General features: G+C 33.5%; 4 protein-coding genes and 1 long non-coding RNA gene across 5 annotated transcripts; 2 read left to right on the top strand and 3 right to left on the bottom strand.

Moving 5' to 3' along the window:
• The first annotated feature begins 2,381 nt into the window (after positions 1–2,381).
• LOC109790716 (NDR1/HIN1-like protein 26) lies at positions 2,382–5,448 on the top strand. Its single transcript, XM_020349925.2, has 2 exons — positions 2,382–2,944; positions 5,304–5,448. Exons 1-2 carry the CDS (start codon positions 2,382–2,384, stop codon positions 5,446–5,448), a joined length of 708 nt encoding a protein of 235 aa, XP_020205514.2.
• A 3,574-nt stretch (positions 5,449–9,022) lies between these two features.
• Positions 9,023–16,771, bottom strand: LOC145950174 (uncharacterized). Its single transcript, XR_014428281.1, has 3 exons — positions 15,860–16,771; positions 10,139–14,992; positions 9,023–9,271 (listed from the first exon to the last, which is right to left on the bottom strand). It is a non-coding gene; the product is annotated as an uncharacterized LOC145950174 (long non-coding RNA).
• A 10,044-nt stretch (positions 16,772–26,815) lies between these two features.
• Positions 26,816–27,938, bottom strand: LOC145949857 (uncharacterized). Its single transcript, XM_083060758.1, has 3 exons — positions 27,930–27,938; positions 27,620–27,844; positions 26,816–27,493 (listed from the first exon to the last, which is right to left on the bottom strand). Exons 1-3 carry the CDS (start codon positions 27,936–27,938, stop codon positions 26,816–26,818), a joined length of 912 nt encoding a protein of 303 aa, XP_082916884.1.
• Positions 27,939–42,946: 15,008 nt separating this feature from the next.
• Positions 42,947–44,069, bottom strand: LOC145949856 (uncharacterized). Its single transcript, XM_083060757.1, has 3 exons — positions 44,061–44,069; positions 43,751–43,975; positions 42,947–43,624 (listed from the first exon to the last, which is right to left on the bottom strand). The coding sequence occupies exons 1-3, from the start codon at positions 44,067–44,069 to the stop codon at positions 42,947–42,949; spliced, it is 912 nt and encodes a 303-aa protein (XP_082916883.1).
• Positions 44,070–52,151: 8,082 nt separating this feature from the next.
• Positions 52,152–53,960, top strand: LOC145949855 (uncharacterized). The gene is made up of 2 exons (XM_083060756.1): positions 52,152–52,277; positions 52,362–53,960. Exons 1-2 carry the CDS (start codon positions 52,152–52,154, stop codon positions 53,958–53,960), a joined length of 1,725 nt encoding a protein of 574 aa, XP_082916882.1.
• Positions 53,961–130,425: the final 76,465 nt, after the last annotated feature.

The following is a 130,425-nucleotide window of genomic DNA, read 5'->3' as shown; positions in this document are numbered from 1 at the left end:
GAATTTTTATGAAAAATTTGCAGAAAATGTTGTTCCTACAAATTTTTCTGCGAAATTTTATTTGCATGTAATATCTTCGTGGATAATATATTTTTGCAAATTTTAAAATTCGCAGTTTCCTGCAAAATTTCTTGCGAAAAAAATTTGCAAGAAAGTTTCCTACAAAAAAAATTCGCAGAAAAATTTTCTGCAAATTTTTTCGCAAGAATTTCTGCAGGAATATATTTTACGAAAAAAATAAAGAAATTACTATAATCTTTTAAATTCTAAGATTGAAGATTATAAGCCTAACACTCAACCATATAAATCAACTTGTAAGGTAAGTGTTACCTTAACTTATATACTCTTTAATTATTTTATTTTCATCGATGTAGGACTTGAAGTTTTTTTAAAATATTAAACTTATAAATTTAAATATTTTATTTTATTTTTCCTGTGGATTAAAATTTGCAAGAAAATTTACAGGAAAAGTTACCTGCAAAATTTTTCTACCCTTTAGTAAACATTACTTTGCGAATTTATTTTTGCAAAAAAATCTACAAGAAATAAAATAAAATTCTTACAATATTTTCTGCAAATTTTTACCATGGAAAAAAATCTCTATGATCATTAAAATTATTGCAAAATTTGCGAAAATTTCTTGTAAATTATTTTTCAAAACTTTTTTGTAAGAAATATTTATAAATTATTTTTTTGCAAATAAATTCGTAAAAAATTTTGCGAAATTATTATTGGAAGCAAATTCGCAAAAAAAATTATGCAAATATTTTTTTTAGAAAAATTCGCAGAAAAATGAAAATTTTCTAGTAGTGTGTCAATCAATTCAAAATCATTATTCACATGATTTTTAAAATAAAAAATATCATATTTGTAATAGAATGGCAATTTAAAATTAATGTCCACAATTAGTAAATAAACTATTTTCTCATTCATTTATAAATAAGCATTTAATACTTTGAATAAGTTTATTTATTATATTTATTATGCATTTAAATCTCATTCAATGAATACTTTCTCTATTTTTTATTATAAAAAAAAGATATGCAATTTTTATTCTTAAATATAAATAAATTTCAACTATTTTTTTATATCATTTAATTATATTTTTCTAAAAAAATATTTTTTCTTTAATATATGTTCTTTCAATTACATTATTTATTTTGACATTTATAGTAAAATCAATTTAACAAGAATATTATCATGATAGTAAAATTTAAAAATAATTTAGAATAATTTATTTAAAAATATTTCTTCTTTAATACATAATTTTTTTAATTATATTATTCATTTTGACATTTATAATAAAAATAATTTTAAAAAAATATTATAAAATTAGTAAAATTTAACACAAATAACTAATCTCTTTAATATACATAAAGTTAATTTCTTTTATAATAAAAAATAAAAGAAATATTATTTAATTTAATAGAGTAATAAAAGCAACATTTAATATAAAGTTATATTATATCTTATGTGAATGGCTGAATCATCCATTCACATAATAAACGTTTATCACTAAATTTACCGTATAAATTTTATTATGTGTGTTCGTTTGTTTTTATTTTTTATTTTTCATATCTTTCGCAGGATTAAAATTTTTTCTTTGGTATAATCTAACATGTAAAATTGTCGGAATATATATTTAAGAGCTAGTACACACCTGTCGTGCTTGCACTCATTTCTGCATAAAGATCAAAACCGTCACCGACCGTCATGGCTAAAACTCTCCTATCTCCACTCGCCTTTAAACTACCACTTAACATAAGTTCCCCCAATTACTTTTTTAAAAAATACATGGAGAAGTCAATCTTCTAGAAAAACAATAAGTTAAAACACTAACAAAAGTTATAGAAAAATAATCAATTCCAACATTTGATATCATGAATAAATTTATCATTGAAAAAAGATTTTAAGACACCCAAAAAGTATTTACACCTTGCGAAAAAACAGTGAAGAGAGTTAAAGGATTAATGACATGTTTGACAATAAGGAAAAAGAGATAGACACAAATTAGGCTATGAAAGTCACCACTCTTCGTCATCGTTCTCATTACTCAATGTATCTGAAATTAATTCGAAACATAAGTTATTTATTAAAGCAATAAAAGCATCATAAATTAAACCAGTTGGCAAACACACAAAACCTTAATCTAACATGCAAACTAGTATGCATAAATATAGTACAAAACTTTGCACTGATTTTCGCATAAAGAGCGAAAGTTGACACACTCCACTCACCAACGTCGAGTTGCATAACGCTCCTTCTCTAGTTCTCTTCCCTTCCAAATTTCTCCAATTCCCATGGCAGCGGTTCCAATCCCAATCCCAGTCGCAAACAGGGTACCCCTACGCCCACGTGGACCCTCACCCACACTCGTTAAGATGCTCAAAATCTCCGTCAACGTGTTCTTCGCCGCCATAGTTTCCTTGATCGTTGTCGCTGTCATCGCCGACATCATCATTCTCTGGGTCGTCATCAAACCCCACTTCCCTCTCTTCCATCTGAACGCCGTTGACGTGTCATCACTAAACACCACCATCACCAACTCTTCGACGTTAACGGCGACGTTCGACGTCTCCGTTTACATACGAAATCCGAATCCCAATCTCGGCATATCCTACGACAGCCTCGAGGTGGTGGGCTGGTTCAACCACCACCGCATCGGCTCGGGCTCCATCAGCCCACGCTGGCAAGAGCCCATGACCGAGGGCTCGGTCCAGGCCCGGTTCGAGGTGGCCCACAAGGTGTTTCCGAGCGGTTTGGTGAAGGGCATCGCTGCGCAACGGGCTCGTGGTACGGTCGATTTTGGAGTGGCGATTGTGACTAGTATTAGGTTTTGGTGGCATGGCATCGTGCGCACTAGGATTCGCTCTTTCAGGCTCGAGTGTTACCCTCTGAGCCTTGTTTTCCCTCCCGACAAGAACAAAAGCAGCGACATCGGAAGGTTGCTCGCTCCTTCAGATTGTTATGTGACTTGATTTGTAGCTGGCTTTATGTAATTAGCACTGGGGTGTGCTTTGTACATTGTTGTCATTAACCCTATTTATAAAAATAAAGAGGCAATTGTTCATTTTTGTGTTGCGTTTTGTTGTGTGGTATGTTAGTTACTTGCAGATGCATTAAACAGTTCATAGATTTTAGATTTTGTATCTGTATCCCATATGGTAAGTCATTACTAAACAATATTTGATCATATTTTATTTGCTTTGAACATTTTCTGGCAAATTCACCACTGAACTGACGGATCCATCAATGTTTTGGTGGTAGTGTTACCTTACCATTTTCGTGTTGCGTTGTGTTGTGGTATACATATTTGTTACTTGCAGATGCATTGCAGTTCATAGATTTTAGATTATGTATCTGATTTGGTAAGTCATTATACTAAGTAATTAAAGAATAGTGTATAGTTGATGTTATGGCAACTTCACCACTGATCTGACGAATCCGTCAATGGCTAGCGTTACCCTCTCAGCTACAGAACACCAAACACTGGCTTTGCGTGTTTTAATTTTGAAAGACTTTTTCATTTTATTTTATTTTTTCATTTTTGGCTTGTGTATGAGTGTGTGAAGTATAAATTTAATTTTGTGTATCTTGAAACTTCAAATTGGCAGTCATCTTGCTACCTGAAACATCGATGGAACGATTTGGAATTCGATTTTATGAGCTGTGGTATGATATATATGTATATATATGCCCATGAATACACCTTTGGACATAAATCATAGGGGATAAGACTTACACTTACTAGATACAGACTTTTGAAAAGGAAGTTTTTTGACAATTACTTGTGAAAGAAAGGGAGTGAGTAATCAGAATCAGAAAATACTTTTGTGCCAAGATTCTAAATTGCTGTCCACAACCCGTGTTGCGCATTTGCGGTGTTTTTCGCAACCACAACTGCTTGCAATTATGGTGTACAGAAATTTTGTAATACAATGGCAACATAACCTCGACATAACTGTAATATATATCCACAATATTATTTTATTTCACTTTTATTCTTCAAAAAATACATAAATTCAAGTTTTAATCTTTTAATCTAATAATTTTAGTCACAAGGGATGTCAAGAGAAGGAAGGAGACAACTAATAATAATTGGTTGGAATTTAGGGATACATGATGGATTTTAGAAAAGGAAAAAACTAATTTGGAGTGAAAAATTAAGAAAAAGAAATTTGATTAATTTTTATTATTATATAATTATTTGTTTATATTTAATATAAATATATAATAATTTTACGCCGCAACAATTCTAATCTGTGTTCTAATCTACATTGCAGCAACCGTAATCCGCAATGGCAATGACCACAACTGTAATTGTAACCGCAACAACAATTGCAATTTAGAACCATGTTTTGTACTAATATTACAGCATTGATAGAAATAATATTGGTGAAACTTTATTTACTTTCTGGATGAGTCAAATTAGTCTAATGCAAAATCATAGGACACTTATGTGAAAAGAAAAAAATATATAATAGTGGAAAAAATATATAATATTTACTACAAAGCTTCAAGGTCTAGGTTTCCATTAATGAAGAATATATTTTCTGCAAGCTGTGGGATTTGATAGTGAGGTAACATCAGGAAAAAACATACAGGTTAATTAGTACTATCTGGTCCACCTCGCTTTCCACACCGGTGCCAAAATTTGATAGAAATAACATCTACGACTGAAGGTTGTTGCCACTATCCTTATTATTTTTTTGGATCAACCGCAGTAAGTAAGGATGAGGAGTACCCAATCCTTATTCGTACACCTTCATAGTACATAATATGTGACTCAATATGGAAGCTTGCATATCCTCGTACATGAGAATTGCCTATTGATCTTCAAACATATCATTGGGGTCATTTACCACTCAAAGAAAGAAAAAGAAAATTTCATCATTTTGTTGGTCAACCAAGACCTAAATTTTATCAACTCAAAACATGCTTCTGGTTTGGTGCTTCAATTTTTAATATAATACTATTTCTATATGTACCATAATAACTAAACTGTAGCAATTAACCAAACAGAACACCATAAATTTCTCAATTTTCTTCCTTTTAAAATCACCACTATTGTTGCAAGAATTTATTGAGTCTTTGAGCTCATGGATAGCACCACTTCAACTCCTAAACTACAGTAACATTGTGACCTTATAGCAAATAAGAAAAATTGGAAGAGATTATGATGTGGTTAGTAGATTTCTCTTCCTTTTGGCAAAACAGACAAAGGAAATCCTGATTCGGTAAAAGGATGTTACGCTTCCTTAAATTAACTTTCATTTGTATCTTATCAATTTGTTGTATTGCAGATATATTGCGGTGCATTGCAGATGTGTTGTAGACGCAGCACCATTACGTTGCAAAAAAATATGTGATTTCTGGTTTTACCACAATTGTGATTCGATGCCGTTGCAGACAAGGTCGCAACTGCAATATTGCGGCCGCAATACATGATGCAGTCCGCAATTTAAAACACTGATTCTCACATTTTTAAAATAAGAGGAAGAATGTGAATATATAAAACACATGAATATTTTCATTAGAACGAAGTTTTTTGAGTGATATCGAAAGCAAATATACAAGTATAAGCTCAAATATGGAGTTAGGTGTAGGAATCCCTGGTCTACCACAAGGTAATTAGTAAAATCTATCTCATATATAAACAATGTACAAGTGTATACGAATTCTGGTGCATATTTTATAAAGTTACTCACAGATTAAACTACATAGCAACCTTCTGCATGCAGGTATTGTTGTTGTTGATGATGTAGTTGGTTGGGAAGACAGTGCAAAGGGTAATACTCAAACATCAATGGGAAAACCCCCTGGTGCTTATGATACTACCAAAATATGCGAGTAATTTTATGCATTACGCACTGGAGCGTACAAAGTTTTCAACCACCTTATCTATAATAATGAAGAGGTAACAATGTTCTTTATTGTGTTGTGTTGTGTGCTATAAACAGTTCAAAGATTTTAATTAAATTATGTATCTGATTTCAGAAAACGTAAAGAATACTGTACTAGAAATCTTTACTACAAAGTTTCAAAAATATAGTTTTCCATTAATTATGAATATATTTTCCTCTTAGAGCTGCACCAAACATCCTCTATGTCGAGTTTGCTAATTTGCATACCATACAAGAAAAATATGAAAGATGTTTCTAATTACCAGCTATTGTTTTTGCAAAAGTGGACTCTAATTTCTATCTTAAGTTGCTAATTGTTTATTATGTGTGTTTTAATCCCCTCCCCTTGATTCTTTTCAGCATTTTGACAATGCTGTTCATTCTCTCTAAAATTTCGATGAAAAAAATTGGTAAAAATCCAAATATTATCACAAAAATAATTTTTAATGACAATTTTCGGTGATAAAAGATGTTATTGTCATTAAATCAATCATAAATTACATGATTTTGTGACCAATAAATATTAATTATTTAAATTTAATATTTATTATTCATTATTTTATATATGTATTTAGTTTAATTAAGTTTTTTTACAATTTAATGAGTTTTTATTAATATTTTATATAAATATCGATAATAATATTAATAATTTTAGATATATTAACCATTATTTAATTATTGATTAAGAAAATAATCATCATTTATATGACGTATAAAGAATAAAATAATGATTTAAAAAAATTAACTTTGGTATAGTAAAACAACAATTGTGTTTCATTTTAAATTCTTAACTATATTAAGATACAAAAATAGTATTTCTATCCTCTCAAAGTTTAATGATTGGCCTTATTTTGTCAATCTATTTTTAATTTGAGATAATATAAATTGTTTGGAGATTAATTGTTGCTATATATGTCAAACATGGAAATCATTTTCTATACTTATATTTTAATATGCTACATACAGTCTTTTTCACTAATAAATACAATTTGAGTTAATCACTTATATACTGTCAGTGTAAAGTTTCTTTTACATTGGTAATCAATCATATTTTTTAATATTGTCATGTTAGTTACTTATTTAATGAAATAAAAATAAAATAAAATAATTTAAAAAATATAATTAATTGTTAGTGTAAAAAATTTTACACTGACAATGTATAGATGATTAAATCATACAATTTTATCATAGAAATCATGACTCGTGCGCCATATTCTTGTTTCGAGTAGAATCACTTTTACTGTACACCAATTAATGTTTATTACTCTCGATCTTTCTCACCAATGTTTCTTTTAATTATAGTGTTATTAAAATCTTTAGATGTTCAATATCTAAAACTAAAGGTGTGTTAATGCTTGGATCCTCTGCCAAAATACAATCATGGATAAATTGAAAATATTTTCTAAATCAACCATCTATAAAATACTATTTATGCACGTTGATTTGATAGAAATAATTGGATTGTCAATGGCTACAGAAAGTAAAAAAAATAATAAATAATAAATAATAAATAATAAAAATAAAGTTGATTTTATTGTAGCCAAGGTTTTGTCTTTCAATAAGTGACTAAAGTTGCTACGGTCTAACAACGCTTAGGAAAATGTCAAAACGAGATATTGTATAGTGTGTCAGGTGCGATGAAGAACCTTGGGAAGCTTACAAAATTGATTAGTGTCGAGGTTCTTTAGTAAAGAGTGAGCAAGGCAGGGTTATGTTTTATTAGAGAATAGTCAATAGATTATAAATTAAAATAATTAATAGTTAAAATTAAAAATTAATTATAGATATATTTTATATGAGATGATTATTTATGATTATCACCATCACTATCATCAATTTTTGTTATTATTATTGTCATTAATATTATCATTATTGTCATTTGTCATCGATAACAATGATAATGGTAGGACGATGACGACAATAACAAAAATAATGATAATGATAATAATAGTGATGATATTAACAATAAATGATGACAATGGTGACATGATGGTGTTAATAACACTAGTGAGAATAGTTGTGATGATGGTGACATTCTTGTCAATAGCACTACCACCACCACTAGTATCATATTACCCCATGTGCTAGCAACAACAATGGTGGTAATGGTGCTGACAATGAGTGATGGTGATAATGATAGTCGTGAATATGATAATGATCTCATTGAAGATATGTTTATCATTGAGTTTTAATTTAAACTATTAATTTTTTTAATCTATAATCTAGCTATAGGTTATTGTTTAGCTCTCACATATCTTATAATAATAAGATATGTTTGTTGGAACATTTGAAATGAAAGAACTTCTTAAATGAGAATGAAAATTATTAATATAAACACTTATGAGATCATTGCAATAACCACCTCTAACACTAACTACTACTCTTGTCATTGTCATTCTTGTCGTCACCATCCTTACCATTGTTACCATCATTGCCACATACAACATCACTAGTGCCATTGTTGCCAAGATAACCATTGTCACTGCCATGTGGTAATGGTAACAGTGGTGGTGGTGACAATGATTGTGAAGGCGATGATAGTGGTGGTAATAATAACAACAATATTTGTGATAGTAGTTGTGACAATAACGATAGTAGTGATGTTGAAAATAATGACAATGGTAGTGTTGTTAATGATGACATTAATGATGGTGGTGGTCGAGGAAGTGATGATAACAACAATATTGGTGTGGGTGGCAACAATAAAGGTGGCAATGATGACAATCACTACAAAAAATATGCAATTTAGCGACCACCAAAATCGGTCGCTATTTATCTTAGCGACCGAATTAGCGACCGAATTTAATCAGTCGCTAAAACCCTGGTCGCTAAGCTATTTAGTGACTGAAAAATTTTCGGTCGCTAAATAGTTGAAATGGTTTTGGTCGCTGAAGTGTATGGGACCAAATTAGTGACCGAATAAATCGGTCGCTAAATATTTATTTTTTATTTTATTAAATTTTATAGACGTCGCAAATTTGGTCACTATGAACCACTCATATTTGGCCTCTTAAGGATTTTATTTCACAATACTTAAGTTTTTAGCATGTTTTGTCCTTAATTACACAATTTTTGGAAACTTCCCAGAAGGTCTGTGACACCCTCTACCCCGCATATCATAAATCAATAAATTTAAATAATATAACTTTAATAATCAAACATGTTTAAAGAGTATCACATTTTTAACAAACATAATCAGCGGAAATTACAAAGAAATAAATCTCAAAGTTTTCAAAGTAATTTAAAATAACATTAACAACCTAATCTAATCTTATCTATACCCCGATGTCACATGTCCTATCAGAGCATAGCCCATAAAGAAGCCTAAGCTTCACCACCAACATCCTCAGCCTCATGCTGATAATCACCTGTATAACGGTTAAAGAAAAACAACACAAAGAAAAAGGGAGTGAGAAAACATCTCACTCGGCTCACAGTGTAGGAATATATATACTAGATAGCCAAACACAAACAAAACATATATAACATAGATTAACAATATCACATCTTACTCATTCAAGGCATATCCATTTGTCATATAATATCAAAAGACACATGTATGGACACGGACTACATTTTATCATGCATGTGGCGCCAGTCACTTATCACGTAGTATATTGCCACTAGCAATACACAAAGAGTAGTCTAGGAGTACATGCCGGGACACAACCTCTGCGCACTCTCACTAGAAGGACATACTACCAGAGTCTCGTCGGGATAGCTAAGCCGCGCAAGATACATCCCATGCACACAATGGGCGAGACTGGGACTTCCAAACCGAGCCATCCCCAAGGACTGATCCCCACAGCTTTTACACTAGGGGGCCTTCTCTGGCGGCGTATTCCATATCGTACCCTTATCACTTTATGCAAATGATGCATGTCAAACAAGACTCTATGCATTCTCATATCACTTTATCACTTTCCATGGTCATTTCTCTTTATCACATTTCATATCTCATTGTCACATTATCACATTATCTATCTCATGGTCAATCATATCTCATGTCATTTCACATCATATTTCATCATCACATCATATCATTAGAAACATCACATTCACATTATCATATCATATCATAATCTCAACAGAATTTCTATTCATACACACATATTAACCAAGCAATTAGAACATACAAACAATATAACATACAACAAACACAGGATTGGGGGCCAATCCCACTACCCAGCATACAATCCCACACCCAGAGCGATATTTCTCACTCCCCCCCTTACCTGGATGACAAGCGCTGAAACTAAAGAAGAGCTTCCTCCTCTAGACTCCTTCTACTAGGATAGAACCACCTCCTATGGATTCCTCTAGGTCTTCAAAGAGAAGAAGAGGAGAAGAAGAGAGTATAAGAGAAGAGAGAATGAGAATTGAGGGATGGTTTGCAATGGAGAAGTGAAGGGCTATTTATAGCCTTCAAGACACATTAAAAAAATGGAAAATAATGAAAAAATCTTAGACAAAACTAAGTGGAATGAATTAGTGAGATGAATTATTAAAGTTGGTGGGATGAATTAATGGAGTTGGTGTGAATTAATGGAGGGTGCCATGTTCTTTTCCTCACCGACTTTAGCTACTGATTTGGACCTTATAGACAGCCGAATCTGAAAATATTTCCTTCATGAAAGTTGTAGGATTTTCTCTTATCTTTCCATAGCCACCAAGTTTGTATCATTTGAACAACCACCGACCAAGTTATACCCCACAAACCGAGGCTTGCCAATCAGTCCAGCGAGAAACAATTGTATCAATCAAATTACAATTTGGACCTCCTAAACGACCGATTTTGCAAATGGCTATTTCTGTAAAAGTTGTGCGTTTTTCTCTTAGATTTCCATTGACACCAATTTTGCATCATTTGGACCATCACAGCCCAAGTTATGCCCTAAACACCGAGGCTTGCCAATCAGCCCAGCGAAAAACGGTTTTATTGAAAAGAAAGTTTACAACTATCTAATTAAGCCCAACAACACACATATCTTTCTAAGCATAAATGGAGTGTAAATTATCTACAATTGAAGTAAAATATAACCACCAATTTATGACCAAATACCACATAATAATAATAATAATAGTAATAATAACCATTTTGAAAACTAGGGTGTTACAATTCTCCCCTCCTTTAAGAAATTTCGTCCTCGAAATTTACCTGAAAACAGGAATGGATAATCTTCTCTCCCCTTGCTTTCTAGTTTCCATATAGCGCCTTCTTCAAAGTTTCCTCCCCAAATAGCCTTGACTAAAAGAATTTCCTTACCTCTTAGTTTCTTTACCCTCTTATCCTCAATCCTCAAAGGTATAGTCTCATAGGTGAGGTTATCCTTTAACTGAATGTTGTCGGATTCCACAATATGAGATGAATGTATTTTCTAGGTTGAGAAACATGAAAGACATCATGAAGATTTGATAGGGATGGAGGTAACGCAATTTGGAAAGCTACATCACCAATTCTCTTAAGGATCTGGTAGGGACCAATGAATCGTAGAGTAAGCTTGCGAGATTTAAGTGCTCTACCAATTCCAGTCCAAGGAGTTACTTTAAGGAATACATGATCTCCTTCTTTAAACTCAAGGTCTTTCCTTCTTTTATCATGGTAGCTCTTCTGCCTACTCTGTGATGCTCTCATTTTCTTTTGGATTGTCCTAACCTTTTCAGTAGTTTGTTGAACTATTTCAATTCCTAATATGACACTCTCTCCAGATTCTGCCCAACACAAAGGTGTTCTACATCTCCTACCATACAAAGCCTCATAGGGTGCCATCCCAAAATCTAGAGGTGAACCTAGGATCTCTATCCGAAACTATACTAGTAGGAACCCCATGCAACCTTACAATCTCACCTATGTACAACTTGGTTAACCTTTCCAAAGGGTATCTAATGTTAATGGGAATAAAATGGGCAGACTTAGTTAATCTATCCACAATGACCCATATAATCATCCAAGTTCTTCCATGTCCTAGCTAATCCTACTACAAAATCCATCGAGATGCTATCTCATTTCCACACAGGCACATCTAAAGGTTGCAGTAAACCTGAAGGTTTCTGATGTTCTCCCTTAGCCTTCTAACATACTAAGCAAGCATACACAAATTCTTCTATCTTAGGCCACTGGAATATTTTCCTAAGGTCTTGGTACATCTTAGTGGCTCTTAAATGGATGCTAAGAGTACTCTTGTGTCCTCCCTTTAAGATCATCTTTCTAATTTCAAGATTACTAAGCACCCAAATTTATTCTTGCACCTCAAAACAACATCAATTCCATTTTTTTTTTTTTTTTTTTATTTATAAATTTTAATCATATTCCTACTAATCTTTTCCACTTGGTTCACTAGAAAAGATTCTAATCTCATCCATTAATTCACTAGTTATTTTCAACCATAGTCAATTCAATGTTCCTAAAGGTAGTCTCACACATCAATCATAAGTCCCTAAATTCTCCAATCAAATCCAATCCTTAAATATATTAGTGATCATCGTAATCAAGGCATCTGTCATAATATTGATATTACTTCTATGATCATCTGTAAAGATCAAGCACCTAAGCATGTTATACATATCAAATCACTAATTTTACTGCTCCATCTTCAACCAATTCAAACCCCTATCCATCACCTTATTCTATAGTCTCATATCTTGTTACCAATATGAATCAACTAATTGTATTTCTCCAATTTATCTCAATGATCCACTTGTTACTCGAGTCACACCTAGTTTTTCACCACTAGGAGTAATCTCACAAGTCAGACTTAAATCCCTAAAAAGATCCTTCTTTCTAATCATAAGGAAAAATATAAAGGTTTCCTACTCAAAACATTGGTTACCACAATGGCTTTGGCCAAATAACCAGTAAGATCAAAATCTTATTCCTTAAAAATTTCTAACTATCTCTTTTGGTCAATAGATATTTAAAACTCTTATGATCGCTAAATACCTCAAGCTTAGAATCATATAGGTAATGTCTTCAAATCAAGGTCATGGGTAAGGTAATTCCTTCTCATAAATTCTCAATTTTCTAGAATCATAAGCTACTTATCTGTTCCTTCTTGCATCCACACTCTATCCAATCTTATCTTAGAAACATAACTATGTTCCACAAAAGACTTACTAAAATCTAGTAGTATTAACACTAGTCAATCTTGCCTTAAGAGTTGGAACTACTCTCGTACTTACTATCCCACATAAAGACAATACTCCTCTTAGTGAATGTAGTTAAGGGCAAAGCTATCTTAGAAATTCCTTCAATAAATCTCCAATAATAATAAGCTAACATCATAAAACTCTTATCTTCACTAATTGGCTTAGATATCTCCCCACTTAAATACAACTTCTACCTGAGACATATCCATGTTTACCTTAACTGGAATTTACAAGAACTAGAAAACTTATCTTATACAATAAAAATAATAAATAAATAAATCAATCAATCAATAAATAAGATAAAATAAAATAGTAATACTTAACATACAACCGTCTTGAATATATCTCCACCTTCAACTACAATATGATCATATCACACCCTAAGATCAATCTCACTAACCACACGACATTCACCAATTGATCCCTAAGGTAATCTATCCACATATCAACATACATGCTTACTAAATCATATTAGAATACCAACTTTAAACCTTCAAATATACCATCGATAAGCATGTACATGAACAAACTTTATCACATAGCATTATACAACCTTTAAACAACCTCTCAATCCTTATGCAAACACCCCAAAACAAAATCAATTCTTATCCTTGCATTGCCTAACGATTCAAAAATATCATGAAACCATACATATCCCTTCAACAATGTTTAAAGAAAATGATACCTAGAGAGTTATACTTATTCAAATGATCTCAAACCTATCTCAAAATAAAGATAAGAGAATAAGCTACAACTCCTACGAAGACATAGAATTCTAAAAAGATCATCTTCTTAGCTACAAATTTCAAAAACCGCAGCAGATATATTCAGCGCTTATAACTAGACCTTTGATCACCAAAGTAGCTATAACTAGAGTTCTATACCTCCGTTTTACCTGATTCCAGTTCCATTAGAAAGATAACGTCCAAAGCTACTACTTTTGTGAAGACCATAAAATCTGATTCTGTCAATATGATACTCATACAGGCACAACAAAATTTTAACGAAAATAATCCCCATATTATACAGCAATAGTGTACTAACATTTCACAAAATACCTCAACCATTCCAAACTCACTCCTTTCCACCTTAAACTCATATTCAAGCTTTCCATTACAATCCTAGACCAAAACAGCTCACATATTTAGTGCAAAGGACTTAGAGAATAATATTCACATATTACCTAAACCATAAAAGTTAACATGAAGCACCAATACTCAAGGAACGTTTCAACCTCTCATCAAAATATCAAAACTCCAATTCTCATATACAACCTCCTTGGATTCAATCGCTACTACTATAGATTCCTAAATTTCATTAATCGTAAACTTTTGACAAATTAATGTCTCTCCTAATTCTAAGGTCTCAATAGGCTTTATCCGTACTATTGGTACATAAGCTCACCATACGAGTGATACTACTCAACCACTACTTCTTACGTAAGCAAGAAGTATCAAACAAATAAGCAATTATGAAAAGAGCAATCAAAAATAGCATCATCAAATTATATCATGTCTATCAAACAAATCCTGAGAACACAATGCACACAACATAATCAATCATCATATTAGCACATCAATCAACTCATCACATTATTAATCTACCAAACAAGCATAGTAGACTCATAACTCACGGTCGATTAGATCGACTTGCTCTGATACCACTAAATGTGACACCCTCTACCCCGCATATCATAAATCAATAAATTTAAATAATATAACTTTAATAATCAAACATGTTTAAAGAGTATCACATTTTTAACAAACATAATCAGCGGAAATTACAAAGAAATAAATCTCAAAGTTTTCAAAGTAATTTAAAATAACATTAACAACCTAATCTAATCTTATCTATACCCCGATGTCACATGTCCTATCAGAGCATAGCCCATAAAGAAGCCTAAGCTTCACCACCAACATCCTCAGCCTCATGCTGATAATCACCTGTATAACGGTTAAAGAAAAACAACACAAAGAAAAAGGGAGTGAGAAAACATCTCACTCGGCTCACAGTGTAGGAATATATATACTAGATAGCCAAACACAAACAAAACATATATAACATAGATTAACAATATCACATCTTACTCATTCAAGGCATATCCATTTGTCATATAATATCAAAAGACACATGTATGGACACGGACTACATTTTATCATGCATGTGGCGCCAGTCACTTATCACGTAGTATATTGCCACTAGCAATACACAAAGAGTAGTCTAGGAGTACATGCCGGGACACAACCTCTGCGCACTCTCACTAGAAGGACATACTACCAGAGTCTCGTCGGGATAGCTAAGCCGCGCAAGATACATCCCATGCACACAATGGGCGAGACTGGGACTTCCAAACCGAGCCATCCCCAAGGACTGATCCCCACAGCTTTTACACTAGGGGGCCTTCTCTGGCGGCGTATTCCATATCGTACCCTTATCACTTTATGCAAATGATGCATGTCAAACAAGACTCTATGCATTCTCATATCACTTTATCACTTTCCATGGTCATTTCTCTTTATCACATTTCATATCTCATTGTCACATTATCACATTATCTATCTCATGGTCAATCATATCTCATGTCATTTCACATCATATTTCATCATCACATCATATCATTAGAAACATCACATTCACATTATCATATCATATCATAATCTCAACAGAATTTCTATTCATACACACATATTAACCAAGCAATTAGAACATACAAACAATATAACATACAACAAACACAGGATTGGGGGCCAATCCCACTACCCAGCATACAATCCCACACCCAGAGCGATATTTCTCACTCCCCCCCTTACCTGGATGACAAGCGCTGAAACTAAAGAAGAGCTTCCTCCTCTAGACTCCTTCTACTAGGATAGAACCACCTCCTATGGATTCCTCTAGGTCTTCAAAGAGAAGAAGAGGAGAAGAAGAGAGTATAAGAGAAGAGAGAATGAGAATTGAGGGATGGTTTGCAATGGAGAAGTGAAGGGCTATTTATAGCCTTCAAGACACATTAAAAAAATGGAAAATAATGAAAAAATCTTAGACAAAACTAAGTGGAATGAATTAGTGAGATGAATTATTAAAGTTGGTGGGATGAATTAATGGAGTTGGTGTGAATTAATGGAGGGTGCCATGTTCTTTTCCTCACCGACTTTAGCTACTGATTTGGACCTTATAGACAGCCGAATCTGAAAATATTTCCTTCATGAAAGTTGTAGGATTTTCTCTTATCTTTCCATAGCCACCAAGTTTGTATCATTTGAACAACCACCGACCAAGTTATACCCCACAAACCGAGGCTTGCCAATCAGTCCAGCGAGAAACAATTGTATCAATCAAATTACAATTTGGACCTCCTAAACGACCGATTTTGCAAATGGCTATTTCTGTAAAAGTTGTGCGTTTTTCTCTTAGATTTCCATTGACACCAATTTTGCATCATTTGGACCATCACAGCCCAAGTTATGCCCTAAACACCGAGGCTTGCCAATCAGCCCAGCGAAAAACGGTTTTATTGAAAAGAAAGTTTACAACTATCTAATTAAGCCCAACAACACACATATCTTTCTAAGCATAAATGGAGTGTAAATTATCTACAATTGAAGTAAAATATAACCACCAATTTATGACCAAATACCACATAATAATAATAATAATAGTAATAATAACCATTTTGAAAACTAGGGTGTTACAAGGTCACCCATCCCTACATTACTCCAAGTCAAACACGCTTAATTGTGAAGTTCTTATGAGATAAGCTACCGAAAAGCAAATGCATGTTGTTAGTATAAGTAGTACAAATTAATTCATTTAAGTCATCCTCAACTATCCAATCTCATACTTATATTATTTTTGGATCCTTATCATTTTGGTATATCCGGACTGTTATAAATATATAATAATATATATAATAATTATATTACTAATAATAATAATTATATTATATTTAATTAATCTTTATTTATATATATACTTACTTTTATAATTAACAATCTACTTATTTCTATTTAAAATTAATTTTATGATACAATTTACATTATTTATTATAAATTTAAAAGTTTAAGTAATAATTTATATATTTTAAAATGGGAAGGGTTATAATAACACTGGTATAACTTTTATACTAAATATTACACCGCTCAATAAATTTATATTAAATGTGAATTTTGTAAATCCAACCGATAGATTGAAAGTTCATATCACTTTATATGTTTATATCAATTTTTGTTAAAATTAAACAACAACTTAAAAGTAATCAAAGTGCTCATATTTTATTTGAAATGAATATATTACGTCAATTTTGTTTTACAAGAATGAAGTATCAAATCATCTTGAATTCATATAAGATTCTGTATATATGATCTAAGAGTAAAAAACTTTCAATCTAACGGTTGAATTTATAAAATTTACATTTAATATAAAGTTATTGAGCGATGTAATACTTAGTAAAAGTTACACCGATATTATTATAACCCTTCTCTTTTAAAATATTATTTTTATAAATTAAATTTTAACATTTTAAATAAATTATTAATTAACTTAATATATTTATTCATCTTAAATCTAAGATATAAAATTCAAAAAATATATTTATCCTTGTTTTATTTTCTAATTATCAACCATTAATAAAATACTAATTTAAAATTTAAATATAAAAATTCATTTAAAAATAAAGTTATCATAAGTTAGAAATATATATTATAAATATGGATCAAAATAAATAAGAAATTTTAAAATTCATATACTCTAATTAAAAAACTGCCTAAAAATTCAATCGTAGAAAAAAACCTCTAAATATTTTTTCACATAAATAACTATTGGTATTAATTATGTAGGAGTGCATATAAATATTTTTTTAATATAAATTAATGTCTAGCTCTTACAAAAAAAGAAAATGGGATTGATACTCAACAAAAATATTACCATCACTTTTAAGCAATTTATAAAAAATTTTAAGTTTTACTTAGTGACTATATTTAGCTACCGAATAGAATTTCGTTGCTAATTTTAACTAATATTTAGCAACCAAATAGAATTACATCACTAATTGTAACTAATATTTAGCGATTGAATTTAATTCTGTCGCTAAAAAAATCAAAATTTCTGATTTAGAGATCGAATTCAATTCTGTCACTAATTTTAACTAATATTTAGCGACCGAATTTAATTCCGTCGCTAAAAAAATCAAAATTTCTGATTTAGCGACCGAGTTAAATTCCATCGCTAAATTTAACTACTATTTAGCGACCGAATTCAATTCCGTCGCTAATTTTAACTAATATTTAGCGACCGAATTCAATTTCATCGCTAAAAAATCAAAATTTCTAATTTAGCGACCGAAATAGCGACTGAATTGAATTCGGTCGTTAATTTTAACTAATACTTAGTGATCGAATTCAATTCCGTCGCTAAATTTAACTACTATTTAGCGACCGAATTCAATTCCGTCGCTAATTTTAACTATCATTTAGCGACCGAATTAAATTCTGTCGCTAAAAAAAATTAAAATTTATAATTTAGTGATCGAAATAGCGACCAAATCCAATTTTGTTGCTAAATTTAAGTACTATTTAGCGACCGAATTCAATTCTGTCGCTAATTTTAACTTTTATTTAGCGACCGAATTAAATTCCGTCGCTAAAAAAAATCAAAATTTATAATTTAGCGACCGAAATAGCGACTGAAATAGCGACCAAATTTAATTTTGTCGCTAAATTTAGCTACTATTTAGCGACCGAATTCAATTCCTCACTAATTTTAACTACTATTTAGCGACCGAATTAAATTCATAGCTTTCTCCTTCATGATCTTCTTCTTAAGTAATTGATAACCCCCACGAGACGTAATAACAGATGTTTCATTCTTTGCCTGAGCCTCTTGTGTCTTCTTTCTTTTCTTCTGCAAAAGTATCATATAATGAGATTAAGGGCAAAAAGTAATATTCACAACTACACAAATGACAATGCATATAATTCTAACTTACCATAAACTCCTCACTCATTCTAGACTTTATAAATGCATCCCACGTCTTTTGATCTATAGTGGGATTTTCATTATCGGGAAATTCTCCTTTCTTTCCCCCAAAAATATACTTGCTTGTGAGGGTGGTCTTATATGCCCTCCATCTCTCAGCCATAATAGAGAGGATCTTCCTTCTCATCTTTTCTGTGTTGGGAATGTCCCAAGTTTCCTACATTTACGATAATAATGAGTTAATACATGTTGATAGTCTAATCATGTTTAATAATGAAAATGTTGTGTGTAAATAAAAATTTACTGTAATATCAGCCCAAATATGATTTTTGACAACCTCCTCTACATCATCCCAACTAGGGATTAAAATAGAAAATCTTGGTTCTAGCATGAACCCCTATCATCCCAAATATTATCAAGTTGGAATGTTCTCCCATATTCCTTCCTGATGATCATCACGAGTGGCATGCACATCATCTACATCATCATCTTCATTGAAAGTTGGTTCCACATGTATTGAGAAGGAAGGAGTATCCATAATATCGGCCAAATCTCCAAATTCGTCACATACATTGTTATTCTTACCCTGTAGAACAACTGACCACTTATTATTAGATGGATCAGTGACATAGAATACTTGTTTTACTTGGATAGCCATGATGAAAGGCTCTTCCTTATGACCAACTTTATTAAGGTCCACCAAGGTAAATCCAAATTCATCAATTTTGACACCACTATTACTATCAACCCACTTGCACTTGAATACAGGTACTCGGAATGGACCATAATCGACCTCCCATATGTCTTCAATAACCCCAAAATAGGACATCGATGCTGTGACAGGGTTCTTATCATTATTGGTTGAGAAATGCATAGAATGAGCAACTATCATAATCCCACTATTTTGCATGGTACTTTTGTCATCTTGTGCCTTTGTATAAAACGAGTAATTGTTAATGTCATATCCACAAAAAGTAAATACATCAAAGTTAGGCCCTTGAGCTAAACGTTGTAAAGTTTCAGAGACATTTAAATTTGTCCCAGTATTCTTTTTGAACCACTAGGTGAAAGTCTTATTATGGTCATTCAACACCAATTTTTCGAGCATTCGAGGGTTGCTTCTCTTCACCAAGTCTTTGTGGGCGTTCAAATAAGGAAGAACCTCATCCGTGTTGTTCAAAATATATAAATGTGCTTGAAGAACTTCTTCTCGTGACATGGTCTTTAGTTTTGTTCCTATTGTACCCTTCCCAGCAATTCGTCCCTCATGACGAGTCTTAGGAATGCCTATTAATTCAGCTTGGGCCATGTATTCAGTACAAAACTCAATAGCTTCCTCTACAATGTACCTTTCTATAATGGATGCTTCGGACGGTCTTGGTTCTTCACATACTCTTTCAATATCTTCATGTATCGCTCAATTGGGTACATCCACCTCAAAAAGACAGGACCACACAATCTAACCTCCCTGACCAAGTGGATGATTAAGTGAACCATAATGTCAAAAAATGAAGGAGGAAAATACATCTCCAATTGACACAATATTATAGCAGCTTCATTTTCCAACTCATCCAACTTCTGAGGATCAATTACTTTGCTACATATGCCATTGAAAAACAAGCAAAACCTAGTTATGACTTGTCTCACTTGTTTAGGTAAAAATGCTTTATTTCGGTGCATACTATTATTTTGAATAAAATATGATTAAGATTACAGTCGTGAATTATTTGGCTACTTTTTCCCCCAAGTTTCAACCCTAAACTTTTTCACGCATATGTTGGGTTGTTGTAGTTTCTGGAAAAGTATTATTTTTGGATTACTTTATGTTTTGGAATTGCTCACTTTCATCAGTTAAATTCCTATTGAGTCAAATCTAGGGATTGTTAATAGAAATAGATTGGGAGACAATAAACATGCACCAAAGACCAAGCAGAGGATCGAAATCCAAGATAGTGGAGCGTCCATTCCATTCACTAGTGCAAAAATTGGATTTAAAATCGAACTTTTAAGATCGCTTATAAGGTAACCGATCTTAAAAGTGACGCGGTGACAATTTTGTAAATAAAATGAACACTTTTAAGATCGGTTCAAATTTAACCGATCTTAAAAGTACTTTTAAGATCGGTTATTTTATGACCAATCTTAAAAGATATGTCTGACACAACTTTTAAGATCGGTTACAAAAGAACCGATCTTAAAATTTGTATCAGCCATAACTTTTAAGATCGGTTATAAAATAACCGATATTAAAAGTACTTTTAAGATCGGTTATTTTATAACCGATTTTAAAAGTAGCACTTTTAAAATCGGTTATTTCATAACCGATTTTGTATGTAGTATACAAAATCGGTTCTTGAATAACCGATTTTAAAAGTATCTTCAGAAACCTTTTATATTTCCCTTCAATCTCATTCTCTTTAATCTTTCCCTTTACTCGTTTTTCTACTCTCTCAAACGCTCTCATTTTCTAAAGAGGTAAATTTTGTTGTTGTTTTCGTTTTTGTTTTCCTCTTCTTATGTCTCTTTTCGTTTTCTCATGTGCTTCTCTTGTTTCTGTTTTTAGGTTCATTTTTGCTAAATTTCAAAGCTGGAATGGCTCGTTCTGAAAGGAGAACGGCCCGTTCTGCATGGAGAACGACCCGTTCTTCATGGAGAACGACCCGTTCTCCTTTCAGTATGGGGCGTTCTGCTTGGAGAACGGCCCGTTCTGAAAGGAGAACGGGCCGTTCTCTGAGCAGAACGGCCCGTACTGAAAGGAGAACGGGCCGTTCTGACTCTGTTCTTCAAAAATTCTTTTTTAACAATCTGGAACGGCCCGTTCCAGTTTAATTTTTTTTTCTCCGCCCAAACTTTTAAAATCGGTTATAAGACAACCGATCTTAAAAGTTAACTTTTAAAATCGGTTAAATAACCGATTTTAAAAGTCTTTTTTCCACTAGTGATTATTTACAAAAACTCCATTGACCACTCTCTTCAATAATAAAATAAAACTAGTTACTTGAAAGCATAACAACTTATTTATAAAGTTAACATAGAGGTCGCACCTGCAACCAAATGAAGGCAGAGAAATGGAGCACTTTGAACGGAATCCACAGCGCGCGAAGAGAGAAATCCTTGGCAAGCAACAAAGTGACGGAGGAAACTGGTGGAGAAAGAAAGAGAGAGAGAAGAAGAAGAAGATGCATTAACTTAAGGAGAGAAGAATGATTCTGGAAGCTCAGCGATGCTATTTGGAACCATCTGCGGGATTAGCTTCATAAATGCACGTTTTTGGCTCCATTGAGATTATCCAAAGCCAACACCTATTACTAATAATAATAAAAAACTATAATCATTTATTTAAAGTTGAAAGTTGTAGTTTTGAAATATTATACGACTGCAAATTATTTATTTCAATATACGTAAACACTTTTTTTTTCTTTTTTGTGCCTTGAGTCAATTTGACATACGTCAACATAAAGGATCACATATTATGTTTTTTAATTAAATTATTTAAAGTTTAAATTTTGATTTTAAATATGAAATAAATTATGTAAAAAATACTTTTTAAAATTTCTTTTAAAAATATTAAAAATAATAATAATCCAAAACAAAATAAAGTTACAACTTTTAAGATCAGTCACTAAAGAGTTGATCTTAAAAGTCATGTGGTGATATTTTTGTAAATATGGTTACAACTTTTAAGATCAGTCACATTGTAGTCGATCTTAAAGGTACTCTTAAGATTGGTTAAAATGTGACCGATCTTAAAAGTTAACCTTATTTACAAAAATGTCACCATGTCACTTTTAAGATCGGCTCTTTAGTATCCGATCTTAAAAGTTGTAACTTTATTTACAAAAATGTCACTGCGTCACTTCTAAAATCGGCTCTATAGTGACCGATCTTAAAAGTTGTAACCTTATTTACAAAAATGTCACCGTGTCACTTTTAAGATCGGCTCTTTAGTGATTGATCTTAAAAGTTGTAACTTTATTTACAAAAATGTCATCACATCACTTTTAAGATCGGTTCTCTAATAACCGATCTTAAAACTCCGATCTTAAAATTAATTTTTGTACTAGTGAAAGGATGTATTTTTTCTACAAAATTATCCCAAGGTAATTTTCATGAATTGGAAAAGAGTAATGTAACATGTGACACCCTTACTACCCCAACACATATATAAAAAATTTATAATACATTTAAGAAGGTTAAATTTTCTAAGTTGGTAAAAGGGTTCACATAAAAATTCGACAATCACATTAATAGAGATATAAAACATAAAACACAAGAGTTTTACAAATTGTTTTCAAAATAATATTACAGTACCAAATACACAAATATTTCATCCTAGAAATCATCTGCCCCGATGTCACACTATCAGAGCGTTCCCAGAATTTTAACTGTTGGCATCCTAGATGCCAATCGTAGCTGGATCTTCTTCACCTAAAATATCCACAGTTTATACGGTGAGAAAAGAAAATATCTATATGCAAAGTACATACAAACACATCATAATATAATCTCATCCTAACTCATTATTTAATAAAATATTCATAAGCATTTATCTATATATATGTATCATAATTTATCAACCATTCATCATCTTCACATCTCAATTCACAATTACATCAATCCATCATAATCCACTTGAACATTACAATTCATTCATAATCCACACAAATTTCACTATGTCAAGGTCACGCTACCCCCTTTTTCCAGCCTAGGGCCGTGCTCACCCCTGACATAACACTGTGCCAAGGTCACGCTACCCTTTTTAGTAGCCTAGGGCCGTGCTCACCCCTGACATAACACTGTGCCAAGGTCACGCTACCCATCAGCTTAGGGTCGTGCTCACCCCTGGTCATCAGTACCACAATCATATCTCATTCACATCTCATTCACATTCCACACTTCTCATAACTTAAATTCACATTACGTACACAATTCCACATCACATACACAACAGATAAGCCCAACAAAATGAGGATTTACACACCCCTCAAGCAATTCACATCAAGATCATCCATGAGTAATATAGCAATAATATTCATAAATTATAATAATCAATAAATAATCAATTTAATATAACAATGAAACTCATAATTATTCCAAAATCTAGTTCACAACATTTATAATTTCTTCTTTCTTCCCAGATCATAATTCCTACAATTTGGCATATCTATAAACCTCAAATATAATTTCAATAGAACTAATATAATTATAAAATTAATCATAATCCTAAGAAATTCTTTCTCTACCCAATTCCCTCATGTACTCTACATATAAATAATCCCCTTTTCCCCCGTACCTGGATGAATAGTAACTTGAGCAGAACCTCCTCTTCTTTTTCCTTAAACGGTAGTCAAAATTCGGGCAGAACCTTCTCTTCTCTCTCCTTAAATCGGGACCGAAACTAGGGTAGAACCTCCACCCCTAAGCTCCTTCCATCAACAGTAGGAAGTAGAGAGAGAAAGAAAAGAGAGAAGGGAGAGAAGATGAGAGGTGTGAGGATTTGAGAGGGAGGAGGGGCCTTTTTATAGGCATTTTCGCGGACCTATCCGGAACGGCCGTTCCGAAAAGTGGAACGCCCGTTCTGGACCCTTCAAATCTACGCAAAATTTTCAACTGGAACGGCCCGTTCTGAAATCAGAACGGTCCGTTCCAAAACCCAGCAGAACGCCCCGTTCTCCTTCTAGAACGGCCCGTTCTGCAAGGAGAACGCCCCGTTCTCCTTCTGGAACGGCCCGTTCTGCAAGGAGAACGCCCCGTTCTCCTTTGGAGAACGGCCCGTTCTGGGCCCGTTCTGGACGTCCCAAAAATACACAATTTTATCATTTGGAACGGCCCGTTCCACATTTGGAACGGCCCGTTCCAGAAACCAAAAATACCCCAAAAACTTTAACAAAATTACGAGAATGCCATTTATTATAAGTTTACAAAAATACCCTCATTCCTTTATTAAAATTACGAAAATACCATTACTAATTACGAAAATGCCATTAATACAAAAATACTCTTTATAAAAAATTGGGGTGTTACAATTCTCCCCTCCTTTTAGAAATTTCGTCCTCGAAATTTTGCAATGGTAAATTCTTCGCTTCTTACTTCTAATTCTTATGCAACCTCACTACCTACAACTCTATTCATTTTACCAAGGAAATCTAAGGGTAAGACAAGTAAATTTTAAGGAATCTAAATCAATCTCTTAAAAGTCTCAAACAAGCCTATAATTAAGGTCTATCCATTCACCATCTTACTTCCAAAATGAGACGTCTAATTGCTACAAAATTTGTAAAGATTTCTTGTATACTAAACACGAGTATATGATTTCTTTTCTCTTCACCTTAGGTCACTACACTTCCGCTGCGCAACTCTGATACATCTTAGTAGTTCGTAAATATATTTCAAGAACACTCGTATGTCTTTACTCTAAAATCATCTTTCTTAATTCAAGGTTACTAAACACCCAAATTGGTTCTTGCTCCTCAAAACAACATTGATTTCTACTCAGAAATGATTATCTATACTTCTACCAATCTTCTCCACTTGGTTCTAAGAAAAGATCTGACTCCTAAGCTTCTCTAATCTCATCCATTAATTCACTAGTTACTTTCAGCATAATCCATTCAATGCTTCTAAGGGTAATCTCACTCATCTAGCATAAGTCTCTAAATTCTTCAATCAAATCCAACCCTTAAATCATCAAAATGATATATCAGAGGTTATCATAATCGAGGTATCTGCTACAATATTGGTTTTACTTCTATGGTTATCTCTAAAGATTAAGTACCTAAGTGTAAGTTCACTAGGTATACATATCAGATCACTAATTTCACCACTCCATCTACACCCAAGTCAAATTCTTATCCATCACCTTATCCTATAATCTCATATCTTGTTATCAAATGAATCAACTAATTATGCTTCTCCAATTTCTTTCAACGATCCACTTAGTATTCGAGTCATACCTAGTTTTACACTATTAAGAGTAATCTCATAAGTCAAACTTAAATCCCTAATTTGAATCTCTAATCATAAATATAAAGATTTCCTACTCAAAATATCGGTTACCACAATGACTTTTCTCAAATAACAACTAAATTTGAAATATTAGTCCTCTTAGAAGTTTAAACTTAACTTAACTCTTTCAGTCAACAAATAATTAAAGCCCTATCGATCAATAAATACCTCACGCTTAGAATTATATAGGCAATGTCTCTAAATATTACACCTGTAAACTTAAGTCATAAGGTAATCTCCATGATGAGTTTTTAATTGTCTAGAATCACAAGCCACTATCTTTCCTTCTTGCATCAACACTCCACTCAAACCTATTTTAGAAGCATTACAATAAACCACAAAAGTCAAGCAATACTAAAACAGGTGTACTAGTCAACTTTTCCTCAAGGGCCCGGTAAACTATCCTTGCATTTACTATCCTATACAAACACAACTCCTTTCGTAGTCAAACTTGTCAAGGTAATGCTAACTTGGAGAATCCCTCTATGAATTTTCTATAGTATTCAGCCAATCCAAGGAAGCTACTAATTTCACTAGTTAACTTATAGGCAAACAAATTAAGTCAACCATGAATTCTCTACCATCAATAGTCAAGGGACTCTTTGGACAGACATCAGAAGTGATCACTGAACCATTAGTGGTTGTCTCTACTATTAGTTCAAAAGACAAGGAAAAAAAATAGGTAATTTAGACATACACGTGATATAAAAGAGTGAGTCGCACCACTCATATAAAACAATTAGAGGGGTTCCATTGATGAAACACATACCCTGGATGAAATCTTTGGGTTAAGTAGCTTCAACACCACTCAAGACAAATACTCTCCCTGTGGCTCTAGGCTTGCTAGCGCTCCCTTCAACCTCTGTTGTTTCTTTCTTATTCTTGGGGCACTCCCGAGCTTTGTGTCCCTTCTCGTAACAGTTGTAACATGTTATCACTCTTGGTACCCAACACTCATATGCCTTATGACCTGGCTTTCCACAGTTGAAGCAATTATCGCGTGGAACAGAACCCTCACTCCCCCCTTTTGATGTTTGTCCAACCATTGGAGATTGACTCTTTCGTTGCATCGAATCTTGATTATTCACCTTAGAACTTGAATTCCCAGTAGACTTGGTGTAAGGTTTACTTTTACCTAAAGCACTAGAATTTGTGGTACGCATAGGACCTCCAGCTCCCTTGTAATAGTCAGCACGTGCACGATTGTCACGGTCATAAATTCTACTCTTGTTGACAAGAGTCGGGTAGTGATAAATTTCTTGATAATTGATTGCTGTTTTTATCTCAGGGCGAAGGCCATTCACGAACTTAATACACTTAGCCCTTTCGCCATCCTCACCATGGTAATGAGTACAGTAGCGAACCAAGGCATCAAATTTTGTAGCATACTCTGCCACTGTGTCATTCCCTTGCTTTAGTTCAAGAAATTCAACTTCCTTCTGGCTTCTTACATCATCCGGGAAATACTTCTCAAGAAAAACCCTCTTGAAGTTGTCCCAATTCAATTGCATTTCTGCATCAATCATCCTTTGAAGTGCTCCTTCCCACCAAAAATGGGCATCAGCAGTCAACATGAAGGTAGCCAACCTCACTTTCTGAGTGAAAGGACACTCCATGGCATTGAAAATCTTTTCGATTTCCATTAGCCAATTCATCGCAACATCTGGGTCATATCCTCCTTGGAAAGTAGGTGGATTATTTCGTTGAAATCGCTCTAACCAATTAGGAGCGATTTCAGTCCTATAGTTGTTACTTACAGCTTGTGCTAATGCTTGAAGAGCATCAGCAATTGCACGATCATTCCTACCAGCCATAATCTAAGAAAATAGTACACAATCAAATAAACAACAGACATAAGGAATTATCATACTAGCATTAGTGTACTAACATTTCACAAAATACCTTAACCATTCCAAACTCACTTTTTTTCACTTTAAACTCATATTCAAGCTTTTCAAAACAGCTCACAAAGGACTTAGAGAATAAAATTTACATACTACCTAAACCATAAAGTTAACATGCAAGCACCAATACTCAAGGAACATTCCAATCTCTCATCAAAATATCAAAACTCCAATTCTCAAATACAACCACCTTTGATTCAATTGCTTACTACTATAGATTCCTAAATTCCATTAACCGTAAACTCTTAAATCATCCAAATTTAAGGTCTTTTTACGTAAAAAAGTATCAAACAAATAAGAAATTATGAAAAGATCAATCAAAAATAGCATCATCAAGTTATATCATGTCTATCAGACAAATCTTGAGAATACAATGCACACAAATAAATAAATAAGAACATAATTAATCATCTCATTAGCACATCAATCAACTCATCACATTATTAATCTACCAAACAAGCATAGTAGACTCATTACTCACGGCCGATTGGATCGACCTGCTCTGATACCACTAAATGTGACACCCTTACTACCCCAACACATATATAAAAAATTTATAATACATTTAAGAAGGTTAAATTTTCTAAGTTGGTAAAAGGGTTCACATAAAAATTCGACAATCACATTAATAGAGATATAAAACATAAAACACAAGAGTTTTACAAATTGTTTTCAAAATAATATTACAGTACCAAATACACAAATATTTCATCCTAGAAATCATCTGCCCCGATGTCACACTATCAGAGCGTTCCCAGAATTTTAACTGTTGGCATCCTAGATGCCAATCGTAGCTGGATCTTCTTCACCTAAAATATCCACAGTTTATACGGTGAGAAAAGAAAATATCTATATGCAAAGTACATACAAACACATCATAATTGTAGACCCCTAAAATTGTCCGGGTCGGAAATAAAGCTTGAAGACTCTCGAAGACTGAAGGAAGATCAGCCAGAAGGACTCCTGGAAGGCCCTAGGAGGGTTCTCTGTAGGTCTAGAGGTCTTAGAATAGCTCAAAATAACGAAGTGGAGGGAAAAAGCCCAATACGGCCGTACTGCATTCAATACGGCCGTATTGAAGCTTCAATACGGCCGCAGCGAACTCAATACGGCGTATTGAAGTTTCTGAAACTTCAATACGGCCGTACTGAAATCAATACGCCCGTATTGACACTTCAATGCAGCCGCTGTGAACTCAATACGGGCGCATTGAAATTTCTGAACTTCAATACGGCCGTATTGAACTCAATACGACCGTATTGAAGTTCAAAAATTTCAATACGGCCGTATTGCTCCCGTAGGCCGTATTGCGCCTATTCCCTATAAATATGACGTCAATTGGACGTCATTCCACACTTTGGAAGATAGTTTCAACCCTCTCCTTGAGTATTCTGGGGTTTTTGAGCAGTGTTCTGCCCTAGAAATCACTCGGAGAGTTGATCCGACGAAGTTCTTAAGCCCCGAGCCATTTTGCTTGAGGATCGAACCTAGTCGAGGGGAAATCTTTTTGATTCCCTTAGTTAAAATTTTGTTCTAGGAGAGCGAGGAGCGGGCTTGTAGAGCGAGGGAACGCCAAAACGCTTCCCAGTTCATTTTTTAAAAAGCACGCTTCAAGAGGTTTCCCTTCAATCCTTCCTTTTACTGCTTTCTGTGTGCATATATAAACTGTCATCATGTAGATAGTCAATTTATAATTGCTTAGAATAAATAGGGGTAATTTAGTGATTTTACGCTGTTATTTTAGAAAATAATCTGTCATAGGGAACCCGAAAGGGGCGCTGTGGGGTGCTAACACCTTCCCCACGTGTAACCGACTCCCTTACCCAACTCTGGTTGTAGTGGCCAAAGTTGATTTTTAAATCAATTGCCTTATCCCTTTTTCCAATGTTTTGAGTAAAACATTGGTGGCGACTCCACGAACCCTCCTCTTATGAAAACCACTAATCCATGGAGGGTCCCGCTTGGGATTAATATGGATTAGTGAGCCTTTTAATAAAATTGCTCGTTTGACGAGGTCTCAGTTTGAGAATAAGTCATTCTAGCAATCCATATTTTAAAAACAAACGAGTCCAACCATCCTTCGCGAATGCCGAAAGCCCGTTTCGGGCCGGTGGCGACAGATGGCGACTCCGCTGGGGAAGCCTCGAGAGTCAGTCCCATTTAGTGACAGATTATTTTTAACAAATAATAGTTAAAATTACTTCATTACCCCTTGCTTGTATGATAACATGTTTATCTATTTGGCTTTAAATAACTGTTGTTTGTTTAAATTTCCACAAATTGTTTGGAGTAAATTGCACACAAACCTTTGCACACAACAGTTCCCTCTATACCCGGGGGCATGAGTGGTAATCCATAGGGAGTGGATGTTAGTACGGCCGGTTGATGGGTTTATAGGAGCCTATGAGACCGTTGTCGAAAAGCATCACTCAAGGTGATAACCATGAACTTGAGTCCGACGGTGCGTTGGAGCTTTCCATCGACCTACGACAAGAGGAATTGGGTCCCTATAATGGGGGCACCTTGGGGGCCTTTGACCAAGTGAGAACAGTTAGATCCTCCTTGAATATGCACTTTTCTGCAGGAGACCCCTACCTCGTAATTTGCTCGTGACTGTTCGTGGATGAGTGAATTGTTTGTGCATTCGTTATGTGACATTGTTTGTGCATTAATAAATAACCTCGTGATAAGGTCTAAAAATAATCCCCATGCATAAAAAACCATGACATGAGAGGAAAGACCATGTGTGAAAATATAATAAAAGTGAGGAGCATGTACATCATTACCAACAAGACGTCATGCATCCTCATGAAAACATACATTTTAGGATCACCAATACCTCTTGACATGAGTGAAAGAGACCCATGACTATAGAGATTCTCCGTTGTGGAGAAATCATAGATAAAGAAGGGTGGTAAACTTCCGTCTTAAAAAGGCAGCGCCTTAAAGATGGAGGTTTATCAAGCTCATGTTAAAGAGTGTATTCATTCTATAAAATAAACTAACTAAACATTCATTTTAGAAAGTGGCTGGTCATCTCTCTGTCCTTACGCGCGCACGGAAAATCAAGAAAATGGAAGCATTGGAGGAGCAAAACAAAAAGCTCACAACCGAGCTTTCACAGCTTAAAGAGCAAATGGCGCAAATGATGGAACTCATGCGTCACCATAACGTCCATGGATCTCATCACAGTGAGCATGGGTCCCATCATGAGGAAGAGGAGGAAGAGCATGAAAAAGATCCTCCAAGCGCCGTACCCCTTGGGGCAGGAATTATAATAAAAGAGCCCGAGGTATCAAAGGAACAATTCCATGCCCTCGAGGATCGGCTAAGGGCTATGGAGGGGCACGACTTTGACATTAAGGATGCCGCCGACATGTGTTTAGTGAGGGACATTCAATTCCCTCCTAAATTTAAAGTGCCAGATTTCCCAAAGTACGTGGGAGCGACTTGCCCTAAAAGTCATCTCACCATGTACTGTCGCAAGATGGCTGCATATGCCACAAATGAAAAGCTCTTGATCCACTGCTTTCAAGAGAGCTTAGCTGAAACTGCACTCAACTGGTATATGCAGCTAGATGGAAATCTAGTACACACATGGAGACAGTTGGCCGACGCCTTCCTCAAGCGCTACAAATACAACATCGACCTAACACCCGATAGGTCTAATCTTCAAGCCTTGAGTAAAAAGAACGATGAATCCTTCAAGGCGTACGCCCAACGTTGGAGGGAGTTGGCGGCACAGATAGAGCCCCCGCTGTCGGATAAGGAGACGGTGTCCTTATTCATCAACTCGTTGACTGGTCCCTATTACGATAAGATGATAGGGAACACAACGACACTCTTCTCGGACATCATCACCATAGGAGAAAGGGTGGAACAAGGACTTAAAAGTGGGAAGCTGGCTAAGCCTTCCCAATCATATGAAGCTAAGAAGGCCTTTGGGAAGAAGAAAGAAGGAGGAGTCAACGCTGTAACCATTGCTCCGTCTTCTTCCGCTTCGAAGTCAGGCAAATCGCAAAACAACTCTGTGAAGAAGTTTGATAGACTTCCGACCACTTACAGCGATCTCCTGCCGAAGTTAGTGGAGGCGCGCCTTATAGCTTACATTCCACCAAAGAAGGTGAATCCACCCTACCCCGATTGGTACAATCCGCAAGACAAATGTCTATACCATTCGGGGGCACAGGGGCACTCAACGGAGAACTGCCGAGCTCTCAAGTACAAGGTCCAAGACCTTATCGACGCTGGGTGGGTCACTTTCGATTCGACGGCGCCCGACGTGAGCAAGAATCCTCTACCGCAGCAGGAGTAGAGAGAAGGGCAAGCCATGATAGGGCCCCTCCACATTTTTCTTTTAGGGACTCATGATCAGTACCCGAGATCATGAGGACCTTTTCATGTAAATAAAGGGTTTTGTACAGTTTTACACTCATATATCAATAAAAAGGCATTTTTCACACAATTATTCTCTCATTTTGTTCTATTCTCTCTCTCTCATTAATATTAATAAACTCTAAACCTAAACAGAACCAATAAATAATTATGTCTGTGATTGCTCGCTCTGACCGGGATCCGAAAGCCGAGGGTGAATGGGTTGAGTCGGACAGTGATGAGGAGACCATCTCTCCGGACCTGCAAAGACTGCTAGATCAAGAAGCTCGTCTACTCCAACCGAATCAAGAAGAATCGGAGACCGTGAATTTGGGGCAGGGTCAAGAATTGAAAGAGGTCAATATTGGGACCCGTATCAGTGATGGAATAAAAACGCAATTAATTCAATTATTAAGGGAATACAAGGACGTATTTGCATGGTCGTACCATGATATGCCCGGGTTGGACTCCAACATTGTCGAACACAAGTTGCCCTTAAAAGAGGGGTTTCGACCTATTAAGCAAAAGCTTCGACGAATCAAGCCCGAATGGTCGTTAAAGATTAAGGAGGAGGTAGAAAAGCAATTGGACGCGGGATTCTTGGTTGTATCCCAGTATCCCGAATGGCTGGCTAACATTGTGCCAGTCGTCAAAAAGAATGGGAAGGTTAGAGTGTGTGTTGATTATAGGGATTTGAATCGTGCCAGCCCAAAGGACGATTTTCCCTTGCCACATATTGATACACTCGTGGATCACACCGCCACAAACACACTCTATTCCTTTATGGATGGATACTCGGGGTATAATCAAATCAAGATGAATATAGAAGACCGCGAGAAAACTTCTTTCATTACACCCTGGGGAACTTTCTGCTACAGGGTGATGCCTTTTGGACTTAAAAATGCGGGGGCCACCTACCAACGAGCGATGGTGACTCTATTCCACGATATGATCCACAAAGAAATTGAAGTATACGTGGATGACATGATCGCAAAGTCAAAAGACGAAATGGACCACATCCAATATTTGAGAAAATTATTCAATCGGCTTCGTAAGTATCAGCTTAAGCTAAACCCGGCTAAGTGTACTTTCGGAGTTCGGTCGGGTAAGCTTCTTGGGTTCATCGTCAGTGAAAAAGGAATAGAGGTGGACCCCGATAAAGTAAAGGCAATAATGGAAATGCCTCCTCCTAAAACCGAGAAAGAAATTAGAGGATTCCTCGGCAGGGTGAACTACGTCGCAAGGTTCATCGCACAGCTGACTGACACGTGCAAACCAATATTCAAACTGTTGCGCAAGAATCATTCCGAAACTTGGGATGAGAATTGTCAACGAGCTTTTGACAAGATCAAACAGTGCTTGGCCAATCCACCAGTATTGGTGCCGCCTGTCGAGGGAAGGCCATTAATCCTCTATCTAACAGTGCTTGATGAGTCCATGGGAGCCGTGCTAGGGCAACAGGACGAAACTGGAAAGAAAGAACAAGCCATCTACTACCTGAGCAAAAAGTTCCTTGATTATGAAACCCGCTACACGCCATTAGAAAAGACTTGCTGTGCGTTAGCGTGGGCAACACAAAGGCTCAGGCAGTACATGATAAGGCATACTACTTGGTTGGTTTCCAAAATGGACCCAATTAAGTACGTGTTCGACAAACCAATAATCACTGGGAAGATTGCCCGATGGCAAGTGCAATTATCAGAATTTGACATCATACATGTCACACAAAAGGCCATCAAGGGTAGTACCTTAGCTGATTACCTAGCACACGGGCCGACCAATGACTATCAATCCCTTCAGGATGATTTCCCCGATGAACATGTAATGAGTATACAACATGAAGATCCTAAGGACGATGCGTGGACCATGTATTTTGATGGAGCCTCCAACATGCTTGGACAGGGGATCGGGACAGTGTTAATCTCCCCACAAGGAAAGCATATCCCTCTAACAGCAAGACTCAATTTCGACTGTACAAATAATATGGCCGAATACGAGGCTTGCGCGTTAGGAATCCAAGCGGCTGTCAATAATGGTATCCTCAAACTCAAAGTATTTGGAGATTCGGCTTTAGTCATCCATCAGCTACGAGGAGACTGGGAAGTCCGAAATCCTAAACTGATACCATATGTTGAGCATATCAAAGATTTGACACAATTCTTCCAAAGTGTCATCTTTGAATACATTCCAAGGGAGGAGAATCAGTTCGCTGACGCCCTTGCTACACTATCATCGATGTTCGCCTTGGATAAGGAGCATGAAATGCCCATCATCAATATCCGGCGGCACGATAAGCAAGCGTTTTGCCTACTGATAGATGAAGCTGTTGACGATCATCCATGGTTCCATGACATCAAACAATATCTGTCAAAAGGGGAATATCCTGATATGGCCAGCGATAATGATAAAAAGCATATCCGAAGAAGGGCCATGGGATTTCTGTTGATTGGAGAAACCCTCTACAAAAAGAATTATGACTCGGTCTTGTTGAGATGTATAGACCAAGTCGAAGCTCAAAATATAATCAAAGAAATACATGAGGGGGTTTTTGGTACCCATATTCCCGGGCCTGCAATGGCTAAGAAAATCCTCAGAGCAGGATATTATTGGTCGACCATTGAAAAGGATTGTTACCAATACGTCCGGAAATGCCACAAGTGTCAAGCATATGCCGACAATATTCATGTCCCACCAACGCCACTCAATGTTCTGGCTTCACCATGGCCATTTGCAATGTGGGGCATGGATGTTATTGGACCCATCGAGCCAAAGGCATCCAATGGACATAGGTTCATCCTTGTGGCCATTGACTATTTCACCAAATGGGTAGAAGCGGCATCGTATGCTCATGTGACCCGAAAGGTGGTAACATCCTTCATCAGAAAGAATATCATATGCAGATACGGTATTCCCGATAAAATCATCACTGATAATGGATCCAATTTGAACAATAAGATGGTGGAAGAGCTGTGCAAAGAGTTCAAAATCCAGCACCATAACTCTTCCCCATATCGACCAAAGATGAATGGGGCAGTCGAGGCAGCCAATAAGAATATCAAGAAGATAGTACAAAAGATGGTTGTCTCATTCAAAGACTGGCATGAGATGCTACCCTTCGCTCTCCATGGTTATAGGACTTCAGTACGTACATCCACAGGAGCTACTCCATTCTCCCTTGTTTATGGAATGGAGGCAGTTCTGCCGGTTGAAGTCGAGATACCGTCTCTGAGAGTAATCATGGAAGCAAAACTTTCCGAGGCAGAATGGGTTCAAAGTCGATACAACCAATTGAACCTTATCGAAGAAAAACGACTGAACGCCATATGCCATGGTCAAGCCTACCAAAGGAAGATCAAAAAGGCTTTCGACAAAAAAGTCCATCCTCGAACCTACCATGAGGGAGAGCTGGTGATGAAGAAAGTGCTACCAGCTCAAAAGGACAAGATCGGAAAGTGGGCCCCAAATTACGAAGGACCATATGTGGTGAAGCGAGCTTTCTCCGGAGGAGCATTGATTCTCACAGACATGGACGGAGAAGAACTTCGATACCCAGTCAACGCTGACGTGGTAAAGAAGTATTATGCTTGAAGACGTTGCTTGCATCAGCCCGCTAGGATGAAAACCCAAAAAAGGGCATCCTAGGCAAAAGTTAGGGCAAAACAAAAAGCCCGCCAGTACAAGGGTACTAGGCAAAACAAAGGCAAAATTGTCCCCGCTAGGACATGTCCTAGGCAAAAATTAGGGGCAAAAGAATAAGATGCAAAAAAAGCAAGCAACGATCACTTGAATCGAAAACCGAAAGGCGGTTCAAGTAATAATCTTCTAGAAGCAAGCGTCTTGCAGCATCTACACTCCTGGCTCAGGCATCTCACCCGAAACAACTAGGGAAACGGGAAGAGCAGCAATTACAAATATAATTGTTTAAGCCAAAAATGTATAGCCCACCTCGGCCAGCCATTCTTCAGAAATTCCCTTTGTAAATCTTTCTGTATAAACATTTGTGAATATCAATAAAATATCCATTTGTTTCTTTTCTTTCTTGACCTTGTGATTATGCCTTTAAATTGATGTTTCTAAAAAAAAAATTGTACGAAACTCTTAATAATCGGTCAATGAAAGAAAATTGGAGGGATTCCTGTAAAATCCATAATCTCCTGTATAAAGGCTCACAAAAATACTCCCTCGCGTCAATGACAGAAAGTCCTCCAAGAAGAAGAGGATAGGGAGAGCCATTCACTTTTCTAAATAAATGAACAAAAATAAAAATTGTATTGCATTTGTGCACCACACACACATTAGTTGCACATTCAAAAACCTTATCATGAGGCAACTGCATAAAATAGAAAAATAGAAAATTGCTTGTGTATGACAGCAGCAAGCAAAATGCAAAGATTCAGAAAATCAGCAGCATCATACATAATAATTGAGCCTGGAGAGGCTTGCCGAAAGAATACTCTCAAAATAACTGAGCCTGGAGAGGCTCGCCGAAATAATACTCTCAGAATAATTGAGCCTGGAGAGGCTTGCCGAAAGAATACTCTCAAAATAACTGAGCCTGGAGAGGCTCGCCGAAATAATACTCTCTCATAATTTCTTTAGCACTTTTAAATTCTGTACAGCAAAAGCCAAAAGCATAAAAAAGGCAAAATACAGAAAAAGCCAAAAAATAAAAAAGGCAAGGATACAGAAAATCCAACAAACAGTTTGTACAGAATAACTGAGCCTGAAGAGGCTTACCAAAATAATACTCCACATCCTCCACAGTATGCAGAATAACTGAGCCTGGAGAGGCTCGCAGAAATAATACTCCCCAGAGGGAACCTCAACTCACGCTCTTGGATTCAAAATCCCCAGCAAGAGCTATCAAAGCAAGATCGACGACATTCTCAATGGAAGTACGATCACCCAAGCAGAATATCCAAGTCAAAGGACTGAAACTTCCTCAGTGAAGATAGCTCTCCAACTCAAGTGTTGAGTGAGGCTAAGCCTGTAGAGGCTTCCTAAATAATACTCTGGGATACATAAGATCCCCAAATCCCCAGTCGCCTACTCAAGAGGCATCCCTGCAGAAGGAGAAAAAATAAAAAAATCAATAATCATTCCCCAAGTGGAATTTGGCTCTCAGCCAATCATTGAACGTCAAGCTGATACGCCTAACAGAAGAGGCTAATCAAAATCAACGACAAAATCCCCCAGTGGATAACAGCCTACACAGAGGCAGCAAAATCAAAAAACCAAAAGAGACACCCGAACAAGGATAACCGGGATACTCCACCAACGTCGAAAGGACGTCAGCCAATCATAAGGCACCGCTCACATCAGAAAGAGCATCTTTGTGTCTACACCCCAAAGGAATCAAAAATTCCCCAGTGGGCACCAACTACGCAATGGAAAGTTGGGACACAAGAACCTATGAGTAACTGCACATCCCCTAGACGGATCCCTGCGTTATCCAGCCCCTAGTGGCACAAAATCGAAAAACAACCGTCGAAGCAGCATCGTGGACTGTGGAGACAAAATCATCACAAATCCCTGGAAAGGAGATATTCACGCTACCCCGTCGTCACAAACACGGAGGTATGCAGCTTCCGGCTCGGGCAATGAGCGAAGCTATCTCTGGAAAAGGGGTACACACTGCTTACCGTTGTCACAAGGGTACTTAGCTTCCGGCTCAAACAAAGAGTAAAGCTAAGCCTGGAGAGACGGTACTTACAGCTTCCAGCTTGGGCAACAAGCAAAGCAAGGCCTGGAGAGGCAAAACTCACACCGCTCACCGTCGTCACAAAGGTACTTAGCTTCCGGCTCGAACAAAGAGTGAAGCTAAGCCTGGAGAGGCGGTACTCAACCATCAGCGTCATCAGAGGCGCGTTGATGTCCAACTTCCAGCTCGAGCGTCGAGTGAAGTTGACCTTGGAGAAGGTAAACTCAGCTACCGAGGATGTCAGAAGCGCCGAGGTATGCACCCACCTGGAGAGGCTACTCAACATTTTCCTACCGGAAGACGCTACAAGTCAGAAGGTCGGCACAATACCCGGACAATTGGGTCAACTCCTTTACTTGTCAGCCGATACACCAAGAGGCCGTCCGACTAAGTAAAGGGGGGGCAGCTGTAGACCCCTAAAATTGTCCGGGTCGGAAATAAAGCTTGAAGACTCTCGAAGACTGAAGGAAGATCAGCCAGAAGGACTCCTGGAAGGCCCTAGGAGGGTTCTCTGTAGGTCTAGAGGTCTTAGAATAGCTCAAAATAACGAAGTGGAGGGAAAAAGCCCAATACGGCCGTACTGCATTCAATACGGCCGTATTGAAGCTTCAATACGGCCGCAGCGAACTCAATACGGCGTATTGAAGTTTCTGAAACTTCAATACGGCCGTACTGAAATCAATACGCCCGTATTGACACTTCAATGCAGCCGCTGTGAACTCAATACGGGCGCATTGAAATTTCTGAACTTCAATACGGCCGTATTGAACTCAATACGACCGTATTGAAGTTCAAAAATTTCAATACGGCCGTATTGCTCCCGTAGGCCGTATTGCGCCTATTCCCTATAAATATGACGTCAATTGGACGTCATTCCACACTTTGGAAGATAGTTTCAACCCTCTCCTTGAGTATTCTGGGGTTTTTGAGCAGTGTTCTGCCCTAGAAATCACTCGGAGAGTTGATCCGACGAAGTTCTTAAGCCCCGAGCCATTTTGCTTGAGGATCGAACCTAGTCGAGGGGAAATCTTTTTGATTCCCTTAGTTAAAATTTTGTTCTAGGAGAGCGAGGAGCGGGCTTGTAGAGCGAGGGAACGCCAAAACGCTTCCCAGTTCATTTTTTAAAAAGCACGCTTCAAGAGGTTTCCCTTCAATCCTTCCTTTTACTGCTTTCTGTGTGCATATATAAACTGTCATCATGTAGATAGTCAATTTATAATTGCTTAGAATAAATAGGGGTAATTTAGTGATTTTACGCTGTTATTTTAGAAAATAATCTGTCATAGGGAACCCGAAAGGGGCGCTGTGGGGTGCTAACACCTTCCCCACGTGTAACCGACTCCCTTACCCAACTCTGGTTGTAGTGGCCAAAGTTGATTTTTAAATCAATTGCCTTATCCCTTTTTCCAATGTTTTGAGTAAAACATTGGTGGCGACTCCACGAACCCTCCTCTTATGAAAACCACTAATCCATGGAGGGTCCCGCTTGGGATTAATATGGATTAGTGAGCCTTTTAATAAAATTGCTCGTTTGACGAGGTCTCAGTTTGAGAATAAGTCATTCTAGCAATCCATATTTTAAAAACAAACGAGTCCAACCATCCTTCGCGAATGCCGAAAGCCCGTTTCGGGCCGGTGGCGACAATAATATAATCTCATCCTAACTCATTATTTAATAAAATATTCATAAGCATTTATCTATATATATGTATCATAATTTATCAACCATTCATCATCTTCACATCTCAATTCACAATTACATCAATCCATCATAATCCACTTGAACATTACAATTCATTCATAATCCACACAAATTTCACTATGTCAAGGTCACGCTACCCCTTTTTCCAGCCTAGGGCCGTGCTCACCCCTGACATAACACTGTGCCAAGGTCACGCTACCCTTTTTAGTAGCCTAGGGCCGTGCTCACCCCTGACATAACACTGTGCCAAGGTCACGCTACCCATCAGCTTAGGGTCGTGCTCACCCCTGGTCATCAGTACCACAATCATATCTCATTCACATCTCATTCACATTCCACACTTCTCATAACTTAAATTCACATTACGTACACAATTCCACATCACATACACAACAGATAAGCCCAACAAAATGAGGATTTACACACCCCTCAAGCAATTCACATCAAGATCATCCATGAGTAATATAGCAATAATATTCATAAATTATAATAATCAATAAATAATCAATTTAATATAACAATGAAACTCATAATTATTCCAAAATCTAGTTCACAACATTTATAATTTCTTCTTTCTTCCCAGATCATAATTCCTACAATTTGGCATATCTATAAACCTCAAATATAATTTCAATAGAACTAATATAATTATAAAATTAATCATAATCCTAAGAAATTCTTTCTCTACCCAATTCCCTCATGTACTCTACATATAAATAATCCCCTTTTCCCCCGTACCTGGATGAATAGTAACTTGAGCAGAACCTCCTCTTCTTTTTCCTTAAACGGTAGTCAAAATTCGGGCAGAACCTTCTCTTCTCTCTCCTTAAATCGGGACCGAAACTAGGGTAGAACCTCCACCCCTAAGCTCCTTCCATCAACAGTAGGAAGTAGAGAGAGAAAGAAAAGAGAGAAGGGAGAGAAGATGAGAGGTGTGAGGATTTGAGAGGGAGGAGGGGCCTTTTTATAGGCATTTTCGCGGACCTATCCGGAACGGCCGTTCCGAAAAGTGGAACGCCCGTTCTGGACCCTTCAAATCTACGCAAAATTTTCAACTGGAACGGCCCGTTCTGAAATCAGAACGGTCCGTTCCAAAACCCAGCAGAACGCCCCGTTCTCCTTCTAGAACGGCCCGTTCTGCAAGGAGAACGCCCCGTTCTCCTTCTGGAACGGCCCGTTCTGCAAGGAGAACGCCCCGTTCTCCTTTGGAGAACGGCCCGTTCTGGGCCCGTTCTGGACGTCCCAAAAATACACAATTTTATCATTTGGAACGGCCCGTTCCACATTTGGAACGGCCCGTTCCAGAAACCAAAAATACCCCAAAAACTTTAACAAAATTACGAGAATGCCATTTATTATAAGTTTACAAAAATACCCTCATTCCTTTATTAAAATTACGAAAATACCATTACTAATTACGAAAATGCCATTAATACAAAAATACTCTTTATAAAAAATTGGGGTGTTACAATTCTCCCCTCCTTTTAGAAATTTCGTCCTCGAAATTTTGCAATGGTAAATTCTTCGCTTCTTACTTCTAATTCTTATGCAACCTCACTACCTACAACTCTATTCATTTTACCAAGGAAATCTAAGGGTAAGACAAGTAAATTTTAAGGAATCTAAATCAATCTCTTAAAAGTCTCAAACAAGCCTATAATTAAGGTCTATCCATTCACCATCTTACTTCCAAAATGAGACGTCTAATTGCTACAAAATTTGTAAAGATTTCTTGTATACTAAACACGAGTATATGATTTCTTTTCTCTTCACCTTAGGTCACTACACTTCCGCTGCGCAACTCTGATACATCTTAGTAGTTCGTAAATATATTTCAAGAACACTCGTATGTCTTTACTCTAAAATCATCTTTCTTAATTCAAGGTTACTAAACACCCAAATTGGTTCTTGCTCCTCAAAACAACATTGATTTCTACTCAGAAATGATTATCTATACTTCTACCAATCTTCTCCACTTGGTTCTAAGAAAAGATCTGACTCCTAAGCTTCTCTAATCTCATCCATTAATTCACTAGTTACTTTCAGCATAATCCATTCAATGCTTCTAAGGGTAATCTCACTCATCTAGCATAAGTCTCTAAATTCTTCAATCAAATCCAACCCTTAAATCATCAAAATGATATATCAGAGGTTATCATAATCGAGGTATCTGCTACAATATTGGTTTTACTTCTATGGTTATCTCTAAAGATTAAGTACCTAAGTGTAAGTTCACTAGGTATACATATCAGATCACTAATTTCACCACTCCATCTACACCCAAGTCAAATTCTTATCCATCACCTTATCCTATAATCTCATATCTTGTTATCAAATGAATCAACTAATTATGCTTCTCCAATTTCTTTCAACGATCCACTTAGTATTCGAGTCATACCTAGTTTTACACTATTAAGAGTAATCTCATAAGTCAAACTTAAATCCCTAATTTGAATCTCTAATCATAAATATAAAGATTTCCTACTCAAAATATCGGTTACCACAATGACTTTTCTCAAATAACAACTAAATTTGAAATATTAGTCCTCTTAGAAGTTTAAACTTAACTTAACTCTTTCAGTCAACAAATAATTAAAGCCCTATCGATCAATAAATACCTCACGCTTAGAATTATATAGGCAATGTCTCTAAATATTACACCTGTAAACTTAAGTCATAAGGTAATCTCCATGATGAGTTTTTAATTGTCTAGAATCACAAGCCACTATCTTTCCTTCTTGCATCAACACTCCACTCAAACCTATTTTAGAAGCATTACAATAAACCACAAAAGTCAAGCAATACTAAAACAGGTGTACTAGTCAACTTTTCCTCAAGGGCCCGGTAAACTATCCTTGCATTTACTATCCTATACAAACACAACTCCTTTCGTAGTCAAACTTGTCAAGGTAATGCTAACTTGGAGAATCCCTCTATGAATTTTCTATAGTATTCAGCCAATCCAAGGAAGCTACTAATTTCACTAGTTAACTTATAGGCAAACAAATTAAGTCAACCATGAATTCTCTACCATCAATAGTCAAGGGACTCTTTGGACAGACATCAGAAGTGATCACTGAACCATTAGTGGTTGTCTCTACTATTAGTTCAAAAGACAAGGAAAAAAAATAGGTAATTTAGACATACACGTGATATAAAAGAGTGAGTCGCACCACTCATATAAAACAATTAGAGGGGTTCCATTGATGAAACACATACCCTGGATGAAATCTTTGGGTTAAGTAGCTTCAACACCACTCAAGACAAATACTCTCCCTGTGGCTCTAGGCTTGCTAGCGCTCCCTTCAACCTCTGTTGTTTCTTTCTTATTCTTGGGGCACTCCCGAGCTTTGTGTCCCTTCTCGTAACAGTTGTAACATGTTATCACTCTTGGTACCCAACACTCATATGCCTTATGACCTGGCTTTCCACAGTTGAAGCAATTATCGCGTGGAACAGAACCCTCACTCCCCCCTTTTGATGTTTGTCCAACCATTGGAGATTGACTCTTTCGTTGCATCGAATCTTGATTATTCACCTTAGAACTTGAATTCCCAGTAGACTTGGTGTAAGGTTTACTTTTACCTAAAGCACTAGAATTTGTGGTACGCATAGGACCTCCAGCTCCCTTGTAATAGTCAGCACGTGCACGATTGTCACGGTCATAAATTCTACTCTTGTTGACAAGAGTCGGGTAGTGATAAATTTCTTGATAATTGATTGCTGTTTTTATCTCAGGGCGAAGGCCATTCACGAACTTAATACACTTAGCCCTTTCGCCATCCTCACCATGGTAATGAGTACAGTAGCGAACCAAGGCATCAAATTTTGTAGCATACTCTGCCACTGTGTCATTCCCTTGCTTTAGTTCAAGAAATTCAACTTCCTTCTGGCTTCTTACATCATCCGGGAAATACTTCTCAAGAAAAACCCTCTTGAAGTTGTCCCAATTCAATTGCATTTCTGCATCAATCATCCTTTGAAGTGCTCCTTCCCACCAAAAATGGGCATCAGCAGTCAACATGAAGGTAGCCAACCTCACTTTCTGAGTGAAAGGACACTCCATGGCATTGAAAATCTTTTCGATTTCCATTAGCCAATTCATCGCAACATCTGGGTCATATCCTCCTTGGAAAGTAGGTGGATTATTTCGTTGAAATCGCTCTAACCAATTAGGAGCGATTTCAGTCCTATAGTTGTTACTTACAGCTTGTGCTAATGCTTGAAGAGCATCAGCAATTGCACGATCATTCCTACCAGCCATAATCTAAGAAAATAGTACACAATCAAATAAACAACAGACATAAGGAATTATCATACTAGCATTAGTGTACTAACATTTCACAAAATACCTTAACCATTCCAAACTCACTTTTTTTCACTTTAAACTCATATTCAAGCTTTTCAAAACAGCTCACAAAGGACTTAGAGAATAAAATTTACATACTACCTAAACCATAAAGTTAACATGCAAGCACCAATACTCAAGGAACATTCCAATCTCTCATCAAAATATCAAAACTCCAATTCTCAAATACAACCACCTTTGATTCAATTGCTTACTACTATAGATTCCTAAATTCCATTAACCGTAAACTCTTAAATCATCCAAATTTAAGGTCTTTTTACGTAAAAAAGTATCAAACAAATAAGAAATTATGAAAAGATCAATCAAAAATAGCATCATCAAGTTATATCATGTCTATCAGACAAATCTTGAGAATACAATGCACACAAATAAATAAATAAGAACATAATTAATCATCTCATTAGCACATCAATCAACTCATCACATTATTAATCTACCAAACAAGCATAGTAGACTCATTACTCACGGCCGATTGGATCGACCTGCTCTGATACCACTAAATGTGACACCCTTACTACCCCAACACATATATAAAAAATTTATAATACATTTAAGAAGGTTAAATTTTCTAAGTTGGTAAAAGGGTTCACATAAAAATTCGACAATCACATTAATAGAGATATAAAACATAAAACACAAGAGTTTTACAAATTGTTTTCAAAATAATATTACAGTACCAAATACACAAATATTTCATCCTAGAAATCATCTGCCCCGATGTCACACTATCAGAGCGTTCCCAGAATTTTAACTGTTGGCATCCTAGATGCCAATCGTAGCTGGATCTTCTTCACCTAAAATATCCACAGTTTATACGGTGAGAAAAGAAAATATCTATATGCAAAGTACATACAAACACATCATAATATAATCTCATCCTAACTCATTATTTAATAAAATATTCATAAGCATTTATCTATATATATGTATCATAATTTATCAACCATTCATCATCTTCACATCTCAATTCACAATTACATCAATCCATCATAATCCACTTGAACATTACAATTCATTCATAATCCACACAAATTTCACTATGTCAAGGTCACGCTACCCCTTTTTCCAGCCTAGGGCCGTGCTCACCCCTGACATAACACTGTGCCAAGGTCACGCTACCCTTTTTAGTAGCCTAGGGCCGTGCTCACCCCTGACATAACACTGTGCCAAGGTCACGCTACCCATCAGCTTAGGGTCGTGCTCACCCCTGGTCATCAGTACCACAATCATATCTCATTCACATCTCATTCACATTCCACACTTCTCATAACTTAAATTCACATTACGTACACAATTCCACATCACATACACAACAGATAAGCCCAACAAAATGAGGATTTACACACCCCTCAAGCAATTCACATCAAGATCATCCATGAGTAATATAGCAATAATATTCATAAATTATAATAATCAATAAATAATCAATTTAATATAACAATGAAACTCATAATTATTCCAAAATCTAGTTCACAACATTTATAATTTCTTCTTTCTTCCCAGATCATAATTCCTACAATTTGGCATATCTATAAACCTCAAATATAATTTCAATAGAACTAATATAATTATAAAATTAATCATAATCCTAAGAAATTCTTTCTCTACCCAATTCCCTCATGTACTCTACATATAAATAATCCCCTTTTCCCCCGTACCTGGATGAATAGTAACTTGAGCAGAACCTCCTCTTCTTTTTCCTTAAACGGTAGTCAAAATTCGGGCAGAACCTTCTCTTCTCTCTCCTTAAATCGGGACCGAAACTAGGGTAGAACCTCCACCCCTAAGCTCCTTCCATCAACAGTAGGAAGTAGAGAGAGAAAGAAAAGAGAGAAGGGAGAGAAGATGAGAGGTGTGAGGATTTGAGAGGGAGGAGGGGCCTTTTTATAGGCATTTTCGCGGACCTATCCGGAACGGCCGTTCCGAAAAGTGGAACGCCCGTTCTGGACCCTTCAAATCTACGCAAAATTTTCAACTGGAACGGCCCGTTCTGAAATCAGAACGGTCCGTTCCAAAACCCAGCAGAACGCCCCGTTCTCCTTCTAGAACGGCCCGTTCTGCAAGGAGAACGCCCCGTTCTCCTTCTGGAACGGCCCGTTCTGGGCCCGTTCTGGACGTCCCAAAAATACACAATTTTATCATTTGGAACGGCCCGTTCCACATTTGGAACGGCCCGTTCCAGAAACCAAAAATACCCCAAAAACTTTAACAAAATTACGAGAATGCCATTTATTATAAGTTTACAAAAATACCCTCATTCCTTTATTAAAATTACGAAAATACCATTACTAATTACGAAAATGCCATTAATACAAAAATACTCTTTATAAAAAATTGGGGTGTTACATAACACCCCAGTTTTCATGCTTTTTGATGAGGGTAATTTAGTAATTTTAATGTGACTTAGTAGCCTAGAACAGGTCGTTCCAAACTACTGAAACAAGCGTGATTTAGTAACCCAGAATGAGCCGTTCCAAACTACTAAAATGGCCTACAAATTCTAGATGGGAACAGGGCGTTCCAAACCACCCAAAAGGCTTGTAAACCTAGTTGAGAACGGGCCGTTCCAGATGAGAATTTAACACACGATGAAAGGATCTAGAACGGACCGTTCTGGATTCGAAACGGGCCATTCTGGTCACTCCGAAATCTATAAATAGAGCACTCTGATAGTGTTTTTAGACACACTCTCTAGAGACCAAGGAGAACCAAGAGAAGGAGATCAACCAAATTTTGCTCTAGCTTCGTCTTTTGCTCATCCAGGTAAGGTAAGGGGGGAGTGAGAAACCTCGCTCAAGGGTGTGGGAATAATTGTTGGGTAATAGGATTGGCCCCCAATCCCTTACCTGATGCATGTTTATAGGAACAGGCAAAATATGAATATTTTCTGTTTTGCTTTCTGATTATTCTATTAGGTTTCTTGTTGGATGTGATGAGTAGATATGTGATTGGTTTTGAGAATAAATATGTTTTGATATGAATTAGAGTGCTCTATGGGTTCCTACGAGAAATCCTCTGAGAAATAGGCAAAATATGAATATTTTCTGTTTTGCTTTCTGATTGCTCTGTTGTGCTCCTTGTTGAATGAGATGTATGAATATGTGATTAATTTTGAAAACGGATAAGTTTTCATATGAATTAGAGTGCTTTGTAGGTTCTTGTGGAAAACCCTATGAAGTAAAATTAGGAATATGATATATGGATGATTTAAGACATGATATGTAAAGTTGATGATGGCTTCATGTTTTGGATAAGTTCTTGGTATGATTTATGTACTATTTGATGTATATGATTACGAGAAGTTTCTTGTATGAGACTATGTGAATATGATGTAAGAATGTGAAAGGTGAACGTATGATTTGTGATATGACATTGTGAAATAATGTGACATGAGATATGATGAGATGTGAAATGTGGAATCACTACAAGAATGCACGAAAGTAGCGTTGGCCACACAGCGTCGGACGTGGAGCAGACGCATATAACGTCGGCTAAGGCAACTGTAGACAGACAATAAACAAAAATAATGTAATTTTTTTGTATTATTTTATAATAATTTGATTTGCGTCGGTTAAAGCAGACGCTAAATAATAAATTTTATTTTAATATATATTATAATAGATGTTAGTGTCGATTTAACCAACTCTATATGTTTTTAAAAATTTATAATTATGTATTTTTTTTATTATTTCGTAATTATTTCGTTTGCGTCGGCCAAAACATACGCTAAATAATAAATTTTATTTTAATATATATTATAATAGATGTTAGTGTCGGTTTAGCCAACTCTATATATTTTTAAAAATTTATATCTATGGACGAAACCCATTTGTCACTTAGTTTATTTTATAAATAAAAAATATTAAATATTAGTGTCCGCTTAGCTGACACAAAGAATTGAAAATTATTAAACAAACTAATTATAATAATAAAACCTGAAAAGGGTCGAAATCACTCGTAAAACCTTTCACACACTAAACAGAACCCGCGCCTAAGTGCCTCACGACCCCTTCTTCATCTACCCTAACTCATCAATTCTCCCTTTCCCGGAAGAAAAGCATGAACCGTGAGCCCTAGTATGGCTCATACCCCTTCTTTATTCACTCTTAATGAGCCCTAACTTGTAAAATTTTCCCTTCCCAAAACCAGAATATGAACCCTAAGTCCTAATGTGGCTGACGCCCCCTTCCCAGCAACACTCACGACCTTCGCCACTCTTCCCAGCAACACTCACCTCTTGACTTGGTCCTGATTGAGGCTCGGGCTCTTCTCCTCGGACAAAATCCTACTAGTTTCCCAAAACCCTAAGAATTCTTACTGAATTCGAAGAACAGAGAAAACAGTGAACTTTGAATTTTGTCCACTATTCTACTCTCTTGTCTTTACATAATAGGGATGCAAATGCTAGATTAATTGACACACAGAAATTTCACGTATTAATTTCCATCATATTTGATAGTTATAGAATGTTTTCTTTATTTAGACCTAGAGCTGCCCTGGAGTTGTTATTTGTATTTTGGTCACTTGGTTCAAGTCTGGTGCTTACTATTTTTAGTTTGTTAAATCTAAAGTTCTCTGGTTTTTTCCTATATATGCATCTCTTGTCTTGATGTTTACTAGCTTAATAAGGATACTAACTTTTAATTAAATGTATAAAGTAGAGTATATTGTTGTTTTTCTTTTTGTCCGTTTAAAGAGTACATATGATGGAAACAAAATGTATAATTTTGAATTCTTTCATTTCATATTCACTCAATTTTCTTTATTTAGTATGCTTATTTTTTATTCCTTTAACTTAATTTCACCCAATTGTGGTCAAATGTCTATAATGACTAGGACAATAAGTCCAATGAAAATAAATTAAAGTCTTACTTAGACTTGGAAGTGAGCCCGAAGATATCAATGTTTTATATCGAAAAGTTAGCAAGGTTAGCACTAAAAAGAAAGTTGAGCCAAAATAATAAGAGAAAAAGGTGTCAACTTTCAAATGAGCTTCTTGATAAAATATGGTTCGTTTAAATTTTTCTCTGAAACTTTCATGAAATTGGTAGAGTAATAATGATTCTGCTCTATCCAAAAAAAAATTCAATAATATATTGTATCTAGTGATCTAAGAAAATTGATCAGTTTATTTCATGATTTGTCAGCTTCTCTCGATCCAAAAATGACATGGAACAGGAAACACCTTAAAACTCTTCTTCTGATTTAGAGTCATCTTTCGTCTCAGACTTCTGAGGTGTACCTTTTTCCATATATTCTTGTTCAATAGTATCTTCGAGGATAAACAGCCTCTGAATTACCACAGGGTCAGTCATCTGCTTGGCTTCTCTCAAATCTGTTTCTTCCTTGTTCAGATGATATGCATCGAGCATGATCTTAATCCACTTGTGCAGCTCCTTTGGGGTGATGCTTAATCACGTAAAATTTAAATGAGTATATCAGACCAATCACTAAAGAAAAGATATTTTTTTAATGAACAATAGGAAATTCTCTCACGTGTACAGAGCATTAGGGTCCTTGGCTTCGAGTTCATCACCAGGGGAGAAAGCTGTTGCCAATGCAGAGAAACGCTCCTCGGGATCTATGATGTTTAACAAATTCTTGAGTAGCTTTATTTCTTTTGGAGTAATACTCCTTAGGCTGCTCTTCGTGACCTTGTATAATTGGTACATTATATCTTTCATCTGCACAATATAAACAAGGTTGTTGAGAACACATAATGCAGTCTAATCATCTCTTCTAAGCTTGAGCAGTCAAAATTTAGGTTCTATGTGATTACAAATTGATTTTAAATTAATACTTTAGCTGTCTGTTCTGGTATCAGCATTACATCATGAAAACCTTTCAATTTCCATCAATGCAACAACACTCATAGTCATGGACAATGTATGAATAGAATTATAATTATAATTGAGAGATAATGCAGAAACAAAAGCTAGCATTTGATCCTTGTCTTTTTTGGTTTAGGACCACAATTATCTTTTATGTGGGTAAGTGATTTGAATGTCTATCTGACTCTTCAATATAACATCAGCCAACATTTTCATCCAAGTCTTGTATGTTAAAACTTGAAAAATGATATGTTTATAATCCTTATATATACACACACACGAGAGGAACACATTCTACTTGGTTTTAAGTTTTATAAATCCTTATTAGAATTAGTTGAAAACAATTAGAAGCATTGTTGGTCTATTTTCAAAGAGGGTTTAATAACAGTAACAAAACCACGAAGCATCGTATTTCAAATTCATACATTAGATTAGAAACATGAAGTTGGATTGGTTATCATCCTATATCTTATACCTATTATTTTTTTCAATGTACCATGATTTAGATCCATATGGTTTTAATAGATATAAAGGGATTAAGTAAATTTTGAAGCTTTTGGAGAGACTTGATAATTATAAACACAATAATGATTAGAAAGCCACATACACATATGGACAATTTTTGCCCAAAAACTGCTAAGTGTTAAAAATGAATGGTCATAATTATAAACTGAACATGTTAGATTTAGAATTCATCTCTCAATCATTAAGATTTCATGTCTGAATTTCATTACTTGCACAGAAAATAACATGATAGTATGCATGTAGCCCAAGGTTTAAGTTAGCTGTCAAATTTTTTAATCAACCATACTATAAACCTGAAAAAATGTTAAGTGTTTTAACATCCATTGGAAACACTAACAAGAATTGTGCATGTGCTTATGCAGAGGGAAAGGTTCAAGGGCACTCTTGAAAAAGCTCAAACAACATGTGCTCATGCATAAGGAAGTTCAAGAGCACTCTTGAAAAGGCTCAAACAAGAGGTGATTGAGAAGGTTGTTTGATGCATGAATTACTTCTTTTGTGCCTATGTTAGAGATATGTTTGAAAAGGCTGAGCATTTTTGGTTGATAGATATAAATTGGTTAAAGTCTTATAATATGGTGCAATTTGTAGTGTAATTATTCAATGTTATAACTTATGAGTTCTTATTTTTGAATATGTGTATAAATTGATAAAGTCTGATTTTAGGAGTTACACAAATTCTCCTATTTTTCATTCCTAATTCACCAAGTATGTGATGGACTAGAGTAATATCATTATATAGATTTAAGGCTTTCTTTAATTTCTTATTGGCCATGTTGCAGGTTGACACCAATTTTATTAAAGCCATATCATTCAGGTAATGGCATACATAATTTGTAGTCATATTTATGTGATGCGAAAGTATAAATAAGTTTTTAATGGGATATATTTTGTTTTAATTTAATGTAATGTGCATTTTATTCTTTTACAGGTCATTGATATTTCATACAAGTTGCAAGGGAAAAGCTGCTAGTGGTACTCCTTCTCCTTAGCTTTCTCATTTGTTGTAGATTTAATGGATACATTAAAAATTGATCTTACTTCTAGCATGTGTGTTGTGTAACTAGCAAAATTTTCCTAGTGTAATATTTCTTAAATGAATTTAAATTTGTCTTCTATATATTGTACATAGAACATTTTTATTGATGGTTAAGGTTTGGTATAACTAGTTTAGAACATTTTTATATTGGTGACTTGGTTGCTTGATTTATAACCAATTTTAAATTAAGCGGTTTTAATGTATGAACCGGTTTAAAATTTGTTGAGCAATTTTTTTTAACCTATTATTAGTTTTAAACTATACTTGCTTTAGACATATTTCACTTAAACAATCCCTTCTTAAAATGTGGATTAACTAGAGCAAAAAAAGATAGCATAACATATCTATTGTTTATTAATGACATACAAAAGCTAGCATAATAGAGCTATTATGTACAATTAAAGGTTGTAAGCCATTAAATAACTAATGGAGAAAATTTAAATTTAGAGATCAATGAAAAATGTGTAGTTCTACCATTATTTGTTGGTATAACTTGTAAAATTTCCTGATTATTCTTGTAAAAGGATAACAATAACAATCCAACATAGTCAAATTGCATGACTATAGATCAATCTTGATTATAAAACACCAATTTTGATTGGCTTTCCATTTTGAAAATGTCCCCATATGAATTCTTAAAATGTTATGAATGGTATGCAAAAACATGGATCGTAGGTGAATGTATAATATGCTTGATCCTTCAAGGAGACTCAGACATGAGTTCATCAATGGAGTCAAAGAATTTGTTTTCAAAGCAATGGAACAATCTTGTTTTGTTCCAGATGGAGGGATTAGATGCCCTTGCGTAAATTGTAATTGTGAGAAGATTCTTAAACCACCAATAGTCAGGGCCCATTTGCTACGACATGGGTTTAAACCAAACTATTAGGCATGGATTGAACATGGAGAAGATGGGCCAAATGTCTCAAATTTAGAAGTTCGGCCATCTAGTAACTCTTCATCTATAGGTTGTGAGAATCAATTTGCATCTGTGACTCGAATGGTGTATGATGCACACACACATATGGGTGATGTATCACATATCAATGCAGATATGGACAATGAGTCTCCGAATCCAGAAGCCCAAAGATTTTATGACATGCTAGCCTTTGCGAACCAACCAATATACGAAGAAGCAACTGAATCCAAATTATCAATTTCTGTAAGGCTTTTGGCAGCTAGAACCAATTGGCATGTCCCTGAAAAATGTTTAGATTATTTTATACAAATGTTAGTTGATGTAGCTCCAAAAAATAATTGCATACCAAAGAACTATTATGAAGCAAAAAAGTTGGTGTCGCAATTGGGGTTGAAAGCTGAAAAGATTGATTGTTGCGTGGATGGGTGTATGTTGTATTACAAAGAGGACAAAGATTTAACTAAATGCAAGTTTTGTCATAGTCCAAGGTATTTACCTCCGAAGGTGGGGAAGGGAAGATACAAAAACATTCCGGTGAAGAGAATGTTTTACTTGCCAATCATTCCAAGATTACAAAGACTATATGCATCAATGGAAACCGCGAGCCAAATGAGATGGCATCACAAGAACAAAAATAATTCTACTGATCTACGACACCCATGTGATGGGGAAGCATGGAAACATTTTGATCATGTTTATCCAGATTTTGCAAGTAAACCACGAAATATAAGACTTGGTCTATGTTCTGATGGGTTTACACCCTATGTTCAAGCATCAACAAATCCATACTCATGTTGGCCTGTAATTGTTACGCCTTACAACCTTCCTCCTGAAATGTGCATGACCAAACCATACTTGTTTCTGACTTGTCTTATACCTGGTTCGCATAACCCAACAGCGAGAATAGACGTGTACTTGCAACCTCTAATTGATGACCTAAAATTGTTGTGGGATTGTGGGGTGTTGACGTATGATATCTCCACAAAACAAAATTTTATCTTGCGTGCAGGGTTGATGTGGACAATAAATGATTTTCCAGCTTATGGCATGTTGTGTGGATGGGGAACAAAAGGCAAATTAGCATGTCCTCATTGTATGGAAGACATAAAGGCCTTCCAATTAGATAATGGTATGAAACCTTCATGGTTTGATTGTCATCGACGGTTCTTGCCAGCAGACCATCCTTTTAGGAAAAGTAAAAGGAGATTTACAAGGAATAAAACTGAATTTGATGGACTGCCTTATTTCTTGAAAGGAGATCAAATATGGGAATTTATCCACAATTTTCCTAAAGCAACAGATGGTCCTTTACCGAATATGCCAGGGTATGGGCAACTTCATCATTGGTTTAAAAGATCTATATTTTGGGATCTTCCATATTGGAAAGATAACTTATTAAGACACAACCTTGATGTAATGCACATAGAGAAGAATTTTTTTGATAATGTATTCAACACTGTAATGGATATCAAGGGTAAAACAAAAGATAATGAAAAGGCAAGAAAGGATGTTTCTAACATTTGTGAACGTGGGGACTTAGAGTTGATTCAATTACCTAATGGGAAGTAGGGAAAACCTAAGGCAAACTATACTTACTCGTCAAAAGAAGCAAAATCAATTTATAAATGGATTACTGAGTTAAAAATGCCAAATGGGTATGCCTCTAACCTAGCTAGGTGTGCCAATGTTGATCGAGGAACTATGCATGGGATGAAGAGTCATGATTGTCATGTATTCATGGAGTGTCTTCTCCCGATTGCATTTCGTGCATTGCCAGAATGTGTGTGGAATCCTATTACTGAATTAAGTGGATTTTTTAGAGCAAATGGATGATTTTCTTGCTCGTATCATGATGTTTGATCTAAATTGTAGGCTATTGAAGAGGCAATGATTTAGTTTCCATTGGAAAATCTTGGACTCAGTTGTTGAAGGTGAGTTATGAGCATTTTTTAATTCATCACTTTCCACCTCATACAATAGTGATGCCTTTGCTTGTTTGCATGTCTAAAAATGATGAAGTCGTGTTCCTGGTAAACTACTGGAGTTCCAAAGTTGTTCTCTATAATAGGAGATATAATAGAATAGACCATACTGAACATTTCAGGGGTTGGCGATTCTCTTGTTATTATTTTGAAAGTTTAGTTTTGCTAAATTAAGTTATCCTTTTCTTATATGAATTTATCTTAAATAATTAGCTTAGAGGTTTTAGAGGTGCCTTTGCCATTTTATATATTCATATATGGAAAGGTTAGATAGCATGAATAATTTTGGTATTGCTTTGTTAGATGACTCTATTGGTTATTGCTCTTAATTTTATTATTTGATCTTGTCATCCCTGTCCTGAAATATTTATGTAATGATAATGGTAGTAAAAACTGCAAACTCATATTTTTCATTTATGATTGTAGGTCTTGGGACTACTGTTAATGCTGCCAAACCAAAACTTGGTTCTTCTGCTGCAAGGAAAAACAGCTGAAGATAATATCCTGGAAGAGAAATCAGAAGTTGATTAGTTTTGGTACTTTAATTTCATGTAGCTAATAGTAATGTTTAGAATGCTATGCACTCAAACTACATGTGTAACCTTTAGCTTAAGGGTGGCTGTTAGAATATATGGAAATTTCCAATATATGTTCATATTTGAGTAATGTAAATATTCTATCTTCCTCTATATCTAAAAAAATTTCAACATGAAGTGATATACATGTTTTACACCTGATTTGGTTGTTTCCTTTGGTGTTGGTTGAAGATAAAATTGTGTAATGTGTTGTTTATATTTTATTTCAGCCAAAGCAAATGGTTAGCTTTCTTTTGTTACTAAATCAACTTATCTGCAAGTTCAATACTTCGGTGCGCGACATTTTGGAGGAAATATTTCTAGCTGTTGCTGAGCGGATATTCAGTGTTATTCCTAGAAATGGATTACCTTCTGGTCCTGATGCAATCATTGAGGTACCAAAATATTGATGCAGTTTCCTAATGAATAGATGGGATATATTTTTCCTTTTCTTTTAATTTACTTTCTTTAAGTTACTTTTGTTATATGGTTGTTTTTTATGATTTGATTATTGTTCATCCAATTTTAATAAGTTGGTGAGACAATTTGTGCTTGTGCAATATTCTGTGATAATTGTTTCTTGTTAGTTTTATTGTCAAATGTCCATTTTTCAATTTTTTTTCATTTTTCATTTTGTACTGGTTATGGGGCCCTAAAATAACAAATCTAATGGATCTTAGATTTAGGGAACGATGACCGTTTGCTTATAACACTGCATTTTTATTCTAGTACTTAGTAGTTGTATTGTGGCATATAAACTGAATGTTTTTCTTAGTTCATAGCTATATGTCGTTTCAAACATGAGAATAATTCTTCAAAACTTGCATTCATATACTATAACGATCTTAAAAATAATGTTCTAAGATGGAAAAGAATTAGCTTACGTACAGATCAATAGATGTGATAGGTTTGAATCATGCTGGTGTAATTCCTTATTTTGTATATTGTACCTCACTGTATTCCAACACAGAAAATAGTTGTACTGTGATGCTCACGGGTTGTTGATGTGCATTGGCTGATACTAAAGAATGATCAGCCAAACACAACAAAGGTTAACACATTAAATTTAAAAAAAAAAAAAAAAAACTGGTATAGCGTCGGCCAAGCCCTTATTAAGCTGACCCTAAAATTAAAAAATACATTACTCATAGCATCAGCCAAGCCCTTATTAGGCTGACTCTAAAACAAAACAAAAAAAAAATTAGTGTCGGCTAAGCCCACAAAAACCTTATTTTATGAATTTAATCAACTAACATAACTAACTTTAAGCGTCAACTTAGCGGACAAAAAAATAATAATAATAAATAAAAATTATGTTAGAGTTGGCTTTGTTAACACTAAAAATATACATTTAAAAAAATATTATTTATTGTCGACAATGCCGACACTAACTAATTTTAATTTTAAAAATATTATAATTTATTGTCTCTATGGCTGATGCTAAATAAAATTGATTTAATGTTTAAAAGCAACGCGACATATTTTAACGATAACTAAGAGTCGGTTTAACCGTCTCTATGAGATGTCCGTTTGTCAGGCCGACACAATATATTTAGTGTCAACAAATTTAATGAAGGCCATTATGTTGACGCAGAGCCAACGCTAATTGCATGATAGAGTCAGCTTTTTTAAGTTAGAGTCGGTTAAAAGCCGACACTAATAACCCACATTCTTGTAGTGAATGTTGAGTTAATGAAATCGTGAATGTGTGACATGCATCATTTGCATTTATGAGCTAACTAGGTGAACCTTGGGTCACCACGTGATGTAACCAGCTAATCAGGTGTACCTTTTGGTCACCACGTGATGTAACTAGCTAATCAGGTATACCTTTTGGTCACCAAGTGATGTAACAAGCTAACAAGGTGTACCTTAGGGTCACTAGTGATGTAACAAACTAACAAGGTGTACCTTAGGGTCACCGATGATGTAACAAGCTAACAAGGTGTACCTTGGGTCACCAGTGATGAAATGATGAGAAATGTGATTATGAGACACGTGACTGGCGCCACATGCATTTATGAGTCGAGTCTATGATATCATTGCATGATGAATGATTGTGCATGTGTTACTGTTGTATGTATAATTGGAATTTGTACTTAAATAATGTGTAGCTATGACTGTGCTTGTATGATTTGTGTGTGTGTTGCCTAATCGTTATTTCTACACTTGGAACCGAGTGAGATGTTTCTCACTCCCTTGTTATTATTTGTCTGTGTTTAAATTGTGTTGCATGTGATCATTATTCATTAGCATGAGAATATTAGTGATGAGGCTTAGGCTTCAGTTAGGCATGCTCTGATAGGATATGTGACATTGGGACATAACTAGGCTTAGTTTAGGATGCTATTTCCATTAAACTATTTGAAAACTCAGTTTTATTTCTTTGTAATTTTCGTGTTGAAGATATTGTTTATGAGTTTATGAATGTGAATATCCTCTACGTAAGATATTTGAGAATTTGGTTTTATTTATGAAAGATTTTAATTAAAACATTTTTTTAAAATGATTGTATATGCATGTTGGGGTAGAGGGTGTCACAAGTAAGTTCATAGAAAAAAAAATTGAAGAATTTAATAGAAATATTGTAAAAGTATAGCTTAAAAAATTGAGAATGAAATTCAATGTAACACAAAATAAACAACGATTCCAGAATTAATAATATAGTTAAAACATAAGCTTTGGAAGTCTTTGATGTGTGCGTGTGTTTGTGGATCTTTGGTGGGCTCAGACTTACTTTGGGCATGAGTCACATCTCATCCAATTATCTCATCTCTGTAAACACCTACAATAATGTTACATATAACTAACACCGTCTAAAAATATCTTTAACTATTTATTTTAATCTTATTTATAATGTTCATAATCGGAGATGTTACATTTTAAAAAAAAAATTCATATAGTGATATACACATTATAATAATATAATATTTATTTTTAAAAATTATTTTTACATATATTATAAATACAATATATATTGGTATATCACTAAAAAAATATAGTTGTATAGGTATAAACTATAGCGATACATAATATATATTAAATTTTATTCAAAATCAACATTAAAATTATGTGTAAATATATATCAAATAAATTTATATATACATATATTATACTTATAGTGACACTTTTTTATATGTTACAATATAATAACTTAATTTGGACTTATTTATAAATAAAGAAAAACATATATCCCAAGCTTTTTATCGGCTTGATTTCGTTTAAAATAAAAATTTTAATTGAAGGTGAACTTTTCCTTTCTAATATGCATTGAGTCCACAATCAACATGACCGGAACTACATGAGGAATTATAGGGTTTTGACTTTAAATTTTGAATAGAATTAGATTTGAGTCTTTTAGTTCGATCAGATTATGATCCAATTCAAAATTACTCCTTAAAAGCTTGAAATATATATATATATATATATATATATATATATATATATATATATATATGATTCAGACTTTAAATTTTAAGTGAAATAAAATTTAAATTTTTCTAACTCGATCCGATAATAATCTAATTTGTAAGAAGTCCTCAAAAGATTTTTAAAAAACCTTAATATGTATTTTTTTTTGTTTTGTTCTATTTATACTTTCACTACTAGAAAAGTATCATTTTCCTGTGAATTTTTCTACAGAAAAATATTCGCAGAAATTTTTTGCAAATTTTCTTGCAATAATAATTTCGCAAAAAACTTTTACGAATTTATTTGCAAAAAATAATTTACAGATATTTCTTACAAAACTTTTTATGAAAAATAATTTACAAGAAATTTTTGCAAATTTTGCTATAATTTTAATGATCATAGAAAAATTTTCCATGGTAAAATTTACAGAAAATATTGTAAGAATTTTATTTTGTTTCTTGCAAAAATAAACTTGCAAGTAATGTTTACTAAATGGTAGAAAAGTTTTGCAGGTAACTTTTCCTGCAAATTTTCTTGCCAGTTTTAATCTGTAGAAAAAATCAAAAAAATATTTACCTTATAAGTTGATTTGTATGGTTGAGTGTTAGGCTTATAATCTATAATCTTAGAATTAAAAAGATTATGTATCACATGTTGGAGGCATGGAAACAAATGCTTCAGATGAATTCATTATGAGCATTTGAAAGTTGAAGAATTAGTGATAAAATTTATAGTAATTTCTTTAATTTTTTTCGTAAAAAATATTCCTACAGAATTTCTTGCGAAAAAATTTGCAGGAAACTTTCTTGTGAATTTTTTTCGTAGGAAAATTTCTTGCGAATTTTAAAATTCGCAAAAATATATTATCTACGAAGGTATTACCTGCAGATAAAATTTCGCAGAAAAATTTGTAGGAACAACGTTTTTGCAAAATTTGCAGGTTAGATCTTCTCATCACAATATTACATTTTATGGCTAATTTAAATAAAAATTATAAGATTGAAAATAATTTTTTAAATTTGAGAACAAAATAATTAAAAAGATAAACTATAGTTTTAGGTTTTTAGTATATCTAGTCCTCAATTTGGTCTCCAGATTTTTAATTATATATATTTAGTCTCAATTTTATAAAATTTGTAATTTTAATCACACTACTTAATGATCACTTATTAACCGTTAAAATTACAATGTTGATCTTGATTAGATAATAAGTAGATGACTTGACAATTAATATATAATAGTATTTGGATAAAAATAAACTTTTAGTTTTCCTTTTTATTTTTCAAAACTAGTAGAAAACGATAAAAAAAAAATAAGGATTAAAAGTGAAATTAATATTATTGGATATATCATTCAAAAGCTTCAAATTATATATCTATATATATATATAGAGACGAGAGATCCGTTTACTCTAAGAGTAAATCTACTTAGATTTACTCTATTTAATAACTTATGTTCTATATCAAATTTCAACGATCTAACCATTGAATTTAAAGTTTTTAATGCATAGATCAAATCTGTAAATTTTTAAAATATTTGAAAATCATTTGATGCTTCATTTTGATTAATTCAAATTGAAGGATAGTCATAAAATCATTTTATACATCAATTTGAATTAATAAAACGAAGTATTAAATGATTTTCAAATTTTTTAAAAATTTGTAATAAAATGATAGTTTCAAATTAGCGTCCACAATTCTTAAATAGACTATTTTTTCATTCATTTATAAATAAACATTTAATGCTTTGAATAAGTTTGTTTATTATATTTATTGCGCATTTAAATTTCATTTAATGAATACTATTCCTTTATTTTTATCATAAACCAGAAAAAAAATGATATACAATTTTTTTCTTAAATATAAGTAAATTTTAACTATTTTTATTTTATTTAATTATATTTTTCTAAAAAAACTTCTTTTTTAACACATGATCATTCAATTACACTATTTATTTTAACATTTATAATAAAAACAAATGAGAAAGAATATCATAGAGGCAATCAAATTTAACATAAATAACTAATTTTTTTAATATATATATATATATATATATATATATATATATATATATATATATATATATATATATATATATATATATATATATATATATACGGACAGGTCCAAGTTTATAATAGTGGGGCAGTTGCCCCATTAAAATTTTTTCATTCTATTTTTTATATAAAATATTAATTATTTTATATAATATATATTAATAATTATCTCATTATATTTAATATAATAAAATATATTAATATTTTATTTAATTTGATTTTATTGTTTAATTATTTTTACTTTGTGACAAAATTATCTTAATTTTTTATGAGGAAAAAATTACTTTAAGAGTAAGTTTTGATAGACTGATTCTACTCAATAACTAATGTTCTACATTAAAGTTTTAATAATTCAACTGTTAAATTAAAAACTCTTAATATATAGATCAAGTTTATAAATTTTTTAAAAAATTGAAAACTATATGATAGTTCGTTAGATAGATTCAAAATAACATATAAATTATTTTTTATGATTATCCATCAATTTAAATTAATGAAATAGAGTATCAAATAATTTTTAATTTTTTTAAAATTTGATAATTTTGATATATACATTAAAGACTTTTAATTGAATGATTGAATACTTGATGTAGACATGAATTATTAAGTGGAGTAAGACTATCAAGATTTACTCTTGGAATAAGTAAATCCCTCATATATTTTTTGACTAAAAAATTTATTACTTCTTTACTCATTAAAGATATCATAATTTAGTTTACTAATTTAGGTTTTTTTTTAATTTTTAATTTATTTTTAACCTTTTGATCATGTATATGTATATTATGTGTTGATCGGAGATGATCCACATTAAGAGGAATGAGTTTAATTGTCACACTTTTTTTTAACTTGAACATATTTAAATAAAAAATTTGCTCTTATAAAAAAATAGACATTGCACTAATAAAACTTTCTATTTTAAATAAGTGTAGAAATTTAGAAGACACTAAAAAATTATTATTTTTATTCTATTAATTTTTACTATTTTATCCCTCTAATATTAAATAAATTATAAAGTGACCCTTAAATATAACTCCAGACAAAAAAAACAAAAAGAAAAAATTATCACAATTATAATTTATAAAAATAAGATATTTTAAGTTTTTTACCATAAAAATATATTTTTCAAAAAATTATTATATTTTATTTAATAAAAATAATATAAAATATTTTATTATCCTCACTTAACAAGTTTTTTTCGATCCGTCACTATATATATATATAATCAGATTTTTTATAATAAAGAATAAAAGAAATACTATTCAAGTTGATGTAGTAATAAAAGCAACATTTAATATAAAATTATATTATATCTTCGTATGTGAATGGCTGAATCATCCATTGACACAATAAACGTTTATTACTAATTTTACCATATAAATTTTATTATGTGTGTTCGTTCGTTTGTTTTTATTTTTTATTTTTCATATCTTTCGCAGGATTAAAAATTTTTCTCTGATATAATCTAACATATAAAATTGTCGGAATTTATGAGCTGGTACACACCTGTCGTGCTTGCACTCATTTCCGCATAAAGATCAAAACGGTCACCGACCGTCACGGCTAAGATTCCCCTATGTCCACTCTTCATTAGTATAGCTCCTTCTCCTTCAAATAGAAATAAAAACTTAGATACAATTTTAAGTGTAATTAATGTTATTTTTAAATTAAGGGTGAAGTTTTGCTTTTATAATATACACATATTTAATATAAGTTTGATTACTATATATTTATACATATTATTAAGATAAATTTTCAATCTGATTGAAAATATCAATCACATCTAAAAAAATATTTAAATTTTATAAAAAAAGTTAAAAAAATTAGAGAGTGACCTACAATAAATAAATAAAAAATTATAATAAACAAATTGGCATGGTTTAGTTAATTCATTTATTGGAAGAAAATAAATTTGGGAGTGGCCTACAATAAACAAATTCGCCTGTTTAATTCGTTTATTTAACAAATTGACCTGGTTTAAAATGACGATGGATTTATGTCTATTTTTTTCTTAAAAAATTGTAGAAACATACACAACAATGAGTGAAACAACATGTATATATATCATTAAAACGTAAGGATTACAATAGAATTCGTTGGTTATATTTAACCTCACAAAATGATGGGTAGAACCACTCAAAACAATGAGGGTAAAGCAAAAAATAGAGATGGAAGAGAGGATGAAGAACCGAAGGAAAGACCCACACACGAACGGTCCCAAGCTCTGGGAATCCCTTCCTCATCTCCTAAAACGCGTCCAATGTACGAATAAGGAGCAAAGCTTCGAAGATTTCTTCAAATATGAGCTTGGGGAGTCAGATTAGGGTTACACGCCTGACGCATCAGTCTTTGCGCGGCGTAGGGCCTTCCAGATAGCTTTGTTACTCTCTACCTCAGGACACGCCCGACGCAATTCCTTCCAGAGAGTTTGAGTTACTCTTTGTCTCGATCACGCCCGACGAGGGTAGTCTCGCGCCCGGCGCAGGTATGACTTGCAGAGGTGTGGCACTCTGTTTTGCTCACGCCCGACGCAGGTAGTCTTGCGCCCGGCGTAGTTACTCTTCTCTGCTCCTTAGCTCCTTAAATTTCCAATCCTATGGGTCTTCTATCCTCAATTCTCTAGCTCAATACCTGCTCAAAAAATGAGGTGTATTAGGGTATTGTTAGCTAAATTCTGGGTTAGCTATATATGCACACAAAATGAACCAAAAAGAGAATAATTATCATGCAATGGTGCAAAGGATGAGTGAAATTGTTTAATAAGTCTTGTCCAAAAGGAAGTATAATTGAGACTTAACACCCACTAGTGCAATACCTCGACCGAGTCACTACCGGGTTGAGTCTAATAATATTGGTTACAAGTTATTACATAGGAAATTTGGTTAACAATAGAATGAAGGGCATAAAAAAAATTAATCTTGATTAATATGTAATTTTGCCTTAAGTGTATCTTAAACTATAGGTGTCAAATGAGTCGGACCTTTAACCTACATAAACCAAACATTATTTTAGGTCAGGTTGGCCTAACATGTATTCTTCCTGGATTGCCCTTTTTGGCTAAATGAGGCCCTCGTCGCACCATTAGGCCAATTTAGCCTAATTAAAAAAAATATTTTAAAAAAAATGTGAGCATAAGTGCGATCTTGGCTTTGTCTTTGTCTTCTTTGAAAAACAAAATAGAGATGACAAGTCATAGGGTCAAACTATCAAGGGTACAATGGGAGTGGAGAAATTCTCATAACTATGTAACCTTAACTCTAAGCTTGTAACCACAACTTTGTAAGAAATTACACAAAAGAGTGAAAAATTATTACTATTATAGTATTATTATATTTGTTACAGTATGCCTAAAAGTCTCACATCGCTTAGGAATCGAGGCTAAGGGTAGTTTATACACACCCTCCTTTCTTAACCCACTAAGACGCTTTTTTAAAGACAACACCGTAATTGTCCAATGAGTGCCAAAGTGAACGATATTTCGAACATGGTGACCCTAATGACGATGCTAGCAGACTTATGGTCAAAACTTTGGTGCTAGAAGGAGGGCCTAAGTCAATTGCCCTTTGGCCTCGACTAGGAAATTTGTTTTGATATGTCTAAAAGTCTCACATCACTTAGGAAATCGAGGCTAAGGATAGTTTAAAACACCCTCCTTTCTTAACCACTAGTACAAAATAAGCATTTTACGTCAGTTATTTAGGGGTTTTTACGTCAGAGAAACGTCCGACGTAGAAGCGGGAGACGTAAATTTTATGTCGGGGCGCGAAAACCGACGTAAATTTACGTCGGACATGCCAAGGTCCGACGTAAAAAGTCATACAAAATTTAAAATAAAAAAAAAGAAAACAAGTGCAGCAGAACGGCCCGTTCTTCTTGGAGAACGGCCCGTTCTGCTTGGAGAACGACCCGTTCTGCTTGGAGAACGGCCGTTCTGCTTGGAGAACGATCGTTCTGCTTGGAGAACGGACCGTTCTGCTTGGAGAACGGCCCGTTCTGCTTGATAAACCCAGGACTGCGTCTCCAAACCCAGAAGGCCTTGTACAAATTTCTGCTCCTGTCTGCAGCCAGATAAACATTACGATACGTTCGAACAGAATAAAGAAAGGAGGGAAGAAGATAAGAAAGGAACCTTCGAACGTAGGAAATGAGCGAAGAACGGGAACGAAATCTGAATGCTCCCAAACAATGGCGTTACGTGTTGGCTGCGAAATCTGAACAAAATCTGAACGAAATCTGGTGAAGAATGGAGAGGCGTTACGTGTTGGCTGTGAAGCAGGGAGAGCGGGAAGGAAATCTGGTGAAAAAGGAGAGGCGCTACGCAACTTAAATTCAAAAATTCAACTTCATTTACGTCGGAAAACAAAGGGACCGACGTAAATTCAACAATCTACGTCGGTTGTAGCTGAGGTCCGACGTAGATTGTTTAATCTACGTCGGTCCCTTTGTTGTCCGACGTAAAAAAATTTGCGTTATTTTCAAAAATGCCACCGCGTCGTTTTTACGTCGGATATGTTGTAGTCTGACGTAAAAATACAGACGTAAAAAGCCTCTTTTGCACTAGTGAACTCACCAAGTTGTCTTTCTAAGGACAAAACTATAACGATCTAACAAGTGTCAAAATAGATAATACCTCAGATTGGGGATCGTCCCCGTCGGGTATCAGGTATACCCGTACCTGTATCTGTACCCGTACCCGTAAAAAATAATTATTTTTTTTTTACAAAAAAATACACAATATTTTTAAATTTTTTTAAATTATATTATAATTATAATTAATTTGTTTCTCTATCTCATATTTTAATCAAGAGATTTCTTAATAATTAAACAACTATAAATATTTCACATTATAAAAAATAAATACACATAATAAAATATTAATTTTTTTAACATAATTCAATCGGGTACAGGTACGGGTACGGGGCGGGTATGTATATACCCATACCCGTACCCGATTTCACATATCAAGTTTTACCCGTACCCGTACCTATACCCGGTCAAACCGGGTATTCCCGGTCAAAGTTGGGACGGGTTCGAGTATTACCCACGGTACGGGTTTATTTGCCATCCCTAATCCACCTCCATCAATGGTTCGGGAGGCATAGATAAAAAAAATGAAAGCAACAGGGTTAAGGAACTATTAGAAATTAGGGCAACAACTACAAAAAAAACTATAAAACTGGAAAAATTAAAATACTTCATTCCTTCTCTTTACAACTCCAAAATACACTTAAGTAATAGTCATACTAGAGTTTGGGCTAAAAGACAAAAGGCCCATTTAGGAAAATAATAGAAACATCAAAGGAAAAGTTTAATAATATTTTATACATAGTCCTTCATTCAATATGGGTCCGATATCATTCTTTTGGGTCTAACATATTGTTGGTATAAGCACATACAAAATCGACTGTTAATAACTGATTTATTGTAGGATTTTTAAAATCAGTCTATACTCCATTTTAAAAGTGTTCAGATACAACCATGGCAATAAAATCAATTTTATAATTGATTTTGTAAAAAAAAATTTATATTTTTCTCACTAGGGATAGTTTGCTTCTTTGTTTTTGTTTTTGGCCCTAGCCCATTTCTCTTTTCATATATTATGTATTAGTCCTTGAGGCTTATTAAACGTTCATTGATTAATGGTTAAAATTATAACATTGAAAATAATCTAACATTTAATAAGTGACTTGAAAATTAATATTGAATGATATTTGGGTTAAAATGTATTTTTGGTTCTCATTTTATCTTATAAAAGTAGTCACTACAAGAAAAAGTTAAATTTCCAACGGATAATTTTCCACGGACAAAAATCCGTCGAAAATTTCCCACGGATTTAGATTTGTCAGAAATTTCTGACGAAATTTCCGACAGAATTTTAACTAATGGAATTTCCGACGGAATTTCTGACGGAATTAAATCCGTCTGAAATTTTCGACGGAATTTCAGACGGATTTAAATCCGTATGAAATTATTAAATAAAATATAAGCCAATTATTTTTCAAATGCAAGCAATCCTGATCCCATTGATACACATAACAATGCACTATATAATATTTTCATTATTATATGGGTGTTTTTAAAATATAAATATATTATAATGAATAAGATAAATATAAATCAGAGTGAGTGAGGTATGGCTTACCTATATATAATTATATGTTTAGGTTATTATAAATTATAAACTAATTAGCGTAAATGTGTTTTTTTTACTTATCTTGAAAAATACCAACACATGACGTCCAAATTTAAGAATAACATATCTTTTCTTTAATTTTTAAAAATCACTCATCTCTTTGAAAATAACGTTATTAATTAAATAAGGGGGAAAAAAGTTAAATTATGTTCTACAAATCATATATATGTATCTATCATTTATTTCTAAATTACATCCAATACTATGTCATTTTCATGAAAACTTTCATTGATCTTCAATTTTGAAAATAAGATTTTTTTCAATTCATTTTTAAAATTATTACTTAAATTTAATATATTTTTTAAATCATAGTGTGCATGATATATATTTAAAATAAATTTCAAAAAAGTTGAAATAATGAAATAAGAGATCAAATCTCATTTAATTATTGATATTTGTATGAATAAATTATTTTCTCTTAATAGTATATAAATAGTATTATCTTATATAAGTAGTTGTATGTGCCACTTAAATAAATAAATAAGAAAATTAATACCCACTTAAAAATTTGAGAAGAGATATACCTATGACGTTATTGAGAAAAACTTCAAGTAGGGGTTAATGGAATTTTTTCTAGATTAAATCTTCTTTATTTAAAACTTAAAACATTAAAATTAAAATAATTACACTAAATAATTATTTTTGTTCCTAATAACTGATTGATTTTAAAAATCTCTCTTTAAGTTGTAGTAATTTCTTAAATTTACATTTTATTGATTTCTGAATTTTATATTTAAGTAAATCAGTAAAATACAAAGTAACGAGTATAAATATGAGTATTTAAAATTTCAATAAATCTATATATAGAAAGTAGAGATAAAGACAGAGAAAATGAATGGAAGAAAAATAGTTAAATATATAGTTGTTTGATTATCTATAATAATAGATAAAGAGAAATATACGTCATCTTGTAACTGATTTTGTCTAAAAAATAATAGATAATCATACCCTTAACTGATTTTTTTTTTATATATTCTAATTTTATTTGTAATAATATGATTATATATTTAAATAGTTTAATTTTAATAATTTTTTAAGTATATTTTTGTCTTTTCACTTAAAATATTTGAATTTCTATATTTTAATTTGAATTATTTTTTAAGTATATTTTTGTCTTTTTGTCTTAAATTTTTGAATTTCTATATTTTAATTTTAATAAATTTTTATTTCTATTATTTATTAATTCTTTTCTTTTTTAATGTTTTATAACATTATTAAAATTTTATAATTTTAATCTTTATAATTTTATCTTACTTTTTATTTTATAAATATAATTTGGATTATTCATTTTATAATTAAATTAATTTTTTAAAATTTTTTATGAGTTTACATTCTAAGAATGTATTGAAACCCCTCAATCTTTGATTATTAGATAGCAACAACATAGATATTATGATTATTAGACATTATGTTATAATTCTACTGATCGTGCTATATGTTATTTTTAAATTTGAACTCCTAAACTTTATTTGTTATGTATGACATTTTATTTTGTATGAATGAACTTGTTTTGATTTACATAATTATGATTGATTTAATATCTTTAAATAGGATAATTATTTAATACAATTTTGAATTTAAAAAAAAGATAACTTTTCACAGAATTTCCCACGGATTTCCTACAGATTTATCCGTGGGTAATTTCCCACGGACTAATCCGTGGGAAATTTATGAGGGTTGTTACATTAATAAATTTATTAAATTTAAAAAAACTTATAATTTTCGACAAAAAATTCCTTCAGGGTAATTTCCTACGGATAAATCCGTCGGAAAGTTACCCACGGATAAAGAACCGTCGATAAATATTTCAGACGAACAATTTACCGACGGATTAATGTCCGTTGGTAATCCATCGAAAATGCACTATTACCCACGGATTTTTGGCATTTCCCACGGATTCTAGTCGTCTGTAATAGCGAATTTTCTTGTAGTGAGTTACATGTTATGAAAATGGGATAAAACAAGGGAAAAAAAATGAAATTTGATAATATTTAGGTTAAATTATACTTTTGATATTTCTTAAATATCAAATTTATAATTTTGATCTTCTATTTTTATTTTTTCAATTTTAGTTTTTAATTTTTTAAAATACGCAAATTTTGACTCTTCATTGAATGTTTATTTGTTAATCATTAAAATGATAATGTTAGTTGTAACACTCCAGCAACCCGCATGTGGATATTGTCCGCTTTGGACGCAGCCCTCACGGTTTTGCTTCTGGCAATGGCACGCATGCCACCCCAAAACGCGTCCACACAAGGAAGGTATCCACACCCATATATATGGCATGCTTCGTTCTCCTTCCTAACCGATGTGGGACTTCACAATACACCCCCCTCAAGGGAGTCCAGCGCCCTCGCTGGCACACCGGCCCGGGTCCCGGCTCTGATACCAAATGTAACAGCCCAGCAACCCGCATGTGGATATTGTCCGCTTTGGCCGCAGCCCTCACGGTTTTGCTTCTGGCAATGGCACGTCAAGTTTTAGTGGATAGACTCGCCAAGTTTACTTGTTTTACCTTTTGATATCCTTTGGTGAAATTGATAGAGTTGTACATCAATAAGGTAGTGAGGTTGCATAAGGATTAGAAAGTAAGAAGAGAGAAGTCTACCATTACAAAAATTTCGGGGACGAAATTTCTTAAAGGAGGGGAGTATTGTAACACCCCAATTTTCAAAAAGGTTATTATTATTATTATTAGATGGTATTTGGTCATAATTATTTTAATAATTATAGGGGAATATTATTTTGTACGTTTTAAATAATTATTATTTTGGACAATTATTTTGTACGTATTAAATAAGTATTTTTATTAGCATTTTTAAATAAATATTTATATGTTTTAAGAGAAGGTTGATTTTATATGATATTTTGTTATTGAAATTATATTATTATATTTAGGGTCAGAAATATATTATTATTATAGAGAAAAAATATTTTATAATATACATGTATTTATTTTATTTAATTATTTTGAGGAAAATTAGAAGTGGGTTGTAACATTCCAAAAAAAAAAAAATTTTATTTTTATGTATTGGAATTATTAGAAAGTTTATCATATTTTTATACGAATTTTACTATTCACGTATACGTATTGTACTATTTACATATACGTATTTTACTATTCATATATACGTATTTTACTATTCATATATACGTATTTTACTATGCAATTGCATAGTAAATGGCTGCTGAAGGGAGCTCACGAGGGAAGCAAGTTTCCATTTATAAATGAATTTGAATATTTTAATGAATAGTGCATAGTACTTATAATATTATTTTAATGAATAGTAACCTATGCATAGTAACTTCAAAAATTCTATAAATAGGAGCTTAAGGTTTTTGAAAATTCATAATTTTAGAGAGAAGAAATTCTAGAGAAATAAAAAGAGAGAATAAGAGAGGAGGTTCTGCTCTAATTCCGGTCCCGATTTAAGAAAAAGAGGAGGAGGTTCTGCCCAAGTTCCTATTCATCCAGGTACGGGGGAAAAGGGGATTATTTATATGTAGAGTACATGAGGGAATTGGGTAGAGGAATAATTTCTTAAAATCACGTTTAATTTATCTGAATGGAAGGCCGAGCCTCCTATTAATTTATAATTTGAAATTTATCTAAATGGAAGGCTGAGCCTCCTATTATTTTGTAATTTAAATGTTCTTGATAAAAGACTAAAATTTACATCTTTGTTATATTTTTATGATTTGGAAAATATAAATGGATTCCTAACTAGGAGGCACTGCCACCTTTACTGGAGTTAATTTATATTTTCTTTATTATTATCTATATATATATGTATTCCTTTTTTTTTCACTATATTGTAAGGGTAGTACGGGTTGCTGGTTGCAGAATGCGCTGGGCGCGCTGAGTGCAAGTCTGGGCGCTGAGCGTGAATATTTTGATTTTGAGGTCTTAATGAAAGTTGTAGCCTTGGATTTTAGCTTTCCAATGGCGTTGGAATCACCCAAAAAGGAGGTCTAGAACTCCAGATATGGATGTTTTAGTGAAGAGGGGTCAAGCTGTCAGCTTTATCTATAGCTGTTGCGGTTTTTATCATTTTTCACAAAGTAGATGATGGAATTAGGACTTGATGTCTTCATGAGAGTTATAGGAAATTTTCTTATCTTTCATATGAAATAAGGATGAGCATGGTAGGAGTAGTATAACCCCTGATACGCTGTTTATAGTTTATACTAATTATTCTATTGATTATTATATTAGTTATTGTTACGTTATTTGATGGATGATATTGATGTGAATTTGAATTATGAGTTGAGATATTGTATGATTATGCTTGTGATGTCTCACATTGATGACTAGGATGGCACGACCCCTGGGTAAGTGGTGCTATAGGGAAGGCGTGACCCTAGTATGATGTGGGATGAGTAGGACAGTTAACACCACCACTTATGTCGCTTATGGCAGCCCTGGCATAGGGTTAATTGCAAGAGATTGTATTGATTGTAATGTGATTGTGTTTCCTCACACCAAAATGGCGAGGGACGGCACGGCCCCTGGGTAAGTGATGCTACAGGGAGGGCGTGACCCTGGTCTGGTGTGGGTTGAGTGAGGCAATTAACCTGTATCACTTGTGTCAGATGTGGCGAGGCCTTGGCATAGTGTTAATTGTTGGATTGGCACGAATGTTGTATGTGAATATGATGAGTAATTGATATATATATATATATATATACACTATATAATGAGTTATGATGAAATTATACTGTGATATGATTGAATGTATTTTGCATATAGATAATTTTTCTTTTCTCACCGTATAAATTGTTGATATTTTAGGTGGAGAGGATCCAACTGCAAGTGGTATATAGAATGCCATCCGTTAATTTGGGAAATGCTCTGATAGTGTGACATCGGGTCAAGAGGATCTCTAGGATAGAATATTTGGTATTGTAATAAATGTTATTTTCTTTGAAAAATGTGTAAACTCTTGAATTTTATCTTTCAAGTTTTATTTTTCAGTCAGAACAGTTATGAAGTATTATGTGAACCCTTTTACCAACTTAAAAAGTTTATTTTCCTTAATTTTTTTTTATTATATTTCGATATATGTGTTGGGGTAGTAAGGGTGTCACATTTAGTGGTATCAGAGCAGGTCGATTCAATCGGCCGTGAGTTATGAGTCTATTGTGCTTGTTTGGTAGATGGATGATGTGGCAAAATTAATTGTTGAACTTATTGATAATATGACGATTGATTGAGTTTGTTGTTTTAGAGTATGATTGTTAACTTTTTGGGGAAACACAGAAAACAATGGCAGGAGGTAGAAACGATCGTGCAATAGCCGATGCTTTGCAAGCAATGGCTCAGGCTCTTGGTAATTTGAACCAACGACCAGACATTGATTGGCTAGAGAGATTTCAGCGAAATAATCCACCAAGTTTCCGTGGAGGCTATAATCCTGACGGAGCTGCTGACTGGATATTTGAAGTCGAAAAGATATTCCAAGCTATGGGATGTCCTATGATACAGAAAGTGACTTTAGCTGTCTTTATGCTTTCTGGGGAGGCTGGTATTTGGTGGCAAGGTGCTTTACAAAGAATGATGGCTGCGGGAACTCAAGTAAACTGGGAAAATTTCAAACGACTGTTCTTGGAGAAATATTTTCCCCGAGACGTGAGACATAAGAAACAAGTAGAATTCCTTGAATTAAAACAAGGAGAGAATTCAGTGGCTGAATATGTGACTAAATTTGAAGACTTGGTTAGATTTTGTCCTATGTATGATGGCGTAGACAATGAGGAGGACAAATGTGTGAAGTTTGTGAGCGGTCTGCGCCCTGAAATCAAACAAGTATTCAATTATCAAGGGATCACACACTACCATGAATTGGTGAACAAGTGCAGAGTTTATGATGAGGACAACCGAGCTAGGGTAACTCATTATAAAAGTGGAGGACCAATGAGAAATAATAAGTTTGGTTCATCCAAGGGTAAACCTTATACCAAGTTTACAGGGGACTCAAGTTCTAAGGTGAATAATCAGGGTTCTATCCAACAAAGAAGCCAAGTTCCAATGGTTAGCCAAACTTCTGGAAGGGGAAGTGTGGGTTTTGTTCCACACAACAACTGTTTTAAATGTGGAAAGCCAGGTCATAAGGCAGTTGATTGTCGGATGCAAAGGATAATGATATGCTTCAAATGTAAAGCAGAGGGACATAAAGCTAGTGAATGCCCTCAGAGTAGGAAAGAAATAACAGAGGCTGGAGGGAGCGCTAGCAAACCTCGAACCACAGGAAGAGTATTTGCTTTGAGTGGTGCTGAAGCTACTCAATCCGAAGACTTAATTCAGGGTATGTGTTTCATTAATGGAACTCCTTTAACCGTTTTATATGATTCTGGTGCGACTCACTCTTTCATATCACATGCGTGTGTGTCTAAACTAAAATTACCTGTCTCTTCCTTGTCTTTTGAGTTAATTGTCAAAACACCTACTAGTGAATCGGTAATCACTTCTGATGTCTGTTCAAAGTGTCCTCTGACTATTGAAGGTAGAGATTTCATGGTTGACTTAATTTGTTTACCTCTAAGTCAACTAGATGTTATTTTGGGTATGGACTGGTTATCTTCCAATCATGTCCTTTTGAATTGTGCTAGTAAATCTATTATTTTTGAGGAGTCTGTTGAAAAAGTGAGTAAGGATTATTTGACTGCCAACCAAGTTAAGGTATCTTTGCAAGAAGATGCCCAAGTGTACATGTTGTTAGCTTCTCTGAATTCCGAGAAAAATGTTTTGGTAAATGAATTGCCTGTTGTGTGTGACTTTTCGGATGTCTTTTCTGATGTGTCTAGCTTACCACCCAGAAGAGAAGTAGAATTTTCCATAGATTTAGTTCCAGGAACAGGACCTATTTCTATTGCACCTTATAGGATGTCACCCATAGAGTTAGTGGAACTGAAAAAGCAAATAGAAGACTTGTTAGAGAAGGGTTTTGTGAGACCTAGTGTATCACCTTGGGGAGCACCCGTACTCTTAGTCAAAAAGAAAGATGGTAGCATGAGATTGTGTGTGGATTATCGCCAGTTGAACAAGGTGACCATTAAGAACAAATATCCATTGCCTAGGATAGATGATCTTATGGATCAGTTGACAGGTGCTTGTGTGTTTAGTAAGATTGATCTTAGATCAGGATACCACCAGATTAGGGTTAAGGAAGAAGATGTACCTAAGACAGCCTTTAGAACTCGCTATGGACACTATGAGTATCTAGTAATGCCTTTCGGTGTGACGAATGCTCCTGCAATTTTTATGGATTACATGAATCGGATTCTTCATCCGTATTTGGATAAATTTGTAGTTGTCTTTATAGATGACATACTAGTTTATTCCAAGACTAAAGAGGAGCATGAGGAACATTTAAGGGTAGTACTACAAACACTCAGGGAGAAACAACTTTATGCTAAGTTGTCCAAATGTGATTTTTGGCTAGAGGAGGTGAGTTTCTTAGGGCATGTAATTTCGAGTAGGGGTATATCAGTGGATCCATCTAAGGTTGAGGCTGTGTTGAATTGGGAGGCACCTAAGTCAGTTAGTGAGATTAGGAGTTTCCTTGGATTAGCTGGATACTATAGGAGATTCATAGAAGGATTTTCTAAGTTAGTATTACCTTTGACAAATTTGACTAGGAAAGGAGTTGTGTTTGTTTGGGATAGTAAATGTGAAGATAGTTTCCGAACCCTTAAGGAAAAATTGACTAGTGCACCTGTTTTAGTATTACCTGATCTTAGTAAGACTTTTGTGGTTTACTGTGACGCTTCTAAGATGGGATTGGGTGGTGTATTAATGCAAGAGGGTAGGGTTGTATCTTATGCATCCAGACAATTGAAGGTACATGAGAGGAATTATCCCACCCATGATCTTGAATTAGCAGCTGTGGTATTCACACTTAAGATTTGGAGACATTATTTGTATGGTTCAAAATTTGAGGTGTTTAGTGATCATAAGAGTCTTAAGTATTTATTTGACCAAAAAGATTTAAATATGAGGCAAAGGAGATGGTTGGAATTTCTTAAGGACTATGATTTTGATCTTAATTATCATCCAGGAAAAGCTAATGTGGTAGCTGATGCTTTGAGTAGGAAATCTTTGCATTTGTCTTCTCTTATGATTAGGGAGATGGATCTTTTGACCCAATTTAGAGACTTAAGTTTGACTTGTGAAGTGACTCATAATAGTGTGAGATTAGGTATGACTCGGGTGACTAGTGAGTTGTTGAGGGAAATTGGAGAAGCTCAGTTAGTGGATTCATTTCTAGAGGCTAGACGTAAGGCTATAGGACAAGGGATTGGAGGAGAATTTACCTTGGGTGCAGATGGAGTGGTAAGATTTAAAGACCGAGTATGTGTGCCTAGTGACCCTACACTTAAACGATTGATACTAGAGGAAGGTCATAAGAGCAAGCTTAGTTTTCATCCAGGAGCAACGAAGATGTATCAAGATCTCAGGAAGATATTCTGGTGGCCTAGGATGAAGAAAGATATAGCTGAATTTGTGAGTGCCTGTTTAGTATGTCAGAAGGCTAAGATAGAGCATCAAAAACCTTCAGGATTACTTCAGCCTTTGAGTATACCCGAGTGGAAGTGGGATAGCATCTCTATGGACTTCATAGTTGCTTTGCCTAAAACTAGGAAAGGGCATGATTCCATTTGGGTTATAGTTGATAGGTTGACCAAGAGTGCACATTTCCTACCTATTAACATTAGGTTTTCTCTGGAGAAATTGGCTAGACTGTATATTGATGAAATCGTGAGATTACATGGGATACCATCTAGCATAATTTCAGACAGAGACCCTAGATTCACCTCTAGATTTTGGGAGAGCCTACAACAAGCTTTGGGAACCCAACTGAGACTTAGTTCAGCTTACCACCCTCAAACTGATGGTCAAACTGAGAGGACTATTCAGTCTTTGGAGGACTTGCTTAGAGCTTGTGTGTTGGATCAAGGGGGTAGTTGGGATAGTCTTTTACCTTTGATAGAGTTTACTTATAATAATAGTTACCACTCTAGCATAGGTATGGCACCATATGAAGCTTTGTATGGTAGGAGGTGTAGAACTCCTTTGTGTTGGAGTGAGCCTGGAGACAATGTCATCTTAGGACCTGAGATTGTGCAACAAACCACTGAAAAAGTTAAATTGATACAAGAAAGGATGAGGACATCTCAGAGTAGACAGAAAAGTTATGCTGACAGAAGAAGAAAGGATTTAGAATTTCAAGAAGGTGACCATGTATTCTTGAAAGTCACTCCATGGACTGGGGTTGGCAGGGCATTAAAATCCAGAAAACTTACTCCTCGATTTATTGGTCCTTTTCAAATTCTTAAAAGAGTCGGCAATGTTGCCTACCAAATTGCTTTGCCCCCTAAATTGTCAAATCTTCATGATGTCTTTCACATTTCTCAACTTCGAAAATACATCCACGATCCTTCGCATGTGATTGAGTCGGATCATATTGAGGTTAAGGAGAACTTGACGATGGAAGCTACCCCGGTGAGAGTCGAGGATCGAATGGTAAAGCAACTTAGGGGTAAAGAAATTCCTTTGGTAAAAGTTATTTGGGGAGGAGCTATACCAGAAAGTGCTACTTGGGAACTAGAGGAAAAGATGAGAACTTCATATCCATTTTTGTTTAATTCAGGTAATTTCGAGGACGAAATTTCTAAAAGAAGGGGAGTAATGTAACATTCCAAAAAAAAAAAAAATTTATTTTTATGTATTGGAATTATTAGAAAGTTTATCATATTTTTATACGAATTTTACTATTCACGTATACGTATTGTACTATTTACATATACGTATTTTACTACTCATATATACGTATTTTACTATTCATATATACGTATTTTACTATGCAATTGCATAGTAAATGGCTGCTGAAGGGAGCTCACGAGGGAAGCAAGTTTCCATTTATAAATGAATTTGAATATTTTAATGAATAGTGCATAGTACTTATAATATTATTTTAATGAATAGTAACCTATGCATAGTAACTTCAAAAATTCTATAAATAGGAGCTTAAGGTTTTTGAAAATTCATAATTTTAGAGAGAAGAAATTCTAGAGAAATAAAAAGAGAGAATAAGAGAGGAGGTTCTGCTCTAATTCCGGTCCCGATTTAAGAAAAAGAGGAGGAGGTTCTGCCCAAGTTCCTATTCATCCAGGTACGGGGGAAAAGGGGATTATTTATATGTAGAGTACATGAGGGAATTGGGTAGAGGAATAATTTCTTAAAATCACGTTTAATTTATCTGAATGGAAGGCCGAGCCTCCTATTAATTTATAATTTGAAATTTATCTAAATGGAAGGCTGAGCCTCCTATTATTTTGTAATTTAAATGTTCTTGATAAAAGACTAAAATTTACATCTTTGTTATATTTTTATGATTTGGAAAATATAAATGGATTCCTAACTAGGAGGCACTGCCACCTTTACTGGAGTTAATTTATATTTTCTTTATTATTATCTATATATATATGTATTCCTTTTTTTTTCACTATATTGTAAGGGTAGTACGGGTTGCTGGTTGCAGAATGCGCTGGGCGCGCTGAGTGCAAGTCTGGGCGCTGAGCGTGAATATTTTGATTTTGAGGTCTTAATGAAAGTTGTAGCCTTGGATTTTAGCTTTCCAATGGCGTTGGAATCACCCAAAAAGGAGGTCTAGAACTCCAGATATGGATGTTTTAGTGAAGAGGGGTCAAGCTGTCAGCTTTATCTATAGCTGTTGCGGTTTTTATCATTTTTCACAAAGTAGATGATGGAATTAGGACTTGATGTCTTCATGAGAGTTATAGGAAATTTTCTTATCTTTCATATGAAATAAGGATGAGCATGGTAGGAGTAGTATAACCCCTGATACGCTGTTTATAGTTTATACTAATTATTCTATTGATTATTATATTAGTTATTGTTACGTTATTTGATGGATGATATTGATGTGAATTTGAATTATGAGTTGAGATATTGTATGATTATGCTTGTGATGTCTCACATTGATGACTAGGATGGCACGACCCCTGGGTAAGTGGTGCTATAGGGAAGGCGTGACCCTAGTATGATGTGGGATGAGTAGGACAGTTAACACCACCACTTATGTCGCTTATGGCAGCCCTGGCATAGGGTTAATTGCAAGAGATTGTATTGATTGTAATGTGATTGTGTTTCCTCACACCAAAATGGCGAGGGACGGCACGGCCCCTGGGTAAGTGATGCTACAGGGAGGGCGTGACCCTGGTCTGGTGTGGGTTGAGTGAGGCAATTAACCTGTATCACTTGTGTCAGATGTGGCGAGGCCTTGGCATAGTGTTAATTGTTGGATTGGCACGAATGTTGTATGTGAATATGATGAGTAATTGATATATATATATATATATATACACTATATAATGAGTTATGATGAAATTATACTGTGATATGATTGAATGTATTTTGCATATAGATAATTTTTCTTTTCTCACCGTATAAATTGTTGATATTTTAGGTGGAGAGGATCCAACTGCAAGTGGTATATAGAATGCCATCCGTTAATTTGGGAAATGCTCTGATAGTGTGACATCGGGTCAAGAGGATCTCTAGGATAGAATATTTGGTATTGTAATAAATGTTATTTTCTTTGAAAAATGTGTAAACTCTTGAATTTTATCTTTCAAGTTTTATTTTTCAGTCAGAACAGTTATGAAGTATTATGTGAACCCTTTTACCAACTTAAAAAGTTTATTTTCCTTAATTTTTTTTTATTATATTTCGATATATGTGTTGGGGTAGTAAGGGTGTCACATGGGTTAGAAGAGAAGGAAAATGGGTTGGGTTGACCCAGTCCAATGGATTAATTTTAAGAAAGGAGTCAGGTGGTGTTAACCCTATCTGCCTCTTTTGCGTTCTGAAGGGTTAGGGAAAAAAAGAGGAGAAACAAAGAGCTCTAAGGAAGAGTACTCAGGAACGATCTTAGATCACACCAAGACCATTCATCTTCTGCTCATCCAGGTACGGGGGAGATGGGTTTCTTCATATGTGAATATAGGGGTGTTCGGGTAGTAAGGGCAATCCCTAAGTCCCTCTAGGAACTCTATTTAAAATTCTGAACGATTATCTGTGCAATCGATGTTCTAAATTCTTAATTCATTTGGAAGAACTTATTTCTTGAATTGTCTTTGAATTCCATTGGGGCTTTCTTGTTAATTCTTTATCCTTAAATTTGATGACTTGAATTTTATGTGTTAAGAAGAGTTTAAATTTTTTTTTGTAAAACCAATGGAAACCAATTTTTGAGGCTTGAGATGTGTATGGATTGATTTGGAACCTATGAAGAATATAAATGGAGTTAAACTGAACCAACGGGGTGTAGAAGTAGTGAAAATTGGTAAAAACCTTGTTGAAACTCGTAAAACGCAGGTTTAATTTCACAGAGGGGAGTCTGGGCAGAGATTTGGGCGCTTAGCGTCAGTTTTGGGCGTCGGGCGTCGGGACCCCGACATACGTTTGTAATTTTGCGATATCTTTCTGTGTAGTTATCCAAATCGAGTGCCGTTTGTTTTGTTAGAAACTAGACATCTGGGGCTACCATTTAGACACAAGAATCGTGTAAAAATATTAATATTTGATCAAGTTATGTGAGTTGCAATTTGAGCCTTCCAATCTGTGTGCGAACCACAACATCAATTTTTGTGAGCCCTGAATGGTAACCTAAACGACTTTATTAGGATTTGTGTTCTTCATGAAAGTTGTAGATATTGATGTTAGGATTCTAATGGAGTTGGGATCACTTAGAAAGGATATGTATATCTCGAGTTATGGTTAAATTATTAACTGAATGTCATAGATATTGTGATGTGTGTGAAGAATTATGTGAAATTTGTGGTCTATGATGTTGATAACTTAATGATAGGTACCTAGCATGTGAGGATGATATTGCATGGATTGTTATTGACATGTGATGATGTTATATAATGGAGATGCATTAATTATGAGTTACGTGGGATGCATGAGTTGCATGAGACTTATGAGTTGCATGTGGTGCTTGAGAAGCCAGACGTGGCTATATTGCATTGGACCCTAGGCCCAGAGAGGGGTTGAGACAGGGGGGACCATGACGGGAGGCATTCCATGCGTGGGTCGTTGGGTGTTTAACTGCGCAGCTCACTGGCCACAGAGGGTTTAACGGTGGGTGGATTGCCTTTGCACGGGCCGCTGGGTGTTTAACTGTGCAACATACCGGCCCTGGGAGGGTGTGAGAACGGTATGCCTGCATTGGCAACAACTAAGGGAATTGACGAGGTACGCCCATTGTGCGGAGTGCCAAGTTGAGACTCTTAGGAGAGGAGATGTGTATGAGCATATAGTGAGCATGTGTATGAAAGCTTGTATGATTGAAAAAAAATGATGTTTGGTAATTATATGAGATGTATTTGTTGTTTATAGTTAATGATGATAATTTGGTGCACGGTGTGGGGTGGGAATTGGGTAGCTCTATGTTCATATATGATGTTATCTATCTCTCACCGTCCTGTTTTTATGTGGTTTTCTTTTAGGTGAAGATGAAGGCACTCATAGTGTTGAGTTCTAAAGGGAAAGGGTTCTGCTCTGATAGGATGTGACATTGGGGCATGAATTTAGGATTCTTTAGTTATGAATTGTTATTTGTCGTTTGAGGAGAGTTATTTTTAGGAGTTTTATATTCACCTTATATTTGTAAATTCTGGATCCCTTTCATTTTTCTTTAGAGACCTTGATAATTTTCTTTTAAGAGTAAAACTTTATTATTATTATTATTATTATTTCTATTTATTTCAAGACTTGTGAACCTATGAGTTTTTATTAAAATATGTGGACCCTTCTTGATGTTATATTTATTGAATTATTCTTATTGTTGTTACTTATCTATTATGGGGTAGAAGGGTGTCACATTTAGTGGTATCAGAGCCTGGACCCGAGCCGGTGTGCCAGCGAGGGCGCTGGACTCCCTTGAGGGGGGTGGATTGTGAAGTCCCACATCGGTTAGGAAGGAGAACGAAGCATGACATATATATGGGTGTGGATACCTTCCTTGTGTGGACGCGTTTTGGGGTGGCATGCGTGCCATTTCCAGAAGCAAAACCGTGAGGGCTGCGGCCAAAGCGGACAATATCCACATGCGGGTTGCTGGGGTGTTACATTTGGTATCAGAGCCGGGACCCGGGCCGGTGTGCCAGCGAGGGCGCTGGACTCCCTTGAGGGGGGTGGATTGTGAAGTCCCACATCGGTTAGGAAGGAGAACAAAGCATGCCATATATATGGGTGTGGATACCTTCCTTGTGTGGACGCGTTTTGGGGTGGCATGCGTGTCATTGCCAGAAGCAAAACCGTGAGGGCTGCGGCCAAAGCGGACAATATCCACATGCGGGTTGCTGGGGTGTTACATTTGGTATTAGAGCCGGGACCCGGGCCGGTGTGCCAGCGAGGGCGCTGGACTCCCTTGAGGGGGGTGGATTGTGAAGTCCCACATCGGTTAGGAAGGAGAACGAAGCATGCCATATATATGGGTGTGGATACCTTCCTTGTGTGGACGCATTTTGGGGTGGCATGCGTGTCATTGCCAGAAGCAAAACCGTGAGGGCTGCGGCCAAAGCGGACAATATCCACATGCGGGTTGCTGGGCTGTTACATTAGTCATAATTTAAAATTAAATAGATGACATAACACTTAATATTTAATAATATTAAAGTTAAATTTCACTTTTAATTCTCATTTGAGTAAAATAAAATTATCATTTTTATATTATAAAAGTGATAAAACAAAATGAAAATAGGATAAAAATAACAATTGAAATAGAAATTTAGATTAATGTTAGGTCATAACGAATATTACAATTTTAATAATTATAAGATGAACATGTAGCAATGAGAGATCAAAATTGTGGAATTGAAAATTCGGGACCAAAATTGTGAATTTAATATTATTGGGGGATGAAAAGTACAATTTAGCCTATTAAATAATAGTTATCAGCCCATATACTTAATGTCAAGTCATATTTAATTTTACAATTTTAGTAGTTGATGAATGAACATTTACTCTTGGACCAAATTATGGATTTCAATAAATTGGAATACTAAAATGACAAAACTAAAAACAGGGGACCAAAATAAAAAAAAGGGGTATTATAGAATATAGAGGGATCAAAAGAGTAATTTAGAGATGTAAAAAAAGAGTAATTTAGAAAAAACTAAAATTAGGAACAAAAAAACTATTAGGAGTAATTTAAAGAGTTTAATTTCTATCTATTACGAGATTTATGCGATTAGAAATCACAACTTATGATATACACTCATTTATTTTTTTAAAAGAGTATGTTAATAAGTTATACTTGAGTGTATTTTAAAAATTATTGTAACACACATGTTAAAAAAATGAAAACTATTTAATACTCAATTTTATTAATTTAAACTAACTTATTCTTGGAGTAAACATATTTAATATATATATATATATATATATATATATATATATATATATATATAACTTTTAAGAAAATTAATGTAAAAATTATGTTTAGATTATCATAGTGCATAAGTTATTTTATCTTTTAAAAAATTTAAAATTCAAAACTAAAAAAAAACTCTTTGGAATCTTACAACTTATTTTCATGTTTTATTAAATTTGAGTTAAATTGTATTTTAGGCTTTCTTATATTATCTAATATGTGATTTTAGTTTCTTAAATTTAAATTCACAATTTTAATATACGAATTTTATCAAATTTGTAATTTTAGTCCAATCACTAATAATCATTCATTAATTATTAAAATTTTAACGTTGATCATGATTTTATATTAAGTAGATGATATCACACTTGATGTATAATATAATATTTGGACTAAATTATACTCTTTCTTCTCATTTTCTATTTTATCAAATGATAAGTGTGATAAAAAAAAAAAACACTAACTTTAAAAGCTTTCAATAAGAATTAGTTAATAAAATTGAGAGACTTTGTGTCTCTATATTTTATTAAATAAATATTTAAAAATTATTAATATTTATTAGGTCAACTAGTATTACACTTGGTCTTCAACTATTATTAAATAAAATAATTTTTCACATTATTTTTATTATTTAAAAATTTAATAATAAAATCATCTAAAAAAATATGAATGTTGTATCTCAAAGTTATAAATATGTTATAGATGACTTAAAATTGTAAAAGCTATAAAAAAAACTATCGATCATACATAATAATTTTTTTCAGCTCTTACATAATATTTAAAAATTGATAATTAAAAATTAATATATTTTCATAGAACATAAATTTTACTAATTAAATATTATTTCAATGCAAGTAATCGAATAAATATTAGAGAAATTCTATGGTACCCATCTTATTTGAGAGGGTACCGGTACAGTTTTTTATATTTTATATTTTTAATAATTTATTTAAATAATATTTATGATATTTTTTATTCTTTCAATTTTTAAATTATTTATTCATTTTAATTTTATTTTATATATTCTAATTTATTTGTAATAATATTATTATATGTTTAAATAGTTTAATTTTGATAATTTTTTAAGTATATTTTTATCTTTTCACTTAAAATTTTTGAATTTCTATATTTTAATTTTAATAATTTTTTAAGTATATTTTTTCTCTTTTTGTCTTAAATATTTGAATTTCTATATTGTAATTTTAATAATTTTTTATTTTTACTATTTATTAATTTTTTTCTTCTTTTAATATTTTATAATATTATTGAAATCTTATAATTTTAATCTTTATAATTTTATCTTATTTTTTATTTTATAAATATAATTTAGATTATTTATTTTATAATTAAATTAATTTTTTAAAATTTTTTCTGAATTTAAATAAAAAAATATATTAGAACTTCTCGATTTTTGAGGGTGTCGTAACAACTTTTTAAATATTAATATTTTTAAGTTGAATGATTGTATTTTACATTTTCCGGAACTACTTTTTTAAAGGTAAACATTGAATACGATGAATAAAATATTTAATGTATTGATTGTACATTTAAATTAAATTTAATGAATATACTTTTACTTTAATAAAGTAATGAAAAGCAGCATTTTATCTAATAAAAAATGTAAAGTTATCGGAAAATATATACAAGGCTTGGTACAACGTGTCACGCTCACACTAATTTTCGCATAAAGAGAAAAACTGTCGACTGAAACCTTCATGTTAAGAGTCCCTAGTGTTCACTCTTCCTTCATAACACTCTTATCCTTCTCTTTCAAACCATCCACAATCTCCAACAATGGAAAAGTTCACAAACCCAAACCTAGAACCGTCACAGTCACAGTCACCGTCACCGTCACCGTCAGCCATGCCAACCACAAAACGCTCCTTTCAACTCAACTTTTTCTCCAAAGCCTTAATTTGCTTTGGCATTATCTTTGCCATCACCGACTTCGTCATGTTATGGATAGTCATAAAACCCGTGCTCCCATCCTTTCAGCTAAACTCCGTTACCGTTTCCTCACTCAGCACAACCTCGGATGGGGACTTAACGGCGACGTTTGATGTCGCTGTCAACTCACGGAACCCGAATGCTAACCTCACTCTCTCGTGCGAGAGCCTCGAAGTCACGGTCTGGTTCGGGCACCGCACCATCGCCTCGGCCTCGGTCGGGCCGTTCTGGCTCGAAGGCGCGAGCGAGAGCCCGGTCCGAGCCCGGTTCGGGGTGGACCGGAAGATGTTTCCTCGCGGGGTGGTAAATGGCGTCGCGCAGCAACAGGCTCGCGGTTACGTGGATTTTCGAGTTACGTTGCTCGCTCGGGTTAGGTTTTGGTGGCATGGCGCTGTGCGCACTAGGGTTCGCCCTTTAACGTTTGAATGTTACCCATTGAACATTGTGTTCCATTCTGATGACGACAACAACAGCGACACCGGAAGAATGGAGGCTCCTTATGAGTGCTATGTAATTTAATCCTTGACTAATTTTATGCAACAATACACATTAGCGTGTGCTTTGTAAATTGGTGTACTTCACCCTAAATATAATAATACAGAGACAAGAAATTTTGTTCTACTTTTTGTGTTGTGTGTATACTAGTTACACGGTTTATATAGTATATATAGATTATGCTTGTGGCAACTTCGTTATTGATCTGATGAATCCATGATCTTTATGGGGGTTGCGGCATCCTCTCTGCGAGTGCCACAGGGAACAAGAACAACACCATGCCCTGGCTCCGTTCCTGTCTCTTTTTTATTTGATTCCTTGAATATTTTTTTGTTGCTGATTTGTGTTGGTTATTTCTCAAATTCTGACTTTAGATATTTGTAATTATGATTTTTTTTTCTTCTCATTTTCGATCTGGGTATATGTGTGTGTTTTTGTCCGTTTATGTGATGTGGGTTAAGTATAAATATAATTTATGTTAAGTGTATGTTGAAAACATTAGAACCACTCTTTTATATATATATATATATATATATATATATATATATATATATATATATATATATATATATATATATATATATATATATATATATATATGAGTTTCCATACGTTGAATTTGATGTATGTTTTAATTTGATTCGATTAATTTTAGTTGGATTTTTTTAGTTTTTAATTTCAATCAATATGGTTTAATTACATTTGGTTTTGATTAGATTCGTACATTATCAGTAAAATAAGAAATTTTAAAAATTACATTAGATAACTTGTAAAATATATTTTTCATGTAATTAATGGATAAAATATTTAATATTATAAATATTTTTATCAACATTATAAAATATTATTTTAAATATTTTAAATATCAAACTTAAAAAGTAATAAACATCGTCATATTAAAACTTGAACCTATCCAACACTACAATATACATATTTATCGGTCATCATCAACATTATAAACTTAATAAAATATCTTAAGTGTTATGTTCAACATCACAAAAACTCTTATATATAATTGATACAAATGATAGACACTCAATGAGACAAGTAAAAAAAAATATTTTTATTTTCTTTTCCTTGGTACTAAATGAATAGATCGATTTTAAACAAAAAAAAATTGAATGGATTATTATCTTTTCTTTATATTTTACTAGTAGCCCAAATTTGATAATCTATAATTATAATAATAATAATAATAATAATAATAATAATAATAATAATAATAATAATAATAATTTAATTGGATGGATCAATTTGATTTTTGAAAATCAAAATCTGAGATCGAACTAAATTGATTGAATTTTCAATTTTCAAATCTGATAGTCCAAATTAACCAATCAAAATTTTCCAATTTAGATTGTATTAAATTCATTTGATCTTTAAATTGGATCAGATCCATGACCACTGTGACACTCATTCTACCCCAATACATATATAAAATAATGTTAAGAAATGTTACTCTAATACGGGTAAAATGGTTCACATCTCTAAAAGAAAATACATTTTCAATATCCGATTAATTTAAAATAAAGTTTAAAAAGAAATAAGTTTGTAAATAGTTTCAAAGGAAATGTAAAAACACCAATTACAATAAAAATTAAAGTCCTATTAGAAGACCATTGCCCCAATGTTACACTATCAGAGCACTTACATGACTCAATTATTAGCACTTTGAATGTCACTCATGTCCACATCTTCCTCACCTAAAAGAAGATATTTATATTGAAAGCACATCACGAAATTTCACAAAACAATATCAAAGTGATATAATCCATAAACACACAGATTTCATCATCTCATCACAATTCACATATGTACATATAAATAAATTACACATATACATCGTGTCACACATCTAGCACCAAATCACGTACACACCCCTACTGACGCATCATACGTCCAACATCGTGTTAGGCACCTGACTGTTCTAATGCATTCCACTACTAGCACCAATATCACGTATACGACTATACCTAACACACCACACATCTAGTACCGTATCACGCATAAGATCATGCCCACAACAACCCATAAATAACATTGTATCATGTGGAGGCCCTTATGGCCCGGTGTCACACATACGACTATGCCCAATCATCACATCACAATTCATAATTCAATTCCACATTACATGTACATACACAACCAACATTTCCACATAAAATAATAAGTCATACACATATCTTGCACAACCTCTTCATACACATCAATCTTTAATAATATAATATCATATTTTACAATCCAACCTCAAAATTATTTAATCATATCATAAGTATTATAAATCATCACTAAGAAATCATAAATTATCACAAACATGCCAAAAAGGGAGTCCCAAAATGTAAAAAATGCAAACTAAAATATAGAATACCCACGCTGGACACCATAAATCCCGACAACTTGACATCTACTCACTATTTTGACCACAATTTGAGTTATACACATCATTTTTCAAATCTGAATCAATCTGATAGTCCAAATTAATCAATCAAAATTCTCCAATTTAGATTGTATTAGATTCATTTGACCTTACTTATATATACATACATATATACACACACACACACACACACACACATATATATATATATATATATATATATATAGATAAATAGAGAGAGAGGGGCGGGGGGGGGGGGGTCAAATAACACTTGATCACCTTCAAAATCTTGTTTAAATTACAAAGTGATATAAAAGTTATAATTTAGTGATTAGATTGACAAATTATTGATCATAAATCTAAAATATAATTTATATATTTTAAAATATTTATCATAAATTTAAAATATATTTTATATATTTTAAAATATTTGTATTTATTAATTTTAAATATAATTTATATATTCAAACATAATATTTACTTATATATATATATATAACTGATTATAAATTTTAATTTATTTAATAAATATGTTTGTGTATTACACAAATTAAAATGTTAGTATTAAATAGTGTTTGGGAAGATAAAAGAGAGAAAATTTTTATCCAATTAATTTAAAATTTTTATTATCTTTTGTCTAAAAGAATTTTTAATTAAATAAAAATATTTTTAAAAAATAATTATTAGAAGAGAATCTTATAATAAGGAACACGAATAAAAAAGTAAAAATGTCTTATATATAGTGAGAAAAATATTACTATTTTGTCTTATTTAATAAATTATATTCAAATTACACATCATTTAACTAGATTTTATGCTTAAAATCAAGTTTCAAAATAATGGATAGTTTAGTAAAAAAATTTGATTTTTAATTGAAATCAACATAATTTAATGAAATTATTTATTTTGTTAATAATTGTTATGTAAATTTTTCTTTGTTAATTTTATTATAATCAGAATAAGGAGTACCAATTTATATTTTCTCTTCTATCCTCTTGATGGAATTATGTCAAGGCTAAGAAAACCAAGAGGTGACACATTGAAGAACCCAAGAAGAATGAGTTAGTTTTGAAGACAATAGGAGGATTAGGCCTACTATTAGGTTAGTGGGCCTTAGTTCATCTAAGGCTATATGGGCCTCTAACTAAAAGCCCAAAACCTCTCATATGATTGTATATTAGTCCATGTTATAGGTATCATATTTTTCTAGTCTTGTATTTTTGGCTAAGTAGGGTTTAGTACATAGTAGTTACTTGTATAGACTTATTTTGTCTTTATATTTGTAAGACACTTTCTTTCTTTACTTATAAGATATAACCCATTGGGCTTTTAGTTAGTGGCCCATAGCTTGAGATGAGCTAAGGCCCACTAACCCAATAGTAGGCTTGTAACATCCCGAATTTTTTACTAGTATAATAGTTAATTATTGTTTATTTTTATATTTATGAAGGTTATTTTCTTATAGATATTTTAATGTGTTTTATAGAATGTTTTAAAGGTTTTTAATATTTATGACCATTTTAACAATAAATATTTATGAAAATTATTTTGTAATATTTTAATTTTTAGTAGCCTAGAACGGGTCATTCTCAAATTGGAACGGGCCGTTCCGATTTAGGAACGGGCCGTTCCAAATGTGGTTGTTGTGAGTAGAAACTTATATCTAGAACGAGCCATTCTAATTTTGGAACGAGCCGTTCAAAATGTGAATTTTGGACATGAAGTATGAGTCTAGAACGGGATGTTCTGGATTTGAAACGGGCCGTTCTGGCGACTACTGATGCCTATAAATAGAATGCTCTGTCACTCCAAAAGTACATTTTTCACTTTTCACCTCTTTCTCTTCTACACTCTCTAAAGACCAAGGGGGAACCAGAGGAGGAGACCAACAAGATCTAGCTTTAGTTCTAGCTTCTACTTATCGAGGTAAGAGGGGAGTGATAAATCTCGCTTTAGATGTGGGAATGTATGTTGCGTAGTGGGATTGGCCCCCAATCCTATGTTTGTTATATGCTTATTTATGAGGAGTTTTTCCCAATTATATATGTTTCTTTTATTTGCTCTGTTTATATGTAAATATAAATGTGTAATTTGAGATCTCTATGGGTTCCCGTGGGAAACCCTAAGGGAATGCATTGGTAATTATAAGAGGCAAATTTTAAATGTTTTCTGTTTTACCTTCTGAGTTTTCTGTTGTGATCCTTGATGTTTGTTGAGTGTAAATATGTGTCTAATTTTGAAAATAAACAAGTTTAAATATGAATTAGAGTGTTCTGTGGGTTCCTATGGGAACCCTATGAGAAACAGGCATATTTTTTATATTTTCTATTTTACCTTCTGATTGTTCTGTTTTATTCCTTGTTGTACGAGATGCATGCATATGTATTTAATTTTGCAAATAGATGAGTTTTGATATGAATTAAAGTGCTTTGTGAAAATGGTGAATATGATGTGATAATGTGATAATGTGAATGTGATGATGTGAATATGATGATGAGAATATGATGATGAAATGTGATGATGAAATGTGATGATGAGATGTGATGATGTGATGTGTTGATGACATGATGATAATGAGACATGATAATGTGATATGGGAATGAGACATGAAAATGTGATATGAGAAAAGCATAAAGTCTTGATTGACATGCATCATATGCATAAATATTTGAAGGGTACGATATGGAATACACCGCCAGAGAAGGCCCCCTAGTGTAAAAGCTTTGGGGATTAGTCCTTGGGAATAGCTCAGTTTGTAAGTCTCAGTCTCGCCCATTGTGTGCATGGGATGTATCTTGCGCGGCTTAGCTATCCCGACGAGACTCTGGTAGTATGTCATTCTAGTGAGAGTGCGCAGAGGGTGTGACCCGACATGTACTCCTAGACTACTCTTCATGTATTGTTGGCGACAATACGCCATGTGATATGTTACTGGCGTCACATGCATGATAAAATGTAGTCCGTGTCCATACATGTGCATTTTAATGTTATATGAAAAATTGATATGTCTTGGATGATTGAAATGTGATATTATTATTAATTTATCTATTTTATATATGTTTTGTTTATGTTTGGCTAACTGGTGGATATTCCTACAATGTGAGCTAGAGTGAGATGTTTCTCACTCCCCTTTCTTTGTGTTGCTTTCCTTTGACTTTTATACAGGTGATTATCAGCATGAGGCTGAGGATGTTGGTGATGAAGCTTAGGCTTCTATGTGGGCTTTGCTCTGATAGGACATGTGACATCGGGGCGTAGATAGGATTAGATTAGGGTGTTATTTCTATTAAATTATTTTGAAAACTTGTTTTATTTCTTTGTAATTTCCGCTGATTATGTTATTTGTTTAAGTTATGGATGTGGTGCTCTCTATCTGAACATATTTGGTATTTTTAATAATGAAGGATTATGTTATTCTAATTTTATTATTTATGTGTTATGGTAAGCGGGGTAGAGGGTATCACATTAAGTGGTATCAGAGCAGGTCGATCCAATTGACCGTGAGTTATGTGCTTATCATGATTTTGTTGTGTACTCTGACAGTGTTTTGTTTGTTGTATACTTTGATGATGCTTTGCTTTGATAATGATGATGATGATGTTTTCCTTGTACTGATATTGTTGAGTTTTATACTGTTAGATTATATTGTAATTAGAGGAATGATAGATAGTGTTAGCTTATATCATTATGACTACCTTCTTCATTCTTATGAGTGCTGAATTGTTTGATACTTCTTGCTTACGTAAGAAGTAGTGGTTGGGTGGTATCTCTTGTGTTGCAAGCATATGTGTGAGTAGTAGTAGACGAAATATTTGTACTAATTAACTAGAAACTATTGGGACCTTGGATTTGGGTGAGACATTGATTTGTCGAGAGTTTACGGTTAATGGAGTTTCTGGAATCTATAGTTGTAGCGCTTGAATCCAAGGAGGTTGTATCTGAGAATTGGAGTTTTGGTATCCTAGATTGAAATGTTGGTAATTCCCTTGAGTGTTGGTGCTGGCATGTTAACCATTTATGGTTTAGGTAACATGTGAGTTTTATTTTCTAAGTCTGTTGTGCTAAATATATGAGTTGTTTTGGTTTAGGATTGTAGTGAGAATCTTGAATATGAAGTTGAGGTGTGACTTTGGAAGGGATATGTATGGTGTCATGATATTTTTGAATCGTTAGGCAATGCAAGGATAAAAATTAATTTTTGTCATGATTTTGAGATATCATGTGGATTGAGAGGTTGTTTAAGGTTATATGATGTTATGTGGTAAAGTTGGTTCATGTACATGCTATATGGAGTAAATGGTGATTGATTCATACATGCTTAGGAATGATATATATTGATTGTTTGAAGTAGGTATTCTAATATGATTTGATATGCATGTATGTTGATATGAGGATAGATGACCTTATGGATCAATTAGCAGGCGTTTAGTAAGGTTGACCTCAAGGTGTGATATCATCAAATTAGAGTTGAGAGTGAGGATTTATCCTAGATAGTTTTAGGCTAAATTATCTAAGTATGATTTTTGATTGTATAAGACAAGTTTTCTAGGCTTTGTAATTTCTAGCAGAGGTATAACGTAAGTCTATCTAAGATAGAAGTTGTGCTTGAGTGGGTGATACCTAAGTCAATTAGTAAGGTTAAGAGTTTTCTTAGATAAGCTTATTATTATAGGAGAGTTATTGAGGAAATTCCTAAGATAGCATTACCTTTGACTAGATTGACCAGGAAGAGAAAGTTGCCTTTATGTGGGATAATAAGTGTGAGAGTAGTTTCCAAACTCTTAAGGAAAGATTGACTAGTATTAATACTACTAGATTTTAGTAAGTCTTATGTGATATATAGTGATATTTCTAAGTTAGGTTTGGATGGAGTGTTGATGTAAGAAGGAAATGTAGTAGCTTATGTTTCTAGGCAATTGAAAATTCATGAGAGGAATTACCTTATCTATTACCCTAAGTTAGCAGTTATGATATTTACACTAAAATTTGAAGACACTACCTATAAGATTCTAAACTTGAGGTATTTAGTGATCGTTAGAACCTTAAATATCTTTTGACCAAAGGAGATAGTTGAAATTTCTTAAGGACTAGGATTTTAATCTTAGTTGTTATCTAGGTAAAGCCAATGTGGTGACCGATGTTTTGAGTAGGAAACCTTTACATTTGCCTTTCCTTATGATTAGAGAGATGGATCTTTTAGTTCAAATTAGGTATTTAAGCGTGACTTATGAGGTTACCCTTAGTAGTTTGAGACTAAGTATGACTCGAGTAACTAGTGGGTTGTCAAAGGAAAATCGGAGGAGCACAATTAGTTGGTTCATTTTAGTGACAAGATATGAGGTTATAGGACGAGGTAATGGAGAGAAGTTTGCCTTGGGTATAGATGAAGTGGTAAGACTTGGAGACCGAGTACGTGTACCTAGTGAATTTATGCGTAGGTGTTTAATCTTTGGAAAGGATCATGGAAGTAAAACTAATGATATGGCAAACGCTTTGAGTAAGATGCCCATTCACCTACCATCTTTGATGATTTAAGGGTTGGATTGGATTGAAGAACTTAGAGACTTAAGCGTGATGTGTGAGTCCAACCTTAGGAGCATTGAATTTAGTATGTTGAAAGTGACTAGTGAATTAATGGATGAGATTAGAGAAACCAAGAGTTAGATCTTTTCTTAGTGAACCAAGTGGAGAGGATTGGTAGAGGTATAGATAGCCATTTATGAGTGGAAGTTGATGGTGTTTTGGGATTTAATGATAGGATTTATGTGCCTAGTAATCTTGAATTTAGGAAGATGATCTTAGAGGGAGGACATAAGAGTACTCTTAGCATTCATTTAAGAGCTACTAAGATGTATCAGAGTGGCGTAGCGGAAGCATAGTGGCCTAAGATGAAGAGAGGAGTAGAGGAATTTGTGTACTCATGTGTAGCATGCCAGAAGTCTAAGGTGGAACACTAGAAGTCTTTAAGATTTTTATGGCCTTTAGACGTCCTAGTTTGGAAGTGAGATTTTATATCTATGGACTTAGTTGTAGTTTTGCTTATGCTTAAGAAATTTGATCTTATTTGGTTAGTGGATACTCTCACAAAGGTGGCTCACCTTACCCTTGTTGATATTAGATATTCTTTCGAGAGATTGATAGGGATGTACTTCAGTGAGGTAGTAAGGTTACACGAGATTTTCTACTAGTATAGTTTTTGATGGGAAATATTTAGGAAAGTGTTGGATGAGAATTAGAAAGTAAAATGCGAGGAGTCTATCCATTTCTGTTGCAAGAAAATTTCAGGGACAAAATTTCAAAAAGGAGGGAAGAATTATAACATCCCGAATTTTCTACTAGTATAATAGTTAATTATTGTTTATTTTTATATTTATGGAGGTTATTTTCTTATAGATATTTTAATGAGTTTTATAGAATGTTTTAAAGGTTTTTAATATTTATGAGTATTTTAACAATAAATATTTATGAAAATGTGAATTTTGAGCATGAAGTATGAGTCCAGAACGAGCCATTCTGGATTTGAAACGAGTCGTTCTGGCGACTACTGATGCCTATAAATAGAACGCTCTGTCACTCCAAAAAGCACATTTTTCACTTTTCACCTCTTTCTCTTCTACACTCTTTGAAGACCAAGGGGGAACCAGAAGAGGAGACCAACAAGATCTAGCTTTAGTTCTAGCTCCTACTTATCGAGGTAAGGGGGGAGTGAGAAATCTCGCTTTGGGTGTGGGAATGTATGTTGGGTAGTGGGATTGGCCCCCAAATCTTATGTTTATTATATGCTTATTTATGAGGGTTTTTTTCCAATTATATATGTTTCTTCTATTTCCTCTGTTTATATGTAAATATAAATGTGTAATTTGAGATCTCTATGGGTTCCCGTGAAAAACCCTAAGGGAATGCATTAGTAATTATAAGAGGCAAATTTTAAATGTTTTCTGTTTTACCTTCTGAGTTTTCTGTTGTGTCCCTTGATGTTTGCTGAGTGTAAATATGTGTCTAATTTTGAAAATAAACAAGTTTAGATATGAATTAGAGTGTTATGTGGGTTCCTATGGGAACCCTATGAGAAACAGACATATTTTTTATATTTTCTATTTTACCTTCTGATTGTTCTGTTGTATTCCTTGTTGTATGAGATGCATGAATATGTATTTAATTTCGCAAATAGATGAGTTTTGATATGAATTAATGTGCTCTGTGAAAATGGTGAATATGATGTGATAATGGGATAATGTGAATGTGATGATGAGAATATGATGATGAAATGTGATGATGAGATGTGATGATGTGATGTATTGATGACATGATGATAATGAGACATGATAATGTGATATGGATATGAGACATGATAATGTGATATGGGAATGAGACATGAAAATGTGATATGAGAAAAGCATGGAGTCTTGATTGACATGCATCATATGGAGAAATATTTGAAGGGCACGATATGAAATACACCGCCAGAGAATGCCCCCTAGTGTAAAAGCTTTGGGGATTAGTCCTTGGGGATAGCTCGGTTTGTAAGTCCTAGTCTCGCCCATTGTGTGCATGGGATGTATCTTGCGCGGCTTAGCTATCCCGACGAGACTCTGGTAGTATGTCCTTCTAGTGAGAGTGTGCAGAGGGTGTGACCCGACATGTACTCCTAGACTACTCTTCATGTATTGTTGGCGACACATGCATGATAAAATGTAGTCCGTGTCCATACATATGCATTTTAATGTTATATGAAAAATTAATGTCTTGGATGATTGAAATGTGATATTATTATTAATTTATCTATGTTATATATGTTTTGTTTATGTTTGACTATCTGGTGTATATTCCTACATTGTGAGCCAGAGTCAGATGTTTCTCACTCCCTTTTCTTTGTGTTGCTTTCTTTTGACCGTTATATAGGTGATTATCAGCATGAGGCTGAGGATGTTGGTGATGAAGCTTAGGCTTCTATGTGGGCTTTGCTCTGATAGGACATGTGACATCGGGGCGTAGATAGGATTAGATTAGGGTGTTATTTCTATTAAATTATTTTGAAAACTTTAGTTTTATTTCTTTGTAACTTCCACTAATTATGTTATTTGTTTAAGTTATGGATGTGGTGCTCTCTATCTGATCATATTTGGCATTTTTAATAATGAAGGATTATGTTATTCTAATTTTATTATTTATGTGTTATGGTAAGCGGGGTAGAGGGTGTCACAAGGCCCAATCCTCGTACTGTCTTCAAAACTAACCCATTTCTCTTGGGTCCTTCAATGTGTCACCTCTTGGTCTTCTTAGCCTTGGCATGATTCCATCACTTCTAAGAAAGAAAATAACAATGGAAAAAAATTTATTTATTCAATATATTAAAGAGATTAAAACCATTTACTATGTGGGGGATAATAACCTTCATTAATTGCACTAGTGGTGTGCATATAGACATGATTAGAGATGTCAAAAATATTTTTAATTATAGGTATTTGTGGATTAAATTTATTATGGATAAAGAATGGATATTGTAAATGGATACGAGCAATTCAAAGATGCAAATATTTTTTTATACTTGGATATTAATGGGCGGTACATATATCATAATATTTGTAACACCCCAATTTTTATACTTTTATTGAGGGTAATTTAGTAATTTTTAGGGGGTGATTTAGTAGTCCAGAACGGGTCGTTCCTAAATTGGAACGGGCCGTTCCAAACTACTAAAAAGACCTATTTTTGGTAGCCTAGAACGGGTCATTCCCAAACTGGAACGGGCCGTTCTAAACCACCAAAATAGCCTATAACCCTAGACTGGAACGGGGCGTTCCAAAGACGAGAACGGGTCGTTCCAGATATGAGAATAGGTCGTTCCAAATATTGCCGTTATGGGTTTAATTGCAAGCCCAGAACGGGCCGTTCTGATTTGAGAACGGGCCATTCTAGATGTGAATTTTACACATGACGTGAGATTTCAGAACGAGCCGTTCCGGATTTTAAACGGGCCGTTCCGCGAATCCTGATGCCTATAAATTGAGTGCTCTGGCACTCCTAAAATGATATTTTTCAGTTCTGACTTCTTTCAGTTCTGACTTCTTTTTTTTACATTCTCTTCTTTCCCTTCTACACTCTATGAAGACCGATGGACACTTAAAGGAGGAGACCAAGGATATCTTTGTTTTAGTTTCAACTACTGTTTATCCAGGTACGGGAAAAAAAGGGGATTATTTATATGTAGAGTTACATGATGGAATTGGGTAGAGGAAGAGTCCCTTAGGATTATGAGTAATTTTATAATTATTTCTATTTAGAGAATTATTGGTCTTATGTGATTCTGTATGTATTTTGGACTACAAATATATGATTAATCTGTAAAAATGATGCTCTAGGAGAGAGAACGAAATTATAGAAAAGTGTCTGTAAGTTAGGTTTTGGAAAAATTGGATTATTTTTGTTTGAGGAATTAATGATCCCATTAGATTCTGTATGTGTTGAGGATTAGAAATATATATTTAATTTGTAAGAATGATGATCTGGGAGAGAGAACGAAATTGTAGAAAAGTTTCTGTGAGTTAGGTTTTGGAACAATTGGGGGTTTTACTATTGATGTTAAGATTATATATATTAAACGTGTAATTCCATTGATTATTATATTAATTGATAACATGATGTTGCGAATGGTATGTTATGACTTAACTGCCCAATTAATTATGATGTGAGTATGTGAACATGAGATGAGATGTTGTGTGGAATGTGAATGTGATGTGATTGTGGTTCTTCACACTTATGACCAGGGGTGAGCACGACCCTGGATTATTACATGGGTGTACTATCTGTACCGCTAGGCTGAGCTCAAGCTCGGCATAACAGCGCGGATTGACCTCGGACACGTGCTGCGCGACATCAGCCAGGACAAGGCCCACTATCTAAACGAATTGTAACCAATCTCAGGCCCAAGGCCCAGAAAAACCCTAATTCACACTAGGGTACGTGCATTACTTATACGAGACTCATACATTCACAAACACTAACTTTAGCATCGGAGTCTCTTTTGCAGGTATCACCCCCGCCTTGGAACAACAACTGTACCCACTAAAGGAGGCTCACCAATCTTGCCCAGCAGATCGTCCCTACGACCGATCTCCGGTAAGAACAATGGGTATCGTGACCTTGGATAACATGTCAGGGGTGAGCACGACCCTAGGTTAGGGGTAACGTGACCTTGGCATAGTGTTATATCAGGGGTGAGCACAGTTCTAGATTGTTACGTGGGTATCGTGACCTTGGATAACATGTAAGGGGTGAGCACGACCCTGGGCTAGATATGCTACAGGAGAAACGTGACCTTGGCATAGTGTTATATTAGGGGTGAGCACGACCTTGGATTGTTATGTGGGTATCGTGACCTTGGATAACAGGTCGGGGGTGAGCACGACCCCGGGCTAGATATGCTACAGGGGAAACGAGACCTTGGCACAGTGTTATATTAGGGGTGAGCACGACCTTGGATTGTTAAATGGGTAACGTGACCTTGGCATAGTGTGAAGTGCAAGATTTGTGATGATTGGCGTGATTGCGAATTATGACATGATGATGATACATGATTGATCGAGTTATGATATGTTGAAATGTTTATGAATATTTTATTAAGCGTAGAGTTATAATGAGACGATATGTTACGTTTTCCTTATGTGCTTTATATATAGATGCTTTCTTTTTTCACCGTATGGATGTTTTAGGTGAGGAAGATCGGGTTTTGAGTGGTATCTAGGATGCCAACAGTTGAATTGTGGGTGTGCTCTGATATTGTGACATCGAGGTAGTAAATTCTAGGATATGAAATTTTTATATGGATTTGGAGTTGTATTTATTATTTTTAAAAATAATTTGTAAACTTTTATGTTTTATTTTCCAATGTTCATTTTTCAATCATTTTGGATATTGAAGAACATTTGTGAAGGTTTTTATGTGAACCATTTTACCAACTTTGAAAGTTTATTATCCTTAATTTAATTACATTATTACGATATATGTGTTGGGGTAGTAAGGGTGTCACAGTATTCATATCCGTGGGTATTCACTAATATTTAATTACATAGTTTCATGTTAAATTTTTTTAAAAAATTTATAGGAATAAAATACTTTAACAATTAAATTTAGTTTTAAAATTGAAGAATCTTGATTAATAAAATAATATATAATATTTGAATAATTTAAATTTTGAATTTTAAATAATTATTTTTTAAAAAAATTATTAGAAAAAATAGAAATTATTATTAAAATATTTTTGAAAATATTTATTTTTTGAAAATAAGTATTCACGAATATCCCAAATACCTGCAGATATTAAAAAAAATACATATATATACTCACTTAACGGATACTCGCATGAATATAAGAATAAACACAATATGAATATTTATGTAACAAGACAAGTAGTAAGGGACTACTACCATGTCTTGCCCGTTGTCATCCTATAAATGACATCATTAATTAGATGATTTAATCATAAAATTTAATAATTTTTATTAACTAGCCAAAAGTGCATAGATCAAGAAATTAAAAATTTTGCTTAAAAAAAAAAGAAATTAAAAATTTAAATATATTAACTAGAGCTATTAATATTATAAAGGGTATAATTGTGTCTAATTAATTATTCAATCAATATATATATATATATATATATATATATATATATATGTCTTTTATTAATTAAAGATAAAATAATTTATATATAATAATTCATTTTAAAGGACAATTAAGAGTAGGAATAAGACACAGATCAAACAATATATAAGAAAGAGTTATTCTCTAAAAATTAAAGTCTAAGCATGATGTATTATTTATTATAAGATTTTTTTAGGCTTGAATTGACTTTTTAAATGTTTGTTTTGTTCTATTAACTTATTTAAGAATCTATTTTACATTATTAATATTAAATAAGTTAATAAATTTATTTTTAAATAAACATGCAAGTTTTTTTTTAATTTGTGGGATAAAAATATAGTATATGTTATTATTATTAAAATTTAGAGTTTAAATTATAAATAAAAAGCTATAGTAAGAGCGACAATTCATGTATATTAATGACCATTAACATATAATGACACACATATATGATATTAGAAGACAATCTTATTCAAAAACTTTATAAGTATTTTCTATGTCTCATTTACAATATGAGTTAATCATTTATACACTGTCAGTGTAAAGTTTTTTTACACTGACAACTAATTATATTTTTTAATTGTATCATGTCACTGTTAAAAGTAAATGTGTTTACAGTGACATGCCACAATAAAAAGATATAATTGGTTTCCAGTGTAAAAAAACTTTATGTAACACCCCAATTTTCAAAAAGGTTATTATTATTATTATTATTATTATTATTATTATTATTGTTAGATGGTATTTGGTCATAATTATTTTAATAATTATAGAGGAATATTATTTTGTACGTTTTAAATAATTATTATTTTGGACAATTATTTTGTACGTATTAAATAAGTATTTTTATTAGCATTTTTAAATAAATATTTATATGTTTTAAGAGAAGATTGATTTTATATGATATTTTGTTATTGAAATTATATTATTATATTTAGGGTCAGAAATATATTATTATTATAGAGAAAAAAATATTTTATAATATACATGTATTTATTTTATTTATTTATTTTCAGGAAAATTAGAAGTGGGTTAGAAGAGAAGGAAAATGGGTTGGGTTGACCCAGTCCAATGGATTAATTTTAGGAAAGGAGTCAGGTAGTGTTAACCCTATCTGCCTCATTTGCGTTCTGAAGGGTTAGGGAAAAAAAGAGGAGAAACAAAGAGCTCTAAGGAAGAGTACTCAGGAACGATCTTAGATCACACCAAGACCATTCATCTTCTGCTCATCCAGGTACGGGGGAGATGGGTTTCTTCATATGTGAATATAGGGGTGTTCGGGTAGTGAGGGCAATCCCTAAGTCCCTCTAGGAACTCTATTTAAAATTCTGAACGATTATCTATGCAATCGATGTTCTAAATTCTTAATTCATTTGGAAGAACTTATTTCTTGAATTGTCTTTGAATTCCATTGGGGCTTTCTTGTTAATTCTTTATCCTTAAATTTGATGACTTGAATTTTATGTGTTAAGAAGAGTTTAGATTTTTTTTTTGTAAAACTAATGGAAACCAATTTTTGAGGCTTGAGATGTGTATGGATTGATTTGGAACGTATGAAGAATATAAATGGAGTTAAACTGAACCAACGGGGTGTAGAAGTAGTGAAAATTGGTAAAAACCTTGTTGGAACTCGTAAAACGCAGGTTTAATTTCACAGAGGGGAGTCTGGGCAGAGATTTGGGCGCTCAGCGCCAGTTTTGGGCGTCGGGCGTCGGGACCCCGACATACGTTTGTAATTTTGCGATATCTTTCTGTGTAGTTATCCAAATCGGGTGCCGTTTCTTTTTTTAGAAACTAGACATCTGGGGCTACCATTTAGACACAAGAATCGTGTAAAAATATTAATATTTGATCACGTTATGTGAGTTGTAATTTGAGCCTTCCAATTTGTGTGCGAACCACAACATCAATTTTTGTGAGCCCTGAATGGTAACCTAAAAGACTTTATTAGGATTTGTGTTCTTCATGAAAGTTGTAGATATTGATGTTAGGATTCTAATGGAGTTGGGATCACTTAGAAAGGATATGTATATCTCGAGTTATGGTTAAATTATTAACTGAATGTCATAGATATTGTGATGTGTGTGAAGAATTATGTGAAATTTGTGATCTATGATGTTGATAACTTAATGATAGGTACCTAGCATGTGAGGATGATATTGCATGGATTGTTATTGACATGTGATGATGTTATATAATGGAGATGCATTAATTATGAGTTACGTGGGATGCATGAGTTGCATGAGACTTATGAGTTGCATGTGGTGCTTGAGAAGCCAGACGTGGCTATATTGCATTGGACCCTGGGCCCAGAGAGGGGTTGAGACAGGGGGGACCATGACGGGAGGCATTCCATGCGTGGGCCGTTGGGTGTTTAACTACGCAGCTCACTGGCCACAGAGGGTTTAACGGTGGGTGGATTGCCTTTGCACGGGCCGCTGGGTGTTTAACCGTGCAACATACCGGCCCTGGGAGGGTGTGAGAACGGTATGCCCGCATTGGCAACAACTAAGGGAATTGACGAGGTACGCCCATTGTGCGGAGTGCCAAGTTGAGACTCTTAGGAGAGGAGATGTGTATGAGCATATAGTGAGCATGTGTATGAAAGCTTGTATGATTGAAAAAAAAATGATGTTTGGTAATTATATGAGTGTATTTGTTGTTTATAGTTAATGATGATATTTTTGTGCACTGTGTGGGGTGGGAATTGGGTAGCTCTATGTTCATATATGATGTTATCTATCTCTCACCGTCCTGTTTTTATGTGGTTTTCTTTTAGGTGAAGATGAAGGCACTCATAGTGTTGAGTTCTAAAGGGAAAGGGTTCTGCTTTGATAGGATGTGACATTGGGGCATGAATTTATGATGCTTTAGTTATGAATTGTTATTTGTCGTTTGAGGAGACTTATTTTTAGGAGTTTTATATTCACCTTATATTTGTAATTTCTGGATCCCTTTCATTTTTCTTTAGAGACCTTGATAATTTTCTTTTAAGAGTAAAACTTTATTATTATTATTATTATTATTATTATTATTATTTCTATTTATTTCAAGACTTGTGAACCTATGAGTTTTTATTAAAATATGTGGACCCTTCTTGATGTTATATTTATTGAATTATTCTTATTGTTGTTACTTATCTATTATGGGGTAGAAGGGTGTCACATTTAGTGGTATCAGAGCAGGTCGATCCAATCGGCCGTGAGTTATGAGTCTACTATGCTTGTTTGGTAGATGAATGATGGAATATGTTTTGCTTTATGATGAGGATAATGATGATGATGATGATGTTTCCCTTGTCTTGTTAGTGTTGTGCTTACACTTATATTGTTTTCTCAGAATTTGGCTGAAAGACATGATATAGCTTAGTTGAGGCTATTCATGATTGCTTATTTGTTTTGATACTTCTTGCTTACGTAAGAAGTAGTGGTTGAGTGGTATCGCTCGTATTGCAAGCATATGTGCCGGTAGTAGTGGACGAAGCCTTGCTAATCAACTAGAAATTATTGGGACCTTAGATTTGGGTGAGACATTGATTTGTCGAGAGTTTACGGTTAATGGAGTTTCTAGAATCTATAGTTGTAGCGATTGAATCCAAGGAGGTTGTATATGAGAATTGGAGTTTTGGTATCCTTGATGAGAGATTGAAATGTTGGTAATTTCCTTGAGTGTTGGTGTTGGCATGTTTACCGTTTATGGTTTAGGTAGCATGTGAGTTTTATTTTCTAAGTCTGTTGTGCTAAATATGTGAGTTATTTGGTTTAGGATTGTAGTGGGAAGCTTGAATATGAAGTTGAGGTGTGAGTTTGGAAGGGTTGATGTACTTTTGTGGCCTTAGATATATTGATATACTATTGCTGTTTGGTGTAGAGGATATTTTCGCTGCAGTTTTGTTGTGCCATTATGACTACCATATTGACAGATTTAGATTTTATGATCTTCATAAAAGTTGTAGCCTTAGACGTTATCTTTCCAATGGAATTGGAATCAGGTAAAACGGAGGTCTAGAACTCCAGTTATAGCTACTTTGGTGATCAAAGGTCTAACTGTAAGCGCCGAATATATCTGCTGCGGTTTTTGAAATTTTTAGCTAAGAAGAGGATCTTTTAGAATTTTATGTCTTCATAAGAGTTTTAACTTATTCTCTTAGCTTTCTTTTGAGATAGGTTTGAGATCATTTGGATGAGTATAACTCTCTAGGTATCATTTTCTTTGATCATTGTTGAAGGGACATGTATGGTGTCATGATATTTTTGAATCGTTAGACAATGCAAGGATAAAAATTGATTTTTGTCATGATTCTAAGATGTTAGGTGGATTGAGAGGTTGTTTAAGATTGTATGATGTTATGTGGTAAAGTTGATTCATGCTTTATGGTGTAAACGATGATTGATTCGTATATGCTTAGGGATAGTATATATGAAGATTTTAAAGTTGGTATTCTAATATGATTTGATATGCATGTATGTATATATGAGGATAGATGACTTTATGGATCAATTAGTGGATGGTTGTGTATTAATGAGATTGATCTTAGGATGTGATATCACCATATTAAGAGTTAAGTGTGAAGATATATCCAAGATAAATTTAGGATAGATTATCTAAGTATGATTTTTGACTGTATGAGATGAGTGTTCTAGGCCATGTAATTTTCTTGCGGAGGTATAACGTAAATCTATCTAAGATAGAAGTTGTGCTTAAGTGAGAGATACATGAGTCTATTAGCGAGGTTATGAGTTTCTTGGATTAGCTCATTGTTGTTGGATATTTATTGAGTAACTTTCTAAGATAGCATTACCTTTGAACATATTGAGTAAGAAGAGTGTTATTTTTGTGTGAGATAGTAAGTGTGATAGTAGTTTCCAAATTCTTAAGAAAAGATCGACTAGTGCGCTAGTGTGAGCATTGGCCGATCTTAGTAAGCCTTTTGTGATATATAGTTATGCTTCTAAAGATATGTTTGGGAGGAGTATTGTGACAAGAAGGAAAGGTAGTAGGTTATGATTTTAGGCAATTGAAAATTCATGAGAGGAATTTTCTTATCTATGACCTTGAGTTAGTAGCTTTAATATTTATACTAAGATTTGGAGACATTATGTATATGATTCTAAGCTTGAAGTATTTTTTGATCGTTAGAGCCTTAATTATCTGTTGACTGAGTAGTTAATTATGTGACTAAAGAGATAGTTTAATTTCTAGAGGACTAATATTTCAAACTTAGTTGTTAATTGAGTAAAGTTATTGTGGTGACCGATGTTTTGTGTAGGAAACCTTTATATTTATCTTCCCTTATGATTAGAGAGATGAATCCTTTTGGCTCAAATTAGAGATTTAAGTTTGGCTTATAAGGTTACTCTTAGTAGTGTGAGACTAAGTATGACTTGAGTAACGAATGGATTGTTGAAGGAAATTGGAGAAGCACAATTTTGGTGACAAGATATGAGGCTATAGGATAAGGTGATGGATAAGAGTTTGACTTGGGTGTAGATGGAGTGGTGAAATTAGAGATCTGATATGTATACCTAGTGAACTTACGCTTAGGTGCTTAATCTTTAGAGATGATCATAGAAGTAAAACCAATGTTGTAGCAGATGCCTTGATTATGATAACCTCTGGTATATCGTTTATGATGATTTAAGGGTTGGATTTGATTGAAGAATTTAGAGACTTATGCTTTGTGTGTGAGATTATCCTTAGTAGCATTGAATTGATTATGTTGAAAATGACTAGTGAATTAATGGATGAGATTAGAGAAGCCTAGGAGTTAGAGCCTTTCTTAGAGAACCAAGTGGAAAAGATTGGTAGGAGTGTAGATAATTTTTTTGAGTAGAATCGATGTTATTTTGAGGTGCAAGAACAAATTTGGGTGCTTAGTAACCTTCAATTAAGAAAGATGATTTTAGAGGAAGAACATTCATTTAGGAGCTACTGAGATGTATCGGGACCTTAGGAGGATGTATCAGAGTGGTGCAGCGGAAGCATGGTGGCCTAAGGTGAAGAGAGGAGTAGAGAAATTGTATGCTCTTGTTTAGTATGCAAGAAGTCTTTTGGAATTTTGTAGCACTTAGACGTCCCATTTTGGAACTGTAATGGTGAGTGGATAGACCTTAATTGTAGGTTTGTCTGAGATACTTAAGAGATCGATTCTATTTGTGTTTTAGTGGATAGACTCGCCAAGTTTACTTGTTTTACCTTTAGATATCCTTTGGTGAAATTGATAGAGTTGTACATCAATAAGGTAGTGAGGTTGCATAAGGATTAGAAAGTAAGAAGAGAGAAGTCTACCATTACAAAAATTTCGGGGACGAAATTTCTTAAAGGAGGGGAGTATTGTAACACCCCAATTTTCAAAAAGGTTATTATTATTATTATTATTATTATTATTAGATGGTATTTGGTCATAATTATTTTAATAACTATAGAGGAATATTATTTTGTACTTTTAAATAATTATTATTTTGGACAATTATTTTGTACGTATTAAATAAGTATTTTTATTAGCATTTTTAAATAAATATTTATATGTTTTAAGAGAAGGTTGATTTTATATGATATTTTGTTATTGAAATTATATTATTATATTTAGGGTCAGAAATATATTATTATTATAGAGAAAAAAATATTTTATAATATACATGTATTTATTTTATTTAATTATTTTCAGGAAAATTAGAAGTGGGTTAGAAGAGAAGGAAAATGGGATGGGTTGACCCAGTCCAATGGATTAATTTTAAGAAAGGAGTCAGGTAGTGTTAACCCTATCTGCCTCATTTGCGTTCTGAAGGGTTAGAGAAAAAAAGAGGAGAAACAAAGAGCTCTAAGGAAGAGTACTCAGGAACGATCTTAGATCACACCAAGACCATTCATCTTCTGCTCATCCAGGTACGGGGGAGATGAGTTTCTTCATATGTGAATATAGGGGTGTTCGGGTAGTGAGGGCAATCCCTAAGTCCCTCTAGGAACTCTATTTAAAATTCTGAACGATTATCTATGCAATCGATGTTCTAAATTCTTAATTCATTTGGAAGAACTTATTTCTTGAATTGTCTTTGAATTCCATTGGGGCTTTCTTGTTAATTCTTTATCCTTAAATTTGATGACTTGAATTTTATGTGTTAAGAAGAGTTTAGATTTTTTTTTTTGTAAAACCAATGGAAACCAATTTTTGAGGCTTGAGATGTGTATGGATTGATTTGGAACGTACGAAGAATATAAATGGAGTTAAACTGAACCAACGGGGTGTAGAAGTAGTGAAAATTGGTAAAAACCTTGTTGGAACTCGTAAAACGCAGGTTTAATTTCACAGAGGGGAGTCTGGGCAGAGATTTGGGCGCTCAGCGCCAGTTTTGGGCGTCGGGCGTCGGGACCCCGACATACGTTTGTAATTTTGCGATATCTTTCTGTGTAGTTATCCAAATTGAGTGCCGTTTGGTTTTTTAGAAACTAGACATCTGGGGCTACCATTTAGACACAAGAAACGTGTAAAAATATTAATATTTGGTCAAGTTATGTGAGTTGAAATTTGAGCCTTCCAATCTGTGTGCGAACCACAACATCAATTTTTGTGAGCCCTGAATGGTAACCTAAACGACTTTATTAGGATTTGTGTTCTTCATGAAAGTTGTAGATATTGATGTTAGGATTCTAATGGAGTTGGGATCACTTAGAAAGGATATGTATATCTCGAGTTATGGTTAAATTATTAACTGAATGTCATAGATATTGTGATGTGTGTGAAGAATTATGTGAAATTTGTGATCTATGATGTTGATAACTTAATGATAGGTACCTAGCATGTGAGGATGATATTGCATGGATTGTTATTGACATGTGATGATGTTATATAATGGAGATGCATTAATTATGAGTTACGTGGGATGCATGAGTTGCATGAGACTTGTGAGTTGCATGTGGTGCTTGAGAAGCCAGACGTGGCTATATTGCATTGGACCCTGGGCCTAGAGAGGGGTTGAGACAGGGGGGACCATGACGGGAGGCATTCCATGCGTGGGCCGTTGGGTGTTTAACTACGCAGCTCACTGGCCACAGAGGGTTTAACGGTGGGTGGATTGCCTTTGCACGGGCTGCTGGGTGTTTAACCGTGCAACATACCGGCCCTGGGAGGGTGTGAGAACGGTATGCCCGCATTGGCAACAACTAAGGGAATTGACGAGGTACGCTCATTGTGCGGAGTGCCAAGTTGAGACTCTTAGGAGAGGAGATGTGTATGAGCATATAGTGAGCATGTGTATGAAAGCTTGTATGATTGAAAAAAAAATGATGTTTGGTAATTATATGAGTGTATTTGTTGTTTATAGTTAATGATGATATTTTGGTGCACGGTGTGGGGTGGGAATTGGGTAGCTCTATGTTCATATATGATGTTATCTATCTCTCACCGTCCTGTTTTTATGTGGTTTTCTTTTAGGTGAAGATGAAGGCACTCATAGTGTTGAGTTCTAAAGGGAAAGGGTTCTGCTCTGATAGGATGTGACATTGGGGCATGAATTTAGGATGCTTTAGTTATGAATTGTTATTTGTCGTTTGAGGAGACTTATTTTTAGGAGTTTTATATTCACCTTATATTTGTAAATTCTGGATCCCTTTCATTTTTCTTTAGAGACCTTGATAATTTTCTTTTAAGAGTAAAACTTTATTATTATTATTATTATTATTATTTCTATTTATTTCAAGACTTGTGAACCTATGAGTTTTTATTAAAATATGTGGACCCTTCTTGATGTTATATATATTGAATTATTCTTATTGTTGTTACTTATTTATTATGGGGTAGAAGGGTGTCACACTTTACACTAGCAGTGTATAGGTCATTAACTTTTATAATATTATAAATAACCAACAATGAAGATGAAAGAAAAAATCGAGCAAAGATGTGCTTACTAGATTTTCTATTTTCTATTTCTTGATTTTGTATGAGTAAAGAATGTAAAATGTTCGAATGTAGTGGAAATATAAAAAATATTGATAATTTAATGTTTTTATTAAAATTTATTTATTTAATTATATTATTAATAATATAATATGTATATTATTTTTTAATCATATTATATAGATAATTAGATTATCGTGTTTAACAATTTTAATTTTTTTTATAAATCTAAATTTAAAATTTTTATTAAATAGGTTAGGTTAAATTAGATTAGACTAGACTTTAAACAAGTCAGACTATAAGTTTCTATTAAATTCCTAACCTATTTTCGTTGGTAGTTAAGAGTAAATTTTAAAAAAAAAATTATATACTTTTTATCAATTTATTTGAATTCATATATTAATGTATACTTAAATTTTGATTTTAAAATAGTTTAATATATATATTATCAAATTTTATTGCTGTTATAAATCAATAATAAGAATAATTTTTAATATATTTAATAATGTTTAGCATACAAAATTGTGAAAGTATTTAAGAATTTTATTAAACTTTTTTTATTTAATTTGCTGGCACCTCAAATACTTCGAATGGTTAGCTATTTTATTTTCTACATTTTATAGTTAGACAAAAATCAATTATTTGATGTAAGCAGTTTTCAATGGATACTCCAAGGAAGATTTAAAATTTGATGACGGAACGAAATCCATCTATAACATCCATCGAAAACAATTTGTCGGTAACATTTTCTCATCTACAAATTCTTAATTCTTCATTAATATAAATTTGGGTCCAAATCCGTTGGAAAAAATCAGTTAATTAACATTTTGCTGTGTAAAACCTATTGTGATTTTGTCTATGGTTTATTCTAGAAAAATCTAGGCTAGGATTAACTTTATATAAGAAGGACATATAACTGTGTTGTATTTAGTTAAAATTAATTTTATACTTAATATATTTTTGCAATTGTTTTATGCTTAAAATTATAGGATGACTAAAAAAATTAAAATTATAAAAAAAATCATTTTGATTTCAAAGAATAATTAAAATTATATAAATAAAAAAATCATTTCGATTCTAAAGATTTTAGTTTCTATGCTCTACAAATGTAAAAAAAAAACATATATTTATATCGTCAATCAATTAAAATTCATAATAGATGTATTAAATGATAGATGTATCAATTTTAATGTAATTATTCTAAAAATTAACAAGTTTATCATACTAATGTTTGATTAGATGATAACATAATTTTTTTTACATTATCATTGCATTGATTATTTTCTCTTTCAAAAATTTAAAATTCAAAACTACAAACCACTCTAAATGGAGCCTAAACCTTATTTTTCATGTTTTTATTAAATTTAGTTAAATATTAATTATGGTTTTCTAATAATATTAATTCATTATTATGTTCTTCTAATTTTTAATTCTATAATTTTAGTTTCTTAGTTCTATAAAATTCAAAAAGTTTGTCCCATGCTAAATATTTGACCATGTTATCATAATTTGTTATTAAATACAGGACATGATAATTAATGTTTAATAATATTTAAATAAATTTTAATTTTATTTTAATAATATTTAGATTAAATTTAAAATTTGAAACTTTAAACCACTCTAAATGGAGTCTGGAACTTTTTTTTTCTTTTATGTTTTTATTAAATTTAATTAAATCGAACTTTTGTTCTCTAATAATATTATTGTACAACTAAGTTTATCCAATTTTTAATTCTATAATTTTAGATCTTTACTTTTATAAAATTCAAAAATTTGTCTCATCACTAAATGTTTATATATATGTTGATCATTAAAATTATAATGTTGATCATAACTTATCATTAAGTACATGATAATTAATGTTTAATAATATTTATATTAAATTTTAGTTTTGTAACGTTGAAAGAAAAAAAATGTGGCTGATTTAGTAGCCCAGAACGGGTCGTTCTCAATCTGGAACAGGCCGTTCCAAGCTATTAAATTGAACTGAAAATCGTAGTTGAGAACGGGCCGTTCTGGAGGGAGAACGAGCCGTTCTGGTGGGAGAACGGGCTGTTCTAGATGGAGAACGGGTCGTTCCAGAGGGAGTACGGGCCGTTCTGGATGGAGAACGGGCCGTTCTGGATGAGTTCCAGAACGGGCCGTTCTGCATATGGTTTTTGTACGTGTTGAGGGAGTGCAGAACGGGCCGTTCCGGTTTCGGTACATGCCGTTCTAGCCACTCCTGAATGTCTATAAATAGAGTTGGAGGGTGGAAGAGGAATGAAGGTTTTTAGAGAGGTTTTAGAGAGAAGGACTCTAGACAAGGAAGCTTGCTTTGAGTGGATTGAAGTTCCGGGTTGAGCTTCGAAAAAAGGGAATTTCGCTTCTTGACTATTCTGAGCCAATCTTCAGGTAAAGGAAGCTAGATTGTAAAGTTGTTGGTTGTATGTGAGTTGGGAACTCTTTTGGGTACTTAGGTTGATTAGTATGAGTTGTGTTATGTAATGAAAATATTGTTGGTTGCTAATATTTGATTAAATATTTATTAATGATGTTGTTGCAAAATGCATGTTGTAATTAAGTTGTGAAGTTGTTTACATGTTGTGTTGATTTATGATATTGTTGCTATGTTGTTTAAAGTTGTTAAAAGTTGAGATTAATGACTATAATTGTCTATTGCTGTAAAGTTGTTAAGTTGCTTATTGTTGTAAAGTTGTTAAGTTGTCTATTGTTGTAAAGTTGTTAAGTTGCTTATTGTTGTAAAGTTGTTAAGTTGTCTATTGCTGTAAAGTTGTTAAGTTGCTTATTTTTGTAAATTTGTTAAGTTGCTTATTGTTGTAAAGTTGTTAAGATGTCTATTGTTGTAAAGTTGTTGTGATGCCTATTACTGTAAAGCTGTGTTGTTGAGTTGTAAGTTGATTAAGCTGTGATGATAAGTTGTTGATCACTAGGACTAGGGGAGATGTTTTCGAAGTTGCTCATCCCATTGTGTGGATTGAGATAGTTGTGGTGCTTGGAGAGCCCAATTTATTATAAAACCCTCATTGGGAAGTTGTCCCTTAGAGTGGTCGTTGTGTTGTTCTCCTCTAGGACTTAGTTGATCCCGTGTGTGGGCAAGGTCGAGGCACACATGTATAAAGTAACCACGGTATAGGGGCAAGCTCGAGCTATACCGATTATAAAGCGACCACGGTATAAGGGCAAGGTCGAGCTATACCGATTATAAAGCGACCACGGTATAGGGGCAAGGTCGAGCTATACCGATTACAAAGCGGCCACGATATAAGGGTCAGGTCGACCTATATTGATTACAAGTGACCAATTTGAGTAAAGTACAAAGTCGGGAACTTAGTTCCTAACCGAGTACTATACTTCCTTGTTTAAGTGGCCAAGTCTAAGAAACCATTATTATGTTGTTGATGAGTTGATTTGTTGTTGATATGAGTTGTATATTCGTTGTTGTGTTGTTAAGTTGTGATTGTGTTGTAAGTTGAAATGATGATAAGATATATAGTATATATGTTGTTTATCTCATGTGTCGAATGCGAAGATGATTTTATAGTTGTTATGTTGCATATTAAATTATTATGAGTTGTTTATTATCTCTAGCTTACCCTTGCATGTTTCCATGTGGTTTGGACTGCGATGATCATACGTTGTATGGGAGCAGGGCAGGGCACTACTAAAAAAATTAAAATTTGTGACGAAAATTTGTGACGGATAAAATGTCGTCACTAATAGTGACGACTTTTGTGACGAAAATTTTATTTTTGTGACGGACTACTTATTTTTAGAGTTTGTGACGAAAAATTTTCCGTCTCTAACAATTCCGTCACAAACGGGGTCACTAATAAAAAAAAAAATTGCGACGGATTTAGTGACGGATTTTGATTCCTCTCTAAATATTTCGTCACAAATTCTGTCACAATCTGTGAGGGATTATGTATCCCTCTCAAAATAGAAAATTTTATTGTACAATTATTATATTTAAGAATTATGTATAAATAAAAAATATTTTGCTAAAAAAATAATTAAAAAATTATGAAACTAAAATATTTTTTTCATCAAAAGATTAAAAATTAAAACATAAGAAATGAATTAATTTAAATAATAAGTTGTCATTTTGAAGTATAAGAAATTAAAATATGAATTAGGAAAAAACTTTTAATTTAAAAATACTTATAAAATTATAAAAAGACAATATTATTTTGCATTTTAACTAAAAAAGCTAAAAATAAATATATTAAAGTATATTTATAAATTATATATAATTATATATAACTATATATATATATATATATATATATATATATATATATATAATGGTTGACGCTAGAAAATTCATTGTGCTTGATCATTTAATAAAAGTACAATTAAGTCTATCAATCAATATATAAAAATATTATCATCATACTTTATAATATACTTAAATGGAATAATTTAATATATATTATATAATTAATAAAAGGTGAAAAATATATATATATATATATAATTAATTATAAAGTGTATTATATATATTATATAATACACTTTATAATTAATACTTGTATATTAGAAAAAAAGGTGAAAATAATATATATTATATAATTAATAAATCTGGAATAATTTAATTATTTTTTATTTAAAAATTCATAAAAATAAAAAATTAGGATTTTGTGACGGAATTGAATCCCTCACAATTTGTGACGGATTCTGTAACGGAAAATTTTTAAAAATTGTGTTCCGTCACAAATTCCGTCACAATTTGTGAGGGATTATGTATCCCTCTCAAAATATAAAATTTTATTGCATAATTATTATATTTAAGAATTATGTATATATAAAAAATATTTTGCTAAAAAAATAATTAAAAAATTATGAAACTAAAATATTTTTTCATCAAAAGACAATATTAATTTGCATTTTAACTAAAAAGTTAAAAATAAATATATGAAAGTATATTTATAAATTATATATAATTATATATAACTATATATATATATATATATATATATATAATGGTTGATGCTAGAAAATTCATTGTACTTGATCATTTAATAAAAAGTACAATTAAGTCTATCAATAAATATATACAAATATTATCATCATACTTTATAATACACTTAAATGGAATAATTTAATATATATTATATAATTAATAAAAGGTAAAAATATATATATAATTAATTATAAAGTGTATTATATATATTATATAATACACTTTATAATTAACACTTGTATATTAGAAAAAAAGTGAAAATAATATATATTATATAATTAATAAATCTGATATAAGTTAATTATTTTTTATTTAAAAATTTATAAAAATAAAAAATTAAGATTTTGTGACGGATTTTGAATCCCTCACAATTTGTGACGGATTCTGTGACGGAGTATTTTTAAAAATTGTATTCCGTCACAAATTTCGTCACAATCTGTGAGGGATTACATATCCATCTCAAAATAGAAAATTTTACTGCACGATTATTATATTTAAGAATTCTGTATAAATAAATCATATTTTGCTAAAAAAATAATTAAAAAATTATGAAAGAAAAATATTTTTTTCATCAAAAGATTAAAAATTAAAACATAAGAAATTAATTAATTTAAATAATAAGTTGTCATTTTGAAGTATAAGAAATTAAAATATGAATTAGGAAAAAACTTTTAATTTAAAAATACTTATGAAATTATAAAAAATACAATATTAATTTCCATTTTAACTAAAAAACTAAAAATAAATATATAAAAGTATATTTATAAATGATATATAATTATATATATATATATATATATATATATATATATATAATGGTTGGCGCTAGAAAATTCATCGTGTTTGATCATTTAATAAAAAGTACAATTAAGCCTATCAATAAATATATAAAAATATTATCATCATACTTTATAATACACCTAAATGGAATAATTTAATATATATTATATAATTAATAAAAGGTGAAAATATATGTATATTAGAAAATATATATATATATATAATTAATTATAAAATGTATTTTATATATTATATAATACACTTTATAATTAATACTTGTATATTAGAAGAAAAAAAAGGTGAAAATAATATATATTTTATAATTATAAATCTAGAATAATTTAATTATTTTTTATTATAAATTTGTAAAAATAAGAAATTAGAATTTTGTCATTTGCATTTATTTAAACTTCTTTTAATTTTTATAATTAGTTTAAAAAATATTTATGATAATTTATAATATATAATTTTTATAATAATATATGAAAGTAAAAACACTCGTTAATAAATTAATAAAGATGTGAATCTATTATAGTAGATCAATATCTGTGAATGCAAGTAATGTAAAAATAATACATACATACATATATATATATATATATATATATATATATATATATATATATATATATATATATATATATATATGGTTGATGCTGGAGAATTTATGGCGCTTGATTATTATTTTGGATTTAAGTGTAAAATTTATAATTTTATTAAATATTATAAAAAAATCATTATTTATAATATTTTTTTATTAATTAAAAAATTAGTTAAAGGATTATAAGTATTAGAATTAAAGTTAAATTTATAAAATCATCTGGTAATCGAATATAAGGTTTTAGTAATTGATTACAAGTTTCACAATCTAAACAACTATTTATTCTTTTCGTTTTTCCTCGTGTAACCGTTTCGAATAAATTGTTTTAATTTTCAAATTATATTTATGCATTACAGTTTCGGAGTCTATTGTCCTTTTCTTTTTGGTGGAGTATATCACACTGAACTCAGTCCGTGCGTATTGGGTAGTTTGGTTCAATCAACATTATTTTTTGTTCTTAATTTTTGGATGACTTAATTATCAAAAGGTTTGATCTTTTCTTTTTATTTTATTTTTTTGGGGAAAATAACGCAAACAAATATAAGTTTAGTTTTTTCTGAAAATTTTTACTTAAGTAGTGTTATGAGAGAAATAAATTTTAAAATATATTTTTCATTTAATTATTTAGAAAAATACTTTTATATTCAAATATTTACTAAAAATATACTTTCAATTAAAATATATTTTAAAAATTTTGTTAATTCATTATCATTCATTCACTTGATTAAAAAGTGATAAAATAAAATTAATTTTTAATTAATTTAATAAAATAAAAATTCTAAAATAAATTATATTATGATTTTAATTATGAATCTATTTTAAATTTATTAGTTTGATGTTTAATGATGTATGATATTATTGTGATAAAAATTGATATTCTTTCATATTTATATATATATATTGTTAAATAAGTACTGAACTGATAAGGTAGTTCAGATGGCTGGAGAAGGAGTGTTAAGGTTAGAATGAGTAGAAGGTAAGGGGTTCGAATCTTACCACTGCCAATTATCTGAAAATTAATAATTAATACTTGTATAGTAGAAAAAAAAAGTGAAAATAATATATATTGTATAATTAATAAATCTGGAATAATTTAATTGTTTTTTATTTAAAAATTCGTAAAAATAAAAAATTAGGATTTTGTGACGGATTTTGAATCTAGTTTGTGTCGAATGTTTTCCCTCACAAATTGCGACGGAAAATTTATTAGTTAGTGACGACATATTTCCGTCACTAATTATGACAGATTGAATTTTTCCGTCACTAAATATTTTGTGACGCCATTTTTTGTGATGACCCAAAATCCGTCACAAATTTCGTCACTAATAATTTTGTGACGGATTTTCTTTAATTTTGTGACGAATTCTTTCCGTCTCTAATTTCCATTTTTCTAGTAGTGGGGATAGACTGGAGATAGCTGCTAAAGGCCACAGGAGGTGCCTGGAGATAGATTTTTTGGTAGGCTACTTTATGGTAGCATATTTTGTTGTATATAATTGGTTGTTATTGGTTACTTAATTAGCAACTTGTGTTGTAAAAATATTTTATTATACTCTTTTAATATATATATTTCAATAGTGTAAGGTTGTTCGTAGTGTGACGGTCATGGTGGGTCGTTACAAGTTTTAATTATCATTTTATCTCATAAAATAATTAAAGATTATACAAATTAAGATAAATATGTTTTTGGTTCCTCAAGTATAATGAATGTGCGATTTTAGTTCCTCAAATTTATTTGAGTAATTTTAATCTTTCAAATATCTTAGTTGTGTAATTTTGATCCTTTAGTTTATAATTGAGAAATTATAATCCCTAAAGTATCACAATTTTACATGTTTTTTACTTATTTAAATTGTAGTAATATTAAATATATATCATTATATACATGTATGAAAATTATAATATATGTGATGGAATAAACTTCAAAGATGATTGATTTTTCTTGTAGGCTTCTTTTTTGTAACATCCCAATTTTTATTTCACTTTTTATTTATTTATTTTTAATTAAGGGTATTTTGGTAATTTTACAAAGGTAATAGGGGCGATTTAGTAGCTTGGAACGGGCTGTTCCGGAAATGGAACGGGCCGTTCCAAACTACCAAAAAACATGTGATTTAGTAGCTCGGAACGGGCCGTTCCGGAATTGGAACGGGTCGTTCCAAACTACCAGGTTGTGTGTGAGTTAATAGCCCAGAACGGGCCGTTCTCAAGGTAGAACGGGCCGTTCCAGACGATTAAATATGCCTTTAACCCTAAATGAGAACGGGCCTGGAACGGGGCGTTCCCAAAATTATGGCCGTTGGGGGTAATTAATGCACACCAAAACGGGCCGTTCTGGTTTTGGAACGGGCCGTTCTAGATGTATTTTTTAGCCACGTTTTAAGGGTCCGGAACGGGCCGTTCCGGATTTGGAACGGGCCGTTCCGGCATAAAAAGCCTATAAATAGAGCTGTTTGCCACTCCCAAAAAGCACACCTCTCATTTCTGACTTCTTTTCTTCTGCTCTCTCTTCTTTCCTCTACTTTCTGCTTTAGACCGAGGGGAACCCAGCGAGGGAGATCAACCAGATCTAGTCTAGATTTAGCTTCTTCATATCCAGGTACGGGGGAAAAGAGAATTATTTATATATAGAGTTACATGAGGGAATTGGGTAGAGGAAGAACCCCTTAGAATTATGAGCAATTTTAGAAATATTTCTGTTTGAAGAATTATTGGCATTATTTGATTCTGTATATATTTAGGACAATAAATATATAATTTGTTTGTAAAAATGATGCTCTAGAAGGGAGAACGAAATTATAGAAAAGTGCCTGTAGGTTAGGTTTTGGAAAAATTGGATTATTTCTGTTTGAGGAATTAATTATACCATTAGATTCCGTATGTGTTGAGGATTAGAAATATATATTTAAATCGTAAGAATGATGATCTGGGAGAGAGAACGAAATTGTAGAAAAGTGCCTGTGAGCTAGGTTTTGGAACAATTAGGGGTTTTACTGTTTATGTTGAAATTATATTAAATTGGTAATTTCGTTGTTTATTATATTAATTTATGAATATCATTGTTATATTATTTGATAAAAATTGATGATTTAAATGTGAATTACTTGATACGTGTGAAACCCATTATTTTGGACATATCTGATATATGTATGAAATTAAATTATGAGATGTTGTGTGGAATGTGAATGAGATGTGGTTGTGGTTCTTCACACCTATGACCAGGGGTGAGCACGGCCCGAGATTGTTACATGAGTATCGTGACCTTGGTTAACATGTCAGGGGTGAGCACGGCCCTAGATTAGGGGTAACGTTGTGACAACCTCACTAAATGTGACACCCTCTACCCCATTATTAATATACAACAAATGTAACAATAAAATATTTCTTTTCTTCTTATTGGTTAAATAAAATTTTTCATAGTCGACAAATATTTCAGATATCACAAGGTAGAAGATTCACATTCGTAACTCATAAATCATAACTACAGTGTAAAAGAATTATAAAAGAAAAGAAGTTAAGATTTTCAATACAATTTAGTGAAAAACAAGAAATCATATATATATAAATAATAATAAAGGAAATATAAATTAACTCCAGTAAAGGTGGCAGTGCCTCCTGGTTAGGAATCAATTTATATTTTCCAAATCATGTAATAAAATATAACAAAGATATTCATTCTGGTCTTTTATCAAGAACGTTCAAATTACAATTCTTAACATACATTTTCCTTGAATTATAAACTTTATCTACGTTATCTCTTCGTTAGAAATTACAAAGAAGAGAAACTAAAGTTATTAAAACAATAACATATTAAACTAAAAATAACTATGCCACGATGTTACATCCTATCAGAGCATGCCCAATTGAAGCCTTTAAGCCTCATCACCAACATCCTCATGATGCTGATCATCTGCAACATAATTTAAAACATATACAAAAACAACAAGGGAGTGAGAAACATCTCACTCAGTTTCAGGTGCAGAAATAAAGGCTAGATAGCACCCACACACACAACAAATATAAGTCACTTATAAATAATACACATACATCATCAATATCACATATATATTCATTTATCATGCAATGATGTCATGATCTTGACTTATAAATGCATGCATGTGGCGCCATAAGGAAGTTTCACATATCATCACTGGTGACCCTAAGGCACACCTGGTTACATCACTGGTGACCCAAAGGTACACCTGGTTACATCACTGGTGACCCAAAGGTACACCTGGTTACATCACTGGTGACCCGAAGGTACACCTGGTTAGCAAGTTACATCACTGGTATGCGGCCTCAGCGGCACACCTGGAATAATATATGCGTATGATGCATGTCATACCATCATAATCTCATTGACTCAATATTTAACTTGTTACATAATTTCATTTAGTACATCATGTCCTCATTTGTCATAGTCTCATAATCATAGTTTGTCTCAATAGTCAATTCTTAGGTCTCATGTCATTTGTCCATATTTCACATGGTCATGTCATCAATACTCCTCATAAGGTCCGCATAGGTATTCACAGAGATTCAGAGAGCATTCTTATTCATATTAAACCTCATTTATTATTAACATTAATTTCATATTCATTTATTACTTCAACAAAGAAAAAGGTAGAGTAAATAGAAAATCAGACAGAACAACGGCACTTTCAACAAAAACAAAGTAGAATAAATAGAAAATCGGACAGAACAACGGCACCTTCAACAAAAAGCAAAGTAAAGTAAATTAAACAGAACAACGGCAAAGGATTGGGGGCCAATCCGACAAACAACTATCCAACAATTATCCCCACACCCCTGAGCGAGGTTCTCACTCCCCCCCTTACCTGGATAAGCAGGAGCTGGAACTTGGGCAGGGCCTCCTCTGGATTCTCTCTTTCTTCCCTCTCTTTCTCTCTTTCTCTCTCTCTCTCTCTCTCTCTCTCTCTCTCTCTCTCTCTCTCTCTCTCTCCTCTTTCTCTCTCTAAGATTATCACTTCTTGCTCGGTATAAAATTTTCACCCCCCCTTGGCCCTATTTATAGGCAAACTGGTGTACCCGGAACGGCCCGTATTGAATTCGGAACGGCCCGTTCCGGATCCTTCGAATTTGTGCAAATTTCTCAACTGGAACGGCCCGTTCCAAAATCGGAACGGCCCGTTCCCAAAAAGCAGAACGGCCCGTTCTAAAACCAGAACGACCCGTTCTCAATCTCAGCAGAACGACTCGTTCTCCCTCCGGAACGGCCCGTTCTCCATACCAGAACGGCCCGTTCCAGGCCCGTTCTGGGACTACAAAATCCTCACATTTTCAACATTTGGAACGGCCCGTTTCAATTTTGGAACGGCCCGTTCCGGAACCCAAAATACCCCTATAACTTTATTAAAATTACGAAAATGCCATTAAAATAATAATAATAAAAATTTGGGTGTTACAATTCTCCCCTCCTTTTAGAAATTTTGTCCCCGAAATTTACCTGAAAACAGAAATGGATGAGCTTCTCGCATCTTGCTTTCTAATTCCCATGTAGCACTTTCTTCAATATTTCCTCCCCAAACGACCTTAACCAAAGAGATTTCCTTTCCTCTTAGTTGTTTCACTCTCGTGTCATCAATCCTTAGAGGAACCGTTTCATAAGTAAGATTATCCTTCAACTGAATGTTGTCAGACTCAATGATATGGGAAGGATCATGGACATACTTTCTGAGTTGGGAAACATGAAAGACACTATGGAGATTTGAAAGAGATGGAGGCAAAGCAATTTGATAGGCCACTTCACCGATTCTTTTAAGAATTTGATAAGGACCAATGAAACGTGGAGTAAGCTTACGGGATTTCAGTGCTCTGCCTACTCCTGTCCAAGGAGTGACTTTAAGGAATACATGATCACCTTCTTTAAACTTAAGGTCTTTTCTCCTCTTGTCATTATAACTCTTTTGCCTACTCTGGGTTGCTCTCATCTTCTCTTGGATCATCTTAACCTGTTCAGTAGTTTGTTGAACTATCTCAGGTCCTAACATGACATTCTCTCCAGGTTCTGTCCAACATAAAGGTGTTCTACATCTCCTACCATACAGAGCCTCATATGGTGCCATCCCAATACTAGAATGATAGCTATTATTGTAGGTAAATTCTATCAAAGGTAGGAAACTATCCCAACTACCCCCATGTTCCAAGATGCAAGTCCTCAACAAGTCTTCCAAAGATTGTATGGTTCTCTCAGTTTGGCCATCTGTTTGGGGATGGTAAGCTGAACTCAATCTAAGCTTAGTGCCTAAAGCCTTATGCAAACTCTCCCAAAATCTAGAGGTGAACCTAGGATCTCTATCAGACACAATACTAGTAGGAACTCCATGCAACCTCACGATCTCACTGATGTACAACTTGGTTAACCTCTCCAAAGAGTACCTAATATTAATGGGGAAAAAATGGGCAGACTTAGTCAATCTATCCACAATGACCCATATAGCATCCAAGTTCTTCACAGTCTTAGGTAACCCAACTACAAAATCAATAGAGATGCTATCCCACTTCCACACAGGCACATCTAAAGGTTGCATCAAACCTGAAGGTTTTTGGTGTTCTACCTTAGCTTTCTGACATACTAAGCAAGCATACACAAATTCCTCCACTTCCCTCTTCATCTTAGGCCACCAAAACATCTTCTTAAGGTCTTGGTACATCTTAGTGGCTCCTGGATGGATACTAAGGATACTCTTATGACCTTCTTCCAGGATTGCTCTCTTAAGTTCTGGCACACTAGGAATGCACAACCTATCCTTAAATCTTAAAACTCCATCCACTCCAATTCTAAACTCACTTTTCACACCTTGATTCAACTTCTCTACCCGACTCAATAAGAAAGGATCCATCTTCTGACCTTTTCTAATCTCATCTATCAAGCTATTAGTCACTCTCAAAGCTCCCAACTTAATACTCTTAGAGGTCAACTCACACCCTAAGCTCATATCCCTAAACTCCTCAATCATTTGCAATTCCCTAATCATCAAGGAAGACATTCTCAAAGATTTTCTACTCAAAGCATCAGCTACAACATTAGCCTTGCCAGGGTGATAATTCAATTGAAAGTCATAATCCTTAAGAAACTCTAACCATCTCCTCTGCCTCATATTCAATTCCTTTTGGTCAAACAAGTACTTAAGGCTTTTATGGTCACTAAAAACCTCAAATCTAGACCCAAACAAGTAATGTCTCCACAACTTGAGCACAAAAACTATTGCAGCTAACTCAAGGTCATGGGTAGGATAGTTTTGCTCATGAATTTTAAGTTGTCTTGAAGCATAGGCTACTACCTTACCCTCCTGCATAAGCACTCCTCCTAAACCCAATTTAGAAGCATCACAAAATACCTCAAAAGTCTTACTAGGATCAGGTAATACTAACACAGGAGCACTAGTTAATCTCCTCTTAAGTTCTTGAAAACTTTCCTCACACTTAGAATCCCACACAAAAGGTTGGTCTTTCTTCGTCAGCTTAGTCAAAGGAAGAGCTAGCCTAGAGAAATTCTCTATGAACCTTCTGTAATAACCAGCTAGTCCTAGGAAACTCCTAATCTCAAATACTGATTTAGGTGTTCTCCACTCTAACACAGCTTCTACCTTAGCAGGATCTACAACTATTCCACCCTTGGATATCACATGTCCTAGAAAGTTCACACTATCCAACCAAAATTCACATTTTGACAATTTAGCATACAACTGTTTCTCCTTAAGGGTTTGAAGAACGATCCTAAGGTGCTCAACATGCTCTTCCCTAGTCTTGGAATACACTAGGATATCATCTATGAAGACCACTACTGTAACATCCCAAAATTTTATTCAAATGAAAAGAGTTATTTATTATGTGAATAAGTATTTTATTCCCGTATTTTACTATTCATGTATATGTATTTTACTATTTATGTATACGTATTTATGAATAGTATTTTACTATTCATATGAATAGTAATTTTGAAAAAACGTAAGAGCTTACGCAAAATTCAAATTATTTGGATGAATAGTATTTTACTATTTATGAATAGTAATTATATTATTATTTTAATGAATAGTGTTTTACTATGTATGCATAGTGAAAGGCTGCGTTTTTAGGGGCTGCGGACGTTTGAAGTTTCAAAATTATAATTAATTTGAATATAATAATGAATAGTGAATAGTGCATAGTAACTTATAATATTATTTTAATGAATAGTGCATAGTGCATAGTAACTTCAAAATTTCTATAAATAGGGACCTAAGGATTTTGAAAATTCATAACTAGAGAGAAGAAAAGTTTAGAGAGAAGGAATTCTAGAGAGATAGAAAGAGAAAATAAGAGAGAAGGTTCTGCCTAGGTTGTGAAAAGAGGAGGAGAATAGAGAAGGTTCTGCTCTAGTTCCGGTTCCGGTTTAAGGAGAAAGAGAGGAGATTCTGCCCAAATTCCTATTTATCCAGGTAAGGGGGGAGTGGGAAACCTCACTTGGGGGTGTGGGAATAATTGTTAAATAGTTTGTTTGTTGGATTGGCTCCCGATCCCTTGCCTGTTGTTTATTTCTTTGAATATGTATTATTGATGTGTTTTGTTTTATATCTTATTTATTTACATATTAGAATCTGTTATTTGAATGGAAGGCTAAGCCTCCTAAGTATTTATAAATTTGTAATCTATTATTTAAATGGAAGGCTGAGCCTCCTTATTATCTTATATTACCTTTTAAGCTTCCTACTTTACTTAAAAGATCTTAATATATTATTATTGAAAAATATGATACCTAAGCAACCTCTGGACTGTTGGATTGTTGGACTGTTGGACTATTGAACTGTTTGGACTGTTGGACTGTTTGGACTGTTGGACTATTGGACTATTAAATTGGATTATTGAAATAATTCTTAATTATGAAATATGAATATGATATGTGTAACATGCTAAAGGTGGAGTCTGTGAATGTATGACATGCATCATATGCACATATTACTCCAGGTGTGCCGCTGAGGCCGCATACCCACGACTAACAAGGTGTACCTTTGGGTCACCCACGATATGCTAACGAGGTGTATGAACACCAATGATAGGTGTACCTTAGGGTCACCGACAATTGTATAGGTGTGCCTTCGGGTCACCAATGATGATATGTGAACTTCCGTATGGCGCCACATGCATACATTAGTGAGTCAAGTCAAGAAAATCATTATACATAAGCATATATGTGAGATTGATTATATATGTGAATTATATTGCGTGTGTGTGTGCTATTTAACTTTTATTTCTATATCTGCAACTGAGTGAGAAGTTTCTCACTCCCTTGTCATTTTTGTGTATATTTAAATTATGATGCAGATAATTAGCATGAGGCTGAGGATGTTGGTGGTGAAGCTTAGGCTTCTGTTTGGGTTTCGCTCTGATAGGATGTGACATCGGGATTAGCTAGACTTATTGTTAAATTATTATTATTTTTCTTTTGTAATTTTTATGTTATTTATGTTGAAAGTGTGTATTTTTGTCATATTATAATTTTACTAAAAGATTATAAGTTAATTCCTAACTAGGAGGCTCTGCCACCTTTACTGGGATTAATCTATAATCTTTATTTTATTATTTCTTGACAATTTGATACTTACAGTTGAAAATTATGAATGTGCATCTTTTACCCAATGATACTTGAGATAATTATTTTATATTAGACTAAGAAAGAATTTATATATAGATGGTTTATATCTATTGTATTTATGTTGGGGTAGAGGGTGTCACATTTAGTGGTATCAAAGCAAGTCGATTTTATCAACCGTGTGTGTTATGTGCTTATCATGACTCTGTTGTGTACTCTGACTATGTCTTGTTTGTTGTGTACTATGATGATGATGTTCGTCCTGTGTTGATATTGTTGAGTTTGAGATTGTTAAGTTAGTTTGTAATCAGAGGAATGATAATCATGATAGTGTTAGCCAACTCGAATTATTAGAACCTTGGATGGGAGGTGATATATTGAGTGTACTAAGAGTTTATGATTGGTGAAATTTCTGACATCTATAGTTGTAGCAGGTTGAATCTAAAGGTGGTTGTCTCTTTGGTGAGAGATCGAAATGATGTTAATTCCCTTAAGTGTTATTATTGGTATGTTAATTATTTATGGTTTAGGTAGCATGTGAGTTGTTTTGATTGAGAAAAGTAAGGAGAGACTTGAATGAGAAATTAAGTAGTGAATTTGGAAAAAGTTGAGGTATTTTGTGGCATTAGATATATTGATACATTATTGCTATTTGGTGTCGAAAATATTTTCATTATAGTTTGTTATGATAGTATGAGTATTATATCGACAAAATTTATATTTTGAGGTCTTTATGAAGAATATGGCTTTAGATATTATCTTTTCAATAGAACTAGGATAAGATGAAACAAAAATCTAGAACTTCAAGTTATGACTGCCTTGGTGATTAGAAATTTAGTAAGCACTGAATTTATTAGTGGTGATATTTGAATCTTTAGCTAAAGAGATGATCTCTTGGAAATCTTATGTCTTCATAAAGAGTTGTAGCTTATTCACTTAACTTTCGTTTGAGATAGGTTTGAAATCACTTGGATGAATACAACTCGGTTTGTCAGGTAGATATATGCTATCATGATATTTTGAGTTGTTAGGCATAAAAAATAGATTTAAACTAGATTGTCTAAGTATGAATTTGGATTGTATGAGGTGAGTATTTTAGACCATGAAATTTCTTGCGGAGGAAGATCTACTTAAGTTGTGCTTAAGTGAGAAATACTTGAGTCAATTAGTAAAATCAGGAGTCTTGTTTGATAGTTTATATGAAAATTCTGTGAGTAATTTTTTTTTAACAGCTGTTCATGGTTTAAACTGCTCTCACTATAAAAATTGCTTTTGCCTTCGTTTCTTTGGTTATTAAGATGTTTCAGTTCACTAGGTTGTTTCTTGCCTACCCTTGGAATCAACCGTAAGGATAATCTATATCAGGAATTCTTGAACCTATATATATTTTTAACTACCCAAATCATTTCGTTGCTTACTTCTTTGAATTACTTACTATTACCTTTGACTGAATTGACTAGAAAGGAGTTACATTAGTATGGGATAATAATTGAGGAAGTAGTTTTCAAACTCTTAAGGAAAGATTGACTAGTGTTAATATTACTAGATTTTAGTAAGATTATTGTGATATATAAATATGTCTCTGAAAATAGGTTTAGGAAGAATATTGTGGCAAGAAGAAAAGATAGTAGCTTATGTTTCTAAGAAATTGAAAATTCATGAGAGAAATTACCTTACCCATAACCTTGTTAGCGACTTTGTCATTTATATAAAGATTTGGAGACACTAACTATATGATTCTATGGTTGAGGTATTTAGTGATCATAAGAACCTTAAATATATTTTGACCAAAGGGGTTGAATACGAGATAAAAGAAATAGTTGAAATTTCTTAAGGAGTAAAATTTTGATCTTATTATTTGGTTAAAGCCATTGTGGTGATTGATGTTTTGAGGAAATCTTTATCTTTCATTATGATTAGAGAGATGAATCTTTTTGGCTTAAATTAGAAATTTAAGTTTGGATTATAAGGTTACTTCTAGTATTGTGAGATTAAGTATGAATAGCGAATGGATTGTTGAAAAAAAAATTATAGGAGCATAATTAGTTGATTTATTTTGGTAACAAGTTATAAGGCTATAGGTTAAGGTGATGGATATGATTATGACTTGGGTGAAGATGAAATGGTGAAACTTGGGAACTGATATGGATACCGAGTGTACATTATGCTTAGGTACCTGATCTTTAGAATTGATCATAGAAGAGTTTGAATTGGTTGTAGATAGAGTAGTAAAATTAGTGATCTGATATGTGTATCTAATGCTTAGGTGTTGATGTTGTGGCAAATATCTGGATTACAATGATAACCAAATTATTATTTTGATGATTTAAGGATTGAATTTAATTGCAGAATTTAGAAACTTATGCTTGATGTGTAAGATTACCATAGTAGCATTGAATTATTTATGTTGGAAGTAACTAATAGATGAGATTAGAGGAACTAGGAGTTAGATCCTTTATTAGTGACCCAAATAAGCAAGAGATTAGAAAGGACACAGTTGGATGTTTAGTTATAAAACTTGAAAGGACATAAGAGTACTCTTAACATTTATTTAGGAGTTACTAAAATGTATCAGAGTGGCGCAAGGGAAGCGTGATGGTCTAATATGGAAAGCAAAGTAAAGAACTTGAATCAAGGTATGGAGAGTGAGTTTAAATTTGGAGTGGATGGAGTTTTGAGATTTAAGGATAAGTTGTACATCAACAAGGTAGTGATGTTGCATAAGAATTAGAAGTAAGAATGCAAAGAGTTTACCATTGCAAAAATTTCGGGGACGAAATTTCTAAAAGGAGGGGAGAATTGTAACATCCCAAAATTTTATTCAAATGAAAAGAGTTATTTATTATGTGAATAAGTATTTTATTCCCGTATTTTACTATTCATGTATATGTATTTTACTATTTATGTATACGTATTTATGAATAGTATTTTACTATTCATATGAATAGTAATTTTGAAAAAACGTAAGCGCTTACGCAAAATTCAAATTATTTGGATGAATAGTATTTTACTATTTATGAATAGTAATTATATTATTATTTTAATGAATAGTGTTTTACTATGTATGCATAGTGAAAGGCTGCGTTTTTAGGGGCTGCGGACGTTTGAAGTTTCAAAATTATAATTAATTTGAATATAATAATGAATAGTGAATAGTGCATAGTAACTTATAATATTATTTTAATGAATAGTGCATAGTGCATAGTAACTTCAAAATTTCTATAAATAGGGACCTAAGGATTTTGAAAATTCATAACTAGAGAGAAGAAAAGTTTAGAGAGAAGGAATTCTAGAGAGATAGAAAGAGAAAATAAGAGAGAAGGTTCTGCCTAGGTTGTGAAAAGAGGAGGAGAATAGAGAAGGTTCTGCTCTAGTTCCGGTTCCGGTTTAAGGAGAAAGAGAGGAGATTCTGCCCAAATTCCTATTTATCCAGGTAAGGGGGGAGTGGGAAACCTCACTTGGGGGTGTGGGAATAATTGTTAAATAGTTTGTTTGTTGGATTGGCTCCCGATCCCTTGCCTGTTGTTTATTTCTTTGAATATGTATTATTGATGTGTTTTGTTTTATATCTTATTTATTTACATATTAGAATCTGTTATTTGAATGGAAGGCTAAGCCTCCTAAGTATTTATAAATTTGTAATCTATTATTTAAATGGAAGGCTGAGCCTCCTTATTATCTTATATTACCTTTTAAGCTTCCTACTTTACTTAAAAGATCTTAATATATTATTATTGAAAAATATGATACCTAAGCAACCTCTGGACTGTTGGATTGTTGGACTGTTGGACTATTGAACTGTTTGGACTGTTGGACTGTTTGGACTGTTGGACTATTGGACTATTAAATTGGATTATTGAAATAATTCTTAATTATGAAATATGAATATGATATGTGTAACATGCTAAAGGTGGAGTCTGTGAATGTATGACATGCATCATATGCACATATTACTCCAGGTGTGCCGCTGAGGCCGCATACCCACGACTAACAAGGTGTACCTTTGGGTCACCCACGATATGCTAACGAGGTGTATGAACACCAATGATAGGTGTACCTTAGGGTCACCGACAATTGTATAGGTGTGCCTTCGGGTCACCAATGATGATATGTGAACTTCCGTATGGCGCCACATGCATACATTAGTGAGTCAAGTCAAGAAAATCATTATACATAAGCATATATGTGAGATTGATTATATATGTGAATTATATTGCGTGTGTGTGTGCTATTTAACTTTTATTTCTATATCTGCAACTGAGTGAGAAGTTTCTCACTCCCTTGTCATTTTTGTGTATATTTAAATTATGATGCAGATAATTAGCATGAGGCTGAGGATGTTGGTGGTGAAGCTTAGGCTTCTGTTTGGGTTTCGCTCTGATAGGATGTGACATCGGGATTAGCTAGACTTATTGTTAAATTATTATTATTTTTCTTTTGTAATTTTTATGTTATTTATGTTGAAAGTGTGTATTTTTGTCATATTATAATTTTACTAAAAGATTATAAGTTAATTCCTAACTAGGAGGCTCTGCCACCTTTACTGGGATTAATCTATAATCTTTATTTTATTATTTCTTGACAATTTGATACTTACAGTTGAAAATTATGAATGTGCATCTTTTACCCAATGATACTTGAGATAATTATTTTATATTAGACTAAGAAAGAATTTATATATAGATGGTTTATATCTATTGTATTTATGTTGGGGTAGAGGGTGTCACAACTACAAATCTATCCAAGTAAGGGTGAAAGATCCTATTCATGTAGTCCATAAAAACACCAGGTGCATTAGTCACACCAAAAGGCATAACTAAATACTCATAGTGCCCATAGCGGGTTCTAAAGGCAGTCTTAGGGACATCCTCAGTTCTCACTCTAATCTGATGGTATCCTGACCTTAAATCTATCTTACTGAACACACAAGCTCCAACTAGTTGATCCATAAGGTCATCTATCCTAGGCAAAGGATACTTATTCTTAATGGTCACTTTATTCAGTTGCCTATAGTCTACGCACAACCTCATGCTCCCATCTTTCTTCTTAACCAATAAAACAGGCGCTCCCCAAGGTGAGACACTAGGCCTAATGAATTGTTTTCCTTGTAATTCCTCTATTTGTCTCTTAAGCTCAACTAACTCTTTAGGGGACATCCTATAGGGTGCTATAGATATAGGTGGGGTACCTGGTACTAAGTCTATGCTAAACTCAATCTCTCTCTCAGGTGGTAAACTAGACACATCCTTAGGAAATACTTCTGGAAATTCTCTCACTAAGGGAATCTCATCTAGCTTACTATCAGCCTCAAGTGTTAAAGAGGCTAAGATCATGTACACTCTTTCATTGTCTTTTAAACAAGTTTTAATGTCAGCAACACTAAGAAATTCCATACTCTTACATTCACCAAAGGAAATAGATTTCTCAAAGCAGTTTAAAAGGACATGGTGAGAAGATAACCAATCCATACCAAGAATTACATCTAATTGACTAAGAGGCAAACAAATTAAGTCAACTAGAAACTGCTTATCAGAAACTGTCAAAGGACATTTCAAACACACTAGGGATGTAGTCACAGGACCATTAGTAGGGGTTTCCACAACTAAATCAAAATCTAACAAAGACACAGGCAAATTCAATTTTTGGACACAAGAGACAGAAATAAAGGAATGAGTTGCACCAGAATCAAATAGTACAACAAAAGGAGTCTCAGCTATGAAACAAGTACCTTGTATCAAATTTTCTGACCGAGAAGCTTCAGCACCACTAAGAGCAAATACTCTCCCTACAGTCTTTGGACGCTCAATTTGCGAACCCGATCCAATAACACGTGTTCTTTGTGATTCAGGACATTGGGTACTGATGTGACCTTTACCATTACAGTTGAAGCAGGTAACTTCCCTGTCACGACACTCAGACTGATTATGACCAACAAGTCCACACTTCCAGCATCTTACTGAAGGAGTGGACACAGACCCTCCAACACTTCCAGTAGCACTAACAGTGGATCCTCTAGTAAGCAACTTTCTTTTATTAGCAGCAGCTTTACTCCCTTGAAATCTATTAGAAGCGGAGTAAGGCTTGCTCCTACCCGAAGTACTAGAACTCACAGCACGGATAGGACCTCCAACTCCTTTATAAAAAGCAGCACGAGCACGGTTGTCATGATCATAAATGCTGCACTTATTGACCAGAGTGGGAAAGTGATATATCTCCTGATAGTTAATTGCAGTTTTTACTTCCGGACGCAGACCATTTACAAAGTTTATGCATTTAGCTCTTTCACCACCCTCACCATGGTAGTGTGTGCAATAACGAACCAAAGCATCAAATTTGGCAGCATACACAGCCACTGTGTCGTTCCCTTGATTCAGCTCAAGGAATTCCATTTCTTTCCGACTTCTCACATCATCCGGGAAATACTTCTCAAGAAAGACCTTCTTGAAGTTGTCCCAATTCAAGTGCACCCCTCCATCAATCATCCTCCGAAGTGCTCCTTCCCACCAAAAGTGAGCATCAGCAGTCAACATGAATGTGGCCAACTTCACCTTCTAAGCGATGGGACAATCCATAACATTGAAAATTTTCTCTATTTCTGTTAGCCAATTCATAGCAGCATCTGGGTCATATCCTCCTTTAAAGGTAGGTGGGTGATTTCGTTGAAATTGCTCCAACCAGTTAGGAGTAACTTCAGTCCTATTGTTATTATTCATAGCTTGTGCTAATGCTTGAAGAGCATCGGCAATCGCACGATCATTTCTACCAGCCATAGTCTAAGAAAATAATACAATCAATAAACATAATCAATCATCATACTAGCATACCAACAAGTTTTACAATCAATTCAGTCCATCATTCATGTACCAAATAAACATAGTAAACCAAATAAGCATAGTAAACTCATAACTCACGGTCGATTAGATCGACCTGCTCTGATACCACTAAATGTGACACCCTCACTAAATGTGACACCCTCTACCCCATTATTAATATACAACAAATGTAACAATAAAATATTTCTTTTCTTCTTATTGGTTAAATAAAATTTTTCATAGTCGACAAATA

Source organism: Cajanus cajan, chromosome 7, assembly GCF_000230855.2.
Source record: "Cajanus cajan strain Asha chromosome 7, NIPB_CcT2T_4, whole genome shotgun sequence".
In the NCBI taxonomy this organism is placed as follows: Eukaryota; Viridiplantae; Streptophyta; class Magnoliopsida; order Fabales; family Fabaceae; genus Cajanus; species Cajanus cajan.
This window is presented reverse-complemented; position numbering and strand designations above follow the sequence as displayed.

Excerpts from the sequence above, each read along its gene's own strand:
- LOC109790716 (XM_020349925.2), top strand. The coding sequence starts at position 2,382 with ATGCTCAAAATCTCCGTCAACGTGTTCTTCGCCGCCATAGTTTCCTTG. Across the intron at positions 2,945-5,303 it reads AAAAGCAGCGACATCGGAAG|ATATATTGCGGTGCATTGCA; the intron begins GTTGCTCGCTCC and ends GTTGTATTGCAG.
- LOC145949857 (XM_083060758.1), bottom strand. Across the intron at positions 27,494-27,619 it reads AGTGTCCTTTCACTCAGAAA|TATTTCCCGGATGATGTAAG; the intron begins GTGAGGTTGGCT and ends TTTCTTGAGAAG.
- LOC145949856 (XM_083060757.1), bottom strand. Across the intron at positions 43,625-43,750 it reads AGTGTCCTTTCACTCAGAAA|TATTTCCCGGATGATGTAAG; the intron begins GTGAGGTTGGCT and ends TTTCTTGAGAAG.
- LOC145949855 (XM_083060756.1), top strand. The coding sequence starts at position 52,152 with ATGTATAATATGCTTGATCCTTCAAGGAGACTCAGACATGAGTTCATC. Across the intron at positions 52,278-52,361 it reads GAGGGATTAGATGCCCTTGC|GCATGGATTGAACATGGAGA; the intron begins GTAAATTGTAAT and ends CCAAACTATTAG.